General features: G+C 39.5%; 2 protein-coding genes across 2 annotated transcripts; both read right to left on the bottom strand.

Annotated features, from left to right (window-relative positions):
- Positions 1 to 689: 689 nt before the first annotated feature.
- On the bottom strand, positions 690 to 64,433 carry LOC128736078 (protein sister of odd and bowel-like). Its single transcript, XM_053830560.1, has 2 exons — positions 64,235 to 64,433; positions 690 to 2,554 (listed from the first exon to the last, which is right to left on the bottom strand). The coding sequence occupies exons 1-2, from the start codon at positions 64,431 to 64,433 to the stop codon at positions 690 to 692; spliced, it is 2,064 nt and encodes a 687-aa protein (XP_053686535.1).
- A 2,021-nt stretch (positions 64,434 to 66,454) lies between these two features.
- Positions 66,455 to 67,036, bottom strand: LOC128736077 (uncharacterized PE-PGRS family protein PE_PGRS10-like). The gene has a single exon (XM_053830559.1). It carries the CDS (start codon positions 67,034 to 67,036, stop codon positions 66,455 to 66,457), a length of 582 nt encoding a protein of 193 aa, XP_053686534.1.
- Positions 67,037 to 118,498: the final 51,462 nt, after the last annotated feature.

Genomic DNA, 118,498 nt, shown 5'->3' with positions numbered 1-118,498 from the left:
GCACTTTTTACCACTGACAGTGTTCGCTGAAAATTTAGCGAATTTCTTACCTAGCATTTTGTTCTGGTGGAGCGAGATGCCGAAAGCGTAGTTATAATGAAGGCAAACTCTTCTTCCAGTCAAGACGGCAATGAGTCATCATTTAAAAGTAATTTATTTTCCTCCTTAAAATTACTTTTCATCATTTTTTTGCTGTCCTTCCTTCAAGTATGGGAAAATCGCGCAACTTCGAGTGTGTATGAGATTGGAAAATTTCACTGCAAAATAGATTCTCTAATGCGTTCGTTATTTTACCATGATAGAGTTTCCTGATCGAGGGTAAATTATTATGAATTGATGACAGAAGGCATGATTGCTACGGACCGGAATGAGACATGGTTTATGCGCCCCGGAAGTTGGTTCGGTACGGGAAAAACGGCATTTCGGCGGCTAGCTTGTTGAAACGTACTTACTTATTTGAAGTGTTTCATGAATTTTGAAGGAGAATGACACAAGTGTTTTTAGCGAAGTACAGGAAATGTGAAAGAGAATAACGACGGATGATTTTTGAATTGAATTGTTTTGGATTGTTGGTTGGTTTTGGGATTCGCCATTCAACTACGCAAAAAAATCGAAAGCATATTATAGATTATAGATTAGAACAAACTGCAACTAAACAAGATGGTTCAATTGCGATCGCAATTATAACTTTACGCCGTAATCACATCGATATCCTCATCCTCATCGGCGTCATCGTCGATTTCCGCAGTAGGCTCGGACAGACAGTTGTCTCCCCACGAGGTGCTTGTGGTTGTGACCACATCAATCGTCATGCTACTGCTTTCGTCGTGCAATTGCTGCAATTGTCTTTGACGTGCCTCGTCCCGATCGATATCCTGGCTGCTGTGATAGATCTTTCTACCGCCTACCATGTCATCTTCCTTGTAGCACGCCGATTCCAGATGTTTGTTAAGATAGGACTTCAGGGCGAAAGTTTTGTGGCATCGTTGGCATTCGAAATTTTTGTCAGTAGAATGAGTCTGCATGTGTGCTCGAAGATTCGATCGATCGGCGAAAGCTTTACCGCAGTGTCCACAACCGTACGGTTTTTCTCCGGTGTGTGAACGCAGATGCCCCTGCAGGAGCCACGGACGGGAGAAAAGTTTTCCACAAACTCCGCAGCTGTGGGAAAGCTTATGAGTTAATAAATGCATCGCTAGGGCAGGCATGGAAACGTATGCCTTGCCACAAGTCTGACATTTCTTAGCCGATTGAGAGTCCAGGCTGCGATGAGTTTGCTTATGTCGGGATAGATTACTGGACGTTGCATACTGCTTACCACATTCGGGACATTTATATTTACCTTTGGAAATAGCTCCAGCGGGTGATTCTGACAATTTAGCTTCCGCTGGCGGTTGTTTTTCCTCGTTGGCTGCAATGGTCGGTAGTTTTGTGGTAGCATTGGTAGTTTTCCTTCGGTTTTTTGAACGACCATCGCTAGAGATTAGATCATCGTATGTGTACAGCTCAGCTGCCGAAGTAGAAGTTACTGAAGAATCGGCAAGATCTACTTTGGTCTTTTTATTGGATTGTGCAATTGCCGGAGCTGAAGTGGAAGATTTTTTGGTCCGCTTGTTGGACTGGTTGGAAGACGACGATACAAATGATACCACCGGTAGGTGGGCGGTCGGCGAAGATCCGTTACTTTCCGTGTCAGATGAGTGCTCTGATGTGGGTGGTGTCAGGGGAGCAGCCGAAGCAGCAATAGACTTTGCCATTGGAATGGTGGTGGTTGTCGTTGTAATTTCATAACATGGAATTATCATCGATATTGGTGCCGATCCCGGGGGACACTGGTAGGCACCATCGACAATATTTATTATGTTATTGGTGTTCTGCACGACGGCAGATGATGGGGCACTACTGGTGGTTGGTGCGCTGGACGTGACAAAATTCACGGTTGGTTCCGTGCTCGGATGAAGAATTGTCACCACGCACGGAGCCGGAAGAGGGGGTAGGCTCTGCGATAAGGACAATAAATCATGTGCGGCTTCCGTTTCTTCGATGCTCCGCTCGCGGAATATCGGTGAGGTGGCATCGTATTGGAACGGGGCGGATGACGTCTGATGACCTGTTGTGCTACTTCCGCCGACGCCGTTGGCTACGGTGGAAGATGAGTTGATGCCTACAGGCCCCGGTGAGGGTGATTTATCTCCTTTCTTATCTGATGGGGGCTGTGTGTAAATTAACATCTGTTGTTCTCTTTTATTCGGATAATTATTATGGCTACGGCCGGATTTTAGCACCGCCGTTGCTGTTGTCGGTAATGGTGGCTGTAAAGTTACTGTTGCTGCTGTTGTTGTAGCTGATGCCAAAGGCGACTGGTTGACGACGGAATGGATTGAGGAAGCACTTACCGTTAAATGTCTTGAGGAATTAGCCTTCACGTGGCTAATGGTGCCGTTGTTGGTGTTATTATTACTGTTAGTTTTGAAATTGGTATTATTGTGGGAAACGGCGGCGGTGACTGGGCCACATTTTGTGTTCCGGAAATCGCTTAGCTGAATGGAGAATCCTGCAAGTGAAAGAAAATGAAAGGCAATTAAATTTAAAGCCGTTCTGTTGGAATCTAATTAGACAGCGGTGAACTGGAAGCGATTACAGGAAAACAGAGAGGTGAGAATGATAACAAATAGGGCAGTTAAGCTAATGAATCAAAAAGATATCTGATGATGTTTAATTAGTTGAGCAAATCTTTTGAGCAGCATTGCTATAGTGATAAACACGGTGCCATACAACGGTACTGTATTATTACATCAGCCTATTCAAATTTATTGTCAAAAACCTGATTTAATCCCCCTAGTGGTGGAAAGAACCTTTGTTATACGGTTTTACTTGCTATTTAAGATAGAAATCGACACGTTTTCGGAACTTAATTCATCTGTTGGTTAACGTTGCGTTGTGCGTTGGTTTATATCACATAAAACGTTCGGAAATTGAATAAGTTACAAAATTTCAACAAAATAGGAGCACTTTTAAATCCTTTTTCTTGTCATGTTTTTCAAGTAATTGCTGAGTAAGTATAAGTAAGTTGTTACTAATATGAGTAAGTGCAAATAAAAGTAAGTTGTAGGAGAAAATATTATTCCTTAACATATGCAGTGCCTGGTAAAGGTCTAGTTTATAGGTTTGTGAACTATGCATAATAGTGTTCGACATCGGAATGAAGATAGAAGTCCCGATTTCGGTCCGGTCCGGTTAAAAATCGGAACGAACTTTTTAGTTCGGCTTTATTCCGGTCCGACTTGGCTCTGTTCCGATTCCGGAACCAGAACAGAGTCAAATCGGACCGGAATAAAGTCGAACTAAAAATGTTCGTTCCGATTTTTAATCGGACCGAACAGGAACCTGGACTTCAATTTTTGTTCCGATGACGAACACCTGTAATGCCATTCTGTTTGATTTACATCAATAAAGTTTTCTTGAATAAATTTAATCAATTTTTAGGTCCGTCTGTTGGTAGTCAAGTAATTTGGGGTCAAAATTAGGGTATTTTTTATATTAAATGTTCTACAGTTCCTAAACAAGCAATCATAGAGGTATACTATATTTAGCAAAGTTGTGTTTTTTTACTGTTTGTACAACCTTGTAATACATAAAAAAGTTATACGACAATTACAAAAAGAGCTAAAATAAATGAACTGATTTTAACGATTTACATACTTGTAAGAAGTAGGATTTTTCTACCTTCGCTGAAGAGGTAGAAGGTTGCTGTCTTCAGCAAAATTTCTTGTAACAATATGTTCTAAAACTTTGCCGAACATGTCAATGTGTTATATTGAAACTGAAGAACTGAAGAAGGTATGACCACATCGTCATCTTATTCAACAATGTTGCATTCTCGCTTGGTTATACTGCCCATGGATGCATAGTCGACGTAACGACCAGCACCATGATTGTTGAGAAAACGCATTTTTATCGTGAAAAACGTTTAAAGCCATATAATCTTTGCTATAAACTTTTTCAATCAAATAATCTGTCAATTTAGTAGAGTTTATTAATCAAAACAGGACGGATGGGGTTTTATGATTCATTCCTCATTTATTGTGTTTAAAAAATGCGAACGCCAGTTTATGCGAATAAACAGACTGTTTTTTTTTTGAACGATTATTCACATAACTTGGCGTAAAGCTATGAAAACAAATAGGTTACTATGCTGATTGATTATGCGGGGAATTACGTCAATCATTAGCATTACGTGAAACCAATAGCAGAGTAGCTCAATTTTCTTAAATTTCTCGAATATTTTCGAATAAACATATGTTGTTTGGGTATTGGGCATGTGAACAACATAGTTAACCGTTATGTGTTCGACAAAAAAACATCTTTAAGTGCTCGACAAGGGTACCCGGGTACCCACAAATTGAAACGCTTGTAACTTTGACAATTTTTGACCGATTCGGACACTTTTACTACCAAAAGATTCAGGAACTTATCCACTTCCAGTGTGGTTATAACAGAGCCGGAAGTGGTTCATCTGGTTCCCGGAAATCCGGCAGGCCGAGGATGTGTTCCGGAATTAAAGCGCTTTTTATATTTTTTGATTTAATTATAGTAATATGGGTATCCAAAGATCTTCCAATTACTCCGAAAGGTCATTCTTCATTGTTTTAAAACAATACAATGATATATCCTCGGAATGACCATTCTGCGACAAGTTCCCGTGGGATCTCCTGTGGCCATAAAACTGTTTGGTTTGCAACACTGGCAATATGGGTGTCTAAATTCATGAAATTACTCCAGAAGGTCATTTTTCATTATTTTGATTCTGTCTGATGATTTTGCCATGGCATGGCCATTCCGGAACATATTCCCGTGGGGCTTCACAGTTGTCCAAAACCAAAAATATTTGCGCATTAGAGTTTTGAGTAGGAAAACTTGATTTTAGGTTTATGGAACCTTTGGAAGAGTTTCTTGAAATTAAAAGTTCTATCGTATGGTGAAATTCAAATTTTGAATAATCCCCCTAAAAGTGAAATAAAAAATTTATTTTTCTTCAGCTTCAATATAACACATTGATGAGTTCTGCAAAGTTTTAGAGCATATTATTACAAGAAATTTTGCTGAAGACCGTAACCTTCTATCTCTTCTGCGAAGATAGAAAAATCCTATTTCTTAGATGTGAATCGTCAAAATCAGTTTTTCTATTTAAGCTTTTTTTGTAGTTGTTGTATGACTTTTTCAAGTTTTATAAAGTTGTACAAATAGCAAAGATACACAACTTTGCCGAATGTAGTATACCTCTATCTTTGCTTGTTTAGGAACTGTAAAACTTTTGATATAAAAAATACCCTAATTTTGATCCCCAATTACGCGACTATGCGCAGACGCGATGTCAGAGTTTCAGTATCCTTGATCAAAGAAAACTTTAGAATTTCGTACTTTGGAAGCTGAAAAGGTACCCGGGTACCCTGTCGAACACATAACGGTTAAGAGTGCGTAGGACCGAAAAAGTACATTTTGGTCATTTTGGTTTTTACGTCAACTATGCATCGATGGGTAGTATAAGTGTAAGCTTAATTATGCCGATGATTTGTAGGTCTACGTAGGGGTATTCTGTATCGAGGCTGTCTCCGCTTATAAATGTTGTTGAATGTGTTCGTTAATCGGTGTTAAATGAACTAGGTCGTTATCACTCTCTCAAAATGTAACACGATGACCTTACATCATGGACTTTAGACCTGGATGAGCCATTTCGCACGTTGAGCTCCTTTGTTCTGAATACCGGTGGAGTTGTCGCTTAGAACTGGTTTCCTTACGCTGTATCCGGTTCACCGTAGCTTACCGACTTTCGCCAAATTACATTGGTAATCTCATCAAGCAGTTGTCCGTTGCCCTTGATTCATGCATCCTGCTACTCTTCGCTTTCAGCTTGTATTCCACCAAATGTCATCGGCAAAAGCGCGTATGTTCTACATGAGCATTGTCAAATCCATAAAACTATCGGTCTAATAGAGGGTTTGTACATTGTCAGGTTTGTACGACGGCTAATGCCTCTTGATCGTAGCGTTTTGTGAAGGGAAAAGTAGGCTCGATGAAAGGCAACTGACAGCGATTGGGTATCGGAGGTAAGCAGACACACCGAGTAGAACAGGTAGATCCTATTGTCAGGGATGGTTCGATCACTTTGACTCAATTTTGATTTTATAAACCTTTTCTGCATTTTTTAAAATTCCAAGATTCCAAAGGCTGGAGTGAAGTCCAAATTATACACACATTTTCGTGAACATGGCGGACTTGGGGGTAATACAGTGCTTTGAGATAAAGTAGTTTTATACCGGGTGGCAACTAAAATTTTGGAAGTTTTTCGCAGCTCTTATGGTCAACAACAAACGAGCTCAGAGAGAAATGAGAGTATGTATGTACTAGCTCTCTTTCCTCTTTTTGTTAATATTTTTTGTTTTGTTTATGCTTTCCCAGTTTTGCTAAAAGTGATGTCGAAACAAGAAGCATTTCGGAAGCGCGTTGTACAATTCTACGAACTGCAACAGAAATCTCGGCAAAGAGTATACGGTACAACATTTAAAAAGCAAATATGTTGCGACTTCGACTCTTTATCATATCCTTAGATTCCCAAAAACTATTCGCAAGCAAGGCAGTGGAAGACCAGCCAAAATTACGGACGCAGAAGCACATCGTTCTCTTTCTCGTTTCTTCAACAACAAGCCCTCTGGTTTGGCTATCAATTAAGATGCACTAGACGAATGTTTTAAGAAAATTTTGATCCCGTTTCTACAAAAACGTCATGCAGATGGACAATACGTATTTTGGTCGAATAGAGCATCATCGCATTACGCAAAAAAAAACACAATCGTTCCTGAATATCCATTCGATCCCATTTGTACCCAAAAATCATGACCCGAAAAATCTGTCTCAGTGTGCCCAATTGAAGATTTCTTCGGGATTTTGAGTTCCTTGGTGTACAAAAATAACTGGAGAGCCACGAATTGCAAACGGTTGATCGGTAGAATCAAGAGATGCATTCGCAAAGTTGACATGACGGCCGTACAACACTCCTGTTCGGACGTAAAACGAAAGCTTCGCCGAACAGCCTATTACGGATCGTTTTCAAATGTACACTAATTTTTTTTCAGATAATGTATCTTAAATTTCGGTAAATCAGATCTTCTTGATGCATCTTTGTCTCTTTTTGACAGCCTGAGAAAAAAAATCAAAATTTTAGTTGCCACTCGTTAATACTTCGTAAAATTTCTGTACTTCTGCAATTTGGAAAACCCAGTTTCGGACCGAGAATTACAGTAAGATCATCCATGACCAATGAATCATGAATCTGTATGATCGTCAATTTTGTAGTTGAAAATAACGGGCGATTTAAAATGATGGAATGTCGCTGCTCATCATTTAACGATGCTGATCAAATAGTTGAATTCCGAAAATAATCAGAAGACGGCGACATTATTCGATGCAGTGAATCGTCGAGTAGGTTTTAAAATTACCGACTACTAGTCTGTAGCCCGTTCCAACAGTAGAAGCAGAGTCCTGAACGAATAACACAAACAAAAGTGGTCTCAAGTGGTGAACCATACAAACTTATTATAAACAACTCTGTTGAAGACAGAAAATCTCTGTCTCTAATACCTTTTGTGACATTACATGTGACATGTATCACGTCGCGTTGCTAGATGTTCCCCCTCGATCTAAATCGGATTCCATCCGTCGTATACCGACTTATTTATCATTGCAGGAAGACATCCATACATGCTTGCATTTGATTCTACTGCACCATATACCTGGATGAATGGATGTCGACCAGTTACCGCATTGCTTTGGCTAGGTCCACGTATAAGCATAAGTCAAAAACTAAATCCAAGTTCAAGTTTTAGCTCCAGGATTAAATTCCATGTTGCGAAAATCGTGTAAACTTATTTGGAAACGGTTAAATGGGAACTTCTGTGCCACCCACCATATTCACCAGACATCGTTCTATTTCTTTTTTTACATATATCGATTCATGGCGTATGACTTTTCAGAGTAATACTTCAACAATTACGAAACGCATCGATTTATTGGTCAAATTTGAAGACAGAGTTAGTAGGAAAAATAGTGATAAACGGTGAAGCTGATGTTAAAACGGAGCCACTGATTTACTTTTAATGAATGCTTTCTATGACGGTAAATTGTACAGCAGCTTATAAGATGTATCTTCGTCGTTTGTTCCATGTCATGAGCATGACTGCTGTATTTGTCGAATTTTCACCTCTAGATTAAACGCAGTTACTTTAATCCTTTGATTCCAGACGGGTTCATCAGATGAAGGCGTCCTAGAGCTATCTCCCAATATTATTTGAAACACTTGTCAGTGCAACCTAACACAAGCGTATGTATTTAGACGGTTATATGCTTGCTCTATTGTGTCTGTGAAACCCCTTCGAAAGCCCTTTACAATGTTCTTTTAATTGCAATTAATGTTCGATAATAATACACTTAAAATTATCCTCCTTTTGGACTGCATCCGTCGTAATGTTGGGCTTGGAGATGAACTCACTCGAGATCCGAACCGGATTGGGTCAATAAATATTGGAGCGAAATGGAATTTAATGCATAAGCACCGTTCGAGCAAGCCAAGCGAGCGTCTGCCAAGTGTACATTCCTGGCCATGGATAAAGATCCGGCAGTGGTCATTGGAACTCAGCTGTAACAGAAACCAACCGGGGCATCGCTTGCATGGTAGCACTGACCGGGTACAAGACCGGAAAAAGGCAACAGCACTAACGAGCTAAATCGAATTTGAATGAAAATTGCTGGTTCCCGTTATGCTGATGTGGCATTTGATGGTACGTTCGGCCGGGTGGCCGGACAGAGACACTGGCGGCCCACAAACTCTTGACCACTCGGGTGGCTGACGGCCGATGGTGTAATCTAGAGTATTCTCATTTAGGTTTTGCAGCCATAAGCTAAGGATAGCTCACCTAGGTGGTTCAGGCTAGTGTGGTTAATGCTAGTTACTTTAGAAATTGCTTTTAGGTATAGGTACATTGGCAATTTCAAATCTCGAGATTTTGTTTATTTTAATGTTAGAGAAAAAATGGAAAACAAAGATAAATAGTATTATAGCCATCGAATGTGAATTATACTTTTAAAATTCATAAACAGTAATACAACATCATTTGTTCGAGTGTGATAATCGCTTGATCTGAATTAGGCAAATCCACCCTAGTACAAAACATATATTCGCCAAAGCATGCAGGTTTCAGGAGGGCGGATTCTCAACCGAAGGGACAGAAAGGTACTGCATCGCAATGTGAGTAAAATGTGTGACCAACTAAATGTTCACGGTCGTTGAGATCCGATAGGGGAATGAGACAGGGTTGCAACCGCTGCTTAGCCGTACAATGCAATGTTCCATTTAAATAGGTAATGTGTGCAATTAAACTCTGCAGATTAAATATGAAATATTCATAAGTTAAGGATGCAAACTGGCTGCTCTCTTTAATTCGGCGTCCAGAAATAGGCTTTTTGCGATGGTCTGGACTTTATCGTAGCCACCTAACAGGAACCGTTCTACCATCAGCCAGCAGAAACTACCTAACAGGGCACTATGACCGATGTATACTGTAAACTGGCGTCGGCTGCTGCGTAATAAATTAATTTTATCGCTGCGTCTGTCTCGATCTAGAAAGTGGATAGCAGAGCAAATGTGTAGAGTTGGATTATAAACTATTGGTGGAGCAAATGCCAGCATTTTTTTCTTCTTTCAGCTTATAATCTTATATCATATGGTTTTGAGTGAAATTACATAATTTTGGTTTTGTTAGAATTATTTGCACGGTGATATCGTGTATAAAAAATATTTCAGGCGTTTATAATAAACAACTTGAATGATGCAATATGTCTTAGATTAAAGTTCGAAAACATAATTATAAATAAGGGTTTAGGAACCGCTAGCAACGGAACTTCACTGGATAATTTTAAAGATTTGGGAGGGGAGGAACTATCCGGAGAAGTGAAAGGAAGGTGTGGTTTGAACCATCTACAAAAAGGACGATCTGCTAGATTGCTAAAATCACCGCGACATTACGCTGGTCAACGCCGATTTCAAGGTGCTCTCCCAGATTTTGTTACGTCGTTTATTCCTAATAGTAAGAAAATTCGTAGGGCAGTACCAGGTGGGTTTATGAGGGCCTGTGATACTACGGGTCATCAAGAATTCATCCGAAAAATCAGTGAACGTTCGCTTGGCTACTAATGAGCTAATAGCATTGTAACACCGTAAATAACGGGTGACAACTAAAATTTTGGATTTGTTTTTCTCAAGCTGTCAAAAAAAGACAAGATACTTAAAGAAGATCTGATTTACCGAAATTAAAGATACATTGTCCATTGTTGAAAAAAAATTAGTGCACATTTGAAACGGCCGTAATTGGCTGTTCGGTGAAGCTTCCGTTTGATGTCGGAACAGGAGCAGTGTACGGCAGTCATGTCAACTTTGTGAATGCATCTCTAGATTCTACCAATCAACTGTTCGTGTCCAATTCGTGGCTCTCCAGTTAATTTTGTACAGCAAGGAACTCAAAATCCCGAAAAAATCTTCGATTGGGCGCATTGAGACAGATGTGTCGGGTCGTTGTTTTTGGGTACAAATGGGATCGAATGGGTATTCAGGAACGATTATGTTTTTTGGCGTAATGCGATGATGCTCTATCCTGCCAAAACATTTATTGTCCATCTGCATGATGTTTTTGTAAAAACGGGATCAAAATTTTATTCAAAAATTCGTCTGGTGCCATAAATGTAGCGACGGGGAAGAATTTTTTTTCTACACTTTCAAACTTGAAATTTTCCGGCTTAGAGCTGGGCCCGACAACGTCACCTTCAATTGCAAATCGTCACTCGGAAATGAAGCTTCGGTTTCAACTGAAGCAACACCGCTTCGCTTCAAGACTGGCGGCGGTAAAACAAGAAAATTTGCGAGGCTGGTTGCACAATCCTCGCCGTCGTCGTCGGCAGCTTAGAGCCGGAGTGGTTCGTATTGTTTTAAGCTTTATTCAACTCGATCTTGGGTTACTCGTCGCCCATGGTTTAGACTCGCATGTTGAATTCCTCTGTTCTGGTTGTCGGTGGGGTTGTTGAATAGAACCGTTTTCCTTACGTATCTGTTTCACCGTTGCTTACCGACCGTCGCCAAATCCGTTGGTAATCTCCCCAAGTAGTCTCTGGTGCCTTTGATTTATGCACTCTTCACTTTCAGCTTGTACTCCACCAAATATCGTCCACAATGCACTAAGCCCCTAAGCGTATGTGTTAAGTGCGCATTGTCAAATCCCTATAATCTATCGGTCTAGTTGGGAGTTTGTACATTGTTAGCTTCGTACGGCAGCTTATGCCTCGTGATCGTAGCGTTTTGCGAAGAGCGAAGTAGGCTCGATGTCCTGCTTGAATATCTGCGCTGTATCTTCTCATTTGTATTGCTGTTTGCGGTTACCAGCAATCCCACATACACGAACTCATCTACTACTTCTAGTTCGTCGCTGTCAATAATTACCGTCCGCGATAAGCGCAAGTTGGTCTAGTTTGAGTTTCTACCGTACATGTATTAGGCCTTCGACGCATTTATTTTAATCTCAATCCTCCTAGCCACCGCTTTCAGTTTAGCGCAAATGACCCTCGCCGTGGCAAAGTTTCTGGCTTTAATATCAAACCGTGTAGTCTGCGTAGCCTAGAAGTTTGCTACATTTACTGAAAATCAAACCCCCTCCCAGGAAACTTTTTTGGCTACGCCCCTGTCTGGTGCACAACTTCATTGATAGTCAAATCAAAGGGCTTGTTGTTGAAGGTCATGAGAAAAAGAACAATGTCCTTCTGCGTCCTTAATTTGGCTGGTCTTCCTCTACCTTGCTTGCGAATAGTTGTTGGGCATCTTAGGATAAGGTAAACAGTCAAAGCCGTAACATATTCGCTTTTTAAATGTTATACCGTATACTTTTTGCCGAGATTTCGTTAAAGTGTAGAACGCGCTCCAGAAACAAAATAAACAAAACAAAAAATATTGACAAAAAGATGAGAGGGAGAGCTAACACATACATACTCTCATTTCTTTCTGAGCTCGTTTGTTGTTGAGTATAGGGGTTACCCGTTACAAAAGATACAGCCCAACTTTATTCAGAAAAGTTAATAGATAATAACTAGTTCTTCAATCGTCCAATATATAACTTTTTCAAATTCTGCATGACTGAGACGGTACTATCAAATGAATGTGAATTTGATGAAAGTGATTAAGCCATCCCTGACGGCAGACAATACACGAGAACGGTATTCCGGATAAACTGACGCAACTGATCACAGATACTCTGAAGCGAGTGATGTGTTACATGCGTGTTTCGTCAGTCCTTTCGAATCGCAAAGAGGGTTGCGGCAAGGGGATGGACTGTCCTGTGTCACACACCTGCGGCGAGTGCCGATACTCCGCCGACTGGCAACCGTGACCGACCGAACGTCATCTGCTTGTCATCCTCTGGTCTGGACGATTGAGACCGTCATTTTCTTTTCTCTAATCGAAGGCAGTACATGTGGAGTAAGTGCGGTGAAAAAATTTACTTAAAACCTAGTTTTTTTCCTTATTATTAATTTCAAAAGTGCCTAAAATAGTATAAGTTATATTAAATCTAAAGGGGATTTCTTACGCTAAACTATTATCTACTTATCTAAAGACATGCAGGTAAAATTGTTACATCATGCACACACGATACAAAACTAACCTAAATTAAAACTATCTAGATCTAATCTACAACGCATACGGTTAATTATAATTGCTGCAACAAAAAGGCACTAAACGTGAGTAACGATAAACAAATTTATTATGTTAAAAATACTCTACACAAGCATATTGTTAAAATTTACACGAAAACTAGTTAAAACTTAAAACTAATGTACAATTGATTTGATTTCATCCCAAAGGGATTTTATAACCCTGTCACACAGTACAACACAATAAAGTCGGGTTACGAAACCGGAAAATCGTCGCATTCTTGTTTGCTTACGCAACAGTCCTGTATGTTATTCAATATCACTATTGAAGGTATGATCCGTCGAGCGGACATCGACATGAGAGGAACGATCTTCAGCAAGAGTAGCCAACTCTTAGCCTTCGCAGACAACCTCGACATCATTACTAAAATTTTTGGGACAGAGGAGGCAATCTACGCTAGACTAAAAACGGCGGCTAGGAGGATTGGGTTACAAATCAATGCGTCGAAAACCAACTATATGGTAGGCAGATGCTCCAGAGAAAATAACGTTAGCCTCCCACGGACAGTGACTATTGACGGCGATAAACTGGAAGTGGTTGTTGAGTTCGTATATTTGGTATTTCTCTTTACCGTCGCCAATAATACGAGGATTGAACGAGGATTCCTGGAAATTAAATAAAAAGAAAACTTATCCAATTTAATTCTACTATGTATCATAGTAGAATTAAATTGGACAAGTTTTCTTTTTATTTAATTTCCAGGTTTTGTATTCTACTAAGACGCTCAAAAAACTTAAGGTAAAATTTATTGTTAATTCCCGTAAAAATATGGTGATTTTTCAATTTCCAGTACTCAGCAGTTGTGCTGGTGTCAATTTGATTTTTGTTAAATGTTGTTAATTTTGTTAAATTTTGTTAAACTATTTACCACAGTAGTAAGAAACAAATGTTGTGTGAAAATCCGGCGGTCAGCTGATCATTTCATCAAAGTATAACTTTTTCAAGAAAGTGCAAAACTTAACTTGGACTTGAGTACATTTGAAATTTATAATTTACGTCATATAGCCCAATTTGTGTCACTACGAAGTTTGCCGGGTCAGTTAGTTTAAAAAAAAATTTAGTCTTTACCAGGCAAAGTAAATCGGTTCTGGTGTATTCTTTAAGTGTTTTTTAAAGAAGAGAGTCATAAAATCATCAACACTTATGGTGGTTTTATTATAGTTTCAAGCGACTCTTGGAAGTCATTATATATGGGCCATTCCACGTCATGTGTCCGAGTGCCATGTAATCGACCTTCTCGAATTTGAACCAAATTTTGTCAGATTGTTCGTTTTAGGTCAGCAAGAAAAAATCCTAAGTTTGGTGCCGTTTGGACATTCCCTCGATTAATGGGAGTACCTCCATTTTTAATGAGAAGACGTTTTTGTTAAATCCTCTTATTTTCTTTTGCATTTATCTCTGGAAATACTAGGTTTAGAAAGATTATTTTATCGTGTTTTCCAAGGAAATTGTTCATGGAATTCGAAAAAATATTAGTTTTAGCGGCAGTGCTGCCAAATATTTTTAAATTCGATATGAAAACTAAATTTGTATTTTTCTCTCAATGAGTACAATTTGATTTCAAATATTCCAATTCCATCGTATTACTCAGATTTTTTACATAAGAATCGCTCAAAACCACGAGGTGTGAAAGCATGTATACAGTATATAAGTTTTTTAACTCAGACACGAAGTTCGAAAACAGACTCTGAGGAAGCCTGCAAGTCGTAGGCGAAATACGTATCTGTCGTGAATAAAATATACATAGTAGAATTAAATTGGATAAGTTTTCCTCTTTTTTAATTTTAGGTTAATAAACTTGTTATGAGCAGAATGTCATGATTATAATGCAATAATACTTGTTTATTAATATTAATATACTAAATTGTACTAAATTGTTTATTTTCTCAACATCAGCATAAACCGACATCACAGAAACGAAGCAATCAGTACCGGTGTACCGCAATTGGCCCCAACTGGAATTTTCTCTCATTTCTCCATATGGAAAAATGGTGTCTGTTTGTAACAAAGTTAGCTTCGGGGTACGATGCTGGCCTAACAAGCCAGTCGTCGTATGTTTGAATCTCGGTTTGGCGGTGCTGCTATAGAGTCAGTAGGATCGTTGCGCTAGCCCCGTAACAGCCTTTCTCAGCCGAACTTAGAACATTAGAATTTGCTGATTTACACAAAAAGTTTCTTTTAGCATCTCTTAGTTATGAACAAAAAAATGGAGATGCGAATGGTTACTGAAGACCGTGGACCTCCATTCGCGTCATAAAGAGCAATTCTCACAAAATTTTGAAAATGACAAAATCAATTTTAAATGAATCATACATTTCAAAAATGAGTGTACTACATACGTCTAATGAGAGTCGTAAATTGCTTCAAATTTAAATTGTCATACCAAAGATCAATCCCTCACAACAGGCACACCGTAATGACGTACAAAACAACGAGGAAATAGTACCTTTCCATTGCTAGCGAAAGCCGATTGCTGAAACCTATTGTTACGAGTTCTAAATCATTCCGTTGGACATATTCTTCCGTGAAACAATGCGCAATTCGGTTGAAGTCACCGAAAATGGTAACAAATTGAAAAACTATCGTCAAATTACAACAATGTGCCGTACGATAACAGTAGTGGTGGCGAGTTTCCACCAGTCCACAGGTCCGCTGCAGTATGTTGTAATATCCTTTCTCGTCCGCACTGCACTGGCATGGGATCGAAAACGAACTAACGGCAACGGCAAAATCGACACAATCTGCTGATGCCGGCAAACACGGTTTAAATCAACGCCAGCTACTTGCAGACGGTTTCGATACGATTGGACCGGCATCAGGGGACTGGAAACGTGAAGCTATTTGATTCATGGTGCACGTACGACTAGAACCGTTTATACCTTTAGTTCACGAGAAGAGCTATTGGTACGCAAGAAATTACAACCCCGGCTACGACCAAGCTGCTGCTGTAAAGACTTTCGTTGAAAATTATCGCCATTAGTACGGTACTTCGCGAACGGATAACCACCATTAACTAGCCAGGTTCGTAGGCAGGGTTGATGGAACCCGATATTTATGCACAATATTATGGGGGATGAAATTGGGTGCAATAAGGCACTAGCTACGCAATTGTCCTAAAAATCGAAAAGTCGGCGATGTTGTCACAAATCACATGATTTTGAAATTTGGATTATATTGAAAATCGTAGGGTTAACTATAATTTGTTAAAAAGTATTTCAAATTATTTAAGTATGCAAAATATTTACAGCTATTTTATATGAATATTTTGCTTAACAAGCATGTTTAGGAAACAGATCAATCAGGCCGTAGTGTATTCCAATTACTCCATATTAATGCATTACGTTCAACGAATACTCGAATAATGCGTAACAGTTAGTGTGCCGTTGGATTTCCAATGACTACCTACATGAAGGGTGTCGCTTTATTTCTTGTTGTGCAGAACAATTTATTGTCCCCATCGTAAGACAAACCTTTTGCTGATGGTAAGGATCTACACCGTTGCGACATCGCATCGAGTCACTCTTCGCTTATAGTAAGCTTCATCATAACATAATGCTTTATTATTTGTCCACCAGACAGGATCCCATACCGTTCCCAGCTGACAGTAAAAAGATAAGGATAGACCAAGCGGGAGAGGCAGATTATGGAGGAAGTAGAAGTGTGATTGTACCTACATGATGTTATTTTATCACTGGATGGTAGATAGCGTTTGGTTGGAGCTGTAACTATTATTGTTACAACCGCTTCTCATTCTATGGACGTTTGGTATCCGGATCCTAGGGCATACGTGTTCCGCCAACCCCACAGCAATTCACATGTGTTGACTTGTTGGATTCACTATGGGACAGATAGACTACTCGAGGCGTGTGCCAAATTTGTTTAAATGGTGAAATAATGTCGCTTTGAAAAAGTCGAATTTTCAAAATATTTTGTAATTAACAAATACTGAGTAACTTTAACCAAACAGTTTTGATGACAATGAAAGACTACGACTTGTTTGTTTCAAATTGGAAGTAGCTTTTGGTTACCAGTTTCATCAGAAAATATTTAGTTTTCGTTATTAGTTAATGTTCTCACTAGTAAGGGAATCGATCCCGATGTCACAATCCTGTGGAATTTTATTAACCGTGCAGTTCTTCTCTTATTAATGAAGGATATCTAGAAAGACACCCTCATTGTTAATAAAATCATATCGGTAAAAATATCATTGAATTCTCATACATATAGAATGTCAACTATGTTTATAAACGCCAACTAACATATTTTTCTCGCTATTCTACTTAAGATCCCATAGCAAGAAACTAGCAGCTCTGTCAATATTCGGGAGGGACTGATCGTAGTTCACTCTGCCGGCCAAGGTGGTCCATGAATGCATCTGTGTGAATGACTGCTAATATTCAGACCGCCATGCCAACATAGTCGAAAAAACACCAATACAGAATTTTGGTGAGCTAATTAACATTCATGTAAGATTTACCACATTCGGAAATACACTTAAGTCGCTTTTTACGCGCAGGATACGTCCCGCGTAAATCAAAACCGCGTAAAAAACCGCGTAAATTCCGAAAACCGCGTAAAAAACCGCGTAAATTCCGAAAACCGCGTAAAACCGCGTAAATGCGAAAACCGCGTAAAAATAGTCGCGTAAAAAAACCGCGTAAAAAGCGACTTCAGTGTAGAAGCGTCGCTGATGCTGACGCATGGCGTTTATATGAAAAAATAACAGAGAGGCCAGCCTTGTTAATAATGGGGTCTTCGAACAGAGGCTATGTAATGTCAGCCAAATTCAGTTGTGAGCATTTTGGTTTCTTCTTTCACAGATGGCATTTCTGACGTGAGAAACCACTAAAATATCTACAAGGCCACCGGACCTTTCTTGACTACCGAAGAACCAACCGAATCGAGCACGTTTTCATCGACGGACGGGTTTTTTCGAACATTTTTTTTTGTTAGATTATAGTCACTTTAACCAGCTTGGGTCATTCGTGACTTCTGCGGGGTTGGGATTTGAACCCAAGTCCTCGGCGTGAGAGGCGTGAATGCTAACCACTACGCCGGGATTGACCCCTTTTCGAACATTATCTACGTACATCTCTACGAGGTGCGGACCATTACCGAAACATGTGCGCTATAAAATCGGCTGGAAAACCTGCAAGCTGCTGAGATCTACGTGCACCAATTTGAGAAGATCTATATTTCTTTGAGGAGTTAGATTCGACCTTGGAAGTCCGATGCGAAAAGGTGCGCTGTACCGTGAAAGAGGGTGTAGCCGCTTGATCACAAACTAGTGCAAGGTGGTCGATAGGTGTAAGCAGTTGTTTGATAGGCGTCTGAATGGGGATATAACAGAAGAAGATGGAATGGAAGTTAAGCTAGGAGTGACTCAGAAGAGATCCGGTGGACACTTATCAAATTTTCACTCTCCAACAATTTCTCGACAAATGTAGTGAGTACAATGTGCCTACGCACCATATTTTCGTAGCTTTCTGGGCAGCATACGATATAGTCGAGAGCGAACTGCTATGGCAAATAATGCAGGAGAACAGTTTTCCGGACAAACGGACGCGACCGACCAGAGATACTCAAGAGCGAGTGATGTGCTGTATGCGTGTTTCATGGGCGCTTTCGGATCCCTTCGAATCGCGAAGAGGGTTGCGGGAAGGGAATCGACTGTCCTGAATGTAATTCAGTATCGCTATTGAGGGTGCGATCCGACGAGCGAGCATCGAAACAAGAGGAACAATCTGAGTTGGTGAAAGTAGCCAACTCTGCAGACGACCTCGACATCTTTACTAGTGCACAGGCGACCACTGGACGTTTGTTACCGAAAAGACGAATAAGACCCACAGAAGAGATACATTGGATCCCGCAAAACGCCAGAACCAAGAAGCCTTTGTTCTATATATATTAGACTACTTTATAGACTATCCTACCGCGGTGGTTCTCTCCCCACCACGTTGTTTCGCACTAAACGTTCTCCCCTCGCGGAGAACGTGTCATCCTATTTTGGCCTAATGCCTTCCTACGCCGTCGCTCAAGTGTCTTTTTTTAGCAGTTCATGCAGTTCATGTGATGTGCTCGGGCAAGGGTATTGTTTTGAAATTTAATCAGGCGACCAAGACCCCAGAGACCCTTGGTCTCTTGAGCCAACGTCTCTTTTGCGGATCGGCGTGCGTGGCTAAATCATTGACCTAAATTCGGGAGAAATTTACGATCGAAATTTGATCTCGGCGGCTCGAGTTGGGACACACCGCGGGTTTATTAGGGCCGCTGCACTAGAAACCTTGGGATGGCACGGGTAATCTACGCCAGACTAAAAAAGGAGGCAAGCGAGATTGAATAAAGATCAATGCCTTTAACAAACCAAATATATGGTAGGAAGAATCTTTAGAGAAAACCTCGTTTGCTTCCCACGGACAGCGATTTTTTTTGTCGGAAGATTTGACCACTGCGACCATTATTTTGATCTATTGTGGTATAGACGGACAGTGATAAACTGGAAGTAGTTGACGAGTTCATCTATTTAGCATCTCTGGTCTCCGCTGACAATAATGCGAGTAAGGAGTTGCAACGACGCATTCAAGCTAGAAGTCGAGCCTTTTTTTCGCTCCGCAAGACCATTAGCAACGACACTTCACTGTATAATTTCAAGGATTTTGAAAGAGGAGAAACTACCGGAGTTATAGTTTGTCTCATCTACAAAACAGGGCAATTGACTCGTCCTCTATCTCCAATAACAAGAAGTTTCGTAGTGCAGTACCAGGCGGGTTTTCTGCAGTCCACTATATAGCAATATAGCTATAGCTATATAGGTATCACATTCTCTAATTACGACAATAACGATAATTTTGCCAAGCTAAAAATTGTGGCTGGGAGGATTGGGCTACAATTCAATGGGTCAGAAACCCAATTGAGCATTGAATGGTATTTTCGGCATGCTTTTAATAAATTGGGCCTACTCTGTTTTCGTGTTACCTGTTCCGCTAGAACCAATTTATTACCACGAAACGAATGTGCAACCGTAGTAGTGCATATTGGTTAGAATTAGTGATGATTTTCCCTCTAGGATGTGGAGAACAGAGCGTAGGCCCAAAATAGAAACCGGTTGAAAAACTGATCCCTAACCCTATATGGTACGAAGAGGCTTCAGAGAAAATTACGTTCGCCTCCCATGGATAGTGACAATTGACGACGATAAACTGAATAAATTGGTTGATCAGTTCATACATTTGGGATCTCTGGGCTCCGCATACAGTAATACCAGTAAGGAATTTCAACGATGCTGGAAGTCGAGTCTACTATTGTGAGCAACTCGATTGGCGAAATAGCGCGGACCCCATTTTGCCCAGTTCGTTATTGCTGTTGAAGAACCGAATGTGACAGAGCTGCGCATACGTCAATCGACCGGGGCTCAGACATTCGATCAATTTTCGTCAGAGTCGAGTCCAGTTCCCAATTACCACTGACGGTTTTGTTAGACTCTTATGACGGTTTTTATGGCCGAAATTGATCGAGCGAAGTTCCTGTAAGTGTTGAGTGTAGATTGTGACGACGTAAATATTATACTCTTAGATAATTTCAGTCAAAATTATATCAACTTTTACCCACACGATGAAAGGTTACAAACTAATCAACATGTCTCACGTTTTTCGAGTACAGACTTTATACACAACTCTTGAATTCAAAAGAGAATCCGAGGATATTACTAACTATATTTACTATCATGTATGCTGAACTTATTCATGACTATAGGGTAATATTTTGCGACGTGCTTCTTGTTTTGAGGTGTGTTTTATTAGCAATCGTCCCACAGTGTCTAACCGGATGAACCCTCAGTGCAGGCAGGCGGAAACCTATAGATATTGCCGAAGTACCCACCCAGAAGCGCGCGTTTCAACTGTGCCCATACAGAATGCACTCAGTTTTCTTTATTGTCCTTCCTGGATTCCAGTGGATCTCGTCTATCCTTTTCTGCTAGCAGTGGAGCGCGGTTAAATTCACAGAAACACAGACATAGACACAGACACACACACACACACTTACACTAGCATTCACGTAAACGAAAGCAGGTCGTAACTAGCAATCCGTACCGTATAATGTTACACACTGCCGGCTGCCAACGCGAGCGCAGCACTTTGATTTATGCTTATAAATATAATGTTTTTGCACATTTAAATTAAATAGATATTTTATATGCGCTCTTTGTTCGCAGCCCACTCGTCATTGTTACTGTTCCGGCTAACCGCTATCATCCCTTATCCTGCATTTTCTAGGAAAGTAAGCGCCAAACGGTGGTAGGGAATCCCAATGCTAGTGCGCGCGAAAGCATTCAACATGCTACATAAGAAAACAAAACGTGGTCGTTTTTATCTTTCCTTCTGATTTCGGATGCTTTTGTTTTCAGGACGTTTTCCACCAGTAGATTCATGTAGAAACATCGTTGTTGGACGGCTGGCTGGTATTAGGCAAAGCGAATGGTGTTTGGTGCGGTCCTTCTGGGGCAAGCGAATGTTACTCTGCAGTCAACATTTGAGCGGTGGTGGTAGTGGCCGGAATAGATTCCAGCATGTTTGCAGTGTGGAAGCGCTTCAGCTCCCTGCGTTTCTCACGTTTTCCGCAAAATGGTCTTTTGTGGCTATGGAAGCGGAAGCCCTGGCGGATGTACGCATTCGGTTGGTCTATTGTTACTGGCCTCACTTGGCTGGCTGGTTCTACTGTAGTAGCTGATCTATAACGTTTTCTGCTACGATGAGTAATATTTCGCCTTGTGCAGAAAATGCGATTCACGCGAATTTTTAGCTCTGCATAGAGATATGGGAAGATATGTACGGTGGCGGTCCGGTCGGGTCGGTATGAGGAAATCACTAGGTTTGCGTGTTTACTGCAATAAGCGATGAACTTATTGTGTTCTGATGCTACTGGTAACAGTATTGTACGTTTTATTGCAATTGCTTGATCATGACGTATTGTTCATTTTGCCCGATTGTTATGAATATCCCGTCTGATTGGAAAATTGTTCCGCATTACAATGTTTGGTTATGATTTATTTCTAAATTATTTTCGCTGCAGTACCCATGCCGAATAAAGGAAAACGAGTGAAACCAAACTGAATAGATTAAATACCCTTTTTGTCGGTCAATTTGGCATAGAATGCTAAAGTCATTTTCTGTAAAGAGTGGTGAAGAATAATTACTTTTAGCTATGAAGTACCTTTAATGCTCTCAGAAGGCATTAATTGCTCATGTCAGAGTCAGGCCACCACAGTTTTGTGATCCGGAGAACACCCAACCTGGTGGGATAGTATGAGTATGCCGGAGAGCTCTCGGAGCGAGTACCTAGATCAATTAGGACTTTATGTGCAGTCATTAAAATTTATTTTACTTCAATATTAATTGCGAATTAATTGCTTTTTACCCTCTAGGCAGCAGATTTCTGGAAGTTGGTGAAGATTCTTTGCTGTTTATTTTGATCATTTTCTTTCGCGAGCGCTATCGGCTGTGTTAGTGATAAAATTATTTTTAATAAAGTTAGGCTGGTATGTTTATTGTAATTATATCGAAATTTTTGAGATGGTTTCATTGGTGTGCTTTGTTGAATGTATTCTGGTATATATTCAATCAAATTTAGTATATTGTAGATAGTAAAGTAATTCGAATAAAGTATTTATTTTGTAAAATTTGGAACTATATATGTATTTTAATAATTCACCATAATTTCAAAGCGTTCTTGTTTTGTTCCAAGGACAATTAGATTTATTATAACGACAAATTTAACAAATGGAGATAAAGATTAGAAGAAAATAATGAAATTTTAGGTTTGATAGTATTGTAAGAGAAGTTGTGAATGGGAAAAACTGCCGGGTTTCTTTTACTGGTTTGTTATTTTCTTACCAAGCCGTGAGAAAAAAATGTTTTAATGTAATCGATAATGCATTCATAATATTTCTGGCAAGCCCGTCTACTATTCATTATTTTTTAGAGGAGTGCATTTAAAAATAAATTTAAACATTTGATACTAATACATTATTGCTTACAAATCGGTGCATATTTTTGACAGATATTTACAATACATCCCAGTAAGAATATGGCGCACGACGTCAGACAGACGTTGTCCGATACAAGCGAAATTTTTGCTTGCGTTGTTGTTGCAACATTGGACGACAAATTTTTACGTGTCATAAATACAAACCTACAAGTTATTTTCTCACGTTTAAAATAAAGACCAGCACATAGGGTGCATCGAAAATGGTATTTATACCAAAACCTGGATATAGTGTTAAGCCTGTTATTTATTCGCTTACATTACAACAAAACTGAATGAATCTATTTATGCTCGTGACGTATAAATTAAATCAATTGTACATCGCACACCTAAACAATATCAAAATCGATTATATAACACTTTTTGTATCAGACCAAGATCAATTCAATTAAAACTATTATAGCGAAAAGACCTATCTAATCGTTCTACGCCGAAAGTCAATCTGGTTCTCGATCGCGGTCGTACCGCGAGTTACAATTCGTTGGTCTGTGGAAGGACCATATTCGCTATCCCGGTTTCTTTTACCGTCGAAATTACAATAGCATTCAACGTTTACGCCACTCACGCAAGCGTAATACAAACAGCCGCCGTTGCTGCGTGCAGATATTTTGCCACCTACACACTCGCGAACGCACAGCCTCATATCGTCTTTCTGCATAGCCCACCTACGAGTCAAATTACTCGTGAGAAACTAGCTGCCCGTGAGGGCTAGTGGTGCACTAGGATACAGATTTTGCATTAAAGGGTGTCCCACATCTAACTGCATCACGGAAAAACACTTTGTAGAAAATTACCCAATAGGTATTTTCTCTTGAAAATTTGAGTAGTAGCAGTTTAGTGTGTATTGTTTACACTGTCAGTTTTTCGAACATTGGAAAAATTGGCGTCACTCAAAAACAATGTGGCGAATTAATTGTGCTCAAGCACCTGGAAAATCCTAAACTCTTATCGGGTCATTGGAAAAAATCTCGAATTCGTGCACTAAACTGTGAGTCTGCAGCTTCCAGCACAAGTTTGATGTTTCGCAGAAAGTGTGGAAGTATAAACTATCTTAGTTGGCCTAGAAATACATTATTTGGCAAGTGATCTACTTATGTGGCAAACGGAGTGCGCCGTTCGTGGTTACCGGGACTGTAAACGGGCAGATCCTCAAGGAGTGTCTACAGAAGCGTCTGCTTCCTCTGTTGAAGCAACACAATGGCCCTACGAATTTCTGGTCAGATCTTGCTTCGTGCCACTATCCAAACCTGGATGTCCTGGAGTGGTACGAAGCCAGCGTACCGCAGGACATGAACGCTTCCAACGCACCGGAACTAAGGTCCATCGGAAAATACTGAACTATAATCAAGCAGGCACTACGGAAGCATCCCAAGAAGGTCAAATCGGAGGAATACTTGAAGAAAAAGTGGGTTTCCGTACATAAGAAGTTGTATTCAGATGTTATACAGAACTTTATGAGTGGAATGAGCATACGGTTATGGTATTGAATTTGATTGAAATAAATATGTCAAAAGATTACTAATGGTTTATATTTTTTGTCTGAAATTTTGAAAAAGATCGGTCAACTAGGTAATTTTCTACAGCATTTTTTCCGTGATGCAATTTGATGTAGAGCATCCTTTCATTTGTCTTTTCTTCCTTATATTCGCCCTCGATTCCACTCACCGGCGAGAGAGTGCGTGCCCTCGCGAGTAATGAATTAATAAGAGCGAGAGTCCGAAAAATATGCTTATGTCCGCGTGTTCGTTAGAATGAGTACGTGTGTGTGAGAAAATTAATATACAACCTCAATATACATTGGCCATGTGCTTTTTCCGGACCAATCTTAATATATGTTGGTCGTGGTCCTCTCGCTGTCTCAACTTTAATACGAACTGGACTGGATCCAGTCCAGCATCCAGTTCGCTGTGGTTCAAAGGTTCACCAATCTTTAGGGTCCATAGGGCCTGAGAAGAGAAGTTGTGTGCGAATCCGGCTGTAATTTGCTCCCATTATAGCCTGGTACGATCAGCGAATCCCACAGTTTGGGTAAAGAAGAACGGTACACCCCAAGAAGACAAAAGTTCGATTTTCACTTAAGAAACGAACTTGGAATTTCGTATTTGGTTCAAATATAGTTCCGTAGAACTTTCTTGCTGAACAACAAGACACTACATTTGTATCTTTAATATTTATAGAAACTTGAAAGTTCAATATGCAGCTTGAAAGTTCAACATGCAACCTGAAAGTAACCAAGAGTTCGGATAACGGTGTCTAAGGAAATTCAACAGGTTTTATGTCTTTAGATCTACAGCTTGTTAATCAGCTTCACTTGTAATTAATAAACCGAACTTTATAGTGACTTCGCTGCATAGAAGGCTATGCAGATTCTAAATAAACCTTGTTTAAAAAAATAAATATTACTATTTAGTTATATTTTCATACAGTAGTAGAAGGTAGAATTCTACTTACTCCTAAATTTGGAAATTTGTTTCATGCGTTAAGATAGAGCATATAAAAAACTTAAACTATCACATACCGCCGGTGGATTTGAACCCGAGCGTTCCGCGTTCCAAGTCTATCCTGTTCCATTGCGCCATCTCTGATGCCACAAGTGACAAGAATTTTGCCATTGAGTTGTTAGTTTGTTTCGTGGCTATTGTAAATGAGAAATTAGTACATCGCATCGAGTAAAATCGACACAGATCGCATATTTCAGCAACGGAACAGTGCTTTGCATGTAGGTTACCGAAAAGAGTAACTCGAGTTCAAATCCCTGATGATGAGTGTATGGTAACTGGCAAAATTAAATTCTGACGATCTTTCATTCAAATAGGGTAAGTCGACCTAAAGTGGACCCTTTACCTATAATGGACCCTGGGTACAGTTTCGGCGTCTATTAGCTTGTACTTCTTATTTTCGAGGATATATGACATGAAACAGAACGTACTAACCATACCACAGAGTTCATTTTATAAAATTTAAGTTGAATTTAATGATTCATGCCTTAAAATTGACAGTTTCCACAAGTGAGGGTCTATTATATGGTTGACAATGCAAAATATGTCGCCATTAGTGGACGTTTTCATGCAAGATACATTAGAATTCCCATAATGGACCCGGTATTAATATTTTTTAGGCTTAATCGAAAGTTACTCCGTTGTAAAGTTCCGTCAGTTGTAAAAACTACCATTATAAAAAAATGATTTAGATGTCTAAGGTTTCTAATCCACCTAATTGTCCACAACTCTGACCCATGGAAAATTACTGGCCGATTGTGAAGAAAACACTTAAGAAGCTCGGTTTACAGTAGCGAAAGCAAGCGAACGCTCTGCTGACAAAGGTTGATAATTTGTGGTTGTGTTAGTGGTTTATTTTCCACCAGTTTCAGCTCAATGGGAAAACCACCAAAAGCAACAATAAATCGCTTGTGCGCAAGGGGTTTCCAGTAAGGTGTAGAAGTGCGTAGTAATCAAAGATTAGTTTTGTAATCATTTTCGTCTCAAATACGGATTCATCGGTAATCAATACAATAATCAATGATAATCTTAAATAATCAATGGTAATCATCAATTTTAGTAATCACAATAGCATGTTTACCAAAATATAATGGTAATCAGTTGCAATCAGTTAAGTAATCAAAGGTAACGTTTTTCAAATCGCGGTACTTGAGTGTTACTTCGAGTGTTAAGTATAAAACCGTACAAACCCAACAAATATAAGTTACTCCGCAACATGTCTAACAGAGGATGTTAGTGATATTGTTTTTATTTAGTTAAAAAAGACCCAATATGCGCATTAAAACTATTTATTTCGGTTTCAGACTACGATTTTTTTAATGTACAGCAACATCTTATATACACTCAAATCTCGTTTTACGTCCACTATTGCGGGAACGTAAAGAAAAAATCGGTCGTAAAAAAAAAGAACGTTAGTTCGAATTTCGGACGTAAAACGAGAGGACGTTAGTTCAAATTTCGGACTTAAATAAAAAAGGTGACGTAAAACGAAATCACGTAAAATGAATGGACGTAAAAAGAGATTCTAGTGCAGCTATATTATTGTAATCGCAAGACCCTCGCGTGCCGTGATGCAAATAAAAGTTCAAAGAACTACTACATAGCATAGATTAGGTTAGACAGATTAGAAACTTTAATCTCTTCAAAATAGAACTTAAATTGTATCAAGAAGGAATTTATCTTTATCTACAAATGATTTGATTCTTTAAATTAGACTTTTAAGAATTAACGTGAGGCTGTCAGCCTGTGGCTGGTTTGCTTCTGCTTATAAAAATAAAACACCTTATGCAAAATCACGTGAAATACCTAATTACTTGCTTTGCGTGGTATTAAAACCACCGATTTCTCTACAAATAAAATTCTGTGCCTACTGCCTACCTACCCGAGCAGGAGCGAAGAGCAAAATAATATCAAAATGTGTTATGGAAATCGAAGAACTCATAACAAAATTTGGTCTTGTTTTGGCTGACACAGCTGGTAAAATAACAAAAAATAATATCAAAATTTTGCTCCTTTAAGGCCAAAAGAATAACTACTTCTGTTATTTGAATAACAAAGCAATAACATGACCATATTCAGAGTTTAGAATAAGTATTTAGTATTTATTTAGTATTATTAAGGTATTGAATAACAAATGTAGTAGTATATGAGATATTAAAAAATCATTTTATAAAAATATTTATAATCCAAAAATTTCTTTAATCATTAAAAAAAATTATGAAATATTTCGAATGTTATTTTAAGGTCAAAATAAGATATGATAACAAAATCACTTATTAAACTCATCTTACAACCACTGTTTTAAATATCTACTCAATAACAAAATGTGTTATCAATCCATATCTCCATATCTATTCAATAACAAAATATAGCATTATAACACAATTTGATATTGTTTTTATATTATTTTGCTCCTGCTCGGGTATAATGTTCAAATATTGGCCTAGAAGATATCGAAGTGGCCCCTCATCAATGCATCAATGCTTTAAGCCAAAGGCAACGAAAAAATTCTAAATCTTTCAATAGGCCGCATTCAAGGGAATTGTTCAGCAGATGAGGCCACTCATCTGGAAAACCACATCGACCGAACGTACCCCACACATACATCCCCGGAACCCGGAGCTGGCTAGCAAGCCCAGTACATGTAGTACGGCAAGAGAACAACCGCCAGGAATGCTTTTAATCCGTTTTTCAGTCCCGATTAGATAGACCCATTATTAAGAGGAGCAGACCAGGGCAGCTCGGTCAATTTAACCATAAATTACTCCGCTATCGATGCCTTAATCATTGTCTGAAATAATGGGATCATAAAACTACTCAATTAAGATTAACCTCTCCTCGTGTCCATTCTGTTTGCACTCACTTTCATCAGCCAGCCGAGCAGCAAACTTTCCGCATGCTCCCCACTTAATGCTGTACAAGGGTTGTCCAGCAATGCTTTTAAAGGTCCAAGCCTCAGTCAATGGCTGATGGTGGCTTTTAGAATACGCAAAAGGCTCAAATATCCTGGACGCATGTCTCGTATGAGGATATACACCGCATGAAGTGCTAGGTTCCATTATGGCACCATTTACTCTGGCTGGAGTGCTACCGTACATCAGCTTCTATGATAGGGATAGCACAAAGGTAACAATTAAATCTGCTCTTCTTCTACAGATATTTCCCTCGATGGTTCGACACAGTAAGCAAGCTGGAAGATTACAGCTGGCACCTTATTCGGAACCCTGTGCGTTATCGTTGCAAGTAGATGCATTTTCAAGTGCAGAAAGGCTTAAGGCGAATGCTTGTTGCTATACGTTAGCATGTTGCATTCACTCGTAGAGAGATAGCAGATTCGTGATTGCATAACAATGCTCATCTGAGCGGACGCAACATTTTCGCCACCCTCTTTGAAAATCGTTTATGGGAGCAACCAGCCTACACGAACATGGCATGTGGGTAGGTGACAGCATCGGGTTCACCACTTATAGGTGAAAGTACGTCTACGAGAGGGCTGAACGGTATAGGATTGCAACATGCTATCATCCGTGTCGATGTGTATAGTGCAATCTTTCGTTTCCTTTAATTGCTTGGTTATACATAAAGGCTGTATAGCTTCTAAAAAATGGTGCGTATGCAAAGGCTGTGCATAAATCATCTCTCATGAATCTTCGTTTCATAAATTAATTTGGGTTTGCCTATTCGTTCTACATTACGGTCAAACTCATTATCTAATTTTATTATAATTTAGAAATAGAAATATGGACAAAAATAAATTATTGAAATGCAAAATTTGGGCATTACTCTTAGATTAGAGCAAGGTATGACATGGAAAGGAAAAATTAGGAAATAGTAAGGGGCAAATGAAACACACTTATTATGTTATTATGTACAGATCTGCGTAGCTTAGTAGCTTACATAGCTATGTGTAGTCAACATTCAATAAATAACACATTGCTCATGGTAATTAACGAAGAACATTTGCGTTGCGGGTTAAAACATTTTGCGTAAAAAGTAAAGTATTTGTCATTATGTTATTGTTATTAGTCCCATAATTGTCCTGTACCCGATCGTTAAAGAAGGTTTAAGTCTTGGAAAGACGTCTATGCCCAAGGCTTTATTTTGCTTGGGACAAGGGATTTTTGTCATTTTGACGTAGGACAACGCCTTTGTTTACTATTCTGGGACTGGGTAGCACTTTGTGAAAACGAAAATAGAAGTGTAACGTTTGGATGAAAGATTTCAAATGGTAATAACTACTAAACTACTGAACGAAACTGAACAATTTATATGTCGTTGGAGAGATAAACTGACCAGTAATTTTATGAAGGGGGTGATAGAGCAATTTTATGGAGGGCGTAAGAGGGGGGGGGGGGGGGCTCCTATACAAATTAAACACAAATTTCCTCATAATTCTAGAACTAATTAAGCAAATGGAACCAAATTTGGCATGTGGGGTTTTTTGAGGCATGAATTTATTTTATGATGGTTTGAGACCCCTTAGCTCTATGGTAGGACAAGGACTCTCATACAAATAAAACTGAAATTTTTGCGTATGTGCCATATTTTCTGCTATGTAACAAGTGATAGGCTGTGAAAATAAACTAGTAAAACCTTTTCGGAGCAAAAGGCAGTACATCGACGCCGCTAACTTACGTGCCTGTTTCCATTCATGTCAATAGAGAAGGACTTTCCAATGGCACGTCATATTTGCGATGGACGTGCTTTGGCTTTAATGTTATTTGTAACCAATAACCCTTTTAAAGGCCACAAGCAAGTTAATGTAAGATTATTGAAACATGTCAAGCTACGCATAATCATATTTAATACAATAATCTGTGGGCTGGTCATTCATTACTATTTCAACGTTTATGATGCACACAAGTGGTTGAACCCCTGTCCATGTATTTTTAAAACCACCATTGCATTCAATGAAGAATTGAATCTGAATCAGTTCTCTGAATCTTCTCTTTTAAACATTCACTTAAACAATGGCACTCACAGATTCTTTTATACACATACATATGCCAGAAATGCAGTTTACAAATGCAGTCTTTGATCTAATGATCTGATATAGTCCTACGTCACCCTTTCGTACAACCCTTAGGGCTGTATACCTTGTAGTTTTTTCTGACACACTACCTTAACATGGCTCTAGGTGTAATCGCGGTCGTAAGAAATTTTGTTGGAATGAGGAGATTTAGTTACTCTTTCTGGTCTACTTCCCAAGCAAATACTGCAAATTGGTTAAGGTTTAATCGTCGTAAAGAATCTTCGATTTGTTAGGACAAGGAGATTCTGTCACTTTTTTTTCTCTAAAAACATGTTAAAACTTTGGTGTCTTTTCCAACCTATCACGAAGTTTCCGATCGATTGGTGCAAAAATATAAAAAAAAATAATTACCGGAGGTGCTACAATTAACCTGGGGGACGTCCAACCGGCACTAAATTTTTAGATTTTTATTTTCTGATCTAAAATGAACTATCTGGGAAAATTTGATTCAAATCCTTGAAAGTCGAGTACACGGATCTCGGACATTTTGCGTGGAATTACATATTAATAAAATAAACTAGAATTTCAAGTGAATGGTGAGACATCAAGATCATCATCGGGGATATGAACGTCCAGGTACTTAGGACAGAAATGTAGAGACCGGTGATAGGGTCTCACAGCCTGCACATCGACGCTTACGATAACGCCCGGCGGTGCATACACTTCTCAGCTTCCCGAGCCCTGGTGACCCGAAGTACGTTTTTCTCACGCAAAGATATTAACAAGACCACCTGACCAACGTACAATGAACCTGGGTGACCACGTTCTCATAGACGACCGCTGTTGGCTATTGCCAACGGGATCTAAGGGGTTATTTTCCGAAAGAATACACAACCGTTTTTTCTCTAAAATCTAGAGCAACATGTGAAAATGGCCTATGTGCAAATGAGAGATTCTCTATACCGGTCCTCTCTTCCGCTTATCACAACGATGCAAATGCACTTCAACGGATTAATTTTGTATGAAACGGTTGCTGGCGTTATTAACTAGCTGTTGGTAAAGAAAAATTGCATTGGAAATTTGGAGTGCATTTATGTCGCCATGATAAGCGTAAGAGAGGAGACACAAAGAGAATCGGCCTCATTTGCACATAGGCCCTTTTCACATGTTGTGCGAGAAATCATGAACATACGTTCCTCATACGCCCTCCTCCTCCGTCCTCCTCGTCTGAACATTAGGCATTCAGGTAACCCGTAATCGACCGAGAACTATGCGCAAATACTGGATGAGGCATTGCCTTCTTCAGACGAGTTAGGTGCTACCACCCGTCTGAAGACGTGAAGACGGCACTGGCAAAATAGTTTCCGCCATCGGAGAGGGCGCTGCCGCAGTAGTAGATGAAAAGCTCCGGAATATACGAAATAGTTTGATAGGAAATGCCTCAAGCGATGAAGATAAAAAAAATGGCTTGGAAAAAGTTTCTGAGCATTGCTACTAGAGAGATCTTGATTGAATATTGACGAGTAGAGAAACAGTTAACCATGATCCTGAGGAGTAAAAAATGCCAGAAGAACAACAGAGATCATGAAGAATTAAAACAATCATTCCAAGTTACGCGCAAGTTTAACGAGAAGGCGAACCAATCTTGTATGGGCTCACATCGTAATCCGACATATCATGTAGGGACGAGGTAGGGTATGTGATCACAAACGAATGCGAAGTAGTCGACAAGCGAACGCAGTTTTTCGATGAACACATCAATGGTGAAGTTGCCGAAGGTAGCGGAAAGGAAGTTAACTTAGCAGTGGCCATGGAAAATAGTAATGTCTCAGTACCTGATCTCTAAAAATCAAACGTGAAATGGTGTTGCTGATGATTAACAAGCAAAGGTAAGAACAGCCTGCCAGCCGAGCGTTATAAACATGGCCAAAAATTTCTGGCTACGGCTCTACACGGGGTATATCTAAGATTTTGGAGTATAAAAAGCTAGAGTTGTTTGTCCTATTTACAATAAGGGCGACTGGCTAGACTGCTGCAACCATCGCGGCATAATTCTGGTAAATGCCGCCTATAAGGTACCCGACCAGATCCTGTTACACTGGCTGTTACTGATTGCACAAAGTTTCGTAGGAAGATATCAGGCGGGCTTCATGAAAGCTCGTGCCACTACGCATCTTTATCTTCCGACAGAACTTATAAAAATGTTGAGAGTACTACGTATGAGGTATCAGATCTTTAAACATTTCAAAGCAGCGTACGAAATAGTCGATCGAGGCCAGTTATGGCAGATATTGCATAAACGAGAGGCACGATATTCAGCAAAGGTAGCCAATTCCTAGATTTCGCAGATGACTTTGATATTATAGCAATGAACTTTGCGATGGAGGAAGCAATCTACGCCAGACAAAAAGTGGAGTCCTGGAGGATTAGACTAAAAATAAATGTGTGGAAGACCAGAACGTGCGCCTCTCACGAAGGGTAGTCGTTGATAGCGACAAACTAGAAGTGGTGTATTTGGGATCGCTAGTGACCGCGGACAACAACACTAGTGAGAAGCTCCAGCAGCGCATTCAAGCAGAAAAGCAGGCCTACTTAGCCCTTCGCAAAAGCCTAGAATGCCGCCGTACGAAGCTCACAATGTACAAAACCCGCAATAAACAGACTTAAAGCTGTGACGCTGCTGACGAAGGATATACGAGCCTTTGCCGTGTTCAAACGGAAGGTGCTGTGGACGGTCCCTACTAGCACGGTTGTTATAAAGTTGTTGTGGTAACCGAAATATGACTAATTTCAGTCGTAATTCGGTTGCTTCAACTAAATGGACCTATATATTGTGCTACTTGGGGTATTTGGCGCAATACGAACTGAAAGCGATGAGTGACGGAGGTGTATGCATCACGAGCTATAGGTACTGTTTGAAGAGATTCCCATCATACATCGGGCGGAAATCGGTTAGCTACGGTGGGCTGGTCACGTCGTAAGAATATCGGACGACAATGCGACGAAAACGGATCTCTACCAGGAATAGAGGGGCCCAACGTGCACGATGGCTCGATCTAGTCGAAAGCGGCTAGCGACTTCTGAGACACCTGGGAAATTGAAAAACGAAGACGACTGCGTACAACAGCACGAGCCACTCCGGCTCTATTTTTTGTCGCAAGGTTAGACCACTGCGCCCATTACTATGATCTATTGTGGTATATTTCTTCATTTGTCTAGGTATTAGTTGCCAACAGAACGCTATTGATGGAAGTGTTCGTCATTGTCAATTCATACCTTTTTTCCCAGTCCAGCTTTGCACTTATTATAAAGTTTGTTACCTGATTGGGATTTGCAGACCAGATGTCGAAAGACTCCATTGCTTCCTTACCGAAGGCTCTTAGTCCCCTAAGCGTTAGTGAACTGCACTGGCAGAGCAGATGTTCTGCGGTTTCACTGTCGAATCCGTAGAGCTGCCAAGTATCATTGTCCAGCCTACCGATCATTTTGAGATGGCGTTTGCTCGAACAGGACCGGTAAATAGTCTTATTATTATACTTAAGTAATGTCTTCTTCAGATTAAGCAATGGTAGGCTTTTTAACAGCCTGGCTGTATAAAGCGCTCTGACTGTCTTAGTCGTGTAGAGGATTTCCAATGTTCGTCTATTGTTTTGTGTTCCCATGCCACGAAGTACGGATTTAAGTGCGCTTGGGGACACATCACAGACCGGTTCTGGAGCAGTAACCCCGGTTCTATGCTAACGACCTCGACGAAGTAAATAACTAAATAATTCGTGAATCTTCCCTTATTATACTTTCTGTTTTCCTTTTTTATTTCGAAACCTAAAACAGACGACGGATAAAAGGAGTAAATCCTAAATCTTTAACATTATGGTGGACGGGCGACTTGAGCTAAATATGCTAATATCTGATAGTTAATTTGCCCACATTCGTGAACCAGGCAGTCTAATTGCCAACAAGTAGCTTTTTCTTCGTTTATTGTGCTCAAAATCGCTCCGTAAAATGGTCGATTGACATAATGGTTCACGGTTGCTGTACCTTATCCAACTACATCTTTGTAAGCCTTCATCGGTTCATTTGTAGTTATTCATCATGGACTTGGTTGCCTGGCATCTCCCGATTGCTAACTATATTTGACTTACCTGTTCGCCGGTATCAAAATAAAACAGGATTTGTACTCAAATGAAAGAGAGAAAAAAAAAACATCGTAAAACATATAGCTGCAACAGCCAAAGACCTCATGTGCCAGCCATAAATTGCCAACAAACACGCGCGTGGCTAAACCCACCCACCTGGGTTGTCCTTCGTCCTCGCTGTTCTCTCGTTTGGTCGCTTTCCTTTTCCCTTCAAGTGACGTAGAAGGGGATCGACATGGTAGCCGCCCATTGGCATACCATCGGCATGCAACACATACGGTTTGCGATTTGAATATTTCGGGCATAAATTCTGATTATTCAATCAGATTTATTATTGAAATTCATTCATTTTATAACTATATGGCTCATAATTTCAACAAATAATAACATCCTACAGCGTGCTTTCCTAGCGACCATGCCACGGTGGGGCCTGAAGGTTTGCCATCGGCGGAAAAGTGCCACAAAGCGGAAATGATCCATCGGCGATGATGTTGATGGAATCGTTCGCCAAACCTGATTACGGGTTGGTCGTCAGGCAGAAGCGGGGAGGGGAAACAGCAACAGCGCAGCAGAATCAATAAATTCATTTCCCGTGCACATAAATTTCGTGCTAATGGTGTTTTCTCCGGTTTTTATGTCTACACATCTGCAACTTGTTTGTACGCGAAATGCGACGACGGTCGTTGCCACTGACTGACTATATTCGGGTTATATGGATGTAGTTTTCCTCTGGGAGCTTTTTTTCTGGCCAAGGATCAATCTATGCGTTGAGTCAATTTTGAATCGCAGGGTAAAAGCAAGAGATGGGGAAGAGCTACTGATTCACATGTTGATGCCAGTAATTGTTTTTTTAGTCTGAACACGCAATCAGTCGGTATGAATATTGGAAGCATAGCGACAAAGGACATTTGAAGAACTTTTTTTGCAGCCTAATGAGAAGCAACTGCTTTCTTAGTATAACTGAGGGTTATTAGAGAGGAACTGAATTCAATTTGGAATAATTATCAGCAAAGTATCAGTTAGCGGGGGCGGAGTTGGAGGTTGTTTTGCGTAACAGCTACGAATTCCTACTATCGACATAAGTTTAATTCACTACCTAACAATTCTAGTGCTGTTTTTTAAATGTGAAATTTCGAACTTGCGGTTGTGCGAATAATTAGCAAAATCAGTCATAAACATAGTCGTCTCTCGAATCTGAAATGTACCTTGTAGATCACGAGAATGTCATTGAATCACATGTTTTTTAAAGAAAATCTTTGTTAATGTGTCATGTATTTCAAACTATCATATAATTCCCAATGGAACTTATAATAATATAAATAATTGATTTATTGCTTTAAAACCGGTAAGCAGATAATCCTTCGCAATGAGCGTTTGAGGTTACATTTATGAAACAATTATAAAATACGGCATCGTCTCCTGTACCGTCCACTGTTGTAAGAACTTGCAGCAAAGCCCACGAAGGAAATTGCCAATTGGTACCATTTCCATTCGAGTGAAATCGATCTGCCGATTACAAAAGGAGCAATCAACGGCGAAACACCACCGTCATTCTGCTTCCTCTCCCGCCTTGCGGTCCGTAACCCATCAGCGTCGGATTGGATTTCACTTTCTCTCCCCGTATTCAATCTGAAACAATCCCATCAAATCAACGCGTAACTCGACACTAACTGCTTGTTTTTCGGTGGAGCTAACGCAACCATAAGCAAGTGAAGTATTTGCGGCTTTCAGGCCAAAGCTCGATAGCTGTCACTTGATCAAAGTCTTCTGAAATGTCACCATCGTTGCGTCGTCGATACCTTTTCGGAGGGTGGGGTTTGATTGGGTGGCTCGCCCAGTAGCAGCTGAGCAGTTGTAAACAATATCCTTTCCGGACTTTAAGTGCCTATCCTCCGTACCTTCTTTCCCTTTCAATTTGCCTTAGCCGATGTTGAGGAGTCTTTAAAATTGACTACGCTTTCTCTTGAGCCGTCTATTGACCGGCTGCTTCCGTTTCGGCTTGTCTCGGCGTCTACTGGGGAACGATAAATTTAGCATCGAAGTGCGCGTCGTAGCAAAACCGACGATTTCAAGAAGGTCATTAATCTTGCTTATAAAAACATATAATCCTTTATAAACGTGTTTTAAATAAATATTTATTGAAGTAGATTTACTCCTTCTCAGTAGCGGTGAAAATGGCTTACGCTGAAGACTGTAATGCGTATGGTCCTTGCTTGCGTAGACAAAAGATTTCCCCTTGCCTCACACATAGCGTTTATCGTCAACAGCTAGGAAGGTATACACAGCTTAAGGAAAGCTAATGCTACATGATGAGACTTTCATGGATAGAGTGGGTGATATTAGGGTTGTCGTTTAACATGGCGGCCCCATGGACTTTCATTTGCACTGAAGACAAAATTGTGTGTATTTCAAACATGTTGAATGAGATGGTTTTACGAGTTGTTGTTATTGGTAGCAAACAGTGATCTCTCGCATCGACGGTGAGTTGATTTACGGGAGATTGATGGCAGATTTTCAAGTTTATAGTAGATTAATAGTGGGTTTATTTAAGGAGTTCGCTTTTAATGGAGCTCTCGTATTTTTCTAAGTCTTCCATACTTATATGTGAGTTGATTGACGGTGTCGAGAATTTGGCAGTAGAGGGTTCGTTTGATATAAATAATGTGAAGATTTCCACTTAATTGATTTTGCCTTATGAGATAACCTTATAAGGCCGTATAAGGCTACATTCTGTAAATGAAATCGGATCGTTTAAATATTTTAGAAAAAAAATTAATTTTGTATCTGATACAACACGTTAACGTAGGACCAGCTATAGTCGTTTTCTATATAGTTAGGAGTTTGCTTATTCAAATAATTTATATTAGTAAAACTAATAAATTTATCTGCATTTCAAGCATTAAACGCATTTAGAGCAATGTTTTTTTTTATCCATATTGAGCAACGAGAAAACATTATTGATTTAATAATTTGTAGGAACTTAGTATTTGACATGTTTATATTTAAAATCTTCCAAAAACATGCAATAATGCCTGGTTAAACGTCAACTTGGACGCATAGAATAACTTATAATTTGGGACTGGAGTGCCACAAACATCCATAAATGACAGGATTTTTATTCAGCTTTGAATTTGATAGTATTACATCATTGCATTTCTCTGGTTCTGATAAAATCTCGAACTCTTTTCTTAATAGAACTCAGCATACCCTGCACAGTTACCCTTTACGTCCCCGACATAAAAAATGAAGGTACTTTCAGTTACACTTTTGGCTCTATCTTCCCTGATTTTCAATCGATTTTTATGCAACTAGTCTTAAAAGAACCACATTAGATTGGCCTTTAATGAAAAAATATGCTGGTAAATTATGGTTCCATTTTGCCGGAAATATTCCAGATCGCGGTGGGATTTTTTTTGACGGCATAAGTAGCAGATGAAATAATTCTGGAATTCTCCTCGAAAATATGGCTAATGGGGTATCAAATGAGAGGGTTTTTCAACATCCAAATCCATCCAAAAGTTCACTAAAGAGCTCGTTTTGAAAAATCCTGTCATTTGATACCCCATTTGCCATATTTTCGAAGAGAATTCCAAATGACCACTTTTGAGTTCCGGTAGAACCGACAACGGATGTGTCTAAGTGTGGGGCGTAAGCCAGCGCTCTACAGGATAGTCATTATTAGTGACTACAAATAAAATGGATAACTTTTGCGCAGTCAATTAAGCAGATTTCTAGCTTTGGTTCATCTGCTACTTATGACGTCAAAAAAATCCCACCCCGATCTGGAATATCTCCGGAAAAATGGAACCATAATTTACCAGCATATTTTTTTCTTTACAGGCCAATCTAATGTGGTTCTTTTAAGACTAGTTGCATAAAAATCGATTGAAAATCAGTGAAGATAGAGCCAAAAGTGTAACTGAAAGTACCTTCATTTTTGATGTCGGAGACGTAAAGGTTAAAGATGCAATTGAATCAGCATGTTTTTACCTTTGTTATACTATATAATAAAGGTTTAGAAATTGGTCGAAAAACACGAAATTGATCCGAGGCCCGGAGGGCCGAATCACATATACCAATCGATAGAGCTCGACGAACTGAGCAATGTCTGTGTGTGTGTGTGTGTATGTGTGTATGTGTGTTTGTGTGTATGTGTGTGTGTGCAGCTAATTTTCTATCGCCTGTTTTTCGAAGGTGGCTGCACCGATGTGACCGCTTTTACTTTTGTTTGAAAGGTATTATTGCCTAGTATATCACTATTGAATTGCTTTGCGGTCCGACGTTTCGTTTAAAAGTTATAAGCAAAAATGTGAAAACTACGTGACACGCGTTTCTCCGGAACTACGCAACCAATTTTAACGATCTTAGTACCAAACGAAAGCTCTTGCTATTACTAAACTTTTTACCAAGTTTTATTGAAAACGGACAAGCAGTTTAAAAGTTAGCCTTAAAAAACCTGTTTTGACTAGGTACAAATGATCGCCTGTTTCTCAGAGTTGGCTGAACCGATTTATGCGCTATTATTCTCATTTGAAAGGTAATATAGCCTAATAGATCACTATTGATTTGTTTTTTGATTGGACGTTTAATTCAAAAGTTATGAGCAATCGTATACAACATATTAAAATTTACAATTATTTTCGACGATTTCATCTTAGATAATTTATCTAGTTTAAATTAGTTTGGCATCAAATTAGAGGTTTTATTGCTGCAAATATATCTGCAAAATTTCAGAAGAATTGGTTTTGCAGGTCATAAGATATTAACCCTTGAACACTTGCGCCAACTCTTGTAACACGGTTGCTCGCGCGAGACAATAACCCTAAACCAAAAAAAACGTGCGCATCAGAGTTTTGACTAGGAAAACTTGGTTTTAGGTTTATCGCACCTTTGGAAGAGTTTCTTGAAATTGCAAGCTCTATCGTCTGGTAGAATTTAAATTTTGATTAATCCCCCTAAAAGTGAAATAAAAAAAATGTTTTTCTTCAGTTAAGATATAACACATTGATGTGATCTGTAAAGTTTAAGAGCATATTATTACCAGAAACTTTGCTGAAGACAGTAACCTTCTGTCTCTTCAGCGAAGATAGAAAAATCTAATTTATTTTATATGAGTTTGTAAAATCAGTTTTTCCATTTTAGCTCGTTTTGTAATTGTTGTATGACTTTTTCATGTTGTACAAATAGTAAAAATACATAACTTTGCTTGTTTAGTAACTGTAGAACTTTGATTATAAAAAAAATACCCTAATTTTGACCCCGAATTACCCGACTATCGACAGACGGATACATTTAAAACATTTTACATTTGCTGATAGTTTTGCTGCATACATACACCATTTTTCCATATGAAGAAATGAGAGAAAATTTCAGTTGGGGCCAATTGCGGTACACCTCACATACTGATTGCTTCGTTTCTGTGATGTCAGTTTTTGCAGATCTATTTTGCCAACAATTTAAAGTATTAATGCATTAAATAATTATGGCATTTTGGTGAATGACCCTTTGTGTTAAAACCACTCTAAATAAAAAAAAATTATGGCATTTTGCTCATAACAACTTTATTGAAGAATATATGTTAGTAAAACATCGATTTGTAACTTTATAACAATATGGCATTCTAAAACCTACACGTGTTGTACGAAATACAACAGCGTGAGTAACCGAAGGTTAATAAAAATTGATGAAATTTATTCAAGAAAACTTTATTGAGTCAAATAGAATGCCATTACAGGAAATTATGCATAGTTCAAAAACCTATAAACTAGACCTTTATTACGCAATGTATATGTTAAAGAGTAATATTTCCTCTTACAACTTACTTTTACTTGCACTTACTTAAATTAGTAACACTCTTACTCAGTACTTACTCGGCAATTTCATGAAAAAAGGATCTATCAAAATTTATAAGTGCTCCTATTTTGTTAAAATTTTGTAAACTTATTCAATTTCCAAAAAAAATATTTAAACAAACGCTCTACGCAACGTTAACGTAGATGGAGACCGTATAACAAAGGTTCCTTTCACCACTAGGTGGATTAAATCGGGGTTTTCCACTTTCAATTTCTTTAGCACTGTTGACTATCCCCCTGATTCGTCGATATCGTTATTTGACGATTGCTCACAACTTTTCAATGGGAAATTCCGGACAATTTGGAGGGTTCTTCTCTTTTGGCACGAAATCGACATTAACGGGTGGCAATTAAAATATTGGATTTTTTTCTCAAGCTGTCAAAAAACACAAAGATACATGACGAAGATCTGATTTACCGACATTAAAGATGCATTATCCATTGTTGAAAAAAATAGTGTACATTTGAAAAAGGTCCATAATAGGCTGTTTGGCGAAGCTTCTGTTTGATGTCGGAACAGGAGCGTTGTACGGCCGTCATGTCAACTTTGCGAATGCATCTCTTGATTCTACCAATCAACTGTTAGCAATTCGTGGCTCTCCAGTTATTTTTGTACACCAAGAAACTCAAAATCCCGAAGAAATCTTCGATTGGGCGCACTGAGCCAGATTTTTCGGGTCGTGGTTTTTGGGTACAAATGGGATCGAATGGGTATTCAGGAACGATTGTGTTTTTTGGCGCAACGCAATGATGCTGTATCCAGCCAAAACACGTATTGTCCATCTGGATGATGCTTTTGTAGAAACGGAATCAAACGGTTTCTTCAAATATTCGCGTGGTGCACATCTTAATTGATAGCTAAACTAGAGGGCTTGTTGTTGAAGGCATGATCGATGTCCTTCTGCGTCCATAATTTTGGCTGGTCTTCCACTATCTTGCTTGCGAATAGTTCGCTTTTTAAATGTTCGCTTTTTAAATGTTGTACCGTATACTTTTCTGTGGCAGTTCGTAGAAGTATACAACGCGCTCCCGACATGCTTCTTGTTTAGACGCCATTTTAAGCAAAACTGGGTAAGCATAAACAAAACAAAAATAGTGACAAAAAGAGGAGAGAGACAGATAGCTTACATATACATACTCTCATTTCTCTCTGAGCTCGTTTCTTATTGAGTATAGGGGCCGCGAAAAAATTCCAAAATGTTAGTTGTCACCCGTTATTAGCTGCATACCATTGTTGCACCACTTGATAGTTGTGCCAGCTAGCTAAATCAGACCAGAACTTAACGCTACCTTTATGTATATGAATCTGTTTCTACATGTATTATTCTATGTAGGGTAATTTGCCAATTATTGCACACTTTGTAGTGTTTGCACCTTTTCACGACAGTTTATCTTGTTGAATGTAGTGTTAATTGCAAGGAAAATTGTCCAATCAATAAGTGCGCAATCGCTCATAAAAGTGCTATTTTAGCTTAAATCGTTTCGTTTTCTTCGGCGCACTTATTGCTTGGAATGTAACGAAAAAGTGCGCCGAAGATAGCGAAACGATTTAATGTAAAATAGCACTTTTATGAGCGATACGTGATCAACGTGATTTTTAAACGTAAAAACAATTTTTCTTACTTGTGTCCCAATTTCGCTTTCTCCAAACAATTTTCTTGTCAGAATTATTAAGAAAGTTGATTTACAAAACAAGCTTTCATCGAACGTTAGACGCAAATAAACATGTTCTATGGGTTTCGTAGCATTGATAGAAACTTCTTATCTTCTTATATATAAAAATGGATTTCTGTCTGTCTGTCTGTCGGTACGTGCCTCGTGCCTCGAAAACTACTATTTGCATGTAGGAGTTTTTGGGGCCAGGGAAGGTTCTTATGATGGTTAGAGACCTCTCCCCCCACTAAGAGGGTTTCAGGATATCGTGTGTGCCAGCTATATTGCTTTTCAACAAAGATTGCGACTGGTAATTAAAGCAATGGTTGGAAGATCTGAGGGTTTAAAACGGGGAGAGTTACCTGGAAGGAGCGTCAAATATAGCTCAAGCCCCTTACTAGCGCCTCCTCGAAGATCTAAGTCATTGATGAGGATCGATGGCCATATCTGGAAATGCTTCATGTACAAACTGGAGCAGCTAAGCTAGGACGTGCGAACCTGAGTGTCTGTACCCCAGATGAAGGGCGGCTCAAACATCGTCTATCTCGAAACGAGCGGCTGAATGTGAAACGCTGTATCCCGCAAACTACACCTTACACACTTAAAAAATAGCACCGAGTTCGGCAAAATCTTACCGAAATCTCAATAGCCGAACGTTCGGTAAAAATGTCGATGGTGTATATCGACGTTTACGGATCGTTAGTAACGTTTGGCAACATAAAAAATTTCACTGAACGGTCGGCTGTTGAGATTTCGGCAAAATGTTGCCGAGCTTAGTGCTTTTATTTAAGTGTGTATACGGCAGACTGTTATTGGAATGTCCGAACTTTATGAAATGGCACGAGCTGGCTTGCTTGCTCGAGAGCTACATTAACTCGGAGTGGAGATTGCTGCTAATCAAAAAATTCCGAAAAAAGGAAGTTTCGCGCTGTAGACTTTATTGCAGGCACTTCTTTCAAGTGTACCATATCTTTTACAGTGGTGGTAGAAAGGCAGAATATGTGTTACGTAGTACTGCAAAATAAAGGCAACGAGTCCGGTTTTCCGGTTATCCGGTGGAGGCCTGTAGATGACCGTATATGTGTGTTGAGAATTAAAGGCGGAGGAGGAATTCTTCTGTCTGGTCACTGGAAAGTGTAGCCTTCTTCTGTCGATCAACGATAACAGTCTGAGGCTCATAAATCTCACCATGACTAGAGGAATGGCCAGGAATGTCCACGTCTGAATATTCGGAAACACATCTGGAGGTATCCAAAAATGAGGACTCAAATTCTCAGATCGATCATATCTTGATTGACGGTCGGCACTGTCCGGATATCATCAATGTACGGTCTTTTCGGGGTCCAGATATCGACTCTGACTAGTATCTCGTCGTGTGTAAGATACGCGCATAGTTGTCTAACGCGGCGAATGCTTGCACTGAGAGGACGCTACGTTTCACCATCCAGCAGTTGACCGCAGATGGCGTGGCAGCGGAATACGCCAGGAAGCTCGATGAACGAATACCAGAACAGTGGGAAGAAAGGGAAGATATAAGTGGGCTGTGGAGAAACCTCCATGGTGCCATTGAAACAACTGCGAAAGAGATGGTAGGCACGACGCCTGGAAGACAGCGTAACAGCTGGTTTGATGCCAAATCCCAGAGAGCGACAGATGAGAAGAATCAGGTCAAGAGTCGCCTGCTCACTGCGAGAGAGTATAGCTAAGACTGTGGAAAAAAGAACCCACCATCTAAAAAAATGCGAGTACGAGGAGCACATCCTAGTCCGCGCGGAGGAGAGATTCGGCAGCAATGACGCACGGAGTTTCTAAAAAAAGTGAGGTGCATGAATCTTGCCATGCTTGCGATGTGCTATGATAGCACTGGCAATCTGTGTCAGTTACTAGACAAGTTCCGGGAGTACAACTTGTATACGCATCATATATTTGTGAACTTCTAGGCAGTGTACGATTCAGTCAAACGAAAGGAGCTGTGATAGATAATGCTAGAATATGGTTTTCATGACTAATGGGTCAAAATCATGTGTCAGAATAGCGGGTGAGACTTCAGCCGCTTCCGTGACGTGTGATGGACTGAGCCAATGGGATGCACTCTTTAACCTGCTGCTGCTATTCAGCATTGCCTTGGAACGTGTAATACGAAGAGCAAACGCGGAAAAAACGGTACTATCATCACGAATTCCATCATCATCATTGGTGCCGAGGTGGAGCTGCATGGGGAACGATATACAATAGGTAAGGAATTCATATGCCTTGGTACGCTCGTGATATGTGACAGCGATGTTATTCGCCAAGTGAAACAACGGATTGCAGCCGCGCATCGTGTTTTCTACGGATTACGTAGCTAGCTGCAGTCCCGTAGTTTGCAAATTTGCACAAAACTAGCGCTCTATAGAATACTGATCTTCCCGGTGTTCTTGTCCAACGCTCTACCCAGTCAATTTTTCAAACCAGATTTGTTACAAATTATAAATAAAGCATGTAAATTTATCACAGTAAAATGTTGAGGTCAATCATTTCATTCTAGATATGTATCTTTTTTCTTCAGAAGTAAAATTGGTCAAAATTTCCAAAATAAGTTTTTCGCAAATAGCCTGAATTCTTGTTTTTGGAAGTTGATAACTCTAGATAACGCAAATTACAAATATCGTTACAGGTAGGTCATTGAATGCAATGACCTATTCCTATACAAATTTGAAATCATGTGTAATTCGATACCTTTAAAATTGCATTCCTTTAAATTCCAGAAGATGGTCCATACCATCTCAGAAAAAAATAACCATAACACGAAGATAAAAATTATTGTAACAGTAGGAATAAAATACAGTAAAAACAATAAAACTTATCGTCAGAAAAGATAACTCCAACTCATTATTGTCCACCATAACTTTCATGGCTTTCAGAGATTCTACCATAAAAATGACGAGTTGTTAAGTATCTTAATAATAAAAAGAATCTAGTTTTTCGTGAATTTTCGAAAATTTTCTGTAAAAATTATCGTCTTTTTATGGTAATTTTTTTAGGCGAAAAAACAAAATATAATTGAAAAAGGCAGCAAATTTATGATGAAATATAACCAATTCTATAGTATAAAATAAGATACAAAAATAGGAATAAAATTTGAGTTTGAGGCACTTTTACAATAAATTTACCATAAGTTTCAATGTTAACAATAAAAACTGCTGTAGATGCATTTTTTCGGGGGTCGCCCATTTGGCATAAAGTCATTTGGCATAATGCTATTTGGCGTAACGCCAATTGGCATAATCCATTTGGCATAATCATAAGGGGCCATTTGGCATAATGCCATTTGGCATAATTCCTCAAACATTATTTTACGACCTAATGGTTGCATTCCTAGATGATTCAGGGCGAGCCGGCCGTAGGCAACGGCGAGTGTTCGCCGGTGACCCGCCGTCGGAAGCGACGACCACTGCGGGGGGGCAGCCCCTCCTAGGTTTATTTGTTTTCCTAGGCTTACTGACCTCTAGTTCTTTCCTTCAGCTGGTTCTGAACGAGCGAGTAAGGACGGATCACATTTTCTTTGTGAGGCGATCGAAGTCCACGGGTTTAATTAGTTGGATTACTGCGAAATATAGTTTCCGATAAAAGGAATTTTCTGCAAAGTAGTTTTCGCGAAAATTCCCCCGCAAAATGGTACTTTTCGTAAAATAAATCTCCACCAAACAGTACTTCTCGAAACAGTATATTCCCCGTTTAGGTCAACTGCGAATTGTCAATTGGTTTTCCGCGAAATGGTACCCTCACAACTACCGTCGCTAACGAGTGGTCCTCGTTAATAAGCAACGGAAGACGATCTTGAACAATGGTTACCTGCACAAAAATAATCTTGAATCACGTTTATTCCAAATCAAAAACTTGTGATAAGTAATAATTTGTGATATCTGTTGTCAAAATTTCGTTGAAAAATAACAAAATTTTTTTTTTTATAATAATTAAAAGCTTGACTTTGTCCTGCTGGCTAGACATATACTATAATCTTGAATTTGTATTTAGTGTATGATGGACAGTGATTGTGTGCTATATGAAGTAAAACTTTCAAAGATTCACACACAGCAAAGATGCACTCGTTATAAGCTCGCTAATTGGGCTGTTTGTTAGTTGGGTGTTCTCTAGTTGGGCCCTGCTTTAACTAAAATGCACAAGTATTTCAAAATTCTATCGTTTTAACAAATTCAGGCTGTATAGGTAAATGTAACGCACCGATACATTTCTAAGTGATACTCTTAGGTCTTTTTGACAAGTTATGCGAGATTTTTTTCTATAGCAAGAAAAAAGTTGACAGCAGATAATCAATTACCAGAAATTGTGTGAAGCACAAAAGTCAAGGACATTCTGTAGTATACTATGGAACAGAAAATCGGTACGCAAAGCTTAATTATCAATTACTAATTGTCACTGGCTTTTCCACTGGTGTTATATGCATAGAGTCTATTGTCATAAATTTTGCGCATGTTTGCCGGCGAACCTTTGCATAGATCACTTTTGTCTAGGCTTATTCGTTTTAGTAGGTTTACCAACTACGAGTTATTTTTCCTTGGTCTTCGCATTGATTCGTTTGTTAAAAACAATTACCAGTTGTCAATTGCTGCTTTTTGTAATTAACCGTTATGTGCGCGACAAAAAAAAAACATCTTTAGCAGGGTGACAAGCGTACCAGGCTACCCAAAAGCGAACTTTAACAATTGTCATAATTTTAACAATTTTAAATTGATTTTGACGGAACAGGTTTATCTAGTTTAAACACACAAGGACTATTTGGCCATTAAAAGACACTTTGCCCGAAAATACGGAATTACGACGGAGTGTCCGCTATGAAGTAGAGAACTTTTTGTATTACATTACAAGAACAACTGTCATAATGTGGGTGTCAAAACTCTAGAAATTCATTTAATAAACTTTTTCATATAATGCGATGGCTCTGTCGCTCTGTTTTTTCCCATGTCGCTCTGTTTTTCCGATGTGTGGACTCATCGCTGCGACCAATATAGCTGATCTACTGTGATATCGCCCGAGTGTTTGCACATGTACCCGGTTAAATGTTGCACACATAAAGATTAAGCACCAAACAATAAAATCAGACTAGATTATCAATTATGTCAAAAAGTCGTTATGCCAAATAAGCATTATGCCAAATGATCATTATGCCAAAAGACCGTTATGCCAAATGGATTTACGCCAAATGGCGTTATGCCAAACAACATTATGCCAAATGTCTTTATGCCATATAGGGTAGTCTCCATTTTTTCTACTACAAAACTTAATGTAATTTTTTTTCGGGATCATAGTCGCTGTCTGTGTCACAACAATCAAAATTTTCCAAATCAAGTTGAAAACGTGTCCCTTGGGGCCCTTAGAGTCCTGGCCCTTAAAGTAGGAACAGATATGCGCTAAGCGCATTTTACTCTTTAAATGTAAGAGAAAAATCGTTTCGGAAGCCAATACAAAGGAGCACCATAATTATCTTCAGTACATTTTAGCAAAAAGAAATTCTTCTCGTTGGCATATCCACACGAAACGGTAAATAGTCCATTGTATAATAGTCAGATCACGCATATTGTTTTATCAGCTCACCTGCCGTCTACATGACCTACGCAGCTGACCAGCATTTTCCTAGCCTATTGTACGGTAGATGTTTTCGGACCATTTTGGTTCGGTGCATTCTCATCAACTGCTTCGACGGAGAGCAAACTGGCCCAATTTGGCTCGTTTTATCTTCACGGATTATATTTATAAATCGATGCTGATGTACCTCCCAATGCAGACCACAGAACACAACAGCGCCATTTCATACGAGACTCATCTGTCTAGCAGCAGCAGCAGTGGCTGCAGACCTACAAGCTGTTCAGCCGTCCTACCGTGTCTAGGATGAGCTGCTCTTCTGTCGAAACTTTTTGACTGTTGGCTGCGCTTGTTGTTCGAGTCTTGCGAAAGGCTCTCGTGTTGTTCATTGCAGTGAAGACACGTGGCCAAATACCTTCGGGTTACCCGTGTTGCAACGCTGCGGTTTACGATGAGATGCTCAAGAGCAATTGAATAACTGTTCCGCTTCTGGGGTTGGTTTTACTGATCAACCCTAGCCATACCAACTATGATCCGAGAATGTGGCATGCCATGTTGCTCCCCGCTTGGCAATGGCAATGGCAGCAACTGCAAACCGTTGTGGCATATTTCGGTTGCATATAAATAGAGTGTTTCGCAGCGACATGACCAGACTGGAAATAATCTAAAATTCATACAGTTTGGCTCGTTTGCTCAGCACCGCCCCGTGAGACATTTTTTTCGTTCGCTTATATCGATGTATGTATGTCTGCAGGAGTATAATACATATGTGTGAATGTACGCCTGCGGTTTGTTTCAGCAAAGTTTAAGTTTTTTTCCGTTACCCAAGTTATGTTCAAAATGTATATTTTGGAAATAACTCTTTTTAGAATAGATTGATTTTAATTGATATTAAGTTTCAAAAATATTCAACATGTGGGGCACATTATAAATCAATGTCTTTTGAAAAGAGTGAATAATGCTTTGATCTGTTGCATTAGAATGTACCACGTCGCTTTGTTGTACGCTAAATGCAACACTTGATTCGAAAAGTGTTAGCACAGTTCTATGCTAGAAATGCAAAATTTGTTTTTATACTCAGGAACCAGCAGCCGTTGAAAGGGCTTAAATGCTGGCATAAGAGGATTCGGAGACGTTTCTACTAGAACTAGTATTAATTTCAGAAGTTAGTTTACTGGCAATCTGGCAAATACTGGCTAAGGAGGAATCATTGTATTAATCAGCGACGGGCTAAACTACAGCTGGTGCGAGCACCTCACGAACACTCTCTTATCCGGGGCAGAATTTGTTGTGGGCCCAAAAAAACAGGAACCGAAACTGGTTAAAACATAATAAAACATAACAACGATGTACGTATGTCAGTACCCTGGTTAAAACACTAGCGCTGCTGTTAACAGTTGTAAATTAGTATATAAATGTTAGTGAAGACCCATATAAATTATGTCAGATTGCATTCATGATAAGCCTCATTAAGGTAGTTGCATCTCATAGAGTTACATAGCGTTAGAGATACATTTAGGCGTTTTGGTCAAATATTCGGTTTATCTCCGTTATAGTGAATCTAGATTATCACAAAAGTGTTGTGTCGCCGAAATTGTGGAAAATTGTGTTGGGTACCTTCGATTCAATTAGACGCTAGGCGTAAAGCATATTTCATAGAAAAGAAGCTGCTATTATTATTAGTGTTAGTTGGTGGTTAGGACAAATGATCTAATCGCTTAGATTGAACGTTTTAGTGGCTTTAGTTTAACTAATTCCGGTAGCTTTGTTTGAACGTTCTGAATCAAAAAGCTTGCTCTTTTGCCGTGCCATTATTTCGGCTTTGAAAGCTATATTCTAGCTTTACACATAGCTGGAAACTTTAAGCCTAGAAAGCTGTTAGTTTGTAGTAAAGAGCAAATACAATGAAGCGATGAACCTATTTGTTTCCAACCTTAATATCAAAACGGGGTTTGTTTGGTTGTGTTAGATCCATATAAGTGCTCTCGTGGGGAGTTCCCCATACGCTACCAATTAGCCCTACCTCATCCTTATCAAAACCGGAAGTATGCTTATATAGTCATAAAAATAGTTGTTAGAGTAGGTAGTAAAACGTCAAGGTTAGTCAAACTAATTATATACCAATTAGCGTGTTCCTCTTTCCGGTGCTAGGTGAAAGCGTTCTGTAAGCTACAGAATAACGACCAGACTTTTCGGTTGTTTCGGTTCGGTCTCACGTGAAATTTGACAAATGTCAAATAATACGTCATGAACAATTTATGCGTTTGATTTATTAAAGATTTAATTGCATACAGTTCTAAGTTAATGTTGGCTTTAAAAATGTTTTGTTGACATTATTTACAGAGCTTCGTATTTCCGCGTAGGGCGGATTAATACGGTAAGCCCTAAATCCACGCTTAATCTACGTCAATCAAAAAAGTAAATTGCGCTCGGTGCAGCCATCAATTACGGAGAACGTGTCACATTCAATTAACCAAATTTAGAACTGAACATGACGGTTTTATCGACCTTTCTACGCGTCAGGTAGTTGCAGCACTAAGGAGAAGAGGAAGCGGAAGGCTCCATTACACACGCAACACGCCACCATCGTCGGGACGGCCGGATTGTTGCTGACTCTTGTTCATAGATTGACCCGAGCCAACGAAATGTGTTCTCCAACTCCAATAGTCAGTTGGTTAGTAGGGGTTGTGAGCGCGGTGCTCATGGTGACATAAAGTTTCGGAACAACGGCGAGACCGTACTGCGGGTTTTCTACAAGGCATTTACATTAACGCGCTAATCACGTCATTGTGTTTTTTTATTTGGGATATATAACTTCGATGGTTTGCACATACTGCCCTGCGAGTTGACAAATAGGAAGTTTAATAGCGACGTGTGTTTTCTATTGTTTGTTCAAGTATAACTTTTATTGCGGCATGCCCTGTTAGTCAAACGAAGTCTACTCATTTCTGTAATGTTTAAAAGTAAGCAAAATATTACATTTTTGGTTATTATTTCCTAATAAATTCTCATTTCATGCTTCACTTGCAGACATGCAGACTTTAACAGTGGAAACTAACTCGTGTTTATCAGTAAAAGCAAAGCAAAGCCTTGGTGCTACATTGCGCTTACGGTTTTTAAGGGGGCATAGTACTTTTTTAAATTAAAAAAATCGAAATTTTTTTTATTGATTATTTCGAAAGATTAACATTTTGACCATATGCGTTTCAAGTCATTTCGATGAATTCCAGAAATTGACAAAGTTACAGCTATTTGTACCGCGCATGTCTGGAGCGATTACACAGCGAATAAAAACTTCAACATCGTTTTTCTCGAAACCAGGTTTTTAAAGTCGGTACCATAAATATCTCAAGAACGGGTCAAGCAATTCTCATGATTCTTTTTTTGTTTCAAAGCCAACAAAATTATCTAGTGTTTGACCCATCCTTTTTTCGATATTACAATTTTTGTATTTTTTTATAAATGTTTAAGGTCAATTTTTTCGACTAAAAACCTTACTTTTATGTTTGAATGTCCGCCATTTTGTTATGCGTTCGAATAAAAAAAGGATGGGTCAAACACGAGATAATTTAATATACTTTTATGTCGTTTTGGAATTTTTCTATTCGGATAAGCCCCCCAGCGCCAATCTATAGTACCGTAAATCATGTTTTTTTCGAATGATCATGTTCAAGGAGCCCTAGGGGAGAGGGGAAGAGGGTCACATATGCAAACAAAATTGTAAATATTATTATAAAGTGCAATGTTTAGAATGCAAAAAACCCGAATCGATTCGCTTTTCGCGTTATCGAGAAAAAAATATTTGAAATAAGGCGAAAAATATGGTGTAAAAAGTACTATGCCCCCTTAATTGATTTTAAAGTCAATTTAGTTTTTATTTTTTACTTTTTTTAGTTTAAAAGTGATTTCTTTCGAGAATTGAAATATGCAATTTACTAGACTTTTCAATAGTTGGATAATAAGAACTCTAAAACACAAAACCAGAATGTTTTTTTTGATAATTTTAGACACTTTACAATCGGCGTCGAAATAAGGACATGGAATGAAAACTTGGTACCTGAAACTGCAGATCGCTAAATTTCGTTGGTGGCGACAGGGTGCTGCTCGATCAATTAGAACCCCGAAAGCTCGGCATCGTGCCATTGCAGGAAATCTGACGCAAAGGCGAGAAGATATGTAGGATCCTTGACGGCAAAGTCCAATTTTACCAGAGCGGTGAAGCGACCAATGAGCTTGGAATGGGCTTCGCAGTGATGGGCAAAATGCAGGAACGCGTAATGAACTGGAAAGTAATCAACGAGAGGATGTGCATGTTGAGGATAAAAGGCCGTTTCTTCAACTACGCCATAGTAGTGCATTGTCCACGCGAAGGTAGACCCGACGACGAGAAGAAAGCGTTCTATGCGCAGTTGGAGGTAACGAACGACAGCTGCACACCACGGGACATCAAGATCGTTATGGGGGATATGAACACCTAGGTCGGCAAGGAAGCAATGTATAGTTCGGTAATCGGGTTCCATAGCCTGCACACCGGCAGGAACGTTAACGGCCAGCATTATGTCAACTTTGCAGCTTCCTCGCAAAGATATCCACAAAGCCACCTAGAGATCATCTGACCAACGAACCTTGAACCAAAACGACCATATTCTCATCGAGCGCCAGTTTTTTTTTTCGAATATCACCAACGTGAGCTCCTCACGGCACGCGAGCGCGGGTATCGACTCGGACCATTACCTTGTAGCAGTACACGTGCGCTCAAAATCGTCGACGGTTTATACCTCGCGACAAAGCCACCCTCATCGGTTAAAAATTCGGCAATTACCTGAAACTGAGTAAAAAGAAAACTATTCCAATTAAGTTCTAATAATAATTAAATTCGCGACAGGTACATATTTCGCCTACGACTTGCAGGCTTTTCGAACTTCAAACAGACACTGATGGAACCTGCAAGTCGTAGGCGAAATACGTATCTGTCAGGAATAAATGAAGATAGTAGAATTTAATAGGACACCGCCTTTAGTTTTTGATAATAAATAACAGAAGTTGGCGCTAGTGTTTCATCATGCGCCATGCGTGAGAATATGCTTGAAACTATTAATGTTTCCCTGTTGAATACAACAGATGTCGTTACTTGTAACGCATTTTGTACATTTCCGAAACAGATCAATTTTGCGCGAAAATTAATTTACTTATTTAGTAGCAACATTACTAAGGTTGCTCGGAATACGGCACTATAAGATGGCAGCCCCATCGCGAGACTCGGTAGTGTTGCCCCAGTACGGCTACATACCTAAATTAAATAACTTACAAAATTCAAGCAAATTCGGAGCGAAATGTCTCGCGCAACTTCGGACCAAATTTTTACTATCCAATAAATCTCGGGCAGAAATGTCGGGAGCAGGGCTTGAAAAGGGATCGCAAGTTGAATGTGACTGCCGTGAATGCGAACTTTCCGCATTCAAACTCCGCTTTTTGAACGATCATTTGACTGTTTTTTCAATTCAGCCAAGCTGCCGCTTGCGCTGCTGTCGTCTTACAATTAATGCGGCATCTCTGCAAAAGCAAACAGTCGATCTCCCGTTTTGCTTTGCGCTTTGAGAATATAAACTGCAAACTGACTGGAAGCATACGGTGACGTATTTTTTCGTTTCTCTTTTTGTCTCCAAATCGGCTGCTCACAGTAATAGTTCGTCACCCGGACGTCGGTCCGACGCAAGTAAAATATTCGTTTGTATTGGACGGAGTCCGACCGACTTCTTCCATGCACATGTAGTGGTTGTTTTTTTGTAGTATTGAATCATACGATTGTGCGGTTGCTTTTCGTTAGCGTGGTGATTGCCAGTCATTTGACTGTTTTGCAGTCATTCGCTGCTCCAAACGGTAAAGGCAACTTGATCGAAACGAAAATGTTAAAAAGAATCCGTTCATACTACTGCGTGCCATCGGCGTTTGACTGAGCAAACTGCCAGTTGTGTTATGCATAGCGTTCGTATTCCATCACTAAACGGACGGTGTGAACTTGAATGCGCGTTGGTGGGACTGCGGTAGAAAAAAAGGATCGGTCGAAGCCCTGGTCGGGAGTACAACGTGCCCACGCATCACATCTTTATTGATTTTATTTCAAAGCAGCATACGATACAGTCGATCGAGACAAGCTATGGCAGATAATGCAAGAACACGGTATTCCGGACAAACTGACGCGACTGATCAGAGCTGCATTGGATCGAATGATGTGTTTTGTACGCATCTCTGGGACACTCTCGAGTCCCTTCGAGACACGGCGAGAGTTGAGACAAGGTGACGGCTTATCCTGCTTGCTGTTCAATATCGTTCTTGAGGGGGTGATCCGGGGTGAGGGGGTTTTTCGGACAAACTGACGCGACTGATCAGAGCTACATTGGATCGAGTGATGTGTTTTGTACGCATCTCTGGGACACTCTCGAGTCCCTTCGAGACACGGCGAGGGTTGAGACAAGGTGACGGCTTATCCTGCTTGCTGTTCAATATCGCTCTTGAGGGGGTGATCCGACAAGCGGGCATCGAAACGAGAGGCACGATTTTTACCAAGGGTAGCCAACTTCTAGGCTTTGCAGGTGACTTTGATATCATAGACAGGAACCAGAGGTGGGCACCGCTAACCGAAATTTTAGCTTCGCTAACAGCTAGTCCGCTAATTCAAAACGTTAGCTTCGATAACCGCTAACCGCTAAAGTAACCAAAAATTTAGCGGAAGCTAAAGCTAACCGCTAACCGCTAAATTGTGTGGTAGCGCAAATTTGGCAACACTGTGATAAGCGCCAATTTTGGCAAAAACGGAAATGTTCGTTGCGAAAGTCTAAGATAAAGTAGATATCTGGAAAAATCATGAAAAAAATCACAGGCGCTCATAAAAAAATGTTTTGAAGAACATTCTCACATTAAAAATAGAACAGATAGAAAATATTTTCAAGAGACAGGCTATGGTTTTTTGATTATTCTTTGCAGTTTTCTATCACTGTGGAACATTTTGTAAAAGATTTTTCCAAATAATATTTTATCCGGATTGTCAATGATGAAATTTGCCAATGAGTCAATGGCCACATTTGTAAATGAATGACACAAGTACAGGAACAAGAAACAATAAAAAACATTTTAGAAATTTTCCATAAGATAGAGTTTTTCAAAGTTTGCTTTGGAGCTCCGCAGCCATAGCAAATTTTGTGAAAAACTGTTTTCCAGGCGTACAAAACTTTACGAAGTCTTGAGATTCGACTCAAATCTGTGCGATAATATTGATAGATAATAGTTCAATAGCAGAATTAAAAGAAAATTTTCATATTCCTCAGCAATTTTCCTCCTGCTAAAAAAAGTTAGCGGTTTATTTAGCGGTACATAAATTTAGCGGAAGCTAACGCTAACGCTAACGGTTTTAAAAATTAGCGAAACCGCTAACCGCTAACCAAAATGTTAGCTGAGCTAATTAGCTGTTAGCGGATTAGCGGAAATGTGCCCACCTCTGACAGGAACTTTGCGACGGCGGAGGCAATCTACACCAGACTGAAAGCGGAGTCTAGGAGTATTGGGCTAAAAATGAATGCGTCGAAGACCAAATACATGAAAGAAAGAGGCTCGAAGGCAACAAACGCGCGTCTCCCACGGACCGTAACCGTTGACGGCGATGAACTAGAAGTGGTAGAGGAGTTCGTGTATTTGGGATCGCTGGTGACCGCGGACAACAACACTAGTAAGGAGATCCAGCAGCGCATCCAAGCGGGAAATCGGGCCTACTTTGCCCTTCGTAGAACGCTACGATCACGAAGCGTACGCCGCCGCACGAAGTTAACAATGTACAAAACCCTTATTTGACCGGTAGTTCTCTATGAACTTGAAGCCGTGACGCTGCTCACGGAGGACATACGCGCCCTTGCCGTCTTTGAGCGGTATGAATCACGAGCTTCAGGCACTGCTTGTGGAGACTCTCATCATATATCTAGCGAAAGTTAGCAGGCTACGGTGGGCCGGACACGCCGTAAGGATGCCGGATGACAGTGCGGCGAAAATAGTCCTCTTCAACAACCCCACCGGCACCAGGAACAGGGGGGGCCCAACGTGCACGATGGCTCGACCAAGTCGAAAGCGATTTGCGACTTCTGAGACTAGCAGGAAATTGGCGACGAGTGGCCCAAGACCGAGTGGAGACGAGTACTTGAAACAGCACGAGCCACCCGGGCTCTATGCTGAAGAAGCAGAAGAAGCAACATTACTCTCTCATGCATCTCAGTTTCTTTTGTGTTTATCGCTAATCGCAATATAATGTTTGACACCTGAACCAATAAATAGTTGTTAACATTGTTTTTATTTATTGCGTTCATGTTGCGAAATTTAATTTTTTCGAATTGAAATGTCGCAAACATATTCAGCTCCTGGCTTTCGTACGATATCGTATCACTTTTCCGGGCACTCGGATGAATGCCCGGAAAAGGTATAGGAAAAGTTTGTATTGTATCAAAATTAGGCAGAAGTCAGGAAAATTAAATATAACAGAGTAACTGCAAATAAAATATGATTAGTGATTGTTCTTCAGGTAGGTAAACATAGATAAGTGAGAAATTTTGATTTTACTACCACTAGAAATGCGCCATCTCTTGAAAAGCAACGGTTCGTATGGTGCCTTCTAATGGTGGTGGTTCTTTTTATTTAGTGTCAGGTTTCGTATTCTACTAAGACGCTCCAAAAACTTCAGTCAATTTGGCAATTAGACATCCCGCGAGTTGTCGAAAACTACGCGCGCATACTGGATCTGCCTTCCGCTGTGGAGCTAGAAGCTTCGACCCACGAAAACGGATGGGGTATGATACGCTCGGCCGTAAACGAGGCCGCAACCGCGGTGCTAGGTAAGGAAGTCTCGAGCGCTCGAAATGATTGGTTTGACAGGGAATGCCAAAAAGCGACAGAGAGGAAAATAAGAATCTATCCAAGCATATCCACGAGAGAGAGAGAGAGAGAGAGAGAGAGAGAGAGAGAGAGAGAGAGAGAGAGAGAGAGAGAGAGAGAGAGAGATTTTGGCCACAGTGTTCGTGAGAAGCTAGAACAACTCTTCCAAGCTAACGACACTTGCGCGTGTGATGTGCTGAGACCGAGAAGGTGAACCAAACTCGTAACGGGTTCACACCTAAACCTGACATGTGTAGTAACAAAGGAGGGGATCTAATCGCAAACGAGCGTGAGGTGGTCGACACCTCAACGGAAATATAACAGAAGGAGACGCAACGGAAGTTAACCTAGAAGTGCCTACAAACGACAATAGCGTGCCGGCTCCTGATCACGAAGAGATCCAGCGAGAAAACGGTTAGCTGAAGAATAATAGAACCACCGGAAAGGATCAACTCCCGGCAGAAATCTACAAAATTACAAGGATTTGGAAGGAGGAGAAACTACCGGTGGTGTGGATGGAAGGTGTAGTCTGTCCCATCTACAAAAAGGGTGATCGGCTAGATTGCTGTAATTACCGCGGCATTCCGCTGGTCAACGCCACCTACAAGGTGATCTCCCAGATTTTGTTGCGTCGTCTATTCCCAATAGCAAGAGAATCCTTCAGAAATGTCGAACGTGCCCACGCATCATATTTTCGTGCATTTCAGAGCAGCATACGATTCACTCGAACGTGAAAAGCTATGGCAGATAATGCACGAGTTCGGTTTTCCGGACAAACTGATGCGGCTGTTCAAAGCTATCCTGGAGCGAGTGATGTGCTACGTGCGCGTTTGACGGACTCTCTCGAGTCCTTTCGAATCGTGCAGCGAGTTTCGGCAACGGGATTGACTGTCCGGTATGTTATACAATATCGCAATTGAAGGTGTGATTTGGCAAGCGGGTATCGAAACGAGAGGTACGGTCTTCAGCATCTTCGCAGACGACCTCGACATCATTACCTTGGGACTGCGGAGGCAATCTTCAGAGGCTAGGAGGACAGGGTTACAAATCAATGAGTCGAAAACCAAATATATGGTAGGAAGAGGCCCAAGAGAAAGCAATGTTTGCCCCTCACGGACAATGGCTATTGACGGTGATGAACTGGATGTTGTTGATGAATTCGTATATTTTGGATCTCTGGTCACCACCAACAATAATATGTGTAAGGATATTTGACGACGCATTCAAGCAGGCAATCGAGCAAGCTGGAAATCCGGATCAGAAACAATGTAGGGTTTATTTCTAATTCCCGTCGTAGCAAGGAAAGCCACTCTAATTTTCATCATTTTTTAGGTGGATTTACAGAATACTCCAAAAGTTCTGCTGCTGATTTGACTACACACTTACCTTCCGACCCGAATTCACTAAAAACGATTATTAAAGCATGTTATTGAAATTACGCAACTGACTTTATATCTTGAATTCGTCGTACCGTTTTAAAATCCGTCCATCAAAATTTTTCATCGTCCGAATTAAAAATCACAATTATGTTTACGAAGCTAGCGCGCATGTATTTGTGTAGGACGGCATGACGAATGTTATTCTGCAAAATTTCTGCAGATTATGCAAGTTTTCCCGGCTGCAGAATAACGACAATGCGTTGCGAGGGTTATTTTCATTTTATGAATGACGGAAATTTAAACGATTAGTCGATAATTTCTTCGTCACACGAAAAAACGTAGGAAATTTGGCTGCTAGGAATTCTTTGATGAAAAAAAGCATTCAAATAGATCTCAGCTCACTTTGATTGATCGCGTATGATAGTCAACAAACTAAAATATAAGGGAATAACTAATTTTGCATTATGTGTCATAGTAAATGCTGATATTTTTAATAATTTGTGTTGGGCGGGAATTGGCAATTACGACGAAGCAGCAACATACCCTACTATATTGAATTGTTTATTTGACGAACGGGGTCCTATTACACATTAGAAGGTTTGACTGAAATGTGCAACGTGTGTTTACACATTATTTGGATAGTTCCCGGTAGCGTACAACTGGAACAGAGATAAAGTGTTGGGAAGTTGACTTCCCACGTAAATTAACTTCGTGTGCGTCGGGGCAAGATGGTGAGAAAACCAAAATATCACAGTCGAGATGTCTGGAAAATTGACAGCACGTGACAACGAAATTTTGCCCTTTGCTTTTTTAATTGACAGACTTCGCAGCCAACTGTTAGTATATAGGGCAATTGTGGGGCTAAAGCTACGATTCTATTGACTCTAACAGCCTCTTCCAGTCAAGATTCGAATATACGTTGACTACCTTGTTAGATCAGTGTCATACAACCCCCGGGCATCTACTATGTTTCCTGAAACCGTCACAAAATGAGGTGGCGCTACAGGCGTTTTGCTTTTAATACGCAGCATTCACACGGCAGTGAAGTGATGCGATCAAGCCAACAAAACATAATCACGTAGAAGTGAAGAATTTTACATGAATCTCAATAACAATTCGTCGATAAAAATAATTTACTTTCAACTAACAGATAACGTCCCCTTTAGGACAAGAAATAAATGATTATGCAGCGAAAATCACGTGTGTCGCTGCAGAAATATCGTGTGAATCGTTCTTTTACACGCACACTAGTGATCCGATACGTATAAAAGTGATCCAGTGATCCAGCTATGTTGGCTTCACTTATTTTGTTCGCAAACGTCAAAGTTGCCACCGGGGTGGTGTCATACCTCAGGGCCAACTGGGATCAATTATAATAAAGCACAGGTTAGGTAGATCGTACAAGCGTATTGGTACCACGTCTGTATCATACAGTAAAAGCAATCGAAGCGTTCGGGAACTACGTCACAATGTTCGTTTTGTTGTTATAGATTGCAGTGAAATTTTTCAACCACGTGGTATAGTTGCCATGAACATATAGTTTGTTGTATCAGTTTTCTTACTAATATAATCAAACACGTTTTTCCTCCTAACCTGTTTATTTATTATCATTGACATCATCATAGCCAGCGTCTCGAAGAGAGGAAAGATTTCTAACGCTAAAAACTCAAACGATTCTGAAAATTTTTGTTGGTTTGTATTAACAATCGATTTTAAATAAATGTAACAATTATATGGTTGTTCAACCATCGTTTATACTGCTTTCGTGTCATTGGCATTTTATTAAATATGAAGATCGAAGAATTTCAAATGCTTGCCTTGATCATATTTTTAATCTTTTAAAATAATTTAGATTTGTATGTGAGATTTGTGAGTGAGCTTTGTAACTATCACTCCACATTATAATCATTATTTTTACGTTGTATTTATTATGGTCTATGTTTTTAGTTTTTGATATGTCGAAGAGTAGGCCATTTCTAAAGTTAAATTAACGTTTTACTGTGATTTTTAGATTTTATTGCTACTTGTGTTTTCATAGCTAGGGTAGATGTACCAGTGGTTGTGGGTGTACCAGTAATAGTGGAAACTCGAAACATTTCATAATTTTGGCGGATTTTAGAATGATTTCGATAGAATATCAATTTTCGATTGTTAAATGTATATTTGTGAACAGTTTTATCTAACGTATATAGTTAAAATTTAAGATGTTGGTGCAGAAATTACAAATTCCTTTTGAGTAGACCAAAACGGTGCAATTACTTAAGAAATTCATAACAAACCCTAGCATTTAAACAAGCCTACGTTGTTATCCACCAGCTGCCATGCACACTGCAAGCGTTACTAAGGGCGGTAAATAAAATTCCACTATTATAGGCACATGTTCCACTATTATAGGAACATTGCCACTACTTTAGGAGCACAGACTAATGCCAGTAAAAGCAATATTTTAGACATATTAACCAACAGAATGGTATAATTTTGGTATGTATATAAAGCCAACATTATGGCGCACCATATTATCGTATAGTTCAATTGGAAACTGGTAAATTGAGCATTCTAATTGTCTTCAAATACTTTCCCCTGACATAATCCCTCCATTACTGGAGCATCTACCCTAATCGTATCTTTACGTATTTAGTTTTGTTAAAAGAATTATTTTTAAATGTGAATCTCATTTTAAAATACCTAAAATAGTTTAAATTAATGCGCTGGAATGGTTCATCTCAATGGTAATTAGTGTATTCTAGAGTTTTTTTACTCTATTTCGCTGTATCGTTATTAGGTCAATGAAATCCCTTTTCCTGCTCACCTGTCAACCTACCAAACCTTCCTAAAGGAAAGCTGCTCTAATTGGGTTGTGCTGCAAGATTAAACCTTAAAACTAAAAAAAAATCCAATGATCACCTTGCGTTTTCCCCATACTGACAACCAATCCACTACACTGCGAAATTTGCGGAGTGGAAATTCTTTTGGTAGGTTGGTTGTGACAGTATACTGTTTTCTAAATTTGTGGGAAATCTTCATTGTCTAAGTGGAAATGATTTGACCGAAGGCCATGTTGTTGTACAATGTTAGATGCGTACGGAACGGATCATGATGGGATGTTCTTTTTTCGTCGAAGAAAACGGTTTTGTGCAGGCACAACAGAACAAAAAAAATTGATTGTTATTGGCGTGCTTTCCGAGTCTCTTTTCCGGGAAAAACATAAAACGCCCGCGGTAGCAATCAAACTTTACTCCAATAAAGCATATCAAAGGCACCCGCATGTGAATAGATGGGAGTAAAGGAAAGAAGGAAAATTTTGCCCCCGGGGTGGCTACAAACGATGGCCAGGGCGAGAATGGGGGCGAATCTTTGTTAATTACACCTGAATGGCCGCAATTAGGCTGTTGATAAAGTTGATGAAGGTTCACGACGCACTGGAATGAGATAAGAAGTCTCACTGTACAACAATTTGTATCCACAGGTAAATGCGGTAGCGGAAGTGCGTGATTTCGGTCTCTTTCTGAGTCACTGTTGGATGTGAAGAGGAATGTCTTCCTATGAGGATGAAAATATATATGAGACTGGCGTGAGCTTTGAGTCGGAGTTGAAGCTGAACTTTGCGCGGGGATTTGTCTGGTTCGTTAACAAAGTAATTAAAAGTTGATCAAGTGGCTTTGTGTCAAGCGAAATAAGAACAAATCAGTTAACCTGAGAAATCATTGATTTGAATCGATTTTTATAAGTATTATGCACAGAGGAAGCGATCATTATGACTCAGAGAAAAGACGGAAGCAAGGCAAGACTTGCAAATGGTCTGCGTGAGAGGCTATTTACAACGTGGTCCTTGAACCACCTTCTTTATTCTAACTCAAAACAAGACGCCCTGTCGCTGGTTATGCAGTAAATTGTTGCACTATGTAATCAGCTAAGTTTCTAACTCCTTCTATATATTGCGTTAAGCTAGTTCAGCGCTCATCGTTTAAATATATCAATATTTACAGTACAGGACGACTTTGTTTAATGTACATCATGACGGTATCACGATTATAATAACAGGAATTGAATGAACCTTTTAGTTTCGTCATTACCCCATTGGCCCACTGACGTTCAAGCAACAATAGCGAAGGATAAATTAAGTCCCATGGGGGATTCCATTTTTTTTAATGTTATCTGGAGAACATCCTACCTGCCTTGCTGCTTACCGGTTACCTTACGTTAATACTGAGAAAATGAAAGCTTTAACGAGCTCACGTATTTTGCCAGCCTTGTGCTGAGGCCGATTTTCCCCTTTTCCACGGTGCGGAGGAAGAATATGAAAAACGGGACATGGGGTCCAATCTGCATGATCATGTTGCTCGGTAGGCCAGCTAAATTTTACTTTTAATTAAAATATATTTGAATTTCATCGCGAGTTTGTACCTTTCACACTTTGTCTTTACTCGTACTTCACATTGAACTATACCGAAAGTCAGACAGAATACTGCTCTGGCTGTGGAGTGCTTGTCGCTTGTCTATTTTTTACTCCAGTATTTCGTTGGTAGGCATTTTCATACCTGTTTGCCGTTTCCAACAGGATCATGTTGGGCGATGTTGTTGCTGTTGCGTGAGAAGGGAAAAAACCATTGGTCATAAAAAATCTGCCCACTCAAGTGGTTGTTCAGTGCGTCGCATAGTGGGCTGCTACAGTATAGAAATTGGCAACAAGAATTTAACAATGATACATTCGATTGAAAAAGCGAAGCACCAAAGCATAAAAAAAAAGAACGGGAATAAAATTAAGCAGGCAAAAGAGGCAACTGAATCAATAGGAGAAATGCTAATCAATAAGTTTATTATAAAGATATAATTTACGCGTAAAAAAAGAAAAACAATAGAAGTAATACGTAAAATCCTACTTTACAAACAGTATGAAAGTAGTTTGTTTTGTAAGCGAAAACCGTTGTGCGTCATGACGCAGCTTTCACGATAGCACCAATAGCAACATGCTGTTTCGGTATTTTTTTGACAGTTTTCCTTCCATTGCGTAATGGTACTACTGATCACAGTTAGAATAGAATGGATGGTTTGGTGTGGGCTGTTGGACGTAGGGAAAATGAGGGTCTTTAAAATAACGAAAGAGAGTGTGTGAAAGAGCGAAACAGAAAAAAAGCGAAAGACGGAGACAAAAACAGGAACTTGTTGGCGTTCGCTTCACGACATGAATAATATATTAGGAGAATAATTTTCCAATTAGAAATTCAAAAACAAGTTTTTTGTTCAGCCACCGCCGACGCCGACAACGGTGGCCATCCAAATGGTGCAATATTTCGGTAGGTGGTAGGAGGAAACATTATTTGCGCAGTAATGAAGAGAGTTCTTTTGGGCATGAATTCGAGCCTGCTGAAAGGTTTATTATCGGCGCAAGAGGGTGAGGCGAAGAATTCGATTGACTGGTACCTTGCTACGCACAAATCTGAAAGTGGAGGAAATTTTTGTTCATTGTACCTACCTCTGTACGTTTTGAGTGTAACAACTTTCAAAAGTTCGTTTACACGCCATTCGTATTCAGAGCATTTGAATAATGTGTTTAAGCGATTCGACTTATTCACTAGCGTTTGAAACAATTCGGGCAATCGAAAATCTTCAAACATTGGTGTTGTTCATGTTACGGGATTTGATTTCAGTCTGGGATAACTATAGCAGGTTGGTTGTTCTGTGGATTGCGAATTGGTTTCTAAATGAGTTACATTTGACGCTGGACTAAGCCTGTGTTCAACATAATGGGTTGCACTTTGGAGAAATTATTATGACATAAGAGTTTTCAAACAGTATTTTTTACAATCAGGTAGTAACTGAATTACTCTTGATGGTAATGTTCTAATGGCAGTGATACACTCAAACAAATTTAATGAGGAAAGCCAGGGTGGGAAGTAAACCCAAAATGTTTCGGGAACGCTTGTCGACATAAAGGTAGCCAGCGCTTTTAAGCGGAACTTCAGCTTAGCCTCTCCGTCCAAGGTGTCACTAAAAACTAGGAGAGTCGTCTACAGCCGTGCATTGAACTAATAAACGAGCCGGACTGACGACTTTGAAGAAGCTAGACTCTAGCTTAGAAGCAGATGAAGAAGATGACTTTAAACGCGACGATAATTGAACAAACATGGCCAGAAGACGAACTAGCAATCTGTACACGATGGTGTTGATTGTGTAGAAAATAAATAAATTGAAAGCACAAAATCGATTGCTTGGTAATGGACAGCAAAACGTACTTTAGAGCAGATCTCAAACAGCTTTTTGGGCAAGAGGTTTATACGGTAAATGGAAGGACTACAAATAGCTTTGTACCCGTAGCTGAAAAAGCTACATTTTCATTGTAACCGGTATCAGCGACCAGGAAATTCACGCGAACATCTGTGAAAGTGCAGCGCCGACCCTCACTTTTTTTATCGCTGAGATACGTTTGCGCTTCACACGTGTTCAGCGACGCGAGGAAAAAGTTGGGCGTCGATACGACGTCCGCCGATTGGCGTATCCGGAAAAGGGCCTTTGTCGAGCAGTTTGAATCTTGAGTCTCGGAGTTGCCGGCCAGTGACAAAACCATCAAGAACCAGTAGTTCTTGGATGAAACTTGCAGCATGATCGAATACAGGGACTAGAAAATTACCCATTGGGTATTTTCTCTGTAAAATTAGGGTAGTCGTAGTTTAGAGAGCATTGTCTACAATGTATTTTTATCGCTGTCAGTTTTTCGAAAATTGGAAAAAGCGGCGCCACCCGAAAAGCGACGTCGCGAATTGATTTTGCGCAAGCACCTGGAAAATCCTCAACTCTTTCATCGGGACATCGGAAAACAATTCGGAATTGGCAGGCACGGGTGAGTCCTGTGATTAAACGCTACTACGAAGCTCTGAGCATCGAACGGAAGGAGAAATGTGGTCAGAATGGATCTTCTATTAGTGATCAGGATCACAAGTGTGTCGTGAAGGCGTTTAAGCGGAATCCCAATGCTTCAGTCAGGGATGGGGCCAAAACGTTGAATCAGTAGCAGGACAACAGGTCTTTTACGGTACAAAGGCCACACCGCCCACAACGTGCAGGTGGTACGTGGTGCCCAAAGACAAGAACTTTTCCGGGATGCTAGAGCTACGCTCGATCAGGAAATGTTGGAACATCATCAAGTGAAACCTTATGACACACTCACCCATAAGATACTGTTCCAGATCCTGTTACGCCAGCTGTGGTTGATAGCATAATGATTTGTAGAGAATTATCAGGCGGGCTTCACGGGATTCTTCAGACAAGAGCAAGACAGATCTTGCAGAAACATCGGGAGCACAACATTCTCACGCATGAGATCTTTTCTGACTTCAAAGCAGCATACGATACAGTCGATCGTGACCAGCTTTGACAGATAATGTACAAATACGGTTTTCCGGACAAACTAACAGGACTGATTAGAGCTACGTTAGATCGAATGAGGTATTTCATGTGCATTTCTGGAACACTGATCAGAAACAAGGTGTCGGTTTATCTTGCACTTCTTTTTCGATATTATTCTTGAGAAAGCCCGACCCGAAGAGTGGGTATCGAAACGAGAGGTACAATTTTTTGTAAAGGTAGCCAACTCCTAGACTTTGTGCCTCTAGTCTTTGATAACATAATCCGGAACTTTGCGATGGCGGAGGCACTTTATGCTAGACTGAAAGCGACGGGCTACCAGGATTGGGTTAAAAATAAGTGTCTCGAAAACCAAATATATGACAGGCAGAGTCGCAGAGTCTCAAAGAAGACAAACGTGTGCTTCCCATGGACGGTAATTTTGGGATTTGAGATTGATAGTGACCGCGAATAATACTAGTAAGGAGTTCCAGCAGCAAATTCAAGAAGTAATTCAGGACTATTCTTGCCTTCCGTTTTGGAAGAAGACCGTCATATGAAGCTGACATTTATACTGGTAGTTCTTTATGGACCTGAAACTATTACGCTACTCACGAAGAACATACACACCCTTACCGTGTTTGAGCGGTAGGCGCTGCGGACGATATGTGACGAAATACAAAGCGTAGGATCACGAGCTACAGGCCATGTTTGGAGAGATTCCCACGGTATATCCAGTAAAAATCTACGGCTACGATAACGCTACGAAAGGCTACGATGGACCGGACACGTTGACAGGGTGCCGGTCAGTGCGACGGGAACACCTCTGGTCGATAACGCCACCGGCACCAGGAATAGTGGAGACCCGCACGTTGGTTATGTCTTGATAGTTATTTTCCTTCAAGTAGTTAAAATCAGTTCAGAGTGCGAACCATTTAATATTATGACAGACGAGCAGTTATTTTACCTTCAATGAGTATAAATATCAATGTGCGGAAGAAAACAATTTTTTTTTCATTATACAGTTTTGATGTTCCCCCCCCAAGTGCGCAAGTATTATAATTGGCTAGAATAACTACCGAACTGTTAGAAAAACCATACTTTGCAGTAGGATTATTTTCGAGCCAAGGGGAAATAACTACTGATTTTTAAAATGTTAACTAAAAACTTAAAATTTTCACCTAAGAGCAGCTCGGCAATGCGATTATGATTGTAAGTATATTCTTGAGGCAAAACAATGACTCGCAACATCGTAATATATTATGTTATGTTACAAAATATCTAATTGCACTCGTGAACTATATCGAGCAACTTACCGTTTTGGTGTTCCGCAATATTGGTGTAGTAAACCGGTGCAACGCACGCCTCCGTAGGACTGGTGGGTCCACCGTTTTCGTCCAATCGCTGTATCACTCCACCGCCCGTTCCGGACATTCCACCTCCTCCACTGGCAATGATCCCGGTACCGCTAGCTCCAATCACATTTCCTATCGCTCCGGGACCACCACTGATCACACTCACACTATTCAGTATAATTACATTTCCGGCCGAAGCCGGGCTGGGACTGCAGATCACTCCCCCTGGGCTAACCAGTGGACTACCGCCGTTGCCACCAGCGCTGCTATGCTTCACAATCACATTTCCCACTTCCGTTGTGCTGCTTCCGTTGCTGCTACTACTGCTGGTCCCGCTGATAATGGTAACATGGCCGCTGCCGTTTCCAACCCCACCACTACTAACGCTGCCGTTTGGCTGGCTGGGTAGCAACCCATTAGTAGCGAGCCGACCGTAGGGAATTGCTCTGCCGGCATCCTTGTCGTTCCCTAGCCCGCTTTGCTTTTTTACGATATAGCAACGGGGCATGTTTGGATTGATCCGAACTAATAATGTTATTTATTTCTGGAAGGAACCGGTGAGCCTCTCGCACCTCTTCCACCACCAGTACCGGACTGGTAGACTAATAAATCGATAAAAATAAAACTTCTTCTCGACGTTGTAGCTCTGGTTGCCCTTTCCTGCGCTTGCCAGGGACGAGGGAAGCAGTGAACGTTTCGGAAAAACAACACACTTGTTGGATTTATGAAATATGTTTTAATGGCCCTCTCTTTCTCCGGATAGAATCATGAATCCCAGCTGGTTGGGTGGGGGCTTAGAGACTCGAATCGCGGGGTTGTTGAGGCAAGTTTCGCGATTGAATGACTGGTTTTCCTCCCCCTATACCGAGCGACAGGCTGGCGATGGTGGATCACATGTGCACTAGAGTGAATCTATTATTGACGGGGGTGCGAAGAGAATACGAGAGCAGGTGACTTTGCGTCTTGCAAGTTTCACTTGCCTTTAGTTCGGCTGAGTTGTTGATTTTTCCTGGTGTATATTGTTTGTATTTTCAGTGTCGTCGGGCCTGCAGTTGGTTTGGTTGTGTGGGTGAGAGAGTTTCGGACTTTTGGCGTTTAGGGAAGATTTGCTCGATTTTTCGGTCGAGTAGGTGTTGCTCTTTCCTGAGTTGTCCCGGTTGGGTTGTGGGTGGGGTAGGAGGTCAAAGACAGCGGACAGCAATATAGGTGAGTCAATGTGTATATTTATGTGCTTAAAAAAACAATCGTATAACACTTGTTGTTATGGGGTAGTTTGGACGAGTTTCTCACTTCCTTCACGTCAGCAGCTGGTGCAGTGTCGTTGTTTGTTTCTGATTGCGGGTGGGAGGAAATTGCTGTTTACATGAGTTGGTTATGCAGCTGTATCGATTTATCCTTATTTGCTTTATTTTTTTATAGTTTGCTGTATAAAATATTCATTGCTCTATATTTTAATTGTATTATAGGATGAGGGAATTAGATTCCAAATTGCTAGGTTTTAACTTTGCTTTGATTTCACAGGACAGTTATTGCTTTCGTTGTATATTCCAATATTTAATTGCTTTTTTTAACTTCTTTGTTTCAGGTTTCAAATCGCATTTAAAATGGATCTCTGTTTTTCGCAGCTTGCTAATATATGTATGTAATTATTACAACCTGATGCAACAAGTAGCCGAAAATAGAGTGCCATCCATCTCGGACTGGGTGACAGGTAGAGGGAAGGATGGTTTTCTGCATGATTCCCTCGAACGGATATCCGGGGCGGACAGGCCCGGTCCAACAGGTGCGGTTTCAGCAGGTGTGTGTTTTCCACGTACGAGCACAACTTTCCTGCTGACTATATTTGGTCTGTTTCGTAGTTTTAAGCAAAATTACACAACACTTTCAAGGAACACTGAAAAAGTTAATTCTCGCTCTTTGATATTGCTGCAACAATAAAACTGAAAAACCCGATATCCAGTAGAATTTACTTATTCTAAATATACTTCTTTCGACGACGACAAAGTTAGAGCACAGTCGAAACTTCACACCGGTCCCGTTTGTCGGTTTTGGGACACTTTTCACTGATTTTCTGCTTGGAATTGATTAAGCACTGAACCGGGCCCGGCGGCCATGCTGGTAAACTCGAATTTCTATAGCATTTTCCATCATGCACTAGTACCACCGAACCGGGAACGATTGGGTTTTTCCTCACCAATACAAGCAAGTATGTCCTTTCGAGCTGTACTTGAATCTCCTCTAACAAGTTGTTGGTTGCTCGAATAATTTTTCACAGTTCGGTCCATCACATCCACCACCGCAACAAAAGTGCTCGCCGCCCGAGAGCCATTTTCTAGCAGCTCGACTTTTCCCGCATTTGGCTCCCAGAAAGCGCCACTTTTGAGAATCAATTTTTGCAATTTTCCACTTTCGTAATCCACTACAATTTAAACAATATTGGTTCACTTCGCGATTTCCACACAGTCGGTGGGTGAAAAAGTGCTTCTTACGAGAAAGAACGGAAAAACGGTCGGAACCGAGAACGTAGAGGAACAGGAAGCACACAGCGCTCACAGAGGAAAGAAAACACACAGTGGCTAATGTTGGCGACAACCTGCCCGTCGTCAACCGAGTGTTATTCTGTTGAAAATGAATCTCGACTTCCGTCTCGTTTTTACTCGTGTGTGAGAATAGTAGCAACATATTTCACCCCGTAAATGCAGGGATGAAAGGACACTCATCGTCGATTCGAGCACTTACCACTCCCTAGCACAGCGAATAGTTGCTGTTTGGCACAAGGGGTGAAGAAAATTCACCCATAAAAACATCAAACAAGTGGTAGTGACGGTTCGTACAGGTTGTTCATTGACAAATGCGCATGATCGCTAAAATAGCAACGTGAGCAACAACATTAGAACCTATTATTTGTACGGTGGAACGCTTTTCACCCACGGCAGGCGGCTGCCTAGCGAGAGGTTTGCTCGTGTATTCGATTTGGCTAGGAAAAATAACACCAGCCGAAGCTGAAAGTGAGTAACTACTAGTGAGGAGAGCTTTGCCACTGTAGATCGGTTGACTGGTTCATGGGGATTGATGCCTTTAAGATAATACAGGGATTGAAGCTTATGCATTTGTTCCTTGCTTGAGTCGCGGATCTGTTATCTAAGTTGATTTTTTTCGAATGGTCTTTTAAGACAGTGTGATTTGAACATAGCGTTTCTTGTATAAAATAAATGGTTACGGAAATTTTGAATGAATCAATCCGAAAAACTTCCTTTCTTCCTTCCTTTTAAGACCTGCCCTGTTTTCCGGAACTTGCCCTTTACAATCGCCCAGAATTTTACTATAGGCCGCAGTTCTGGCGAGTTCGGTGGATTTGCCTCCTTCGGCACAAAAACAACATCGTTGGCTTCGTACCACTTCATCGCCGTTTTCGCATATTGACGCGATCTAGATCCGGCCAAAACAGAGTGTCACCTTCGTGGGACCGGAGGAAGGGCAGCAGGCGCTCCTGGAGACATTCTTCTTTATATATTTGGTCGTTGATGGTGCCGGTTGTTATGTACGGCTTACTGAATTTGCCGCACCCAGCGATCGACAGGGATACCACATATAATTCTGTGTTTTTTGTTGGAAAAATCTGGCCATCTGTACAACGAGGAAGAATATCAGTGCAAAAAGTGAAAGAGACGGAGAGTCATTTTGCTGACTATTTCCGTCTCTTTCACTCTAATGTAAAAGGTTAAAAATCTGTTAAATCTGTGCAATTGGCGAAAATCTGTATTCTATGCATACAGATTCTGTACAGGCGATTTCTTTCAAATATCTGTTAAACACAGAATAATCTGTGCATGTGGCAGCCCTGGTGATCGCCTGCCACACCAAGTACTTCTTGACAAATTTGTCAACCTTCTTCTTCCGGAACATTCAGGCGGGACTTGCCGACGAAAAACTTTATGTCGGGGATCTGCTTGGCGGCCGCTTTAATAGACCTCTCGTCGTCCATTAGGACGCATTTCGACTGCACTCGCGGTACAGCTTTCTGGGACAGGATTTGGCCCCCTAATTTTGTTTATGAAATGTGCTTGAAGTTATCCCGATTTCACCACACGGGACACGGTCGAATGGTCGATTCCCAACTGTTTCGCGATCCACCTGTGGGACTGGCCTGGATTTTCCACGACCGCGCCCTAAATTTTTTTTTTATCAAAGCACTTCTTCCTTGAAAGTCATCTCGATAACCACTTGACAGATTTTGACGAAATTTCGCACTTGTAAACATTACACTCTAAACTAGATTTACCCAACATTTCATCAATGTTAACCCATGCAATAAAAAGTTATACAGAAAAGAAAGTGTTGCAATTTTTCGAGTACAACCTTTACGATCTTGTAGATGCAAAAGTGCCAGAACATGCCAGACATGCTCAAAACACAATGGAAGGTGAACCAATTTCGTAAGGGCTGCCTCTTATTCTGAAACCAGGTATGTAGGCATAAGGCGGGAAACCTAATCACCAACGAGGTGGTCGATGGGTGAAAATAGTTCTTCGATATGCACTTCAATGGCGATGTAACGGAAAGACGCGTAACGGTACCTTGAAAGTGCCCACAAAAAATAGTAACCGCCCAGCTCCCAATTTTGAGGACATCTAGCCAGAAATCAGAGCTGAATTCCGTTCCGAATTCTACAAACATGGTAAGAATCTACTAGTAATAGAGCTCCATTGGATATTTAATTTCCAGAATTCGGGAGGAGAAGGAACCACCGGAGAAATTGATGAATAAAGTAGTTTGTCCACATTAAGCGATCTACTTGATTACTATCATTACCGCCACATTACGCTAGCCAGCGAGCCTTACAAAGTGCCTACCTTCTTCCATCGTCTATAGTAAAACCATTCGAAGGGCAGTTGAAGTCCGCATTACTACGGATCACATTTTTACATTCTGACGAATTCTTCTGAAAAACTAGAAACAAATGTACCCACGCATCATATTTTCGACGATTTCAGGGCAATATACTGCACAGTCGACTAGGAATAGCTACCCAGGTAACCAGTAAGCATTATGAATGTAATTTAAATGCAAGCTAATAAGCCTTTAAAGCATCTTAAATGCTACTTTGGCAAAACATATGGCTACTTTTTTGCTGACTCTCGTATAGTGCTGACAATGGTTAATTGCAGCTAATTACCGATAAGAAGAAGACACATTCCAATTGTGTTACGTAATTGTGTTACGGGGCACAATTAGCACCCATTGTTACCGTGTGGATCGCTTTCTGTTTCACCAATTTCCTGACAAATACCTTGTAAAATAATTGTTTAAAGAGTATTTTATTTTCCACTAGAATGTTAGGGATTTTATGGAACAGGATCCGATCTGTATAGTAGGGACAGTGTCCCGTAACGTTGGAATGGGTCAGATTTAGAATAGAATTTCGGAAGCCAATTTGCATCAGCTATGCAGTCAAAATACTAATATACAGCAACATGCAGTAAAAAATGCCAGATATGCCAATAAGCCAACTTATTGAAAACATTGACCAAAAAATTTAAGCATTAGAGAGATATCTTTGAAAATGAAGGATAATTATGTTTACATATTTTTGGCACTACCGGAGAAGTGGAAAGGTGGGATTATTTGCCAGATCTACAAAAAGGGCATTATCGAGCGATCACCGCCTACAAAGTGCTGTCGCAAATCATTTTTCGCCGACTATCACCAATTGCGAACAGATTTGTGGGAACTTATCAGGCCGTAGGAGAGTGATGAATGAGGAGAACACGGCGCGGGCGGCCAGGATGCACAATGCCGCACGCCAGAACGTGGACAAACACAAACAGAAGATGATGCAGCGAAACCAAAACTTCCGGAAGAAAAAGTGCTACCTAGAAGTGCAAGAATATACAGAGTTGGGCGGATGCATCGTTCTCAGGACACACGAGAGTTCTACCAGAAACTGAACGGATACTGCAAAGGCTTTGTGTCGCGAGCCGAAATGTATCGGGATAAGAATGGCAGTATTCTGATGGATCCTCCGAGTTGGTCTCGAGGCATGACGCTGGCCTAATAAGCCAGTCGTCGTATGTTCGAATCTCGACTGGGAGAGGCTGTTATAGTCAATAGGATCGAAGCAACTGGCCCCGCAATTGTCCTGGATGGTGGATCGGTCACCTCACATTCCATTATCGAAACTTGACCTTCTGTTTTTTTATATGACAGACTTCGCAGCTAGCTGTTAGAGTGCAGGACAATTGCAGGGCCAGTTGCTTCGATCCTATTGACTCTAACAGCCTCTCCCAGTCGAGATTCGAACGAACTTCGATGAAAACCTGAATGGCGCCCAGGCGGATCAAATATTTACACTGCGGCAGATCCTCCAAAAGAACCGTGAATACAGATGTCCCACGCACCATTTGTTTGTTGACTTCTAAGCCGCATATGATACCATCGACCGGGAAGAGCTATGGAAAATCGTGGACGAGAACAGCTTCATCAGGGAGCGTATCAAATTGATTAAATCTACGATGGATGGTACACAGTGCTGTGTTTGGATTTCGGGTGAATCGTCAAGTTCATTCGAATCACACAGAGGGCGTCGTCAAGGTGATGATCTCTCATGCCTGTTGTTCAATATAGTGTTATGATTTTTTTTTGAAACGATGGTTCTACAATTGATGGAGGGACGGTAGGGGAAGGTAATGAAAATTTTTTGGGAAAGGAGAGGAAAGAGTAGAAAGAAAGGAGGGGGAGGGGGAAATAGGTAGTTACACTTAACAAGTTTTTGTTGTGACTCCTACCTTTTGTTCAATGCTGGAAGGTGCATGGGTCGAACCAAGCTCACAGATTACAGCCGGATTTGAACCCACAACATCCGCCAGGGCATGTGGCTCGCTGGTACCCGTGTGCCATTGAACCATAGAGGCGCTGGACAAAAGGAGACTGCGCAACTCCCCTTATTAATGTAGCGATGTATCTGGTTTTTGGGTTATTTTTAGACACACAGATTGCGCCTTTTCCTCCGTCAACTGTAGAAACCACCGACCGAAAAGTTTTAATCTAACTTGTTTTTACTTTCAGGACGACGAGACTATGCAGGCCCTTACGACTTGCAAGGTACTGCGAGTGACGTTGTTCGTCCGTAAGCGTGTTAGTCCGCGTTTCTCAGCGCGGGTCTTCGGAGAAAGGTTCCGTTCTTATGAAATTGACCAAGCTCGTGTTTTAGTCTTTGACCTTGAAATGCGGTCAGGCATTAATATTAATATTTTTTTGAAACGATGGTTCTTACAATTGATGGAGTGACGGTCTATTAGGTGACCCGGCAAACTTCGTACTGCCACAAATTGGACGAAATGTTACGATTTTTAAATTTCAGATGAACTACTGCTGCGTTTTAGAAAAAGGGATGTTCTCTAGGTATAAGTCGAGTTTTGCCGTTGTTTGAGGAGTTCCGCGTTTGATTGATTAAACACCAAACACCGTTCAGAGAACGTCTATATCTAACAATGTATTAAGTCGTTAGTAAGAAATGGCAATCTGTTAAAATCTCAAAATTTATTGTCTGTTACACGTAGGCAACATATCGGTGTAAAAGTTGGTTTGCCAATTCCCGCAATACCCAACAGTTGTGCTGGTGGTAGTTGCATCGAGCCTTGTCTTATAAACTCTGCTGATTATAAATGGTTGTACTGGAATATGGAAAACTGTTTTTTCTAGTTTTCTAGTCTTTTCAGTAAATGTTCCGATTTTTCTCGCCGTAAAAACATAGCGGTGGTGGAAACGAACATATTAAAGAAAAGACGGTTTAAATCGGACGCTCCGTTCTTAAGTGATGCGCGGTCGAACTTTTTCGCTTCTCTTTTATATATAAGATTTGCAGGAAAATCAGTGCATGGTAATACCACAGACAAACAGACATAACACTTGGAAGAAAAATCAACAAAAATTATCGTACCTCACATTTAGCCTGAACACCAGCACCATCTATGATCGACATTCCCAAATATCAAATAGCAATATGGGTATCCCTCAGTGGTTGGAGAATTCGCGAAAAAGTGATCATTTGAATCGATGAACATCCCTCATGAACATACACTATTCGCCTGCCTCGCCGATAATGCACGCATCAGCTTTCAATTTTATCACGAACAGAACCTCAATGTGAACATCAGAATTCGTTCAAAAATTGAATATTGAACATTGAGTGTGTTCGATTTTTTGGATACAGAATGCCCGGGGACGTCGGAAATTATTCAAAATAATATTACCACGTACAGAGAATAGTTTAAAGTAGTGTTAGTGGCTTTACAAGCAGCAAAAAGCGTCCAATCGCACTTTTGCGTTGCTCACGATATTCGTATATTCAGCGATGCTACGAAGCGTGAGTGTATGTTGCTCATTGTTATAGGCGAATTGAACCACTCGCGTAGCTGTTTTATCATGATAAAAACCGTTTGCCGATGCTCGGCGTATCTATTCATTTTGCGAGTTTTCCAACCTCTGGTATCCCTCGAAGAAGCAAGTATTTTTTATGGGGAATTCCCCTTCTTTCGTCAAAAAGCGCCACTTTGACCAAAACGGAGACATTCCCAACTAAGCCCAAATTTGAAATGACGGTTTTATCGGTACGATGAATGGAAAACGAGTGTTATGTCTGTTTGTCTGTGGTAATACGTTAATTAGTAATTACCTACTCAAGTTGAAAAGCCTACTGTTGCATTTCATCAAATGTCTGTCAAGCTGCGATGTACCGCCCTGAGATGCTGAGCAATAACCAACTAACTAATATGTACCATCGCGAAATTTCGACATCTTTGCACTCTTTTTACCTGCATTTGTAATTTGCAAGCCATCAGTCAGCAGTCAGTCAGTAGTCGTCATAGTTTGTGACTGACAGTGACTTCCGTGTTCGGCGCGTAGACTAGTAAAACCTTCAACTAGCGCCGCCTACGGATTGCATATCCTGAATTCGTTGTTACTGTTTCGTTCCCTGCCGCGGAAACAGTTTTGGTGTGAACGATAATAAACAAGGTAAGTAGAGGGAGAGAGAGAGAAAGAGAGTGACCGCATGGATTGTTGCATGCCATAGTAAAATGATTGACGGGAAATTTCGCTTTTTTAAAGTATTGCCTACAAATAAAAATATATATATATATATATATATACCAGGGAGACAAATCCGTACTGAATTGCGCAAGTTGTAGAAGTAAAAATGTATATTCGTTTTTGACGTAGGAGTACGTCTTTGTTTACTATACTTGGACTGGGTAGCACTTTGTGGAAACGAAAATAGAAGTGTAACGTTTGAATGACGCCTATCACGCCGAGGACCCGGGTTCAAATCCCAGCCCCGCAGAAGTCACGAATGACATAAGCTGTTAAAGTGACTATAATCTAACAAAAAAAAAAGATTTGAATGAAAGAGAACTACTAAACTACTGAACTAAACTGAACAATTTAGTCGTTGGATTGATAAAATGATCAGCAATTCTATAGAGGGGGTTAGAGAGCAATTTTATAGAGGACGTAAGAGGGGGGCTCCTATACAAATGAAACAAAAATTTCCTCAAAATTCGAAAACTAATCAAGCAACTGGAACCAAATTTGGCATGTGGGGGTTTTAGTAGGAAGGTATTTTTTCTATGGTGTACTGAAACCCTTTCCCCTTCTAAGAGGGGGGCTCCCATACAAATGAAATACAAATTTCCTCATAACTCGAGAACTAATCAAGCAAATGGAACAAAATTTGGCATTTGTGGGATTTGGAGGCATGAATTTATTTAATGATGGCTTTCCTCACCCCTGTGGTACGAGGATAAGGGCATACAAATAAAACAGAAATTTTTTCGTATGTGCCATATTTTCTGTTATGTAACAAGCGGTGAGCTGTGCAAGTAAACTAGTAAAACCTTCTCGGAGCCAGAGACAGTGAATCGACGCCGCAACTTACGTGCCTGTTGCCATTCATGTCGTAAAAGAAGAACATTCTAATGGCACGTCATATTTGCGATGAACGTGCTTTGGCTTTAATATTATTTGTAACCAATAGCCCTTTTAAAGGCTACAAGCGAGTTAAAGTAAGATAATTGAAACATGTCAAGCTACGCATAATCATATTTAATCCAATAGTCTGTGGGTTGGTCATTCATTACTATTTCAACTTTTATGATGTACAGAAGTGTCTCAATGGTTGCAGGCGTTGTAAATATGAACCCCCGTCCAGGTATTTTCAAAGCCACCATTGCATTCAATGAAGAATTGAATCTGAATATTTCACTCTTCTCTTTTAAACATTCACTTAAACAATGGCACTCACAGATTCTTATAAACATACATATGTCAGAAATGCAATTTACCTTAGTCTTTGATCTAATGATCTGATTTAGTCCTACGTCACCCTTCCGTACAACCCTTAGGGCAGTATACGTTGTAGTTTTTTACACGGTTGGTTTTTTCGTTTATCAAGAACGGTACAATTTATCTTCCTTGAGGTGTAACATAACATTAGGTATAGGCAGCTCCACAGCGTGCGGTTGGTTAGACTAGCACCAACCTAGGGCGCTAGCTCTTGGCCCTGAACTTCAGTAAGACACTAGCAATAAGTGTAACAAAGTACTGGATAAGGGGCGTTATAATGATCCTATAAGTGTCTAAGTGCTCTATGATCTGATTTTCATGTAGAAAACCCCCTATTCATTGCAAATCTACTATGTCTAAAGAGCAACTCAACAGAGTAACGGTAGTAAAAGATTTTGTCGTACTGAAAACTCAAATGTCCTTTACAAATCTTAACTCCCATATCATTGCACACGGGCTACAAGCCAGACTAGAGGCGAACAGAAATTTGGGATTCAACGTAAGATTTGCCAAAGATTTTACTGGACTTTTTATGTTTCGTTTCCGTTATAGGGATTTTGCCGTAGAACTACGTCTTTTTTACTATACTGCGTAGCACTTTGAGATAACGAAAATAGAAGTGTAACGTTTGAATGAAAGATTTCAAATGGCAATAACTACTGTCATCGGAATCCATTGACGCTGTACGCACCTCGGAATAATACATCACCAACCGAGCACTGTTTCTTCACCTTATTACTAGCGCTCATTGAACAAGCGTAGCGTGAAGGATGTCAAAGTGACAGAAATCGTCAGAAGGAAAAATAAGAGATGATTTGCAGATTAGAAGGTTGAAAATTGAAGTGAAAGTAGAAATTGATACAGTTTATTATCGTTTGCCTATGATTGGCCGTGTTTTGCTATAGTTCATAACTAGAGTTCACACAAAGGTGCAGTAATCAATTATTTACTTGCTAAATTGCTTATAACTATTGGATTTACTTACATCTAGATCTTAAACGGTAACTTAAAATTATTAGTACGGTCGGTGTTCAATAGTACGGCTAAATTACTAACGGTGAGATACAATTTATATTAACAAAGTTATTCTTACAAATGATAAAATAAATAGATAGTGACAGAGGCGGAAAACGGAAAAGGATAAGTTAAGGACAGAGACGGTAAAGGCGATTAAAGCACTAAAACGTAAGAACATTATGCTGTAAAACCTAACCCTAATTAAAACTTATATTTACACACGCAGGAATTAAAAACGGTTCTTGAACTTCGAACGAATAAAGGCCGTTATACATTCGGAATAGCTAAATCGTCTGTTTTCTTGTTGCAACGCGGTACGCAGGTAACAACTACTAAACTACTGAACGAAATTGAACAATTTTTACGTCGTTGGATAGATAAAATAACCAGCAATATTATATGGTATCAATTTATATATATAAATGTGTCTGTCAGTCTGTCTGTATGCTCCTTATAGACTTGGAAACTATTGAATCGATAAATTTGCATGCAGGGGTTTTTGGGGGCGGGGAAGGTTCTTATGATAGTTAGAGACCCCTCCCCCGTCCTCGAGAACTAATCAAGCAACTGGAACCAAATTTGGCACGATGGGGTTTTACGAGGCAAGTATTTTTTTATATGGCGAATTATGACCCCTCCCCCCTTAAGAGGTGGGGCTGTCATACAAATGAAATACAAATTTCCTCATAAGTCGGTAACTAATCAACCAAATGGAACCAAATTTGGCATGAAGGGGTTTTAGAAGGCAGGATTTTTTTATGGTGTACTGACACTTCTCCGTCCTTTAACAGGGGGGCTCCTATACAAATGAAACACAAATTTCCTCATAACTCGAGAACTATTATTTAGCAAATGGAACCAAATTTGGGAGTTTTTTGAAGTAGGAATTTTTCTATGGAGAATTGGGACCCTTTCCTTTTTTAAAGAAGGGGGATGCCATACAAATAAAATACAAATTAGCTCACTACTCGAGAACTAATTTAACAAATGGAACGAAACTTGGCATGTGGGGGAGTTTGGAGGCATGCATTTATTTTATGACGGTTTGAGACACCTCACCCCTGTGGTAGGGGAAGGACTCTTATACAGATAAAACAGAAATTTTTGCGTAGTTCAAAAACTATAATCGAATTCGAGAAACTTTAGACTCATAAAACATTAGTCAATTACAAGACCACCAAAAACTATCTATAGTAACACTAGATGATTCAGGGCGAGGCGGCCGCGAGTGTTGCCGGCGACCCGCCGTCGGAAGCGCCAGCCACACGGGCGGTAAGAAAACCATACATATGCTACAAATACAGTTTACGTTTGTCTTTGATCTAATGATCTGATATAGTCCTACGTCGCCCTTTCGTACAACACTTAGGGCTGTATATTTTGTAGTTTTTATAAAGCAAACCGATGCACAATCAGCCACGTGACAGAAGGGGAGTAGACTGGAAAGGAGGACAGTGTGGGAGGGACGAGTAACGTGAGTATGATGTATGTTCTGCCATAACTCCAGAACATCTGAACGGTTCTTCATCTAACGTCGTTTGTCAAACACATGTTTTTGACATAAAAAATCAGCGCAGGGAGGTTGACAAAAGATGGACACGATTTCTTACAAGGGGCGAGGAAAGTTCAAATGAAGAAAAAGAGTTTTGTTTCTTACATTATGAGAATTTTTGTTACAATAACAGATGTACAAATGACTGAGAGACAATCAGCAAGTAAGTCAATAAATCTGAGTAATATAACGCATTTAAATATAAGTCAAGGTTGACAGAATCCCAAAATTTTCTCTCTTTTTACGTTTTTGAAAATGCAATGCTGGAGAAACCTGTTGTTTTTCTATCATGTGGTCTTATATTCTGCCGGATGCGGATCTGACGGATGCCTAATCTGAAGCGGTTGTACAATGACTAATAGCTTGTTGTCTTTGTTTTACTGTTTTCTGTTCATTGATGGAGTACAGACACTGGAGGCTAAGTATGTTTCTATGAATATTCTTGAATTAGTGAAAACTGAAGCTACACACGGTTAGTATTAAGTTTCTTTTTGTTTTTTTTTTTGTTTTTAGATTATAGCCACTTTAACCAGGTTTGGGTTATTCGTGACTTCTGCGGGGTTGGGATTTGAACCCGGGTCCTCGGCGTGAGAGGCGTGAATGCTAACCACTACGCCGGGACTGACCCCTATTAAGTTTCTGTCATGCACGTGAAAATATACTTACATTTTTCAACAATGTATTTCCTTAGATTTGGTATTTACACAGCCTCAGGCACCGTCTGCAAATATCTACACGTCACGTTCGTGTGCATACAACAACTTTTGCTGTTTTATTTGTGTATTTCCTAGCGGGAGCTACTTGAACAGTAAAAGTTTGTTTAATGAAAAAGATTGTCACAACAAAAGTATACACAAGAATGGCATAAACATAAGAAAGCAGTCGGTTTCCTATGGTGCGTGTTGTTTGGCATGTTCGGCTGGTTATATGTATGTATTCACATCCTCCAAACAGCATTTTATGCATTGACAGAATGAAGGTGGTAGTGACAGAAGAATCAACAGCTTAGACAACCAGCAATACAACCCAGCATCCAACTTGCGGAATAACTAACTGACTGTCACAATTCTTATTCATGTCGACGATATGTGCGAGCAAATAGTGGAATTCCATTGCAAGCAGCTTATATAGGACTTGGGGCCACACCAAAAAAAAAAACTAATGTTGCTGCTGATGATGATGGAAATGATAGAAAAGTGAAGGCGAACAAGCGGGAATCGTGGTTGTCTTGTAGAAATGGCTCATTCTGGAGTTCGTGAAAGAATGATACTTTTTTTTCGGTCCAGACAGATGCTCCCTGGGAAAAAGAGGGATTTTCTTCCGGAAGAAAAACTATACACCCGACTGAATTAGACTCAGTTCTATAGTTTTTCGTTCCCCGTTATTAGGGTGAATCTTATTCTGAAATAAAGAAGTAGCGCTGGTATTCTTCAAGATAGTAGGAAGATAATTCAATTAAAGTTCGAGCATTAAGTGATGATCACACTTTTATTTTATTATAAATCCTGTAGTAAATTTTAGTTGAGAATTCCGGAAGCGGATTATCATCTGGTCCAACTACTTTTTATATGACCAGACATAAAAAGCATTGCTGGTCTGAAAATCTTTATGTAAATTATCATTTTATGAGTCAAAAGCAATAATTCTGAAACTAAATTTAAGAGACATCCTAGTGAAGACGTAAACACTCTAGAAAGTGCTACACTAAGAAAATATTCCGTACTCTTTACAAGTAATGGAGTAATATTTTTTTCCTATCAATTTAACTGGATTGTCGAAATGCAATAAATATTATTGAACGTACCAGCATTTGACCTATCGAAGGGTGCACCAATTGTTCTCTCCGTGTCACCGGGCGATACCGCAGCGAGTTCTCACAAGTTAAACTCAAACCGAAACTTCGCTGATGAGGCAACAAATAATGTTCTCTTGCCAAACAATGGAATGCCGTGCGCCAAGACTGCCATATACCTAACACACAGTTCGCAGATTTGCAGCAAACGGCAACAGTATGGCAACGGCGACTGAACGAGCGAGGTGCTAGATAGACAATGTTGTTGCTGGTAAACAGGCAGACATCAGGGAAAAAAAGCGATCCAAAGTACTGTAGCAATTTTCCCACCCATTCCCGAGGCGATTTTCTACAGCTAGCGTACTGCTAGCGCTACTTCTTCGTGTTCTTGATTGTGTTCCTTCACTTTTCAAACGTTCGAGCAGTTTGAAATGAAACAGGAGCCTTCGACAATCAAATCGCGTCAACATTGTAGAAATGCTGCAGTCGCGGAGCAGTAGGATGTATGTGCGTCCAAATAGGGAGTGAAGCAAAACTTTTGCTCCGCAGTGGCGCACATAGTCGGAGAGCGCCCAACTTGTTGTTTGCAATGGAAAAGCGAAAAATGTTCTATCACGCAACATGTATTTATTTTCCACCACCACAGCGGCGCTAGTCCGGTATGCTGCATACGTAACAGGGAGGAACATAAAGTATGGCGTTAGAATACTCGCAATTCTCGAGGCGCGTTGTTAGTTCTTAGGGAGGAAAGTTGATTTCGTACTTTTATTCACGAATTTAATCATCATTCGAAAGATGTGGAAAGGTTCCAGTGAAAATTAAGCAGAATCATCAATTAAGTTCTCAAGCATTTTACAAACAAGAAAGTTGCGTATGGTTTGTTTATCTGTGTGTAGAAAACAGTTTTAGAATTTTCCACCAAGGGGTTTTTAAAAGGTGATGGTAGGTTGTTAACAGCTTGGTTAAAAGATGGTTGCTATATTTAACATTTAACATAAACTGTAAATTAACTTTTTATATTGTATTAACTCTGATATTTGTAATTAATGAGAGCTAATGAAATGAAAGTTATTCGCATTGTAGTTGCGAAATTGTAAAATGATTTCACTCTACTTGGCAATAAAGGCCTTAGCACAATGCTTCTGTCGTTTATTACATTCCGGAAGTTTTACAGAAAACAAATGAACAAACTTTAAAATTTCCGGAACGTATTAACAAACGGATGCCTTGTGTTTGGGCTTTAAGTCACCGGCTTTGCACTCCGACATTATCTCATGAGTTTGCAAGTTTCTTAGAATTTATGGTTTGCTGTCTTCAGCAATATTGTTAAATACGCTCTAAAATATCAACACATCGCATCCATGTGAAAAATTGTATAAACTTCTGTACAGCAATTTATATGAAGTTCAGGTGCTAGTTAATGGGAAAGTTTATAAAATTTACCAGGATCGCACGTAAACCGGTTAGTATGAGTGCAAGCTATTAATAATTTACGTGAACGTTACATGAAAAGTGCGGTAGATAAGAATTGCCTATGTTTTCATGTAAACTTGTCGTGCCGATTTTTTTTGAGTGTATGATTGTACTTGGGTACTCTTTCAAAAAGACCTCTCCTCCGCCTATTACGGCGAGGCAAATGCACTTTACACATTAACTTTCCCTGAATTGGTGGCCGGTGTCACTAGCTAGCTAAGCCTTAAGAAAATTTGCTTTTAAATAGATCTATATCAGCGTAATAATCGAGAGAGGGACACCAAAGAGAATCTCTCAATGTCACTTACGTCCTTTCGAAAAAGTACCCGAGATTAGGCTTAATTTTCTATGCGGGTATGGTCTGTTTAAATTTGACACATTTCTTTTAAGTGTGCATTTCAAAAACTCCTCATTTTGTAGGTGTGGGCGTGCAGAATTATGCCTCTATTTTTGGCTGACCAGACGTCCTAGATTTTGCGGGACAGTCCTGTATATGAATGGTTTGTCCCGCAATGTGTCTCGTATTGATTACTTTTTTTATCATGCCAGTTGAATGCTGAAACGCCGCTGGTTGAACAGGTTTTTTCAAGAAATTCCTTCTTCAAACAAAGTTGTTGTAACTTGTACCTTCAGTACATAGACGGCATGGAAAAACGTTTTCTGCTTTTCCTGAAGCAGCACAATTGCTCTGTGCTGTTTTGGCCCTATCACGGAACAAAGGCAATGGAGTGGTTTCGTCCAATCGGAAAATATTCAGGCAAAAACAGTTGACAAAAACTTTGCAATGGCCTTAGCCTCATTTTCAAAGTTTTTGTCAACGCCCCCCCCCCGCCTTGGAAATTGGCTTGAAAAATCGGGGGGCAAAAAAATCATTTGTAAGATATCAGTTAAATTTTTTTTATAAAATCAATTGTCTGTGGGCTCTACAGCTTGAAAAACTCGAAAATATGTACGAGTTGAGTTAACGCAGCTGACATTCATTTTTATTTTTGTTTTCATGATGTTCAGGAGCTGTAAAGGATGTCCCACATCAATTTGCACCACGAAAGATACGTTGTAGAAAATTATTCATTGGGTATTTTCTCTTGAAAATTTGAGTAGAAGTAGCTTAGAGTGTATCGTTTACACTCTATTTTTATCGCGGTCAGGTTTTCGAAAATTATAAAAATGGCGTCACCAGAAAAGCAACGTCCCGAATTTATTTTGCGCAAGCACCTGTAAAATCCTCAACCTTTTTATCATGAATGACGAGACTAACGTCAAGGCGGACTTCCGGCAGCTTCCGGGGCTACTGTACTTTCATAGTTTGCCAAGAAATATATGATTTGGCCAAGAAATACATCATGTAGCAAACGGAGTGCGCCGTTCGTTACTACCGGGACTGTAAACGGGCAGATCTACCTCAAGGAGATTTTTCGATGCTTAAGTTGAAATTAAAGCTACATGTTCTTTAAACGTTAGTTTAAAATCTAGTCTAGTCAAGGACTTCTAAGTCTTTTATGTATGTTTCCCGTTTCAAAGATGTTTGAATTACTTTGTTTTTCTTTGTATATGTCTGTTTAAAAGAAATACAGGAGCAGGTATTCCAAATTACTCTATTCTTTATACACTCATCGGTGAAATTATCACACTACATTTATAAAAACTCAGTATCTGTGTTATTTCCGATAAGTGCAGTGTTTAAAATTATCAGCAAGTGATAATTTCGTGCAATTTAGTGTCGTTCCGGTAAAGAAGAAAGATGTAAGACCTCAGATGACTGCTCTGAGGGACACTAGATATGACAGAGAAGGGCGAAGGGTTTATATATAAGCATGTGAGAAAAATTACATTTATTTACTTGCGACTAACACTGTTGCTGGTCATAGGTAATTATGTTTGCGTGTATGACGGATTGATTGCAATTTGTGATACTCCGGATTCCGAAATAATGTTGCGTTAAACAATAAAGTGTGTTTTCAAGAAATTTTCGACTAGTACAACATGTAATATATATTATCTTATTATCTTTTATTTTCCTGCCCTAGCTTATCATCGTATTCTATTTTAATGTAGTCTGAGTACTGTTGCTTTTTTTTACTTAATCGCCATAGAGGAGAGTTGGGCACAGCTGACCGAAATTGAAGCTTCGCTAACAGCTAATTCAAAACGTTAACTTCGATAACCGCAAACCGCTTAACTCTAATGCTAACCGCTAAATTTGTTAGCTAATTTATTTAGCAAATGAACACGATATTTTCCTGATAATAATAAAAAATATTGTCAGTTCCATTGCTGCATTGCATATATTAGAAAACTAGATACAGGGATATCTCGATATAAGACAACCTCGATATAAAACAACCTCTTTGTAAGATAACTAAGATAATCAGATAATCAGATTAATCATGCAGTTGAAAGCATGTGACCGTAACATAATGACAAAAGAAATCTAGGGAAAAAGTGGAGATTTTCATAAACGTGTTGAAAAAATTAATATTAAGGTTGCACTTTTTTGAATTGCACAAGCATGGGAACTGATACCTGAATATTCAAGATGATCTGTTATAGAACTTAAGAGATTTGACAAAAAGGGATCTATTCTATCCGATCCAACGCAAATACCCACTCAATATCCTCTATGCAAAGGCCAATCGTGAGAGTCAAGCTCTACCCAGAACAAATCGTTTCTTGGGAAATGGTTAGGCATTGTTCATACGAGCCCGAGATCTTGAAAGGTCGACCAAACGAAGTTCGTATATATTCCTGCTCGCCAATGGCGATTGACGGTTTGGTCAACGATCCTGGTTTGATCGTCAAGGACCTACTGGACTTTGGAATTGACCGAGGCAACGAATCCAATGCCCAGTCAATAACGATATTGGACTGCAAGCTATTATATAAATTATCGCTTGACATCGGTATCAAAATGTTTATCCCGTCGTATTCAAGTCGGGTTACCGCTATAGATACACTTGTACGATCTGCCTAACCTGTGCTTCATTGTCATTGGTATGCGAGTGCATACTTCATCTATCTTTAGAAGTGTAAGGTTTAATGATAATGTACAAACTCTTGACCGGTAGTACTTTATGGATACGTGATTTTGCCGAGTTCTAACGGAAGGCACTGCGGCCGATTTTTGGTAGAATACATGACAGTGACAGTGAAGAGTAGCGGAAGCAAATGAATCACGAACTGCAGGAACTTTTTGGAGAGATTCCCATAGTACATATTATGGCAAAAGTGGGCCGGTCAAGCCGTAAAAATGCCCACAACAGTGTGGCGGAAATCATTCTCTTTAATGATCATATCAACATGGGGAAGAGGGGAAAAAAGTGCGAGATGACTCGACAGGTCGAGGGTGACTTCGAATTGACGAGAATTAAGTTGAATATGCTGACGACGGTGATGAGTCATGCGGCCACCGATTATTGTCATAAGCCACGGTGTGATAAGAGCTGCTCAAGCGGATGACACCTGCGAGAATGAAACTGAAAAATGTTTCTATTGTGGACACATACCGTACGAATGGACTCTCGGCAAGTTGCATAGTTGAAGACTCAAGCGGTTTTTGAAAAAAGCGCTTCAGAATCATTTTTGCAGAAATGCTCGCATAGGCGGCTAGCAATTACCCAATCTCCTCGAATCCCCTACGAAGCCTTGTCATCTCTATGAACCAAGAATTGACAATGGACCTGACGAAAAATCTTTTGCAATTGCTAGAGAGTCTATGGTGAAGAAAGATCTTCCCATGAAAAGTCTGATGATACATATCCCTAAGTGGAATCGTGAATATTAAGGAATCAAGAAGTGTTGCGAAAAAAATTAGTAGGGTTGTTTCATAAACACTACCGCTTGGTTGACGTAGAACTACATTAGGCTGTAAAACATAATTTAGTCTGTAACGCTATTAATCTGTGGCTTTGATCTAATTTATCTTTTGTCAAGCAACGCTTCACGCGACACTGGAGTACCAATCGTTTAAGTAAAAATGTGTCTCCTGCCTTCTACTCCTGAGGATCCATTTTTAGAAATTGCTGAATATTGCACTCACATTAGCTTACCATTGCGATTGGTTTGAATGGAATATAACAAAACGAGCTGTTCAAATCCACATAAAACCAACAAAATTTTCTTCAGCAGTAGCAGTCTATTGGGATGTAAATAGAAAGCTGATTTTTCAACCCTTCCCTTGTTACCAAAGCAATATCTATGTCTAATTTATTGTTATAATATACTAAAGCTCCTTTTAAGCTGACTTTAATTTATTGGACACTTTCAGTCGAACTTCTAGTGCAAAGAACTCCGTGAAACCAAAAATCAAACAATTCTGTTGACTATCGGAAGCTCTTTGGGGATCACTGAGGTGTACGTTTCATCCATTTTCCATTGTACAAGGAACAACGGTTGCATCCGCAGACACTTCGGCACATACACCGAACTGATTCTTCTACTTCCCTTTTTCGGGACGCATAAAGCATCGAAGTGGATTGTGTTTGAAACTAAGTATGTGATTTTCTTCACTCTTTGCTCTCGCCTCTAGCTATAGCGCGCAGAAGAATATCGATTTGCAACATGTGGCCGATTCTCAAGCGTACATCCCGAAGCAAAATAAATTGTCTGAAATCGATCAGATCGAAGGTGAAACAGAATATCTTTCCGAACTTTGGCGAGCACTTCGTTGCTGGACATAGACTTGGTTATCGGAGCTGCAAATCAAAACCTGTCAGTGGGAAGAAAAACAAGTGGAGGAAGCTAGCTGAAACTGCTTAAACCCTTAGATTAAATAAACATGTTTTATGTGCGACAGCACCTGTTACCGTTTTTCCGCCTAGGATTCGATAGCAGGCAACAGATATCCGTAAGGGGCCGTGCACTAATTACGTAAGGCATTATGGGGGGAGGGGGGGTTCCGCGAAATCTTACAAAATCTTATTTGGGGGGGAGGGGGGCTTAATCATTTCTTACGTAAGATTTTCTCACACGAAAAAATTATGAAAAAGTCACATTTTTAATAGCAACTTATGTTATTTGTTACAAAAATTTTTAAATTGATGAGGTAAGTTGTGAAGTGTCGAAATCTTTCATGCTGCAAGGAAATGCATAGCAACCTGCTGAGTATTTTAGCCTTGTCCACTCAAGGAAATAGCAGTTGGCCTACTTGTTCCAGAGTCTCTGATGTCATCGGTTTATGCTATTATTTATAATTTATAATTTATTCGTATAATTCATAGGACAATTTGGGTCTAAATGAATACTTAAAAGTTACTTAATTGTTAGTATTTACATTGTCAAGTGCACGAATACGTTAGCGGTAAATGCGTGATAGTTCGTCAAAAATAAAAAGGTCAGCAAAGCAGTTGAATTGTCTGATCATGGAAGCGATGGGAGAGTTGGCAGCATATTGCGTTGAATAGGAGTCTTCCTGTAGAATCATTCTGGGTCGTAAGACTCTTGAAGGTGCGTAGAGTCCGATTTGCGATAGGATGTCCGGTGCATCATATTCGCCAGTTAAAAGCTTGCAGCCAAACAACGATTGCGAAACCTCTCTACGTCGACTTAGCGTGCTTAAACCCAACAGACGACAGCGGTCTTCGTACGGTGTTGAGTTTTGCTGATCTCTCCACGGAAGGTGACGAAGTGCATGTCGCACAAATTTTCGCTGTACGTTTTCCAGTCTGGCGGACCAGACAAACTCGTGCGGGTTCCAAACGATGCTCGCAAATTCCAGCGTTGACCGTACAATAGAGCAATAGAGAGCTTTGAAGCAGATCGGGTCATTGAATTCACCAGCAATCTTAAATATGAACCCAAGACTACGATTGGACTTGTCAACGATGGCAGAAATGTGGGACTTCATGGTGAGTTTCTCGTCAAGTAATACTCCAAGGTCCTTCACCTGTTCTACCCTATTCAATTTTGATCCGGAAATTTCGTAATCGAACTCTATTGCGCTTCTAGTGCGATGGAAACTGATGACGCAACATTTCTCTACACTCAATAACAATTGATTCCTTACGCACCAGTCACTTAACATGTCCAGAAGCTTCTGCAACATTCTGCAGTCCTCGATTCTTCTGACTTCAAGATAGATCTTCAGATCATCAGCGAAGAAAAGCCTTCCATCTTCATTCATCTGCACAATCTTGTGGTACACCCAAGTTTCTCCAACTTGCTTAAAAGAATAGTATGATTAACGGTATTAAAAGCGGCCTTCAAATCAGTATAAACTGTATCCACTTGCGCTTTGGCGCTCATACTATTTATGCAGAACTATGTGAAATTCACCAAATTCGTTTCTACAGATTGCCCGGGATCATTCCAACATATTTCGTTGCAATTTCCTATCTCAATCCCGCAAGGCAGCCGCAATCCCTTATGATATCACGAGAAATATTTTTGTTTAAAAGTAGCTTACACAATTAATGTATAGCTGTACCAATGGAACAAGTGCTTGATAAGCTACTATACAACAAAAATGTTTCTTGGGATATACTGTTCTTCTGTTCCCAAATATCTTGCCTGCCGTATGTGGCCAGAGTGGGGTCAGTATTTTGCTTCAAAGGAAACCGCGGTCATTACAGATCTGTACATTAGACGCAACGCAGTGCCAATTCCAACATAAGACCATGTCGCGTGTCATCTAGAAGAGGCAAAGAAGTTCTTTGTATACTACTTGACGAGGACACGTTTTCAGACGATTTAGATTGGATCAATGCGAATTAAGTGAACGCTAGTGAGTTTCTGAGCATACACCAACATTTATTGACAACCTCAATGCTGAAATACGTTCTGTTCGTGAGGGGGCCATTAAGGGATTTACAATAGATAATTGATATTATTTGTTTTTTTATGAATTTGTTTGAACTTTGGTTTTTATGAACTTGTTTGAACTTTGTTGACTGTTTCAATATTCTTTCAATGTCTATCTTTTTAAATAAAACTTGAATTTTGATGTTTCAAAAAATCTTACTAAGAATTTGTACGGGGGGGAGGGGGGATTGGCCAAAATCTTACAAAATCTTATATAGGGGGGAGGGGGGGTTCAAAAATGAGGAAAAAGGCCTTACGTAATTATTGCACGGTCCCTAAGGAAGGAAAATTCCCATGGATCTCCCACCTTCAGCCACTGTAGATAGCTGTCGGTGAATTGCTGGTTTTATTTTCAGGTGTGTTTTGATTTTGCGGAACGACACTGGGAAACTAATTTAAAATATCTCCGTTGAACACTATGTAGGTATTTATTCAAATAGTTGGTGAGTGAATAATATCGAAAAAGATGTAGCTTGAGTCTGAATGATATTTAAGGCTGCATTATTGTCCCTCAACTGTATCCAATCGATATAATTTAAAATTTTTACTTGATTGAATTTCTACTAATTTTTGTCGAACTATTCCATTTTCAATTTCACAATAAAGCGATACAATAATTTATTACTGATGTTAAATACGTAAAAAATAGAATTGAATTTATTAATACCAGTTACACTGATGATGCTTGTAGGCATTTAGCGCGTATGCTCTATTTATATCCCATTTTTATCTACTGAGTGTTTCATGTGGCTTTGCCTGCTGTTTCTACATTTCCCACTCATGTAGCCATCTCGCACTCAGTGACGGAGGAAAACACTTGATGCAGTAGTTGCTCTTAAACTCGCACTATTTTTTAAGTCAGACATCTCCTCACTTCATTCTATTGGTACACATAAACACATACACACTCATATAGACACACATTGATGTAGCTCGTGAAACAGGTTATGTAGCAGATAGCGTACCAGCTCCAAGGATCGGTCTGCCACTAGGAACGACTTAGCAGGAGGTAATATATTATGCTTGCAGCAAGTCGCAAAAATAAAAAAAAAACTCTGTGCAAGTGCCCATAAAGAACGTTCTTTTCAACAGCAGACACTCGTTCTAGGTTACCCGACTTTTGTGTTGTGTCGAATCGGAACATTCGGAAAGTTGATAAATCATGGGCGTAGAAAGGTTACTTTTTAAAAAGCTAATTTAATTAAAACGCAAATGCACCGATAAATAGTTGCGTGTTTGATAAATATTATAAGTTTTAATTCCCTTTTTTTCTGAAATCATTTCCAGAAATTTATTGCGATGGTTTATTTTAAGATAATGGAATAAATAAACAGGATCTGATAGAAATATTTGATAAAAATATTTCGTTATTCTATCAAAACTAAAGCTGCTTCGCCATTAGCCTCTGGGTCTGCCTTTTCTTCGTTGTTCTTGTGGATTCTAATCGAGTGCTTCTCTGTAGATCTCGATTGCTCCTTGAAGTGTGGTCGATCCACTTCCATTTAAGTTCTCGAGTTTAGGCTGCTATCGGCTGTTGGTCCTTGGATATCCAGTTGTCGGGCCACTAGGCACGAATAATACATCGCAGGCAACGATAAATACCTGCGTTGTCTCCACCGAGACGCACCACATTTCGCCGCTGTACAATACAGATTTAAGGGGAAACCGAAAGTGGCTCAAAGATGGCTGCATAAATGGCTACCATTCGAAGCATGTATTGTTTTGCGCCTTAAAAATGCATCTGTATTGGCAGAGCACGCTTTCACCTCGTAATCAGTGCTTCCAGCGCTGTTATAATTTCCTAAAACTTGTAATTCAATTTATCGATCTGCTATGTATCAATAAACGCTCAGCAAAACATAATTGCTAATGGAAAATAAATTTAACTGAACATATCGATCATTACGTGTTCATAAAAGCGACCAATGTATAATTTGGAATTAGTTAATAGATATTTGGTTACGCACATATTTCGTTGAACTAGCGATTTCCGAAAAAGCAGCAACACAGTATCAAACTTTCGTCACATCAATGAGCTTTTGAAGAGCTTTCAACTTTCGCCGCATCGATGAGCTTAGAGTGAAATAAACAAACAAAACGCAAACGCAGGAATCAAAAACGCAATCCGATGCAAGCGGATTAATTAAACATCCTAGTGATCCTACGCATTATTCAGTTGCTGCTGTTAATTTTGATTGAATCGGAATGCCTTGACAAAGAAAACAAACCCTTTTTCGGGATGTTTGTAATCAGTGCGGTTGGCTGCGGATCAGCTGTTGATGTTTGCAAGCTCCGCTATTTGACATATATTACCAATACTAATGCAATATTCAAATAAACGTTTAGGTTTTTAACGAACACATGAGATGTACAGTACAGTGTTTGTCGCACTAACACAATAACGTGCGTAACCAAATATCTATTAACTAATTCCAAATTATACATTGGTCGCTTTTGTAGCATCCCTGCTACCTCCTATAGGAATTTCCTTCTTGCAAACAGGAATTCCCTTTCTTATAATTTCAAATCGATTAAGTTCATTTGCTTAACAAATGAACAACATTCGCGGCCTTGGAAAAACCGTGCTAGCAATGTTTTGCTGCGCGGTGCGACCTTTTATATTTTTATGCTTCCGCCTGATGTGCAACTCGCACAGAAGGGCGTGTTTTGCTTAGCGTGCGACCCTTGCGACGGGCGCAGGTAAAACACTTTTATTATTGTTTAGCGTTTGCGCTTGCTTGCCAGACGTTTTGGGAAAACACACCGTATGGCGTCTGATAGCATTTTTACTATATAAGAATTAGGCAGAGAAAATAAAGACAAGTCTGAAGATAGCCGTAGAATGGTCAACAACATCTACTGGTACTGGTAGTCTTGGTGATGACAATCCCTTTCTATGAGGAGATACCAAAACGGCAAAAAGTAGAGAACAACAGTTTTAGTTGGCGACCGTGAGAAAAAAAGGAAAGAGAAAAAAGTGCAAAAGTGACAAGATCATTAATCCTTGTGAACAGTTTCGTTGCTAATCAGCACTGCCTAAACCAAGTTAGAGTGATTCAATTGATCAAAAAAATGCGTGTGATTAGTTCAGGAAACGAATCAGTCGGTATTGTCGAGAACCGAACGAGGGCCATCCGGCTCCACCTCTCGAGCCACCAGCAGAGCTTCCGACTCGACTGAACAACCGGGACATTTTGTACCAATACCCAATGACGACAGAAGAGGGTAGGTAACCAACCCCAATCGTGACAGTGAAAGAGAAAGTAATTGATCATAGGACTTGACGCGCGGTGTATTATGATCGAAACAAAGTAGAGAGTGAAACGTTTTGAACCGGGCCCAAGTAGCGGTGAAAGAATGGAAAAGTAAATCAAAGTTCTCAACGAAGTCACAATCTATTTAACCATGGAGGACTCCAAGGATATCAAAGTGGACAGCAGTACTGTTTTCATCCGATGGAAGACAAGAGAAACAAACGAGTGACCGATGGATGGAGAATTTACCACAACAACAACAATCAGGAAGAAAAAAATCATTGAAGATGTGCAGTTCCTGACACACCATGAGGCCTGGAACAGCGAACCGGAGAAATTATAATTGGTATGATATTTTAGAAAGATATATATTCATATTTAAAAGGGCGCGGAAAAAAGAAAAAAAATTACAATTCTCGTTGCGTGAAAGTAAGAAAGATTATGAAAAATCCTCCTGTTAAAGCAAAAAAAAAAATCTTTTATATAAATCTTAAAACACCAGATCTCTTTACAATGTATAGTACAATTTAACAGATTACGGTAATGCAGTACGACTTACAATAAAAAAAAATTTAAATACAAATATATAATTCAGAATCAAGAGGCGAACAACATAGCCGGAAGTTTAACGCAACAGATACAGACAAAGTTGCAATACGCAAAAGGGGGGAACTCTCTAAAAACAATTGCTAAAACAGCTATCATCTGCAACAGATTATCATCTTACACAATGGCTTTTGATATTAAAACAGCCACAGCCATCGTTATGCCCTACGACGGCAGCGCTGAAAATTTAGGTTCATTTGTTGATGCAGCCAATCTACTGGACGAGCTAACCGATCCAGCACACAAAGCTGTAGCAGTGAAATTTATACGGTGTAGATTGTCTGGAAGAGCCAGGTTGGGCTTACCAGAAAATATTGACACTATACAACAACTAATAAACAATGTAAAAACACGATGTGCGGACCTCACAACACCGGAAAATGTGATAGCGAAATTAAAAGCGACATCACAGAAAAATAATATTAATAATTTCTGTAGCGAGGTTGAAACATTGACCGACCAGCTACAGAATATATACATATCAAAGAAAGTACCACAAGAAATGGCTCAATCAATGGCCACAAAAGCGGGAATTGATGCTCTCATCAATGGCGTCAAAAATGACGTAACCAAATTAATCCTACAAGCAGGTACGTTTGCCACAATCAGAGATGCCGTACAGAAAGCAACATGAAAATAATCAAGATCCATTGCCGACACGCAGTGATGCGCCCGAGTCTGATCAACTTAAGGCGTATGAGGCACTGAACTCGCATGAAGTCTTCGATTTACCAAAACTGATTTTAGAGCTAGTGCTAGTAGCTTGTCTTGTGAGGCCTTAGTCATAAGTCATTCACATACTTGAAATCCGTAGTAAGGTATAGAATATAAGGAGAAAGATAAAGAAGAAAAATGAAATAATTATATTCCTGGGAGCATTTTATTTTGAAATTAGGAAAGCAGGCCTGCACCTATTAAAAGTTATATATGTTATATTAGCCCCAGATGCCCGAATCCAAATAAAGGTTATCGGATGCCCGGGAGGTGGAAGTTGTCTGCGCAGACTCAAGCGTCTGGATAGAAGCAGTACAAGAAGTAGGCATAGATACTAGAATCTATTAGCTGAATATTATATTTTACCCGGTTGCCTGGCTCATAAGAAGACCAGAAGGACGTCAATAAACACAAAATTAAATTAAATTGAAAAGAGAAGTAATATGAAAAGAAGAAATCCCACCACATAAAAGTTACACGCAACATTTAACAACGCATTGTTGTGTCACGTTAAAGAGATGTGTACAATAAGTATGCACAATTTTTTCAAAAGCGTATTTTTTTCCTCAGTATACGCAGAATTTTTTACAGGTGCATATCATTTTAAGCTATATGCATGAAGTTTAATACGAGAACGAATGTGTGATGTTAAGTGACAATATAGTGGAAGTCAAAATCTAAAAAGTTTTGCTCTTCCAGATGTTACAGTATGAAAGAGAGATAGTGTACGATGTGAATGTGAGAAGGTGTCACTTCATAGAATAAAAATGGAAGTCAAACCTTAAACAGTTTGCTCTTCTAGATATCATAGCATGTTATAAATGCTAAATTGAATTGAATTATAGACTACTTTTAGTCTAGTAAAGTTAGCTATGAATAAAGCCTTATGAAACTCAATGAAGTTTTAAAAAATTAAGTAAAGAACAAAAAAAAAAAAATTTTTTACCAAATAAGTTATAAACAAACTTTCACACACAAAACTTTGATTTAGTAATATAAGAATAAAATACAAATCAATATTTTGATTTCAGTTTGAAAATGTATGTTTTTACCTGTATTAAAAGTAGACATTTAAAAAGTATGAACTTACGATATATTGCGAGTACTATTCTAAGAAATACTCCCCTACGGAGGGAAGGGATATTAATGAAATTTTAATTTTAGATTTAGAGATACACAATGTAATGAATAGATTTTAAGCACAAAAACAATAATTTAAATTATAAAATAACAGCCCATCAGATGTCATACGGTCCGCCGAATGGCAAAGCCATTCTCTTTAACGGGGTAGGTGTAGCATCCCTGCTACCTCCTATAGGAATTTCCTTCTTGCAAACAGGAATTCCCTTTCTTATAATTTCAAATCGATTAAGTTCATTTGCTTAACAAATGAACAACATTCGCGGCCTTGGAAAAACCGTGCTAGCAATGTTTTGCTGCGCGGTGCGACCTTTTATATTTTTATGCTTCCGCCTGATGTGCAACTCGCACAGAAGGGCGTGTTTTGCTTAGCGTGCGACCCTTGCGACGGGCGCAGGTAAAACACTTTTATTATTGTTTAGCGTTTGCGCTTGCTTGCCAGACGTTTTGGGAAAACACACCGTATGGCGTCTGATAGCATTTTTACTATATAAGAATTAGGCAGAGAAAATAAAGACAAGTCTGAAGATAGCCGTAGAATGGTCAACAACATCTACTGGTACTGGTAGTCTTGGTGATGACAATCCCTTTCTATGAGGAGATACCAAAACGGCAAAAAGTAGAGAACAACAGTTTTAGTCTTTTATGAACACGTAATGATCGATATGTTCAGTTAAATTTATTTTCCATTAGCAATTATGTTTTGCTGAGCGTTTATTGATACATAGCAGATCGATAAATTGAATTACAAGTTTTAGGAAATTATAACAGCGCTGGAAGCACTGATTACGAGGTGAAAGCGTGCTCTGCCAATACAGATGCATTTTTAAGGCGCAAAACAATACATGCTTCGAATGGTAGCCATTTATGCAGCCATCTTTGAGCCACTTTCGGTTTCCCCTTAACGTTAAAGAATTGAAAATTCGGATTTTGGTTTGTAGAGTGATCTGGTCGGAAGGACGTTCCAGGCGGTTGGTGAGCAGTATATCAAACTGAAACGTGAAGCAGTGAAGGTTGGATTAGTGGTGCATACGTTTGAAATCTAGTACCTGTTAGTATTAGGAACCGATCGCGATCGAGCTCGCATAGGCAAGAGTGTGGTAGTCAACAGGGACGAGTTCGAGCTGGTCAACGATACCTCGGGTTGTTGATGACTTCGGATAATAACTGCAGCAGAGAAATACGCAGTCGCATTCTTGCCGAAAGTCGTGTTTACTACCGACTCCACAAGACTGTATGGTCAAGTAAACTTCATCCCGGTACCAAATGTACTATGGACAAAACGCTAATAAGACTCGTCCTCCGGGCACGAAACGTTTTCGAACGTCTTGTGCTTTGGACCATCTTTGGTTGTGTATGTGAGGATGGTGTATGAAAGAGAAGGATGAACCACGAGCTGGCGCAGCTCCTCGGCGAAGCCAGTATCCAGAAAGCCGTTAAAACTGGAAGGGTGCAATGTGCAGACATGTTGTGAGAATGCCGACTTACAACCCCGCAAAAATTAGCCCCAGAATTTCTAGCTTCAGGTAGCTAGCTTCCTTCGTAAGTTAAGGGACATAAACAACAAAATTTAAAAATAATAATCGTAATATTTTTTATTTCAAATTTCGATTCTACAGTAGTTTTTGCTTATTTTGATTCTAATTTTGTAATGATCTGACCTTAGGAAGTGGATGAAAATCAATCATATACATAAGCATTCTAGTGCGACGGGCGTGGAACAACCTCGACTGGACAAAAAGCCGCTCCTGAAAAACACGAATTTCAAACTTTATGTAGGGAAAAGTCCTCTATGGTCGGACAGCCTCTATGGACTGACACTAGGATTTCTCAAAAATAAAGATTGATAAAAATATTCAGAAATCATGGAACAATAGTAAATTGTAAGATTTCATGGCATCCCGATTATGACGTCTTGTTTCAAAAGGTAAACAAATGAGAACTCTCGCATAACTTTTCAAAAGGACCTAAGTAACATTGAGAGATTCTCTTTGGCGTCCCTCTATTCTGATTTTTACGGCGACATAAATACATTCACTACAAAAACAATTTTCATGCCAACGTAAGAACCGATAACTCAATATTTAGTGAACGGGACATAACACTAATAGTTCTTACAAACGGATAGTTTACCTTTTAAACCGACCGGTTTCGGGAGATATGTTTTCCATCAACGGGGCGATGTCCAACTGGGATAAATACATTCCAACAAAAATTTTCCTCACGTTTAGTCAGATAGTGACGCTAGCAACCGATTCATGCAAAGCTGGTGTTTTAAAGTGCATTTGCGTTGCCGTGGGAGGTGAAAGAAAAGAGGCACAAAGAGAATCTCTCATTGTTACTTAGGTCCTTTTGAAAAGTTGCGCGAGAACTGTTGAACGGTTCAACCACTAAAACAGAGAGAATCGAGTAAATTTCATAAAAGTGCAGTTGCAAATGTTTTCAATAAATAAAAGATGTGATATTTCCGAACGTTGGCTTGATAAAGTTGTTTTCCGAAACAGTTTAAATTTGACATGAAAATAGAAGATTTTGAAGAAAAAACTTAATTCTTTGAAATTGTGTCGTGTCCTCTATGCTATGGCCTAACCTGTCCTCTATGGCCGGACAGTAAAGTAATCAGCGAAATATACTTACTTCATCTAGAATTGCTATGTCTTTGATTCCTATGTAAAATAAACTAGTTAAGTAATGCAAAAGGTAGAAAAATCAAAACAAAAAGCAAAATATCAGTTTGTTGTCAACCTACCGATATGCCTTGTAAATGGAGTTGCCGCGTACATTTTTGCATGCATTCCACATTACCAGCACTCACAAAAATTTTATCTGAATAGCACTTTAACTTTAGCATCTGAATAGCAAACCTGCCAGGACTGGAGTCACAAGGCCTTAGCTGGAGTTTTAAATTGTTCTAGGATCTTTTTCTTCTATTGATGTTGGTTTTAATCATGTTTATCATGTTCGAGCATAGAGGACAGGTTTCGATTTCAGCTAATTTGTACATAAAATACTATCTACTTTTAAAATGAACCTTGCAGCGCAAATTTTGTTGCTCTGTATTTTTTCGCTTATAATATTGTTCTGTTTGTCACTTGGCTTGGTCTGACTTAACACTGACCATAGAATGTTAAATCTTGCCACAGAAAGTTAATTATTTAATTCGGTTTATTGCACTGTATACGTAATTTGATGAATGTTTCTTGTAGCTCTTGTAGCTGTTTCTCTCAGCTTTCTAATGGTGGTTTTGATATCAAAATCTGTGTGGGGTTTATGGCACAAACGGCGATTTTTAATAAAATCCAATATGGCGACCAAATCCAAGATGGCCGTCAAAATTTTGTGTCTCCATTTGAAAGCCCAGTTCTGCTTACAAAACTGTGCCATTTGTTGGTTGTTTCATTGCAAATTTAGATAAAATCAAATGATGTAGATTTCAAGGTTTGCTAAAAATTCTACATTTTTTTAAACTGTCGGGCCCTTTGGCGAACGAAGGGTCCACAGTTTCGAGATATTAAAAGTGAATTTCTCATTTTTTTACTATTTTCAACTAATCATGTACAAAAGTTTTAGTATTTAAAGATCTCGTGTTAGGGACCGTGCAATAATTACGTAAGGCCTTTTTCCTCATTTTTGAACCCCCCCTCCCCCCTATATAAGATTTTGTAAGATTTTGGCCAATCCCCCCTCCCCCCCGTACAAATTCTTAGTAAGATTTTTTGAAACATCAAAATTCAAGTTTTATTTAAAAAGATAGACATTGAAAGAATATTGAAACAGTCAACAAAGTTCAAACAAGTTCATAAAAACCAAAGTTCAAACAAATTCATAAAAAAACAAATAATATCAATTATCTATTGTAAATCCCTTAATGGCCCCCTCACGAACAGAACGTATTTCAGCATTGAGGTTGTCAATAAATGTTGGTGTATGCTCAGAAACTCACTAGCGTTCACTTAATTCGCATTGATCCAATCTAAATCGTCTGAAAACGTGTCCTCGTCAAGTAGTATACAAAGAACTTCTTTGCCTCTTCTAGATGACACGCGACATGGTCTTATGTTGGAATTGGCACTGCGTTGCGTCTAATGTACAGATCTGTAATGACCGCGGTTTCCTTTGAAGCAAAATACTGACCCCACTCTGGCCACATACGGCAGGCAAGATATTTGGGAACAGAAGAACAGTATATCCCAAGAAACATTTTTGTTGTATAGTAGCTTATCAAGCACTTGTTCCATTGGTACAGCTATACATTAATTGTGTAAGCTACTTTTAAACAAAAATATTTCTCGTGATATCATAAGGGATTGCGGCTGCCTTGCGGGATTGAGATAGGAAATTGCAACGAAATATGTTGGAATGATCCCGGGCAATCTGTAGAAACGAATTTGGTGAATTTCACATAGTTCTGCATAAATAGTATGAGCGCCAAAGCGCAAGTGGATACAGTTTATACTGATTTGAAGGCCGCTTTTAATACCGTTAATCATACTATTCTTTTAAGCAAGTTGGAGAAACTTGGGTGTACCACAAGATTGTGCAGATGAATGAAGATGGAAGGCTTTTCTTCGCTGATGATCTGAAGATCTATCTTGAAGTCAGAAGAATCGAGGACTGCAGAATGTTGCAGAAGCTTCTGGACATGTTAAGTGACTGGTGCGTAAGGAATCAATTGTTATTGAGTGTAGAGAAATGTTGCGTCATCAGTTTCCATCGCACTAGAAGCGCAATAGAGTTCGATTGCGAAATTTCCGGATCAAAATTGAATAGGGTAGAACAGGTGAAGGACCTTGGAGTATTACTTGACGAGAAACTCACCATGAAGTCCCACATTTCTGCCATCGTTGACAAGTCCAATCGTAGTCTTGGGTTCATATTTAAGATTGCTGGTGAATTCAATGACCCGATCTGCGTCAAAGCTCTCTATTGCTCTATTGTACGGTCAACGCTGGAATTTGCGAGCATCGTTTGGAACCCGCACGAGTTTGTCTGGTCCGCCAGACTGGAAAACGTACAGCGAAAATTTGTGCGACATGCACTTCGTCACCTTCCGTGGAGAGATCAGCAAAACTCAACACCGTACGAAGACCGCTGTCGTCTGTTGGGTTTAAGCACGCTAAGTCGACGTAGAGAGGTTTCGCAATCGTTGTTTGGCTGCAAGCTTTTAACTGGCGAATATGATGCACCGGACATCCTATCGCAAATCGGACTCTACGCACCTTCAAGAGTCTTACGACCCAGAATGATTCTACAGGAAGACTCCTATTCAACGCAATATGCTGCCAACTCTCCCATCGCTTCCATGATCAGACAATTCAACTGCTTTGCTGACCTTTTTATTTTTGACGAACTATCACGCATTTACCGCTAACGTATTCGTGCACTTGACAATGTAAATACTAACAATTAAGTAACTTTTAAGTATTCATTTAGACCCAAATTGTCCTATGAATTATACGAATAAATTATAAATTATAAATAATAGCATAAACCGATGACATCAGAGACTCTGGAACAAGTAGGCCAACTGCTATTTCCTTGAGTGGACAAGGCTAAAATACTCAGCAGGTTGCTATGCATTTCCTTGCAGCATGAAAGATTTCGACACTTCACAACTTACCTCATCAATTTAAAAATTTTTGTAACAAATAACATAAGTTGCTATTAAAAATGTGACTTTTTCATAATTTTTTCGTGTGAGAAAATCTTACGTAAGAAATGATTAAGCCCCCCTCCCCCCCAAATAAGATTTTGTAAGATTTCGCGGAACCCCCCCTCCCCCCATAATGCCTTACGTAATTAGTGCACGGCCCCTTAGTAGTGGCCCCTTTTTAAAAAAAATTACTCAGTTTGTAAAAACTGATAAAGCCGTTGTTCTATGAAGTCCGTTAATAAAAGTATTCCATCTCAAAATAACTTTTAAAATACTTTTCAAATTACAATTATTTATTCCAAAAAAAAATGAAAAAATGGTATTTATATCTTGATTTTAAGGGGACATGAACGACTAAAAATTTTGAAAAAAATCATTATTTTTTTATTTCAGATTTTGATTCTGCAGTCTTTTCCGCTTATTTTGATACTAAATTTGACATGATTCGACCACGGGAAGTGGCCGAAAAACGATCTTAATATATGCATTTCAGTACGGCGTGGAACTACTTCGGCGAAATAAAACGCCGCTCCTGGAGAACTAGGATTTTCAAACTTTATGTACCTTTTTCTCAGAAACTACACAACATATTGGAACAAACTTTTTTTTGTTTTGTTGGTAGTAGCTTGGCAAAGACTTTTATAACTTTTGTGTTCCGTCAACAAAACACAGCTTGAGAAAAACGAAAAAGAAGAAGAAAAGATGCCAGAAGAAATAAAATTTTGTTTTCTTTTTCTTTTTTCTCTGGCTGTGTTTCGTTTATAAACCTCAAAAATTATAAAAGGCTTTGCCAAGCTACTACCAACAAAACAAAAAAATAGTTTGTTCCAATATGTTGTGTAGTTTCTGAGAAAAAGGTACATACAGTTTGAAAATCTTAGTTCTCCAGGAGCGGCGTTTTATTCCGCGGAAGTTGTTCCACGCCGCACTGGAATGCTTATGTGTATGTATGATCGGTTTTCGGCCACTTCCCGTAGTCGGATCATTACAAATTTAGTATCAAAATAAGCGGAAAAGACTACAGAATCAAAATCTGAATAAAAATAATAATGATATTTTCAAAATTTTTAGTTGTTTATGTCCCGTTAAGTTTTATTTTCAAATCTTTGAAATACTGGTAAAAGATTTTGGCAACACTGTTAAGAAAAATTTTTATTGTATGCGGTATACACGATATCACAATAACACAGTCTTTTTACACTGCAAAGAGACTCAGTGCTTCAAGAAAATGTAATTTACACTTGATTATTTATAAAAAATCGGGGCTCTTGCTCCAAATCGCTATAAGTCTGGATCGGCAGCGAACACCTCGTGGTGGTAAGTGTTTCTTATATAAAATAATTTGAATACGATGGAGTTAGAATGTTTGAAATCAAATTGTGCTCATTATGAGAAAAATACAAGTTAAGTTTTTAAGTTGTATTTAAAAATATTTGGCAGCACTGCCGCTGAAAACTAATATTTTTTTCAGATTCTCTGGGCAATTACCTTTGGAAACATGTAAATATTGTCTTTCTAAAGTTAATATTTTCTGTTGGGGAAGAATAAATGCTTAATGCGAGAAATGTAGATTCAGGCAAACTGAAAATTCTTGATATTATGCCAAAAATATAGACTTAGCGAAGGTGAGAGTCGAACTCACAGCTCCCAATCTATAGTTAATATTTTCATAGATATAAGCAAAAGAATATAAGAGGACTTGACCAAAACGAGTCTCCCATTAATCGAGGCGACGTCTAATCGGCACCAAACTTAGGGATTTGGTCCTGCTGAAACGAACAATCTGACAAAATTTAGTTCAAATCCGAGAAGGCCGATTACTTGGGACTCGGATGCCACTTGAAGTGGCATAACTAATATAATAAATATTTTTGTAAATAAAGAAAAATTAACAAATAAAAGAAAATAAAGAGATGTTAATAAAAATCTAATCAGAGATCAGAGAACTCACTGAGAAAACTTTTCGTATAGTTTCTATGTGTTTCACACATAGATTTTTTCCATGTGCCCAGTAAACGAACTTTATGTGCCAAACAGTTACCATTCATGTGTTTTTAAAATTTACCTTTAAAATTTGCACATACTATTCATATGCATAAAATTTTCATGTGTACTTCCGGGCGGATTGTGTTTATATGTGGCACATAATAATCATAAGGATTTTCATATGGAAATTTTCCATTAGTTATGTGCGGATTATTTTGAGTGTAGAAAAAGTTCAAAATTACAAACTTTGATTTTGGGAATACATCTACCAGGAATTTGCTTTCCCATAATACGCACCTGGTAGAAATGCATCGGCATTTAGGGGCAGGTACAATTTCTGTTTGCAGCCGAATCGACCAAGGGTTTAACCGGCATCGAAAAAGAACCCGAAGATTAAAATATATGTACTTAACTAAGATGCACGTGAAGAGAGAGAACCCTGCTCGGCAGTTTCGAGAATCGGAAGGAATCCCGGAAGGAGACTGCACGTTGCGCTGCTTCCAGGAAGTAAAAGTAAATGCTTCGAAAGTGGACCAAAGAATGAAGTTATTCCTTTTTAATGCCTGCTGGGTTTGTGGGAATGCCGGCGGGAATGGTCTGCCGACGACTGCCACCTGCTGGGTAGGATGGGGCGACTGTCAGCAGTATTTTAGATCTATTATAATAAATTGAGTTTACCGTGCGAGGCTGCGGTAGTGGGTTTATTTGATAATATTTGGTGTTTTGGGGATCTAGGGTGGGAAATTGGTTCCGAATTAAATGGTTCATTTTTGGATACGGAATCTAGGACGATTCTCATTTATGAAAAATTACTTACCCCCAGTTGGATATATAAATTTTACCTCTGAGCGCCTTCATTCTCAAAGACTGGTAGAGCAGAATGCTTGCGCTTGTTTAATTTAGAATTATTTCCCAGCAAATGATGAAATATGAGTTTTACTGGAAACATATGCATACACAACATGGATATTTTAAACAAAGATTTTTCGCATCTAGAAGACAAATAACTGAAAAAAGTTTTTGTCAAATTTAAACTAAGAAGGCAGCACTCACTCGGAGCAACAAAAAGTTTCCCTCTCCGTTTACATCCAAAATTAAACACATGTCAAGGTTTCAATTAAGGGATTTACTCAGATGTCATATTTGTTTATGCGAAGCAACAATACTGAAGGAGCTCGCTTCCGATTTAACTACGCTTGGAAGTACATATATGTAACTCACAAAAACCTAAACTTTTGCTTGATGGGTGTTTCTATGGATCAACAGTAGAGCGCTACTGTCTTTTCCATGGAATTCGAGCCTGTCCCGTTGGCAAGGAGTCGGGAGTACGGGTTTCCTTTTCAAGTGGCATGCATGGGCGGATGGGTGCTCGTATGGGAAAATGTCATCCCTCCTCAACTAGTATAAGTACCCAGATAGCAGTGGATAGTGGGTGGGAAACAGAATCAGTTCTTTCTTGAACGTTACTTGTAGTTTGTTAGGTAAGCTTGCTGTGAAACTGGGGATTTACAGGAAGGATTTTCAAATGAATGTCAGATTTTAATCTTTTATAAGCATAATTAATTTCAAATAGAGATATTATTCCACCCTTGTCAGACAGATGACGATTTACAGTTTTTCTTTACGCCTTGTAAGTTGATTAATAAAAAAATTAAATTAAGTTTGAGGAGAAAAAACGATCAGCTTTTTTCAGTCCTTTTACGGTAACATATTATGTAACTTGGGATGTAGTCTTCGAACGAAGCTTTATTCATTTGAATTGTTATACCTATATATTTAAATGGCATTAAAGCAGAGCTCAATCTAATCTGTTTTTGGAATTTGGGAATTTTCTACCAATTGAAATCACTAGCGAAAAATCACTAGCAATATGGCCTTAATTTATGGAAACAATTTTCTGTTATCAGGCTTCATCATGGTGACTGCACAAATTCAAAAATAATCAAGCGTATGTCTTTTTATAGAAAAAGCAATACTTTCTGTTCTTCAAATGTCTAATGTAAGTAAACAGGTTAAAACTACGTTATTCTGTTATACCATTAATCTATACAAACAAAAAGTACACTTCAAACCGTTCTTCGTGAACGATGGTAACTTTTATAATTTCAGTGAAGTTTGATCTCACTTTACAGCATATAGTGAGAAAGTTAACTCAACTTGCGTTTCATTTTCCCCACGTTCTAGAGAAATTGCACATCTTATCGTTTAGTTTTGCAGCATAATCGTCATGCTGATGGCGTTCTTGAAGTAAACTTTTTTCAAAACGGTGGAAAAGAGGGTACGGTTCAAACCCAGCTGCGAGTGAAAAGTTAAACGAACAAATAATTCACGAATTAGAATTGCAAAAGATGCATGCTCGGTAAGACACGTAGGACGGTGTTGGAGGAAAATAGCAGTGTTGATCTTCCCAGTTGAGGCGCAAAGAAAGGAAGACAGAATTGCTTGGTACGGGTATAAACCCAGCAGCATCTTCAAGGAAAACACTGTCATTTCTGTGGTTCACCCGACGAACTGTTTTGCAAAAGGATGTGTCTACGGGGTGCCACAAAACGAATGCGAATGTGGCTTAGACCGACATCAGAACTATAATCATCATCTGAGTATTCAATTTCTAGTTCTGTGTCTCTGTTTTGGAACCTGAACAAACGGCGTACTATATTTTACTCTAAAGTCGAAAACGCATCATACAAGCATTAGTTGATAGACAGGGCTGAGCTATCTAAAACAAACAGCTAAGGTTTCTGAAAGCTTTTTGCTTTCCTCTACAACCCTGACCATATTGAGAATGCCGAATGACGGCGATTGTCCCATTCAAAGCCATCATGGTTTGTCGTTCCGACGGGTAAGTATACTGCAGCGGGAATGATGCTGTTTCACCAAGCGCAACAGCGTGGACTCGTTTTTCGGAATATGTCTGTCTGTGCAACACGGCAGACAGCTCAGTCGCCGAATGCGGAAACATTTATTTACTCAAGCAGCGGTGCATCAAGAACTCTCCAAACTTTAAACTCGTTTCCAAACTTTCCGCTTCCAGCTCGATATTCGTGGCGGCAATACATCTACTTTAGTGCCGGCTGCCGGGATTGCATAAAAGTGTAGGAAATTTTTTAACCAAGCTTTTCGTCACAGTCGAAGCTTTTAAGAGGGTTTTGGTTTCTGTTCATCTCTCTGTTGCATACATATGATCAGGATATTATTGGGATGCAAATGATTAGGCAACCTACGGAGAAACGCGTTGATTTTCCTCTAAAATTAAGTTTTTTATTACACCTAGTAGAACAAAGTCACATAGCACATCCATCCATTCATATATATAGAAGAGGCTTCTCTGTAGCTAAAACCAGGTCTCTGGCAGGACGTCATAAGAGGCTTATCGGTAGCTAAAAACAGGCTCCTGACAGGACGTCATGCTTTCGTAGCAATGGGTTCTATTCTCAGTCACCTCACTGGTCGACTGCTGGACTGCTTGATTGCTCAACTGGTCGACTAGACTACACGACTGGACTGGTCGACTAGACTGCTCGATTTGATTGCTCGACTGGACTGCTCAACTGAACTGATCGACTGGACTGTTCAATTCGACTGCTCGATTGGACAAATCGACTTGACTGCTCGACTGAACAGCTCGATTTGACTGCTCGACTTGACAGTTCAACTCAACTGCTCGACTGGACAGCTTGATTCAACTGCTCGACTATACTGCTCCATTTCACTGCTCTACTCAACCACTCGATCCGACTGCTCGACTAGACTGCTTGAGTAAACTATTCGATTCGACTACTCCATTGAACTGCTCGATAAAACTACTCGATTCAACTGTTTGACTAGCTTATTCGACTGAATTACTCGACTGGACTACTTGACTCAACCGTTCGATTCAACTACTCGACTCAACTGCTCTACTGAACTATTAGACTTAACTGCCCAACTGAACTGCTCGATTCCACTATGCAAATCGGCTACTCGGCTCACTACTCGACCTGAATGCTCGAATCAACTGCTCGATTTAACTGCTCGACTTGACAGCTTGGTTGGATGACTTGACTCAACTATTCGATTTCACTGCTCGACTTAACCCTCAATTGATCAACCGGGAACCCCTGTCAAAATTTTCGACTTCCAGTTTCGGACTGTTCCTTTTGAAATATCGTCAAAAGACACCAAATACTTGTTATTTATATAATTTTACATAAATTGAATTGTTTAAATAACAATTTTTATATTTATAACCGGTTGCTTCAACTGCTCGAATTTTGTCAGATTTTCGGTCAGTCCATTTAGGGTTAACCACTCGACCCGACTGCTCGACTAGACTACTTGACTAAGCTGTTCGATTAGACTGCTCGATTGGACTGCTCGGTTCAACTGATCGATTTAACTACTCCAATAGACTACATGATTCAACTGCTCGACTGGACTACTCTACTGAACTGCTCGAATCGACTATTCAAATCGACTGCTCGACCCGACAGCTCGATTCAACTGTTCGACTGAACTACTCGACACAACTGCTCGATTCGACTGCTCGATTCAACTGCTCGGCTAGACTACTCAATTTAACTGCTCGACTGGATTGCTTGACTGAATAGCGTGATTCAACTGCTCGTCTAGACTGCTCGATTTGACTGCTCGACTCAACTGCTCGTCGCGATATCAACGTGCCGCTCATTTGAATCGGTTCGCGGTAGAAAACGAACGGTGCAGAGTCAGTCACACTAAAGCGCCATTTTGTCCACCTATAGAATCAGGACAGTGGAGATAATGTTTTATTCAGATAAATAAAACCCAATGCGAGTATAAAAACTATTTGTTACAATTTCAGGCCTGTTTTATGTATAACGTCTTAGAGCTATATTATAGTAATCGTAAGATCTTAGCATGCTGTAATGCAAATAAACTTAATGTCAAAGAACTAGTATAAAGATTTCGACATCTTCGCAACCACTGGCAAATGAAATGTATCTGCAGTTTTCTTGTCAGACATGTATATTTTCCGAATCGTAAGATTCGAGCTCAACTAGTATTATATACTAGTTGAGCTAAAATCTCACAGCCCGAAAAATATAAATGGCTGTCAAGAAAATTGCTAATACATTCCATTTGCCAGGGTTTCAATGCTGTTTATGCTTTGTAGTAGTTCTATTAACTTTTAATTGATTTTTTTTGCATCACTTAGCTTAAAACTAAACTTAATAGTTTTTATGCTCGCACTGGGTTTTGTTTAATTAAATATGCTGAACGGACATGACACATAGAAAACAAAAGCCTATATAAACATCGTTTACACATTCCGCTTGCACACTAACATCCTCCGTTGTGCATGCTGCGGAGTCACTTATATTTGTAAAGTTTTATACTGTGGAGTTTTCACATTTGTACGGTTTTATATTTTATATTCGCAGCAACACTCAAGTGCCATGAGCCACCTCAAGCATGTTGCGTAACATGCCTTTTTAAATATGAGTGGCCTTTGCGTGGACGACGGAATTAACGTCAATGTTTCGTCTGTTTGTCTGTGATTTTAATTTATCTTATAAACAAATAAACCATGTCAACAAACCACAAATGATTGTCTCTGATTACTATTAATTTTTGGTAAATATGCTCTTGAGAGACTACAAATTTATGATTCCCAATGATTACCCTATGCTTATCATTAAGTATTGTATTTATTACCGTTGCACTATGGACAAAAACGAGAGAAAAAACGGATGCAATTAAGATACGGCCTGCAGGCTTATAAAATGTAGGTGATCTTATGTAAAATTTTCCGGAGAATCGCGTGGTGCCCACCCCTTTCCTGTTTATCGCCGGAAAGTGCCCCATTTTGCTCATTTTCCCCTATTTTTAATATTTTTCACCCTTATTGGATTGTTCCAAGCAAGGCTTTGAGATAACAAAACTTAAAAACCTAATAATTTTGTGTAAAAAAGTCCGCAGAATAGAATAGGGCATATCTCATTTAGTTTAATTGCGTCCGTTTTTTTTCTCGTTTTTGCCCATAGTGCGTTGGTTACGTATTTAAAACGTGAATGAAAAGTAATTTCTGATTACTAAGCACCTATACGCCTTACTAGAAACATCTTGTGCACGGGCAATTAGTGGGTTTCTCACTGTACTGTTGTAGAATTTTTCAAAGTGGGGGAAAGAACCACTAACACAACCACAAATTATTAATCTCTATCAGCAATGGCCATCCCAAGTAACAATTCCATGTTTTATTACGTTCGTATAGTGGTTTTCATGACCAATTTCATAAAACCGCTAATAAAACTATGAGCTCCACCAGAACTTTCCGATGACCGCTATAAAACTGCTTTCTGACCAAGTGGCCCACTTCTCAGAATGTTTTCATAACCTCTATAAGAATCAGGTGAAAGCGGTAATAAAACCGGTTAAGCTTTCGCTGCTTGACAGCCATCGCCATATTTTGATAAAGATTTTCGTTTTTCGCTCTGGTAAAAGCTAAATAAGTTCGCCAGCTTTATCAACTTGAAAATAGAGTTTGCTGACATTTATCTTACGCACACTTCGCCGCGTATACGCACACGCGACTTGTATTAACATCATCGCGCAATTTTTAGGTATAGCGACCGTACTAAAATGTCCCATAGAATATTTAATAAATTTTAGGCAATTTCGTTGGTTTGCAGCATGTGCGCATTTAATTTTATCGTGCATATATAATAGGTGGATAAAATCAACGCCCCACTGATTTTGCAATTTTCGAAAACTGTTTCGATATTGTTTTAACAGAATAAATGTATCCGTTAGTCTTTCTGTGACAGGAAAACTGATTGATAATTATTTTCTTTCTGCAAAACACTTTGCTTTGATGAATTTTTATTTGCTAGCTAAAACAAAATACTAGAATACGGCAATATGGCTTCGCATAAAAAATGATTTTGGTGTCGAACTTTGGTATTCTTCATAATAGCAGCAAAAAAACTGTTTAGTCAAGGTGTTACCGTTTTAATCTATACCTATAAAGAAGGATTTCTGTCTGTCTGTCTGTCTGTCTGTCTGTCTGTCTGTCTGTCTGTCTGTCTGTCTGTCTGTCTGTCTGTCTGTCTGTTTTGTGTTCCTTATAGAATCAAAAACTACTGAACCAATCGGCGTGAAAATTTGCATGTAGAGGTTTTTAGGGCCAGGAAAGGTTTTAGTGATGGTTAGAGACCCCTCCCCCCACTAAGAGGGGGGGCTCCCATACAAATGAAACAAATTTCTGCATAATTCGAGAACTAATTAAGCAAATAGAACCAAATTTGGCATGTGGGTGTTTTCGGTGACAAGAATTTATTCTAGGGTAATTTGAGACCCCTCCCCTCTTTATAAGGGGAATTATAACTCCTCTCCCCTTTAAGAGGGGGGGTTTCCATACCAATTTCCTCATAACTCGAGAACTAATCAAGCAAATGGAACCAAATTTGGCATGTGTGTGTTTTTGAAGACAAAATTTTTTTCTATGATGAATTGGGACCCCTCCCCACTTTAAGAGGGGGGGGGGCTCCTATACAAACGAAATACAAATTTCCTTATAACTCGAGAGCTAATCCAGCAAATGGAACCAAATTTGGCATGTAGGTGTTTTTGGAGGCAAGAATGTTTTCTATGATGAATAAGAACCTCTCCCCACTTTAGGAGGGGGGCTCCTATACAAATGAAATACAAATTTCCTCATAACTCGAGAACTAATCAAGCAAATAGAACCAAATTTGGCATGTGGGTGTTTTCGGTGACAAGAATTTATTCTATGGTAAATTGAGACCCCTCCCTCTTTATAAGAGGAATTGTAACTCCTCTCTCCTTTAAGAGGGGGGGCTGCCATACAAATTTCCTCATAACTCGAGAACTAATCAAGCAAATGGAACCAACTTTGGCATGTGAAGGTTTTCGAGGGCAAGAAAATTTTCTACGGTGAATTAGGACCCCTCCCCACTCTAAGAGGGGGGGCTCCTGTACAAATGAAATACAAATTTCCTCCTAACTCGAGAACTAATCAAGCAAATAGAACAACATTTGGCATGTGGGTGTTTTTTTTGGTGACAAGAATTTATTCTATGGTGAATTGAGACCCCTCCCCTCTTTATAAGAGGAATTATAACTCCTCTCCCCTTTAAGAGGGGGGACTTCCATACAAATTTCCTCATAACTCGAGAACTAATCAAGCAAATGCAACCAAATTTGGCATGTGAAGGTTTTCGAGAGCAAGAAAATTTTCTATGGTGAATTAGGACCCCTCCCCACTTTAAGAGGAGGGGCTCCTGTACAAATGAAATACCAATTTCCTCATAACTCGAGAACTAATCAAGCGAATTGAACCAAATTTGGCATGTGTGTGTTTTTGGAGACAATTTTTTTTTCAATGATGAATTGGGACCCCTCCCCACTTTAGGAGGGGGGGTCCTGTACAAACGAGATACAAATTTCCTCATAACTCGAGAACTAATCCAGCAAATGGAACCAAATTTGGCATGTAGGTGTTTTTGGAGGCAAGAATTTTTTCTGTGATGAATTAGGACCTCTTCCCACATTAGGAGGGGGGGCTCCAATACAAATGAAATACAAATTTCCCCATAACTCGAGAACTAATCAAGCAAATGGAACCAACTTTGGCATGTGAAGGTTTTCGAGGGCAAGAAAATTTTCTACGGTGAATTAGGACCCCTCCCCACTCTAAGAGGGAGGGCTCCTGTACAAATGAAATACAAATTTCCTCCTAACTCGAGAACTAATCAAGCAAATAGAACAACATTTGGCATGTGGGTGTTTTTGGAGGCAACCATTTTTCCCATGATGAATTAGGACTTCTTACCTTTTTAGGAGGGGGGGGGGGCTCCCATTCAAACGAAATACAAATTTGCTCATAACTTTAGAACTAATCAAGTAAATGGAACCAAATTTGGCATGTGAGAGTTTTAAATGGCAGAATTTTTTTTCTGTGGTGTATTACGACCCCTTTCCCTTTTAAGAGGGTGGGCTTCCATACAAATGAAATACAAATTTCCTTATAATTTGAGTACTAATCAAGCAAATGGAACCAAATTTAGCATGTAGGAGATTTTTGAGTCTTGAATTTATTTTATGATAGTTAGAGACCTCTCACCCCTGTGGTAGGGGGATATGGACTCTCATACAAATAAAACAGAAATTTTTGCGAAACTCAAAAACTAATCCAACTCGAGAAATTCGAGACTCTTCCATAAAACGTTAATCAATAACAAGACCACAAAAACTATCTATAGTAATACTAGATCATTCAGGACGAGCCGGTCGCGAGTGTTGCCGGTGACCCGCCGTCGGAAGCGCCGCCCACTGGGGGACTTGCAAAACTCGAGAAGTGATAAAGATCATCCGAGATTCATGATTTATGTACAACACAGGTTAATTTGTGGCAATACGAAGTTTGTCGGGTCAGCTAGTAGCTTTATAAAACTAACAGATTTAGTGCGGTTTGACAAGCAATCGCGATGTTTCGTCATTTTGTATTGGTACGCCACACTTACGGTAAGTTTATAAGAGACGTGGTGCAGCCAACAAGTTTTATCGTGGCAATATAAGTAACCACAATAAATTTGCTTTATTAACAGTTTTATTATGGTTTTCTAACTAGGTATAAGTGTATTTGAACTCGTACCCTCTTGGTATTGCGTAATACCACAATAAAACCAGAGGTAATGATTAATACTGCAATAAAACCTTTATAAAATTTAAGTAAAACCAAGTGGCTTTAGAATTGTTACTTGGGATGCTCACCTCGCTGCTATAAGCTTACGTATGCTTATAAAGAGCGCTTAAGTCAAACATATATCATTGCGAATACCAGTATTATATTTTTATATGAACATACATGTAAAATGTAAAATAAATGGTAATTCCAGTTTTAAATTTTTATATGTAAATATATACAAAAGTATAGCATGTACATCTCGCAAATAAACTTTATGTACAAAATAGGCAACAGAGAACGCTTGCGTATAAACATCGTATGTTTTTTGATATAGACTTAGACGTTGGGGTTTTAACCAGGGTACTGAAATCTATACATTATTGCATCATGGATTTTTAACACTGATTTTCGACAGTGCTGGATGCAGTGCTTAGAAATCTCATATTCAATTTATGCATTACGCTTGAATTGATGCAATAATGCAATATACTGCTCATTCTTTAATGTTGCTAGTACAGATGGAATGAACTCATCATTGCCAGCCTGAAACCAACGGTTCGAGCGAATCACTTGCGTTCATGTTCGTGTTGTTCCCTACATTTATTCATTCTCGACAATAGTGAATGAAATCAAATGTGAATTATTCATTCATTTTGAACTGTCGACAATGGCAAACGAAACTACAATAAACGTAAACATTGCTCCGAGGTTTTAATTAATTCCCTTCAACCAGGTTGTGGTTGATTTTAAAAAGCAGGCAGTTTATAACACCAAAACTTTGAGACCTACAATATCAGCTAAGAGCAAGGAAAAAGACTGACAGGTTAGACGAGCATTCACTGCAATTCATGAATGAATTGTATTGAAGGGTAGAAACCTGAGAAAGATAAACACTCTCAGCAGCTCAGTAGTCATGTCCATAGACTGACAGATAACAGAATACTACCAGGTGTAAAACTGCATGCGCTGAATGCGTTTTATATTCGCCTTCATGCAAGTCTGTTAATTTTTTCGAGTATTATCCAGATGACAGAGTGACAGACAGCTATTTCATGAGGTGCTCGCACCAGCTGTAACATGTATTAGTTTCAGCTTTGTATAAAGCGTGTAGGAACTGACCTTCGAACGCATGGTGTCTTATCAGGTGCCTGATTTTAGTTACAGACAAGGCTTTTATATGCATACTAGCTGAAAACCGCGCGCGTCGCCTCGCGTCTAATTGAGAGTAAATTGTAGGTCTACTATGTAACGCTAACGCTATGTAACTCTATGAGGTGCAACTACGTTACTTTTGCTCGTCTTGGATGCAATCTGGTATGATTGGTTTGAGACTTTGCTTAATGTGGGCGATTATTACTTCGAAAATACATTTCGTGCCCATCGTTTTGGCTACAGACAAGGCTCTTATATATAGATTACAAAAAGATGTAAGAGTTATCGAAACCTTCCACCATACCCAATAATAACATATCCTTTATAGACACAATTAACAGCACGACTTAATATTTTTTTGAAACGATGGTTTTTACAGTTGATGGAGGGACAATAGGGGAAAGTAATGAAAATTTTTTTGAGAAAGGAGGGGAAAGAGTGGAAAGGAAGGTAGGGGGGGTAATAGGTAGCTACGCATAACAAGTTGTCGTTGTGACTCCTATCTTTTGTCCATTGCTGGAAGGTGCATGGGTCGAACCAAGCTATAATCAGAGATTATAACCGGATTTGAACCCACAACACCTGCCAGCACGACTTGTAAACTATTCTTTATAAAAAATGGTTCAAACTGAATTAAAACATTGTTTCAATACCTGCTCTTCCCAGCTATTGGGGAACAGTGAGGCTAAATGAGATATTCACATTTGTACAACTCCAAAAATATATTTTTTTAAGATAACTATAAGGGTATACCTTTCAAATGGATTAAAGAGCTCATTAGTAACTGTCCCCCAAAAATTTATAAAATTTTTGGACAAAACTGTTTGACTGTATACGTCTTTCACGTCTTTCACCTACTTGTTAATGAATTCTTCGATGCTTAATAGTGTTTACCAAAGTGGCTCTTCTCCGGATATATTTCCATGACGTAACAAAATTGTCACTGGATCCTCTGTTATTCATCTGTGTACGGTACAGCAATAAAATTTATTGAAACTTAATTGTTGGCATCATTATATTTGGGACCCAGCTCGTGCCACAACAGTTTTTCATTTGCAAATTACTTTTCAATTATTCCCTCACGTTATCCGTTTGTCGAGAGCATTGTTTTAGATCCCACATTCAAAGTGGTGGAGCACCAGGCGATGTACACATAAATAGCGGGTATACTGGCAGAGCTCCGATAATACCTGGTCCGGGGGGGGGACAGATTCCGCAACGCATCGCAGGAATCACGTTCCAGTCGCAGAGCAGTTTGTTCCGCAGTTCGAACCACATCCTCGGTTGCCGGATAGAGGAATAGCGGGAAATTGTACTAAAATTTATTCAGATATGTAAATTCCTGCTTCAAACGCCATACAAATATTTAATTAAAACTTTAGCCTCCTCGCGGCGCTCCGGTTGCGTTGCGTTGGGTTTGGTCACCGGCTTTCGCTGTCTTCACAGCCTCTACCAGTCCGGTGTTGTTTTTGTGAAGTCAGTTTTTATTCAAATTGCACCGAACAACGGTAGAAACAACAATAGCTTTAATGACAAAAGTAGGAACTAGATATACAACGCCAGAAAACCTTAGAAAAGTGGGAAACTGATGATAATGAAAAGATGTGATGAACATGATGTTGTTTGAAAATATATAGACAACATGGTGGATAAATATTTGAGTATTCGACCTTTCAGATAATTGATATAGAAGTATACCGAATCATTTAGAAATTGCTTAGAAAAGAGTTGTAAGTATTTATTTTTAGTACGGCTGTTTAAAAAATAAAATGCATTTGTTCGAAAAAATAGAACTTAATTGTTTTTGAAGGTTTATCGTTCTGATAATGGATTTCAGGAAACCCAATGATGCAAGAGAAATGGTGATTAACTGTGACTTTAACACGTAATTCATATCCGAGTATTGAATCTGCTTCTGCCATAGAAAGAAAACTTTCCTTCACATAAGTTTCCAAACAACAATTTACCGCCATCTGCCCATAGTCGAATAATCAAAATGGTCAAAATTGGGATATTTTTTTTACAGTTCCTAAATAAGCAGCGAAAGAGGTATACTATATTCATTAAAGTTGTGTATTTTTACTACACTAAAGTCTGTTTTTACACGGTGTGTTTTTTTTCAATTATTCAACAACGGTGCACTTTAGGGACCATTTACAAACCACGTGACGAATGTCGGGTCGGTCCCAAATGTTTTGAGAAATAAATGAATGGTCCCTAAGTTGCCCCGTTCTTGATAATCGAAAAAACAAACCGTGTAAAAAAGTACTTGAGTGATATTTGTACAACTTTGTAGAACAAAAAAAAAGTCATACATCAATTACAAAACGAGTTAAAATAGAAAAACTGATTTCAACGATTGATTTATAAGAAATAGGAGTTTTCCACCTTAGCCGAAGAGATAGAAGGTAACTATCTTCAGCAAAATTTCTTGTAATAATATGCTCTAAAACTTTGCAGAACACACCAATGTGTTATATTGAAACTGAAGAAAAATTAATTTTTTATTTTACTTTCAGGGGGATTAATCAAAATTTGAAACTCTCATAACTCTAATGCGCACGTTTTTTTTTGGCTTAAGACCACTGTGCATCTCCATCCAGGATAGTGCTAGAAGGTACGATGCTAACCAGTGTTGAAAAATTCATTGCAGCAAAAAACTCAATGAGATTTCAAGCACCATGAAATTTCAACCTTGATCAGAAGCGTCGAACTCACATATGAATTTCTCTCGCTATTATATGCGATGTGAACCAAATTCAGCTGTGAGCATTTTGCTTACTTCTTCCACGGCTGGCATTTCATACAACTAACCAGAGAGCGAAAGAGAATTAACCGTCAGAGGAAACATCAGCTGCGAAAAAAGCTAGCACACATTCATGAATTAAGATGGCAAACAAATTGGCAGAATTTACATTTTTCCTTCGCGGGAATCGACATTTTCTTAACTAGAAAGTAATAAGCCTAATAAGAATTAGATAAACATGTAGTTTAAATGTGTGTTTTAGATTAACTTTACGATTTATCTAGAGATTCATTCTCTTACCCTCAGTCACAGTTACGTATCGCACGAGAGAATGCCTATGCTGTTCAACAACGAATTTGTATGTATAGGTGTATAGCATCGGGTAGCAGTTGAAGCAAAGCAGAATATGATCAAACGGGAAGAAATATGTATGAGTTTTGTGCTTTTTGCTATGAAAACAGAAAAACTCACGCGTGAGTTTTTTCTGCTTAGGATCAAGTTGACATGATTCATAGTTGATTTTGATTTTTGATGAGTTTTGAGATTTCGAGTTTTTAACATCACTGATGCTAACTGTCCGTAACCGCGCGTAATATCTTCGCTCGAGAAGGCTATACGTCTTACTGTGCCAGTAAACATCCCAATCTGCATTTGAATCAGAATTGGATAGCCAAGAAGCCTGCTAGGCGTTTGATTGAGCAACAATCTGGTAAGGAATATGTAGCTGTGAACTGTAGACAGAGCCTTTCATCACTTCCTCAACAATGACATCAAGTCCCAAGTAACAATCCTGATTTTATTACAAACTTATGACGGTTCTGGTGACCAAAATTGGTCATGAAAACTGCAATAAGAGTGGAATAAAACTCAAATTGTTACTTGGGGTATATATATGCTTGTCGAAAGGGTTTTACCATTTATTCGTAAACATAAATTTGCTTACTTATGTGTCCATGTCCGCCGGTCGGGCAGAACAAAGGTATGAAATCTAAGATCTCCACTGCCGACGGTTACCCACCATGGGTTTTATCTGTCGCCAGGACAGGTTCACCTTTATAGTCCGGATGTCATTGGCTAAGCTGCGTCCCCATGAGTCTCTAGGTCTGCCTCTTCTACGCTATCTTTGCGGATTCCAGTCGAGTGTTTCTCTGCGGATCTCATTCGTTTCTTTCCTCAAGTTCCGATCCACTTTCACCTACGTTCACGAGTTTTTCTTTTGTGTGGATATTATCACTACGACCAGCATTTGTGATCTTATCCAGGGATTGTTCCGCACTTCGTTGTTATTGCAGTATCGCTATAGAGTGAGCGAACTGCTTATTATCCGTGCTTAAAGTTTCGGTGTGTTTTCACTCCTTTTTCCATCTACGCTTCTTACTACTTTTCAACCTCTTACTACTTTTCAACCCACTTCTAGCTCTAGAGCCAGGAAGTGCGGATACTAGTTGCAATTTGTCCTTGGACAAGAGGCTTCGTTCGCACCTCGAGCAAGTATCATTCTTGTGTATGTGTGAATGTATGTGTTCCTTACTACTTATGCATTACCAATCTCGTTCCTAGAACCAGGAAGCGGAACAAGCTATAACTTGCCCTTGAACAAAAGGCTTCATTCGCACCTCAAGCAAGTACCACTCTTATAATAACTTGCCCTGCCAAGAGGCTTTCATTGTTAGGAAATGCGTAATGCAGTAGGAAGGATGTGGAGGGGCCTGAGAATAAACCCATGCTAAAGTCACTTAACATCGATTGGCCTGATTCTACTAAGATTCGAACCCACGACCACTCGCTTGTTAAGGCAGACTCGGTAACCTTGCGGCTACAGGGCCCCCCAGTACGTTCACGAGTTTCTGTTGCTATTGGCCGTTGATGACATTTGACGTTGATGATGGAGTTCTTCATTGGATATTCCGTTGTCAGGCCACCAGGCACGAATATATCGCAGGCACCGGTGAATAAATACCTGCCGTTTTGGTTTGTCTCCGCTAAAACGCACAACGTTTCGCAGGCATCCAACAGTACGGATATAACGTTGAGTTGAAAATTAGGGTTTTCGTATGTAGAGTGATCTGATTTGAGCGC

Source organism: Sabethes cyaneus, chromosome 2 (assembly GCF_943734655.1).
Source record: "Sabethes cyaneus chromosome 2, idSabCyanKW18_F2, whole genome shotgun sequence".
NCBI classification, from domain to species: Eukaryota; Metazoa; Arthropoda; class Insecta; order Diptera; family Culicidae; genus Sabethes; species Sabethes cyaneus.
This window is presented reverse-complemented; position numbering and strand designations above follow the sequence as displayed.

Excerpts from the sequence above, each read along its gene's own strand:
- LOC128736077 (XM_053830559.1), bottom strand. The coding sequence starts at position 67,036 with ATGCCCCGTTGCTATATCGTAAAAAAGCAAAGCGGGCTAGGGAACGAC.
- LOC128736078 (XM_053830560.1), bottom strand. The coding sequence starts at position 64,433 with ATGCTGCAAGTTTCATCCAAGAACTACTGGTTCTTGATGGTTTTGTCA. Across the intron at positions 2,555-64,234 it reads GTATCTCAGCGATAAAAAAA|GATTCTCCATTCAGCTAAGC; the intron begins GTGAGGGTCGGC and ends TTTCACTTGCAG.